The following is a 125,317-nucleotide window of genomic DNA, read 5'->3' on the forward strand; positions in this document are numbered from 1 at the left end:
CAGGTGGTTCAACCGCCCCTGACAAGAGGTGGCACCGCCCAGAGGCTCAGTCTTCGAGCTCTGCCAGGCGGTGCAACCGCTCCAGTCAGGAGGTGCAACCGCCTGATCCCGGAATTTTGGGAATTGACAGTTTTAAGCTCCAAATTTGAACTGGGTTGGGGCCTATAAATACCCCACCCATTCAGCACTGATAGGCAGCAATTTGACACCGAAATCTTGATCCTTTCTGTGATTTTTTAGAGCTCAAAATTGTTGTAAAGGCCAAAAGTTCTCCTCTTTTTGTTCTTCAAAGTTTGAGTTGTTAAGAGAGGAGAGAAAATTTCTGTAAGGGTTGTCTCCTAAGCCCGTCAAAAGGAGTGAATCTGTAGAAGGGTGGTTGGCCTTCACCTATTGAAGGAAGGCCTCTAGTTGACGTCGGTGACCTCGTCGGTGGAGGAAGCTAAAAGTGGAGTAGGTCAAGATTGACCGAACCACTCTAAATCTCGGTTTGCATTTACTTTGAGCATTTTATCTTTACTGCAAACCTTCTCAATAGCTTAATGTCTTCTGCAATTTTACGAACGAGTTTCTAAGTTCAGAACTTTCCGAATCTACGTTTAGACGTAAATTGACTTTTTTCGTACGATCATCACATTTCAGTTTACATTTACGTTTTGATTTCAATCATAACTGTTTACTGCCTTCTGCGATCTTACGAACAAGTTTCTAAGTTCAGAACTTTCCAAATCTGCGTTTAGACGTAAATCGGCTTTTATCGTACGAACGTCGCATTTCAGTTTCCGCTTGTATTCTGCTTTCCATCATAAACTGCAAACTGCCTTCTTAAATTTACTTCAAGGTCATCTCGCTCAATCCTAAGTCAAAATAGTCTTAGAATCGGCTTTTGCATCGAAATCATTTTTATCAACAAACGAAGTTTTAATAGTTGAAAGATTTCCGCTGCACTAATTCACCCCCCCCCCCCCCCCCCTCTTAGTGCTCTCGATCCTAACAATTGGTATCAGAGCGGGGTTAACTCTCAAATGGATTAAAACCCAAGAGAGATGGCTTACGCTGGAAACCAAGAGGGTCATTCTATTACACGTCCACCCATGTTCAATGGGACGGACTACACCTATTGGAAGACCCGAATGAGGATCTTTCTTATTTCTATGGATTTTGAACTTTGGAATCTTGTCGAAAATGGTTTCTCGAAGTCTTCTCTTCCAATGATCGATTGGAATGATTTGGAGAAGAAAGCTTTCGCTCTTAATGCAAAGGCTATGAATGCCTTATTTTGTGCACTTGATAAAAATGAGTTTAATCGTGTTTCGATTTGTGAAACCGCATTTGATATTTGGCACACACTCGAAGTGACTCATGAAGGCACAAGTAGAGTGAAAGAGTCAAAAATCAATCTTCTGTTACGCTCTTTCGAACTTTTCCGAATGAAACCGAGTGAGACTATTGGTGATATGTTTATCCGTTTCACGGATGTCGTCAATGGTCTAAAAGGACTCGGAAAAAGTTTTTCGGATTTTGAGCTCGTAAATAAGATTCTAAGATCCCTTCCTAAGAGTTGAGATCCTAAAGTAACTACTATTCAAGAGGCGAAAGATCTAAACAACTTCCCTCTTGAAGAACTAATTGGGTCATTAATGACCTACACTTGCAAAGCTCATGAAGAGCAAGAAGACATCCTTCCAAAGAACAGGAAGGATATGACACTTAGAACTTCAGAAGACCACTTGAGAGAAAACTCAAGTGATGAGGACTGTGATGATGACTTAGCAATTCTAACAAGAAAATTTAAAAAATTCATTAAAAGAAACAAGTTTAAGAATGACACAAAAAATAAACTTGAACCTAAAAAGTGTTAGGATCGAGAGCACTAAGAGGGGGGGGGGTGAATTAGTGCAGCGGAAATCTTACAATGATTAAAAACCAAAAGCTGCGTTCGTTCAAAAACTGTTATGATGCAAAAGCAAATTCTCAGTTTGTATCTAAGTGCAGTTTGCGTCTAAGCGCAGATTGCGTCTAAGCGTAGTTTTGCGTCTAAGCGCAGTTTACGTCTAAACTCAGATTTACGTCTAAACGCAGATTTACGTCCAAACGCAGATTTACGTCTAAACTCAGATTTACGTCTAAACGCTGTTTTACGTCTAAACGCAGATTTACGTCTAAACGCAGATTTACGTCTAAACGCAGATTTACGTCTAAACGCAAATTTACGTCTAAACGCAGATTTACGTCTAAACGCAGATTTACGTCTAAACTCAAAAACTTGTTTGTATACTTGCAGAAGGCAGTATGCAGTTGGAATCAAGATGTAAATGTGAACTGAGATCTGATGATTGAGCGAGGAAAGCCGATTTACGTCTGAATGCAGTTTTACGTCTAAATGCTGAAAATCGTTCGTAAAATCGTAGAGGACAGATTGCAGTTATCAATAGGATTAAAGTGTAAGTGTAAACTGCAAAGAAGCTCGTTCGTAAAAGCACAAAAAACAGTTCTGCAGAATCAAACGTAAACGTAAACTGTAATGTATGAAAATATGAATTTACGTCTGAATGCAGATTCGGAAGAACAACACTTGGAACTTGTTCGTGAAAGCGCAGAGAGCAGTAGTAATGAGGGAGGTTTGCAGTAATGATAAAGTGCTCGAAAATAAACGCAAACCAGAGATTTAGAGTGGTTCGGTCAGCCTTGACCTACTCCACTTTTGGCTTCCTCCACCGATGAGGTTGCCGACGTCAACTAGGTGCCTTCCTTCAATGGGCGAAGGCCAAACTTCCCTTTTACAATTTCTCTCCTTTTGACAGGCTCAGGAGACAACCTTTACAGACCTTTCTCTCCTCACTTTACAACTGAAAACTTGAAGAACAGAAGGAGGAGACTTAAAGGCTTTACAACACTTTTGAGCTTCTTAGAATCACAGAAAAGATCAAGATTTCGATGTAGGTCTGTATCTTTTCAGTGCTGAATGGGTGGGGTATTTATAGGCCCCAACCCAATTCAAAATTCGAGCTCAAAACGATCAAATCGATCAAATCCCAGAATTCTGGGATCAGGCGGTTGCACCTCTTGACTGGAGAGGTGGCACCGCCTGGCAGAGCTCGAAGACTGAGCTCAGGCGATTGCTTCTCTCTGCCAGAGCTCGAAGACTGAGCTCGATGGTTGCATCACCTGGCAGAGCTCGAAGACTGAGCTTGGTGATTGCATCACCTGGCAGAGCTCGAAACTGAGCTCGGTGGTTGCATCACCTGGCAGAGCTCCAAGCTGAGCTCAGGCTGATGCACCTCTCTGCCAGAGCTCGAAGACTGAGCTCGGTGAATGCATCACCTGGCAGAGCTCGAGACTGAGCTCAGGCTGATGCACCTCTCTGCCAGAGCTCGAAGACTGAGCTCGGTGGTTGCATCGCCTGGCAGAGCTCGAAACTTGAGCTCTGGCGGTGCTACCTCTTGGCAGAGGAGGTTGCACCGCCCAGTCTAGCTCGAAGACTGAGCTCTGGGCGGTTGCACCTCTCGGCTGGGGCGGTTGCACCTCCCAGCCTCGCAGCCCTGGCGGTTGCACCTCCTGGCTGGGGCGGTTGCACCTCCCAACCCCACAGCCCAGGCGGTTGCACCTCCTGGCTGGGGCGGTTGCACCTCCTGGTGCAATCAGGGTCCGAATGGTTCACTCCATTCGGCCCACTTTGAATCTTTTCAGGGGCCCAATTGCCCCAAGATTAAGCTAATGGGATCACCTCCCATTTTCATGCTTAATCATCATGCTAACTACGATTAACTCTAAGACAACTTCTGCAGCTTTGCTCCGATGCGTCAATCGCTTCTTCCGGCGAGTTTCCGGCCAACTTCCGTCGATCAACCGATAACCCTCGGTGATCCTTCTGCGGACATCCGGCATACTCCTGGACTTGCGACGATCCACTTGGCGAGTTCCGACGAGCTTCGCTTGGCAAGCTTCTGGACTTCTCGGATCTGTTCACGCTGAACCTCCGACGACCGTCCGAACTTCCGTCGAACTCTCGAACTCCCAACGTGATCCTGATCTTGACTCCGGCGCAACACCTGCTGCTTGTCTTACTCTTTATCGTAGTTAATCCTGCACACTTATCTCAACACATAGATTAGATAACAAATGACAATTGACTTCATCATCAAAACCCGAGATTCAACAATCTCCCCCTTTTTGATGATGACAATCAATTGATAAAGGAGTTGTCCTTAACTCCCCCTATCTAAATGCCATAGTTGAGATAAGTCAACCTTGAATTCAAGACCGAAGAATTCAAGTGACGTATTGATAAGTTAGATCAGTTAAACTTATCAATGCTTCCATCATGATGCCCATCATGATGTATCTCTTCAAATCATGTCAAGGCATGACATACATCATCAAGTTTGTATGATAGTGTTTGTAACTGTTCATCATGTAAACATATAAAGCTACGAAGGACTTTTTACATGATGCACACATTTGAGATTTTCTAGCAAGTTTGCATTTTCTTCACAATATAGAATATCAAATCAAGATATGATGCAAACTATAGCACATGTTCACATATCTCTTGGTGATGCAAGGATGGCATAACATTGTTTATAGCATCACTCAAGTATTTGCAACTATGACATGATTATGATGCAAACTATAGCACATGTTCACATATCTCTTGGTGATGCAAGGATGGCATAACATTGTTTATAGCATCACTCAAGTATTTGCAACTATGACATAGACATGATTATGGCAGTTCAGCTATGACATAGTGTTTATCAATTCATATGTTTCTCCCCCTTTGTCATCAACAAAAAGCATGATAGCATTATCAAGTATATAAAGGAAGTCATGACACATATATCTCTTTATTGTGTTTGCTTGACGGAGGAAAGTCATTTTACAAAGAGTTTTTTGTAAGAGTGTACAGGAACATCCCATTTTTAGCATACAAACCGAAAAATGAACTTCTTACATGCATTTGGTTAAAAATATTTGTCACATAATTTGCAACATGTTATTTGATCAAGCGTTGTCAAGGCATGTAATAGTAATAACATCTGAAAGATAATTTTAAGTATTCGGACACATCAACATTCCTAATTCTCTTCTTATGTAATCAAATTGTTCTTCACATAGGGGTTTTGTGAAGATATCAGCCAGTTGATGTTTGGTATCAATAAACTCTATGGTTACATCATGATTAGTGACATGATCACGTATAAAGTGATGTCTAATATCAATGTGTTTTGTTCTTGAGTGTTGTATAGGATTTTTAGTTAAGCATATTGCACTCGTGTTATCACATTTAATGGGAATATCTTTAAGATTCACTTTGTAATCTTCTAAAGTGTTTTTCATCCATACAACTTGTGCACAGCATGCACTTGCTGCAATGTATTCAGCTTCGGTTGTTGATAGGGCAACCGAGTTTTGTTTCTTAGATGACCAGGATACAAGGGCATGTCCTAAAAATTGACATGATCCTGATGTGCTTTTTCTGTCTAGTTTGCAGCCAGCGAAGTCCGCATCAGCATAAGCTGTTAATTCAAAATTTTCTGATTTTGGGTACCATAGTCCTAGATTGGTAGTTCCATTAAGATATCTGAGTATTCTTTTGATTGCTTTGAGATGAGATATCTTAGGGTCTGATTGAAATCTAGCACAAAGTCCTACACTGAACATGATGTCTGGTCTGGTGGCAGTGAGGTAAAGTAAACTTCCTATCATACCCCTATAGGTTTTTTGATCGAAGCTTTCTCCATTCTCATCAATTTCTAACTTAGTGGAGGTGCTCATAGGAGTGTCAATGGCTTTTGAATTATTCATTTTGAACTTCTTTAGCAAACTCACAGCATATTTGGTTTGACTAATAAAGATGCCATTGCTTAGTTGTTTGATTTGTAGGCCTAAGAAGAATGTTAACTCTCCCATTAGACTCATTTCGAATTCATGACTCATAGTTTTCGCAAAGGATTCACAAAGAGATTCATTTGTAGAACCAAAGATAATATCATCAACATAAATCTGAACAATGAGAAAATCATTTTCAAAATTCTTGATAAATAATGTAGTATCAACCTTGCCTTTTATGAAATTATTTTCAATGAGAAAAGAGCTAAGTCTCTCATACCAAGCCCTTGGGGCTTGTTTTAAACCATAGAGAGCTTTAGTTAATCTAAACACATGATTAGGGTAGCCATTGTTTTCAAATCCAGGAGGTTGTTCAACATAAACTTCTTCGGAAATGAAACCATTTAGAAAAGCGCTTTTAACATCCATTTGAAATAACTTAAAATTATTGCAACTAGCGTAGGCAAGGAGCATCCTTATGGCTTCCAATCGAGCCACAGGTGCGAAGGTTTCTTCGTAATCGATACCTTCTTCTTGGTTGAAACCTTTGGCCACTAATCTAGCCTTGTTTCTAACCACGATACCATTTTCATCTTGCTTGTTTCTAAAGACCCATTTAGTACCAATTACTAAATGGTCATTTGGCCTAGGAACAAGCGTCCACACCTCATTTCTCTCAAATTGATTTAATTCATCTTGCATTGCGATAATCCATGAATCATCTTTCATGGCTTCATCAACACATTTGGGTTCAATTTGGGAGAGAAAAGCGGCGTTGGCACAAAAGTTTTTAAAAGAAGATCGTGTTTGAACCCCCTTTGATGTGTCTCCTAGGATTAGCTCATTAGGATGAGCATCTATATACTTCCAATCCTTGGATAAGGATGTTTTGGAAGTGGATGCAACCAAGTTGCTAGTTGGAGATGGGGTTTCGTTTAAATTCAAAGAATCAAAATTAACATCATCATCAAGATCATTTTTCTTAATTTCTGAAATCTCATTGAAAACAACATGGATGGATTCTTCAATAATTAAGGTTCTTTTATTGAAGATGCGAAAAGCTTTAGAAACCGAAGAATAACCAAGAAAGATTCCTTCATCAGATTTAGCATCGAATTTTCCTAAGTTATCCTTTTCATTCAAGATAAAACACTTACACCCAAAGACTTTAAAATATGAGACATTGGGTTTTTTGTTATTCCATAACTCATAAGGAGTTTTGGAGAGTAAGGGTCTTACTAGGACTCTATTTAAAATATAACATGCAGTGTTTACAGCTTCGGCCCAAAAATATTTGGGTAGGCTATGTTCATTCAACATGGTTCTTGCCATTTCTTGCAAATTTCGATTTTTTCTTTCTACTACCCCATTTTGTTGAGGATTTCTTGGAGTAGAGAAGTTATGGTTGTATCCATTGAGTTCACAGAATTCTTGGAAGTCATGGTTTTGAAATTCTCCACCGTGATCACTTCTAATTGACGAAATCATAGATTCCTTCTCATTTTGAACAAGTTTACAAAACTTGGTAAAATGTCTAAAGCATTCATTTTTTTGTTTTAAGAAGTAGGTTCATGTATATCTGCTGTAGTCATCAATAATGACAAAGGCGTATTTGCTACCTCCTAGACTTGATGTAGAGATTGGTCCGAACAAGTCCATATGGATCAATTGTAAGGGCCTAGAGGTGCTTATTTGATTCTTAGCTTTGAAGCTACCCCTAATTTGCTTACCTAATTGGCAAGCATCACATACATTATCTTTGATGAACTTGATATGAGGAATTCCTCTTACAAGTTCTCTAGATGATACTTGATTGATTAGTTTCATGCTAGCATGACCTAATCTTCTATGCCATAGCCAAGCATCCTCATTCATAACGGCAAGGCACATTTCATCACATAAGTCATTGATGTCAATAGTGTAAACGTTGTTTTGTTTTAATGCAATCATAGATATATTTTTGTGTGGTTTTTCAATGATGCAGGCATTAGATTCAAATCTTATAATATATCCTTTATCACATAATTGACTAATGCTCAAGAGGTTATGTTTTAGACCATCAACTAGTAAAACATCTTCAATAGAGAGGTTGGATTTGTTACCTATGGTTCCTTTGCCAATGATTTTACCCTTGTTGTTGTCTCCGAAGGTGACATATCCTTCGTCTATGCTAGAGAGCTTAGAGAATTGAGATGGATCTCCGGTCATATGCCTTGAGCATCCACTATCAAGGTACCATTTCTTGCTCCTAGCTTGCGATTGTTTAGTTTTCTACAAGAAAGAATGATGTTTAGGTACCCATTTGCTTTTGGGTGCCTCATAAATAGATCTACATTTTCTATCATGTTGCATAGAGTTTATCATGGTTCCTTTAGGAACCCAAATTAATTTGTTTGGACTTATTTTCTTGAATGGACAACAATGTGTCTTGTGTCCAGATTTGCAACAAAAGTTGCACTTGGTTTGGTGTTGAACATGTAAGATGGGGCCTTTTACAAAGGTAGTTGGATTTCGGTGAGGACTCCTCACAAATCCAATCCCACTTCTTTTGGGAGCATGACCCTTGTTTGTAAGGATCATGTTTAATGACTTGCTACCAACCTCGAATTTCTTCAAGGTGTCCTTAAGTAGCAAGTTTTCTTTTTGTATAGTTTCTAAATCATGACATTTGATACATGAATTTAAACTATCATGATGTTCGACTTTTAACTTATCAAACTCACAAGTAAGATTATCATGTACCTTTTTTAGCAACTTGTATTTTCTATTTATAACTTTGCATTCATCAAATAAATCATGGAAGGCATTTAATAATTCATCGAAAGATAAATCAGCATCTAATAAATCCGTTACCTCCTCTTCGATAGCCATAAAGGCGTAATGAGCAACTTGCTCGGTGTTGGATTCCTCTTCCTCAGATGCGCTCGAATCATCCCATGTTGCTTGGAGCGCCTTCTTCTTTGTTGTTCTTTTCTTGACTTGGGGACAATCACTTTTGTAATGTCCCGGCTTTTTACATTCGTAGCAGATCACTTGGTCCTTCTTAGGTTCAAGTTTATTTTTCACATTGTTTTTAAACTTGTTTCTTTTGAAGAATTTCTTAAACTTTCTTGTCAAAAGTGCCAAGTCATCATCACAGTCCTCATCACTTGAGTTTTCTCTCAAGTGGCATTCAGAAGTTTTAAGTGCCATATCCTTCCTGTTCTTTGGAAGGATGTCTTCTTGCTCTTCATGAGCTTTGCAAGTCATTTCGTAGGTCATTAATGACCCGATTAGTTCTTCAAGAGGGAAATTTCGCAGATCTTTTGCCTCTTGAATGGCGGTGACTTTAGGATCCCAACTCTTAGGAAGGGATCTTAGTATCTTATTAACAAGCTCAAAATCCGAAAAGCTCTTTCCGAGTCCTTTTAGACCGTTGACGACATCCGTGAAACGGGTAAACATGTCGCCAATGGTTTCACTCGGTTTCATTCGGAAAAGTTCAAAAGAATGCAGCAACAGATTGATTTTTGACTCTTTCACTCTACTTGTGCCCTCGTGGGTCACTTCAAGTGTGTGCCAAATATCAAAAGCAGTTTCGCAAGTTGAAACACGATTAAACTCGTTTTTATCAAGTGCGCAAAATAAGGCATTCATAGCCTTTGCATTAAGAGCGAAAGCCTTCTTCTCCAAATCGTTCCAATCGAGCATTGGAAGAGAAGATTTTGAAAATCCATTTTCAACAAGGTTCCACAGTTCAAAATCCATAGAAATAAGAAAGATCCTCATTCGGGTCTTCCAGTAAGTGTAGTCCGTTCCACTGAACATGGGTGGACGTGTAATCGAATGCCCCTCTTGGTTTCCGGCGTATGCCATCTCTCTTGGGTTTTAATCCTTTAGAGAGTTAACCTTGCTCTGATACCAATTGTTAGGATCGAGAGCACTAAGAGGGGGGGGGGTGAATTAGTGCAGCGGAAATCTTACAATGATTAAAAACCAAAAGCTGCGTTCGTTCCAAAACTGTTATGATGCAAAAGCAAATTCTCAGTTTGTATCTAAGTGCAGTTTGCGTCTAAGCGCAGATTGCGTCTAAGCGTAGTTTTGCGTCTAAGCGCAGTTTACGTCTAAACTCATATTTACGTCTAAACGCAGATTTACGTCCAAACGCAGATTTACGTCTAAACTCAGATTTACGTCTAAACGCTATTTTACGTCTAAACGCAGATTTACGTCTAAACGCAGATTTACGTCTAAACGCAGATTTACGTCTAAACGTAAATTTACGTCTAAACGCAGTTTTACGTCTAAACGCAGATTTACGTCTAAACTCAAAAACTTGTTTGTATACTTGCAGAAGGCAGTATGCAGTTGGAATCAAGATGTAAATGTGAACTGAGATCTGATGATTGAGCGAGGAAAGCCGATTTACGTCTGAATGCAGTTTTACGTCTAAATGCTGAAAATCGTTCGTAAAATCGTAGAGGACAGATTGCAGTTATCAATAGGATTAAAGTGTAAGTGTAAACTGCAAAGAAGCTCGTTCGTAAAAGCACGAAAAACAGTTCTGCAGAATCAAACGTAAACGTAAACTGTAATGTAAGAAAATACGAATTTACGTCTGAATGCAGATTCGGAAGAACAACACTTGGAACTTGTTCGTGAAAGCGCAGAGAGCAGTAGTAATGAGGGAGGTTTGCAGTAATGATAAAGTGTTCGAAAATAAACGCAAACCAGAGATTTAGAGTGGTTCGGTCAGCCTTGACCTACTCCACTTTTGGCTTCCTCCACCGATGAGGTTGCCGACGTCAACTAGGTGCCTTCCTTCAATGGGCGAAGGCCAAACTTCCCTTTTACAATTTCTCTCCTTTTGACAGGCTCAGGAGACAACCTTTACAGACCTTTCTCTCCTCACTTTACAACTGAAAACTTGAAGAACAGAAGGAGGAGACTTAAAGGCTTTACAACACTTTTGAGCTTCTTAGAATCACAGAAAAGATCAAGATTTCGATGTAGGTCTGTATCTTTTCAGTGCTGAATGGGTGGGGTATTTATAGGCCCCAACCCAATTCAAAATTCGAGCTCAAAACGATCAAATCGATCAAATCCCAGAATTCTGGGATCAGGCGGTTGCACCTCTTGACTGGAGAGGTGGCACCGCCTGGCAGAGCTCGAAGACTGAGCTCAGGCGATTGCTTCTCTCTGCCAGAGCTCGAAGACTGAGCTCGATGGTTGCATCACCTGGCAGAGCTCGAAGACTGAGCTTGGTGATTGCATCACCTGGCAGAGCTCGAAACTGAGCTCGGTGGTTGCATCACCTGGCAGAGCTCCAAGCTGAGCTCAGGCTGATGCACCTCTCTGCCAGAGCTCGAAGACTGAGCTCGGTGAATGCATCACCTGGCAGAGCTCGAGACTGAGCTCAGGCTGATGCACCTCTCTGCCAGAGCTCGAAGACTGAGCTCGGTGGTTGCATCGCCTGGCAGAGCTCGAAACTTGAGCTCTGGCGGTGCTACCTCTTGGCAGAGGAGGTTGCACCGCCCAGTCTAGCTCGAAGACTGAGCTCTGGGCGGTTGCACCTCTCGGCTGGGGCGGTTGCACCTCCCAGCCTCGCAGCCCTGGCGGTTGCACCTCCTGGCTGGGGCGGTTGCACCTCCCAACCCCACAGCCCAGGCGGTTGCACCTCCTGGCTGGGGCGGTTGCACCTCCTGGTGCAATCAGGGTCCGAATGGTTCACTCCATTCGGCCCACTTTGAATCTTTTCAGGGGCCCAATTGCCCCAAGATTAAGCTAATGGGATCACCTCCCATTTTCATGCTTAATCATCATGCTAACTACGATTAACTCTAAGACAACTTCTGCAGCTTTGCTCCGATGCGTCAATCGCTTCTTCCGGCGAGTTTCCGGCCAACTTCCGTCGATCAACCGATAACCCTCGGTGATCCTTCTGCGGACATCCGGCATACTCCTGGACTTGCGACGATCCACTTGGCGAGTTCCGACGAGCTTCGCTTGGCAAGCTTCTGGACTTCTCGGATCTGTTCACGCTGAACCTCCGACGACCGTCCGAACTTCCGTCGAACTCTCGAACTCCCAACGTGATCCTGATCTTGACTCCGGCGCAACACCTGCTGCTTGTCTTACTCTTTATCGTAGTTAATCCTGCACACTTATCTCAACACATAGATTAGATAACAAATGACAATTGACTTCATCATCAAAACCCGAGATTCAACAAAAAGGACCAAGTCATTTGCTATGAGTGCAAAAAGCCGGGACACTACAAGAGTGATTGTCCCCAAGTCAAAAAGAGAATAACAAAGAAGAAGGCGCTCAAAGCAACATGGGATGATTCGAGCGCATCCGAAGAAGAGGAGTCCAACACCGAGCAAGTTGCTCACCACGCCTTAATGGCCATCGGAGAGGAGGTAACAAATTTAATAGATGCAGATTTATCTTTCGATGAATTATCAAATGCCTTCCATGACTTATTTGATGAATGCAAAATTATTGGTAGAAAATACAAATTGCTAAAAAACGAGCATGATAGTCTTATGTGTAATTTCGAAAGTTAAAAGCTGAATATCATGATAGTTTAGGCTCATGCATAAAATGCCATGATATAGAAACTCTCCAAAAGGAAAACTTGCTACTTAAGGACACCTTGAAGAAATTCGAGGTTGGTAGCAAGTCATTGAACATGATCCTTGCAAACAAGGGTCACGTTCCAAAAAGGAGTGGAATTGGATTTGTGAGAAGTCATCACCTAAATCCAACCACCTTCATAAAAGGCCCCATTTTACATGTTCAACACCAAACCAAATGCAACTTTTGTTGCAAACTTGGACACAATACGCATTATTGTCCATTCAAGAAAATTAGTCCAAACAAATTGATTTGGGTTCCTAAAGGAACCATGATAAACTCTATGCAACATGATAGACAATGTAGATCTATCTTTGAGGCACCCAAAAGCAAATGGGTACCTAAAAATTATTCCTTCCTGTAAAAACATTAAAAATATAAAAATTTTAGGCCGTAGCAAGAAATAAAATTCTGCTCCTTGATTCTCGATATTCATAACCCAAGATCCAAAAAGGAACTCGTAATGCTCTCTAGCCTAAATTACAGACGGAGATTATAAATTTAAAATCACAAATGCGACTTAAATACAACCTTATTTGACTTTTCAGAATTAGAAACGTATGATTCCCAAATTCACATATCCCCTGGATTTTCGAACCCATCAATTTCATCCGTTCATAACCTTCGAATCTAAATCTGTATCATGAAGTGACTAAGTCTGTCATGAACTTGCAAGACTTACCAACTTGAAAAAACTATCACAAACATGCGTATGACATTGAGAGTATACACGTTAAAAATCTATCTTGATTGTGCAAAAGTCCTTGTCTTAAAATGAAAATTCTTACGTAATTACGTAAGTAAAGTTGATTGCTTTGAATGAAAATTCTCCTCAAGACAAAAAAACTCTCAAATCAGATCACACTAATCAGAACAAGTGCTCACCGCCTGCAGGCGGTGGCACCGCCCCAGCTGGAGGTAGCACCTCCAGCTGTCACGTGTTGCAAGCGGTTGCACCGCTCCAGCTAGAGGTGCAACCGCCCATAACTCTACCCCTTTTTAACCCATGCTAGGGCCGATAGTGAAACCGACCCCAACTCACTTCCTTCCCTCCTCTGCTCTTCCAAGCCTCCTCCATCCCCACTTCTCCCATCTTAGCATCCCAAATAGCCCTCATTTCGAAGCAAAGCAGCAACAATCCTTCCCTCTCTTGAAGATCTCACTAAGGTACTATCTAAGAAGCCCTTAAACTCTGTTTTTTGATTCATTTACTCTTGCTCATCACCATTGTTCTAAACAGCAGTAGTTATGGGATCTAGAAGATCCTCAATGGACAAAGGAAAGAGGAGATTAGTAGAAGATTTTGATCTCACCCTTTTCGATTCAAAATACCATGCTGAAAATTTTTCCTCTTTCGAACTTAGGAGTGTCAATAAGGGAAAATACGTAGACTTAAATGAACTAAGAGACTTAGAGACAATCCAATGGTTTGCAAACTTAGATCTACTTCCAATTTTGTAAATTAACGAACCCATCTATCCAAGACTTGTTAGATTGTTTTACAATAACATACAAGTAGATGAAGAAGAAAGAATGTCCACCTATCTTTTAGGACAACACATATCAATTACGGATAGATTCATTTGCGACATGATAGGCATTCCCATGAAAAGTAGAGGACTTTACTTTAGAGGATCATGGGATGATGAAACTGTTGGAACAACATACGTTGAAGCCCTAGGAACAATTTTTGCCAATCCCAACTTAGCATTTGTTCCTAAAAGTTGTGAACATCTACTGCCTCTAAACACTAAGGTACTTCATCATATCCTAACTAGCATCATTCTCCCTAAACAATACCATCATGATGAAGTAAGCCAATTGGAATTAGGAACTATGTATTTGATCATGAAAGGACATGACATCTGTCTTGGTTATCTTATCCAACAAAACATGTTAGAACTATCTAAGAAAGACATGATGCTCCCATATGGTGGTATAATAACTATAATAATGAAAGCCTACGATATTCTAATACCATCGGAAGAAGAAGTAATAAAAGTAGATAGATTTAGCATAATTAATAAAAATATACTTCACCGATTAAGATGTTTTTATAGAAACGGTAACTGGGTTAGAATGCCAAGAAGAACTTATCCCCCCAACTTGAACCAAAACCGAAAACACCAGTATTTAGGGGTACCCAATCTCCTCTGATCTGTCCCTTTGAGGAAACACATCCATTTGAGCAAACTCATACATCATTTGTCGAAGATGTTGGGATTCGGATGGACCGATTCGAACAAAGACAAGAACGGCTTGAACAATGACAAGATCAAATCCTATCTAAGCTGCAGCAAATTCATCATCAATTTGACTCCTTATTTAGGCACTTTAATTTTCCACCTCATGAATGAGCTTGTATGAACACAATCATATGTTGTTATTGTAAACTCCTTATGTTACTCACCATGATGTGCTTTGACTTGATCCTTGATATGGTTACCTGATATATTTTGAGCATATGTAGAGTTGTAAACATCTATCATGGTAAATATATGCCCTGTGCCTTGTGGTAAATATAAACTAAATAGTTATCTCGGATTTTATATTGAAACTAAAAGTTTTGAAAACCTTGTGCTTTGATTTCCATGATAAATATAGTTTGAAAAAGTGATATACCAATGCAGTTGATAAGTCATTAATACTAAACATCAACTAGCTAATATTTTTACAAAACCTCTAAGTGAAGAACAATTTGATTTCATAAGAAGAGAATTAGGAATGTTGATGTGTCCGAATACTTAAACTAGTTAAAATTACTTTTCGGACTTTATTGAATGATCAAATCACTTGATTACCATTATATGCCTTGGTATCACTTGATCAAATAACATGTTGAAAATTATGTGTCGAATACAAAAATGCTTTGTCTTCATTTGAAAATCTTTAGCTTAGTCGTGTCCGAATGTATGAAAGAGTTCATTTCATTTTCGGATTTGCTTAACAATTGGAATGCTAAAAATTGAATTTTTTTGTAACACTCTTATGAAAAATATTTTTTTGAAATGGATGATAAAATGACTTTCCTCCTTCATGCACAAAGAATTATAACATACAAGGAGAAGAAGTATTCAAAGCATTATACGTGTCATGCCTTCCTTTATATGCTTGATAACTTGCTTATATTGTTCTCCTGGTATCACATCTACCATGCTTTTTGTTGATGACAAAGGGGGAGAAATATATGAATTGATTTGAATGCTATAAACACTGATGCTATGATTATGCCATGCTTGCATCACCAAGAAATAAATGATTGCTATCACTGATGCTATGATTACGCCATGCTTGCATCACCAAGAAATATATGATTGCTATCATTGTTATAATTTGCATTATGCCTTGTGTCAAGATATCAAACAAAAATTTGTATCGTACGAGCTGATATCTTACCATGTGATGCAATGTAACACTTGCTAAAATATTTGAAATGTGTACATCATGTAATGATATCAAAATCTTGCTTCATAGCTTTATATGTCGATATCTTACAATATGATGAATTGCTACAATTACCATCATTCAAACTTGTTATATTTGAAAATGAATGTCAAGCCTTGACACCATCTTCAAAGAGTTACATCATGATAGAAATCATGATGGGAGTATTGATAAGTTCAAATGATTTTAACTTATCAATATGTCTCTTGAATTCTTATGGTTTTGAATTTAAGAATGACTTATCTCAAGTATGGCATATAGACAGGGGGAGTTAAGGTTAACTCCATTATCAATTGATTGCCATCATCAAAAAGGGGGAGATTGTTGAATCTCGGATTTTGATGATGAAGTCAATTGTCATTTGTTTGTCTAATCTATGTGTTGAGATAAGTGTACGGGATTAACTACGATGAAAGTAAGACATGCAGCAGGAGTTGCGCCAGAGTCATGACAATGATCCGTTGGGAATTCGAGAGCTTGACGGAAGTTCGGACAGTCGTCAGAGGTTCTACGAGAACAAATCCGAGAAGTCCATAAGCTTGCCAGAGAAGCTCGTCAGAACTCGCCAAGTGGATCGTCGCAAGTCCAGGAGTTTGCCGGAAGTCCGCAGGAGCATCACCGAGGGTTCGTCAGATGATCGACGGAAGTTCACCGGAAACTCGCTGGAAGAAGCGATTGACGCACCGGAGCAAGCTACAGAATTTGTCTTAGGAAATAATCATAGTTAGCATAATGATTAAGTTAGAAATGAGAGGTGATCCCATAAGCTTAATCTTGGGGCAATTGGGCCCCTGAAAAACTCAAATTGGGCCGAATGGATCTACCCATTCGAACCTTGGTTGCTGTGGGAGGTGCAACCGCCCAAGCAAGGAGGTAGCACCGTCCAGGCTAAGTCTCCCAAGGAGACTAGGCGGTGCAACCGCCCCAGCCAGGAGGTGCAATCGCTTGGGCTCAGTCTCCGAGCGAGACTGGGCGGTGCAACCTCTCCTGACAAGAGGTGGCACTGCCTGAGTTCAAGTTTCGAGCTCTGCCAAGCGGTGCAACCGCCCCAGTCAGGAGGTGCAACTGCCTGAGCTCGGTCTTCGAGCTCTGGCAGGCGGTGCAACCGCCCCTGACAAGAGGTGGCACCGCCCAGAGGCTCAGTCTTCGAGCTCTGCCAGGCGGTGCAACCGCTCCAGTCAGGAGGTGCAACCGCTTGATCCCGGAATTCCGGGAATTGATAGTTTTGAGCTCCAAATTTGAACTGGGTTGGGGCCTATAAATACCCCACCCATTCAGCACTGATAGGTAGCAATTTGACACCGAAATCTTGATCCTTTTTGTGATTTTTTAGAGCTCAAAATTGTTGTAAAGGCCAAAAGTTCTCCTCTTTCTGTTCTTCAAAGTTTGAGTTGTTAAGAGAGGAGAGAAAATTTCTATAAGGGTTGTCTCCTAAGCCCGTCAAAAGGAGTGAATCTGTAAAAGGGTGGTTGGCCTTCGCCTATTGAAGGAAGGCCTCTAGTTGACGTCGGTGACCTCATTGGTGGAGGAAGCCAAAAGTGGAGTAGGTCAAGATTGACCGAACCACTCTAAATCTCGGTTTGTATTTACTTTGAGCATTTTATCTTTACTGTAAACCTTCTCAATAGCTTACTGCCTTCTGCGATTTTACGAACAAGTTTCTAAGTTCAGAACTTTCCGAATCTGCGATTAGACGTAAATCAGCTTTTTTCGTACGATCATCACATTTCAGTTTACGTTTACGTTTTGATTTCAATCATAACGGTTTACTGCCTTCTGCGATCTTACGAACAAGTTTCTAAGTTCAGAACTTTCCAAATCTGCATTTAGACATAAATCGACTTTTATCGTACGAACGTCGCATTTCAGTTTGCGCTTGTATTCTGCTTTTCATCATAAACTGCAAACTGCCTTCTTAAATTTACTTCAACGTCATCTCGCTCAATCCTAAGTCAAAGTAGTCTTAGAATCGGCTTTTGAATCGAAATTGTTTTTATCAACAAACGAAGTTTTAATAGTTGAAAGATTTCCGCTGCACTAATTCATCCCCCCCCCCCCCACCCCCCCCCTCTTAGTGCTATCGATCCTTGTTAGGATCGAGAGCACTAAGAGGGGGGGGGGGGGGGGGGGGTGAATTAGTGCAGCGAAAATCTTACAGCAATTTAAAACCGAAAGGTGCGTTCGTTCAATAAAATTTATTATGATGCAAAAGCCGATTCACAGTTTGTATTTAAGCGCAGTTTGCGTCTAAGCGCAGATTGCGTCTAAGAGCAGTTTACGTCTAAACGCAGTTTGCGTCTAAACGCAGTTTTACGTCTAAACTCAGTTTTACGTCTAAACGCAGTTTTACGTCTGAACGCAGTTTTACGTCTGAACGCAGTTTTACGTCTGAACGCAGTTTTACGTCTGAACGCAGTTTTACGTCTGAACGCAGTTTTGCGTCTGAACGCAGTTTTGCGTCTGAACGCAATTTTACGTCTAAACGCAGTTTTGCCTCTGAACGCAGTTTTGCGTCTGAACGCAGTTTTGCGTCTAAACGTGGTTTTACGTCTAAACGCAGTTTTGCGTCTAAATGCAGTTTTGCGTCTAAACGCAGTTTTACGTCTAAACGCAGAAACTGAACTTTGAAAATCTTTTTGTGAATGTGCATAAAGTAGTTCGCAGTTATGAATGGAATCAAAGCGTAAGCGTAAACTGCGATGTAAAGATCGTACGAAAACACCGATTTACGTCTCAATGCAGATTCGGAAAGATATGAACTCAGAGAATCGTTCGTAAAAGCGCAGAGGGCAGTAGCTATGTAGGAGGTTTGCAGTAATGATAAAGTGCTAAAAAATAAACGCAAACCAGAGATTTAGAGTGGTTCGGTCAGTCTTGACCTACTCCACTTTTGGCTTCCTCCACCGATGAGGTTGCCGACGTCAACTAAAGGCCTTCCTTCAATAGGCGAAGGCCAACTGCCCTTTTACAGTTTCTCTCCTTTTGACAGGCTCAGGAGACAACCTTTACAGATCCTTTCTCTCCTCTCTTTACAACTCAAGACTTTGAAGAACAGAAAGAGGAGAACTTTTGGACTTTACACAATTTTGAGCTCTTAGAATCATAGAAAAGATCAGGAATTCGGAATGAATCTGTATGCTTTCTATGCTGAACGGGTGGGGTATTTATAGGCCCCAACCCAGTTCAAATTTGGAGCTCAAAACGATCAAATCCCGGAATTCCGGGACAAGGCGGTTGCACCTCTTGATTGGAGAGGTTGCACCGCCTAGCAGAGCTCGAAGACTGAGCTCAGGCGGATGCACCTCTCTGTCAGGGGTGGTTGCACCTTTCTGCCAGAGCTTGAAGACCGAGCTCAGATGGTGCATCTCCTGACCAGAGAGGTTGCACCTCTCTGCCAGAGGTGGTTGCACCTCTCTTCGAGAGCTCGAAGACCGAGCTCAGGCGGTGCATCTCCTGTCCAGAGAGGTTGCTCCTCTCTGCCAGAGCTCGAAGACCGAGCTCGGTGGTTGCACCTCTTGGCAGAGCTCGAAACTTGAGCTCTGGCGGTGCTACCTCTTGACAGAGGAGGTTGCACCGCCCAGTCTCGCTTGGAGACTGAGCCCTGGGCGGTTGCACCTCTTGGCTGGGGCGGTTGCACCGCCTAGTCTCGCTGGGAGACATATCCTGGGCGGTTGCACCTCTTGGCTGGGGCGGTTGCACCGCCCAGTCTCGCTGGGAGACATAGCCTGGGCGGTGCTACCTCCAACCCTGGCAGTGGCACCTCTTTCACTATTCCAGCTCACTTGGTTTGGCTCCAAACTTGGTCCAAACTAGTCCGAACTTGGGCCTAATTGGCCCCTACTTGGGTTATAGGATTAACACCTAGTCCTAACCCTAATTAACATGCTAACTATGAATTTAAAGACATTTTCTAAGCTATTACAAAGTCCACAAGTCAAGACTTCTTCTGGCGAGCTTCCGGCAAACTTCCGGCGGTCTTCCGATGAACTCTCGGAAACCATTCTGCGGACTCCCGGCAAGCTCCTAGACTTCACGATTTGATCTTAGCGAGTTTCAACGAGCTTCGTCGGCAAGCTCCGATCTTTCTCGGCGAACTCCGCGAACTTCCAACGAACCTTCCGGCGAGCTTCCGAAAATCCCTTCGGCAAGCTCCCAACTCATTCTCGGCTAGTTCCGGTAGCATTCTCGACGAACCTTCGGACTTCCGTCGAACTCTCGAACTCGCAACAAATCCTTCGCGCTTGACTCCGACACTTTGTTTCGCTTTATGTCTTCATTGTTATCATAGTTAATCCTGCACAACAAAACAAAACTTCGATCGAGACAATTAATCCTAAGCAATTAACCAAGTTGTCCGATATGTCATTGGTCCCTCGACGCTTCGTCCGATTCTTCGGCGCATCGTCCTCTTCTGCAGCCTATTGCCCAATCAGCCAGTTGACTCCGCAACTCCGATATCCTTGGCACAATACCCGCTCTTCTTGGCCCGATGCCCGAGTCCACGGCCCAAAGCCTTCTGTCGATACGTCGACCGATCCACCGGCCCGACGTCCAATCTTCTGACATGTTCCTTCGGCACAACATGATTTTCCTGCTTTAATTGTCTCATCCTGATCGAAGCATCCTGCGTCACTCAAAACGCAGATTAAATCATAAACATATATCAAGTAGTTTCATCATCAAAATACGAGATTCAACAATCTCCCCCTTTTTGATGATGACAACCACTTGATGACGGAGTTAAACTTAACTCCCAGAGTTTAAATAAACTCCCCCTATCAATATGCCATATTGATAGAACCTTGAATTCAAACTGAATTCAAGTCATTGCAATATTCATCATGAATACTTGCAACACGTCAACATGAACATATGCATAAACTTATGCATCACATGTCATGTCATCAACATACTTCTCCCCCTTTGTCATCAACAAAAAGGAGAAGTATCACAATTAATCATTTGTGTGTGATATTGGTTCAACTCATTGCATGAAAATCATAATATCAAGTTTTATCATCATGCAATCTTGTAGCTAGAAGATTTAGCAAGTGTTACATCATGCTTAGAACATTCATGCTATCAAGTTTTAGATATGCAAGTTTTATAGCATATAAGATAGCACTTTTGGTAATGTTCAAGATAGCAAGTTCTACATCATGCAAGCTATCAATTTAGAGATGTTCAAGAAGGCAACTCTTGCTTCTTGAAAATTTTGCTCACTTTGCTAGATGCGCAAGTTAGCATTTTTGCCTCTTGAGATAGGCAAGATAGCACATTTGCTTCTTTTGAGATAGCAACTTTTTGCTTCTCTTTAGACCAACAAGCTAGCAATTTTTACGATATACAAGTTTCACAACATATAAGCTAGCAAAAATTTCGAAAGCAAATGCAAGATAGCTTTCTTGTGTAAGCTCATGATTCTTGCTTCCTATTGCAATGTGCAAATTGCAAGTTTTGCTTCTTGAGATATTCAAGATAGTGATGTTCAAGAAGACAATTTTTCTTCTTGAAATAAGCAAGTTAGCAATCTTTGCTACTTAAAATAGGCAAGCTAGCAATCAAGTTTTTGCATCTTCTTGACTTGTACAAGCTAGCTATCTCCCCCTTTGTCATTGTAAAAAAGAAAGAGAGAATAATCAAGTTTTGTAGTTCTCTTTTCCTTTTACAACGATTTCAAAATCATGACAAATGATGAATAATCAAGTTATGAATGTCAAGATAATTTTTCATCATGAATATTTTATCATTGCATGCATCATTATCATAAATTGAAGTATTACATGCATGATATCATATCACCATTCATAATTACATTAATATTTCAATATAACAATTTCTTCTCAAAATGTGTAACTTGGCACTTATAGCATTTTAAATCATGATTTACATCATATGCAATACATCACATCATAATTAGAAAGCACAAGTATTGCATGCATAATTGTACATCATAAATGTTTCATATCATGATGGTATCAATTTTGTCAAATTATATCCTACCATGCATGATCAAAACTTCTCCCTATTTTATCATTGAAAACAAGAAGAAAGTAGGGGGGAGAGCATAAAAGTGTTAAATATTTCAATCATTTCAAGGCATTTACATCATAGATCAAGTCATGATTTGTGATTCATCATAAAGCAAGTTAGTTTTCAATCATCACATAAGGCATTTAAGGAATTTTTGAAACATAGGAGAATGATTAATTTAAGCATACAATGTTTCAATCCAATTCAAGTCATGAATATCAATGCTTTCATATTGTGAGTATCAATTCATGAATACCACAAGATATTATTTGTGACTTCAATTTTGCAAGATCAAGATTATGATTTAGATAAAACTTATTCAAATCAAATCATTAACTTGAAATTCATAATCAAGTCATTAAAATTAATTTCGAGATTCACAAAATATCATGAAATCATTAATCTCGATCAGATGGGAAAAGCATTTTTTAAGAGATTCTTTTTCATCTAAGCATGCCTTAGTCTTTATATGCCAAATTAAGATAAGCATGAAAGTTCAAGACATAAGGCAAATAAATCTTGTATTATGAAATATATGATATCAAGGCTCATGATTCATTCGAAAAGATATAGTACAAAGAGCAACTTGAAACATTCTTATCAAGATCACATTTTAAAATATTCCAAGTTTTAGGATATCAATATGACACTTCATTGAATTGCATTTCATTTGAAGAACTCCTTTTTGATAAATGTAGGGAGCATAATGAGCGATCTTGATTTATAAAGAGCTTCATGTTATAATTATCAAGATCATGATTATGATTATTCTCTTTAGCAAAGAATCACAAAAGCACTTTATTTTTGCATAAGAAATCTCATTGTATTATGATTTATAAATTCTTTTTCTGCACATGAATCATAGGAGATATGAATGTGAAACAAATCTTCGCAAGCAAAAACACTATCATTCATATTTCAAGATGGAATTTATAAGCAGGAATCATTTCATCAAATCAATTTTAGAAAAATATTTTTCATAAGTGTATGAGAAAATCTGATTGTTAGGATACCAATTGTTAAGTGAATCCGAAAATGAAATTAACACTTTCATATATTCAGACATGATTTTTGCTATAGATCTTGAAATTAAATCAAGAAGATCAAACAAGCTCATGATCATGGATAACTTAAAATCTCATGCATAAAATTGTTAATAACCATTTAATATTACATCTTTATGCATTACTTTAAATCAAACGTGATTTCATTCAATAATGTTAATCAAACATGATACACATTATTACTTCTTAACCATGATCAAAATCATTTTGTTTGTTTATCATGCAATATTATCATTTTCGAAATTATCAGCATGATCATAATTTTTGTATTTTTATTTTTAAACATGTAATTTTTAAGAAAATTAATTATAAACTAAAAAAGAAAATATATCATGAAAGCATCAAGTAATTTTAAAATAAACCAAAGGCATTTTAATTACCTCAACGTTGTAGGCTATTAAGGCGTAGTTTGCCGCCTCGCTTTTGTTGACTTTCTCGTCTTCGGAGGAGCTTGATTCATCCCAATTTTTGTTCTTCTTCTTGCGTTTAAAGCAAGTAGTTCCATTCTTTTTGCTTTTTAATTTTCGTTTCATTTGTAGTTTAAGTTCACCATCACTTGAGCTTATGCTTGAGTGGACTTCAAATGTTCTATGTCCCAAATCCTTCCTGTTCTTTGGAAGGTTGGTTTGTTCATCATTGTCCTCATCACTTGAGTCATCACTCAAGTGGCATTCATTTGTCCAGAGTTCCAAATCCTTCCTATTCTTTGGAAGGTCATTGAGTTCAATATGTTCATCATGTGCATTGTGCACCATTTCATATGTCATCAATGAACCAATTAGTTCTTCAAGTGGTAAGTTGTTTAGGTTTTTTGATTCTTGAATAGCAGTTACTTTTGAATCCCAAGTTTTAGAAAGTGAGCGCAAAACTTTGTTAACGAGTTCAAAATCCGAAAAACTTTTACCAAGTGATTTTAAACCATTGACGACATCCGTAAAACGGGTGTACATGTCAACAATGGTTTCTCTTGGTTTCATATGAAAAAGCTCGAAATCATGCAGTAAAATATTAACTTTCGAGTCTTTGACTCTACTAGTTCCCTCGTGCATGATTTCAAGAGTGCGCCAAATATCGAAAGCCATTTCGCACAAAGAAACCCGATTGAACTCATTTTTGTCCAAAGCGCAAAATAAGGCATTCATAGCCTTTGCGTTTAACGAAAAATACTTCTTCTCTAAAACCGACCATTCGTTCATCGGTTTAGAGGGAAGTTGAAAATCGTTTTCAACGATATTCCATAAATCCATATTTAGAGAAATTAAGAAAACTCTCATTCGAGTTTTCCAATAAGTGTAATTCAATCCGTTAAAGAACGGTGGATGAAAGACCGAAAAGCCCTCTTGAAGAGTCATTTCTCTCGGGTGTAAATCCGAAATGAGAAATACCCCGCTCTGATACAAATTGTTAGGATCGAGAGCACTAAGAGGGGGGGGGGTGAATTAGTGCAGCGGAAATCTTACAGCAATTTAAAACTGAAAGGTGCGTTCATTCAATAAAATTTATTATGATGCAAAAGCCGATTCACAGTTTGCATTTAAGCGCAGTTTGCGTCTAAGCGCAGATTGCATCTAAGAGCAGTTTACGTCTAAACGCAGTTTGCGTCTAAACGCAGTTTTACGTCTAAACTCAGTTTTACGTCTAAACGCAGTTTTACGTCTAAACGTAGTTTTACGTCTTAACGCAGTTTTGCGTCTGAACGCAGTTTTACATCTGAACGCAGTTTTGCGTCTGAACGCAGTTTTGCGTCTGAACGCAGTTTTGCGTCTGAACGTGGTTTTACGTCTAAACGCAGTTTTGCGTCTAAACGCAGTTTTACATCTAAACGCAGAAACTGAACTTTGAAAATCTTTTTGTGAATGTGCAGAAAGTAGTTCGCAGTTATGAATGGAATCAAAGCGTAAGCGTAAACTGCGATGTAAAGATCGTACGAAAACACCGATTTACGTCTCAATGAAGATTCGAAAAGATCTGAACTCAGAGAATCGTTTGTAAAAACGCAGAGGGCAGTAGCTATGTAGGAGGTTTGCAGTAATGATAAAGTGCTAAAAAATAAACGCAAACCAGAGATTTAGATTGGTTCGGTCAGTCTTGACCTACTCCACTTTTGGCTTCCTCCACCGATGAGGTTGCCGACGTCAACTAGAGGCCTTCCTTCAATAGGCGAAGGCCAACTGCCCTTTTACAGTTTCTCTCCTTTTGACAGGCTCAGGAGACAACCTTTACAGATCTTTCTCTCCTCTCTTTACAACTCAAGACTTTGAAGAACATAAAGAGGAGAACTTTTGGACTTTACACAATTTTGAGCTCTTAGAATCACAGAAAAGATCAGGAATTCGGAGTGAATCTGTATACTTTCTGTGCTGAATGGGTGGGGTATTTATAGGCCCCAACCCAGTTCAAATTTGGAGCTCAAAACGATCAAATCCCGAAATTCCGGGATCAGGCGGTTGCACCTCTTGACTGGAGAGGTTGCACCGCCTGGCAGAGCTCGAAGACTGAGCTCAGGCGGATGCACCTCTCTGTCAGGGGTGGTTGCACCTTTCTGCCAGAGCTCGAAGACCGAGCTCAGGTGGTGCATCTCCTGACCAGAGAGGTTGCACCTCTCTGCCAGAGGTGGTTGCAGCTCTCTGCCAGAGCTCGAAGACCGAGCTCAGGCGGTGCATCTCCTGTCCAGAGAGGTTACTCCTCTCTGCTAGAGCTCGAAGACCGAGCTCGGTGGTTGCACCTCTTGGCAGAGCTCGAAACTTGAGCTATGGCGATGCTACCTCTTGACAGAGGAGGTTGCACCGCCCAGTCTCGCTTGGAGACTGAGCCATGGGCGGTTGCACCTCTTGGCTGGGGCAGTTGCACCGCCCAGTCTCGCTGGGAGACATAGCCTGGGCGGTGCTACCTCCAACCCTAGCGGTGGCACCTCTTTCACTATTCCAGCTCACTTGGTTTGGCTCCAAACTTGGTCCAAACCAGTCCGAACTTGGGCCTAATTGGCCCCTACTTGGGTTATAGGATTAACACCTAATCCTAACCCTAATTAACATGCTAACTATGAATTTAAAGATATTTTCTAAGCTATTACAAAGTCCGCAAGTCAAGACTTCTTCTAGCGAACTTCCGGCAAACTTCCGGCGGTCTTCCGATGAACTCTCGGAAACCATTCTGCGGACTCCCGGCAAGCTCCTAGACTTCACGATTTGATCTTAGCGAGTTTCAATGAGCTTCGTCGGCAAGCTCCGATCTTTCTCGGCGAGCTCCGCGAACTTCCAACGAACCTTCCGGCGAGCTTCCGAAAAACCCTTCGGCAAGCTCCCAACTCATTCTCGGCTAGTTCCGGTAGCATTCTCGACGAACCTTCGGACTTCCGTCGAACTCTCGAACTCGCAACAAATCCTTCGCGGTTGACTCCGACACTTTGTTTCTCTTTATGTCTTCATTATTATCATAGTTAATCCTGCACAACAAAACAAAACTTCGATCGAGACAATTAATCCTAAGCAATTAACCAAGTTGTCCGACATGTCATTGGTCCCTCGACGCTTCGTCCGATTCTTCGGCGCATCGTCCTCTTCTGCAGCCTATTGCCCAATCGGCCAGTTGACTCCGCAACTCCGATATCCTTGGCACAATACCCGCTCTTCTTGGCCCGATGCCCGAGTCCACGGCCCGAAGCCTTCTGTCGATACGTCGACCGATCCACCGGCCCGACGTCTAATCTTCTGACGTGTTCCTTCGGCACAACATGATTTTCCTGCTTTAATTGTCTCATCCTGATCGAAGCATCCTGCGTCACTCAAAACGCAGATTAAATCATAAACATATATCAAGTAGTTTCATCATCAAAATACGAGATTCAACAATCCTAACAATCGGGTCTTTGATGATCTACGAAATGACTTGTATGACACATGATGAACTTGAGAACAATCTTCCAAAAAATAGGAAGGATTTTATACTTAACAAAATAAGACCACTCAAGCGAAAGCTCGGTGAATTTGACCTCCTAACATTAAAGTTTAAAAAATTCATAAAAAAAGAATCAAAAATAAAAATAAACTTAAAAAGAAGATATTGTCAAAGAAGAAGAAGGCACTCAAGACGACTTGAGACAAACTGAGTACCTTTAAAGACGAGGAGCAAACCAACAAAGACAAAGTGGTGAACTATGCCTTGGTGGCTCTCGACGATGAAGTAAATTATTCACCCAAAACCTCTTTACCTTACAATGAAATTACTTGAGTTGTTTGATGATGTTAAATTAGTTAGTAAGAAATAAAAAAATATTAAAAAATTTATGCTTCTTTTTCTAGTGATTTTGAAAAAAATTAAAATTTTGGGCATGACAATTGCATGTTAACTCCTAGCACTAAACATGAAGAGTTAAATTTACTTAAAAATAAAAATGCATTACTATAATAAACAAAATAATTTTTATTGAAAATGATTTATATTTAATGAAATCATGCTTAATGATTTAATGATGCATAATAGTGTAACGATGTAATGAAAATGTCAAAAGTTTTAGTATATGATTTTATACTAAGAATTTAAAGTAATGATAATTTGAAATATTATGTTTTGGAATTATGTGTTACACTTTTGATCTTGATGATTTTTGTAATAAATCTTATTTTTTGGTTTTAAACATGATGCATGTTTTGATTTGGCATAAAAAACTTGGGCATATGAAATCAAATCACATAAATTGAAACACATAAAAAAAGAATGCATTTTAAATTTTTTTTCATCTTATCGATTTTTCAATAAGAGATTGATAAATTTATTTATGCCATTCTGAATCTCTTGAAAGTGATTTTGATGATTTGATGATTTAAATTTGAATGAGTTTTATCCTAATCATGATCTTGATTTCTCAATATTTGATACTTGAAGTTTTTTTTATGAATCAAGATCTCTTATGCTCTATTCTCGTATGATTCTTGTATTTTATTTAAGAGTAGATTTTCTATATAAATCATGAAATTTCTTATGTATGAATCAAGATATTCTACCATTCTATTCTCCTATGTTTTTTTTCGCTATTTGATATAATTATCCAAATGAATCATTCCATATTTGATTCACAACTTGAAAGTTATTTTAGTACTCCCTTGCATTCATGAAGTGTATAACTCATCATCAAATTAATTTTTATTGATATTCTTCATGTGATGATTTGATATTTGATGTAAAGGGAAGTGAACTACAATATTATATTCTTTCCTTATTTTTGACAATAATAAAGAGAGAGAAAATATTGCTAGCTTACTCATTTCAATAAGAAATAACTTGCTAGCTTGTGCATTGCAAAGAAATCAAAAATTGCTAGTTCAAACATTGCAAAGGAAGCAAAACAATTGCTAGCTTGTACTTCTCAAACGAGAAGAAAAAACTCACTAGCTTGCATGTTCTAAAGTAGTGAAAATTTTGTTAAATTGCTAAGCTTACATATCTCTAAAACATTGATAGTTGCATTTCTCCTTTTTGTTGATGATAAAGGGGGAGAATGTATGATGATGATCATGCATGGAATGATGTATTGAAATTTTGATTATGCATGATTTTATGATGATATGTTGCTTGAATCCATAATTTATTTCTGAATTTACGTTTCTATCAATATGACATATTAATAGGAGTTTGGTTTAAACTATGTCATCAATTGGTTGTCATCATCGAAAAGGGAGAGATTGTTAAATCTCAAATTTTGATGATAAAACCAATTGATAGCATTTATGATTTAATCTGAATTTTGAGTAACATAAGACTAGCTTTGATCATAAAGAGATAATTAAAGCAGTAGAATCAAAAGTTGGGTCGGAATGGAACATGTCAGAAGATTAGATGTCGGACTAGAGGAAGGTTGACGTGTCGGCAGAAGACTTCGTGCCATAAATTCGAGCATCGGGCCAAAAGGATTGGACATTGCGCCAAGAAGATCGGGTGTTGCAAGGGTCAACATGCCGATTGAGCAATACGTTGTAAGAGAGGACGATGCACCGAAGGTTCGGGCGAAGCATCGGATGAACCGATGATATGTCAGACAACTTAGTATTCTTGCCTGTAATAATGTCTAGATCGAAGTAGTTTAGAGGGCTAATTGAGTTGGTTTTGGGTGTAACCATGCCAACTCAATTAGGAGCCAACTAGGCCTGAATTTGGACTATTTTAGGCCAAGAGAAAGGCTCATTCAGTGACCCAAAAGTTGGGTTAGGTGGTGGCACCGTTAGAAGCTTAGTCTCTAAGACACAGTCTTTGAGATTATGTCAAGCGGTAGTATCGCCAAACTAAACAGTAGTACCGCTCAGACACAATCTTCCAAACTGTGTCAAGCAGTGGTACCGTTAGTCTGAGTGGTGGTACCGCCCAATGTTAGTGCTATAGGCGGTAGTATCGCCCAACACAAGCGATGATGCCGCCAAGACCCAGGAAACCCAGAATTAGACCTTTTTTTACTTCATTTTTGAAGTCATTTAAGGTCTATAAATACTCTAGCTATTCCTGTATAGAGAAGCAAGAATTGAGCAGAAAGGGGAAAGAATTCTAAGTTAAAAAGTGTTATAATCTCTCTAAATTTAGTGAGTCTCTTCCTCTTAGAGTTAGAAGGTTTATAAGGGAGGAGTGAGGTCTAAAAGAAAGAGAGGTGTAAAGGTTCACTCTTGAGCCTGTGAAAAGGAGAAAAAGAGTGTAAAAAGGTAGTTGATCTTCTCCCGTTGAAGGAAGATCGGTAGTGGAAGCAGGTGGCCTCGAGTGAAGAGAAATCGGGAGTGGATGTAGGTCATGTTGATCGAACCACTATAATTCTGGTTTGCATTTCTATTTTACTTTTCATTCTCATATTGCAAATTGATTTACTAGCTTATTACTTTCACTATGCTTACGAACATGCTTTCAAGTCAAGCATCTTTCCGATATGAGCTTTTATCGAACAACATTTTTGAATCGATGTAACTTTTATGAAAACTCTAATTCACCCCCTCTCTTAGTGCTGACTCGGTCCTAACAAATACTCATTTATCATTTTAGTAGTTATTTTTCCTCAAATCACTAAATAAATTAATTATGATAAATAATAAAATAACATTGATGATCTTCCCCATGATATTAGTCACTGCCAATGATATTGTAGAACAATCACAACCGATAGTTTTAAGAAAATCTCAAAGAGAAAAAAGATCTATCATTTCTGATGATTATATGATATATTTACAAGAATCATATTATAACATATGAATCAAAAGAGACTCATTATTATTTTCAAAAATCATAAAAAGTAGGGATACATCGATATTTAGAGATGAAGCTCTTAGGGCAACTATGTATATCTTGAATAGGTTCCTAGTAAATTGTTTCCATCAACTCTCTTTGAGTTATGAATTAATGAGAAACATAGTTTGAGATATTTACAAATTTGTGGTTGTCTCACAAAAATAAGAGTCTTCGGTCAACATAAAAAGAAATTAGTTCTAAGAATCACTTTAGGTATTTTATTAGGCATCTAGAAAATTTTAAGAGATATAAATTTTATTATCCTAATCATATGAGAATGGTAGAATTTGGTAATATAAAATTTCTAGAAAATGATGAAGTCAGTAAGAGTAAAAAATCTTGAAAGATTAATTTTGATATAAAATAGATGTAGGTTGATGCTTTTTTATTATTTCCTATTCGAGAGGTTGTTCCACAAATCATTAAACAAATTGATGAGGGTGAATAATAAAATAATATTGATGAAATCTCACGTGATATTGATGCCACTATTAATGGTTTTATAGAATAATTATAACTAATAGTTTTGAAAAGATCTTAAAGGGAAAGAATATCTATCATTTTTTATGATTATATAGTATATCTATTATAATCAAATTATAATATAAGAATCAAAAGGGACCTAATATCATTTTAATAAGTTATGAAAAGTAATGATTTTGAAAAGTGTTATGATATAATAAAGAAAAAATTAAAATCGATTGATTAGAATAATATATAAGAACTTATTGAATTACTCAATAATTATAAAAGAGTCGAATATAAACAAATTCTTAAGACAAAATGTGACTTAAAGGGTAATATCGAATGATATAAAATTATACTTGTGATCAAAATTTTTTTTAGAAAGAAGACATCGATTATAATGAGATATTTTTTCTAGTTTCTAAAATAGACTTGTGGAAAATCATTAGGAAATTAGTAACCCATTATGATCCTGAGTTACATCAAATGGATGTGAAAATAGTATTTTTGAATGAGGATCTAAATAGAATAATATGAAAGATTCATAGAGAAGGAAAATGAAAGTTTGGCTTATAAAATTAAGAAATATATTTAAGACTTTAAATAAGCTACTAAATAATGGTATATAAAGTTTTATAATAATATTACTTCCTTTAAATTTAAGAAAAATATTATATTGATCAGTATATATATTTAAAAGTTATTGGGAGTAAGTTTATTATATTGATCTTATACATGGATGGTATTTTATTTGTCAACAATGATCTTAGTTTATTGCATGAAACCAAGATATTTCTCACCAAAAATTTGAAGATTATTGGTATGAATAAGGTAGCTTATATAATTGGAATTAAGATATTCATAGATAAATCTCAAAAATTGCTAGGACTCTCTAAGAAAGAGTATATTAATCAAATCTTAAAGTGATTTAGTGTAGCCTTTTTTAGCTCATAATACACATATTATTAAAGATGAAAAATTCAGTCAAAGCCAATGTCCTAGGAATGATTTAGAAAGGAATTAAATGAAGGATATTCCTTATGCATACGTAATTAAAAGTATATTATTTACTTAGACTTATACGAGATCGTATATCAGTTTTACAGTTAGAATACTGGTTAAATACTAACTCAACGTAGGAATAAAATATTAAAAAGCTATAAAAAAATGATGAAATATCTGTAGGAGATGAAAGACTACATACTCGTATATAGAAAACCAAATCAACTTGAAGTGATAAAATATTCATATGTTAATTTTATAACTTAACTCGATAGTAGGAAGTCTACTTTAGGATTTATATTCATGTTAGTTGAAGAGATAATTTATTAAAAATGTACAAAGCAATCACTTATTGCATTATCAATAATAGAAGCTAAATTTGTAGCACACTTCAATGCTATGAATTAAGCTTTATGGTTATAGAATTTCATTTCAGGATTTGATGTGATAGACTCAATGACTAAACTATTGAAGATATTTTGTTATTATATTACAATAATTTTATTCTCTAATGACAAATACACTAGTGATTTTAAGTATATCAAGATAAAGTACTTGATAATTAGAGAAAAAGTCTAGAAATAACAAGTATTAATTGAGAACTTAGCACAACTTTGATGATTACTGATTCATTTGCTAAAGTTTTATAGCTTAAAGTATTTAGACAATATGTTCTTAGAACGAGGCTTATGAGTAACTCATAAAAAATATGATCATATATATTTAAATGGATATTATTTTTTATTTACTTAATTAAAGTTATTTATTATTACCATTATGTTTATATTTATGTATATACATATTATAATTAAATATAATAATAGAATTATCTTAACAAGATAATTTATAAGGTTATTATGAACTACATTATAAAAGAGTAACAATATTGTGGTATATAGAAGTAACTATAACATTGATGATATATAACTATTATGCTCGTATTGGTACTCAGAATTAACGAAGTATTATTACACTTATTAAATTTATTTATTTATTTAAAATTTATGATAATATATAAAATACTTTTTAAAATTTTAAAATATAATTAGTTAAATTATTTTTAAATAAATTTTATTTTAATTTTAAATTATTTTTATATCTTACTAATTAATAGGTCAAGTAAGAGAATATTAGATTATATAGCTTTGTTTAATTGGATAAGATATATTATAGATCTAAATAGATTCTAATTATGATTATCAACCAATAAAAAAATTCACTTAAGATACGATTCCTCAAGAGATTAGTAACTCTCTTATTTATTTATTCTATATCATATTCTCTCGTCTATAAATAAATAAGACTTCTTAGAGACTGATAATACAATGTGAAATAAGATTATAGATCTATTCTCGTCTTCCTTAGTCTATATTCATATCTAATCTGAAATATAAGTCTATATTCATAGTGGTCATCTGAAATATAAGAAAAGATGAGAAAAAAAAGTCTAGTTCATCTTTTAGATATGTATTGTTGTTACTTGTAGATGAGATTATGGAGTACATTTTCGATAAAGTAAAGGTTTTTTGAATGACATATGCATATCTAATCTCCAATCTATAGTTATTAGATTTTAATTCTTGATATTAAAAACTTTTTTTTAATATTATTATAGTTTTTATGCTTACACCTTCAACATTGTCGTCTCATCCTCTTCATAGTTACCTTCGTAGTCATCATCTCATCCTCTATGTGGCTACCTTTATCATTGTCGCATCATCTTCTTTTTGTTATGATCGAGTCAACACTAAGAGGGGGGGGGTGAATTAGTGCTATCATAAAACTTAAGTCGATTTGAGAATCTTCGTACGATTAAAACTGATATCCGAAAATAGTTTAACTTGAAAGCATTCGTAAGGATAGTGAATAAGTAATGAGGAAGTAAAGCAGTTGCAGAGTAAGTAAATACCAACGAAGAAAGAAGGCACACCAATTTATAATGATTCGGTCATCGTGACTTATATCCACTCTAGATTCCTCTTCACTCGAGGCCACCAGCTTCCACTACTTGTTAGGATCGGAGCAGCACTAAGAGGGGGGGGGGGGGGGGTGAATCAGTGCAGCGGAATAAAACATTGATTTTGATAAATCTTTCATACGATAAAAATCGAACTCGAAAGTGCTTAACTTGAAAGCGTATTCGCAAAGTTGTGCAGCAAAGGTAATGAGGAAATAAAGCAACTAAGAAGGTTTGCAGTAATGTAAATAGCAGTAATGAAATGCAAACCAGAGATTTTGTCGATTTTAAAGTGGTTCGGTCAAATGACCTACATCCACTTGCGAGGCCCCTCTTCGATGAGCCTCCCACCTTCCACTAGCAAATCTCTTGAAGGGGAAGGGTAAATACCCCTCTTACAACTTTTTACAAGCGGTTCACTCTCTTACAGATTTTCAGTAAGAAAGAAGGAGGTGAACACTAGCAAATTGAAAATAAGACTAGCTAAGACTTTTCTAAAACCTTTCTCTCAATCAATTGCTTCTCAAAAAGTTGTAATCTCAGTTGAGATTTGAGGGGTATTTATAGGCCTCAAGAGGATTCAAATTTGGGCTCCAAAATTTGAATTCTTTTTTGTTCCCGATGTTGGCGGTGCCACCGCCTATCAATGGCGGTGCCACCGCCTGTCAGTGTCTGACACTGACAATGCTGGGCGGTGCCACCGCCAGACCCTTCGGTTCATTGGTTGGGCTTCAAATTTAGCCCAAACCAAGTCTACTTTTAGGCCCAGTTGGCCCCTAACCAGAATATAGGATCATCTCTTAATCCTAATACTAATTACAAGTGAACTACATAACTAAAAACATCCTAAGCAAGTTTTCAACCGCGAACGTCGAGTCTTATTCCGGTGAGCTTTCCGACGAACTTCTTCCGACGGACTCCCAACAAGCTCCCGATCTTGTGATAACTTTAACGAGTAGCCGAGCCTTCTCGGTGATCTCCGTGAACCTCCGACGATCTCTTCGACGAACTTTCGAAAATTCCGACAGGTTCCCGATTTCTTCTCGATTGGTTCCGGCAGCATCTCCGACGATTCTCCGGACTCTTAAACGTCCATCGAACTTGACTCCGATATTCTTGCTTTATATTTTCTGGTTATTGTAGTTAATCCTACACACTTAACTCAATAATATGGATTAGATCAATTAACCCATCAATTGATTTTATCATCAAAATTCGAGATTCAACAATCTCCCCCTTTTTGATAATGACAATCAATTGATGACGGAGTTAAACATAACTCCCCCTATCTATATGCCATATTATGAGAAGATAAAAATACTTGAATTCCATTCCATTGAATTCAAGCATAAACCGATAAGTTCTAACTGTAGAACTTATCATTATTCTCATTAAGCATAAGTAAATGTGAAACTTCGATGAAAATCATTTTCAAGTCGAATGATAAGAGACAATTTTTACTACGACAGAAGATAAAGATTTTCAATATGAATTTCATGATATAAATGTAAGGCATGTTTTCAATATGATCAATCAATCTTGCGATATTCCTAAGGATTTTGCAAGGCATATAAGACATTCATATCACACAAGCTTTTGTAATTCATATAAGTCATGCTATCAAAATAATTCATATAAGTCATGCTATCAAAATGGTACAAGTCATCACTTTTCCCCTTTGTCATCAACAAAAAGGGAATGAGACTTGAAGCATATAGTTTGTGATTATAACATCAGGAATTCAGCATTGATCATACAAAAATTCATCATCCAAAATTAAGTATGCTAAAATATTTACGCAGAGTTCATCATAAAGGAAAATTCAGCATTCATCCATTTTATCAAATCTCTTCTTTCTATAAATAACAAAAATTATAGGTGTACAAGGAAGAGATTGTGATTAAAAAAAAATTTCAAGTAGAAACTCCAATAAGTCAAGATCATAATTCGAATACAAACTCATTCAAATTCAAATTGTCAACCTGAAACTCATAATCAAGCCATCAAAATCAATTTCGAGATTCACAAAATATCATAAAATCATTAATCTTGATCAGATGGGAGCAGTGTTTGACTCAAGATAGGATAAGATAATTTAACATGTCATTTAGAATCGAAAGAGAAGGATTAGATTCACCGAGGAATGGAGAGAGGATGAAAAACTTTACGGAAAATCCATTCAAACAAGTTTATCCTTAGGGACAATTTAACATACCTAATTCCCTTCTAATGAATTCAAATTGGTCTTCATTCAAAGCTTTTATAAATATATCTACTAATTGATGCTTTGTGTCAATGAATTCTAGAACAACATCATTATTAAGGACATGATCACGTATAAAATGATGCCTAACGTCGATGTGCTTAGTTCTAGAGTGCTGAATTGAATTTTTAGTAAGAAATATGGCACTAGTATTATCACATTTTATGGAAATATTTTTAAAGTGAATTCCATAGTCTTTTAATGTATTTTTCATCCAAACAACTTGTGCAAAGCATGCACTTGCAGCAATGTACTCAACTTCGGCCGTAGATAGTGCAACTGAATTTTGTTTCTTAGAAGTTCAAGAAACAAGTGCATTCCCTAAAAAATGGCATGTTTCGGATGTACTTTTTCTATCTATCCTGCATTCGCCAAAATCGACATCTGCATAAGCTATTAAATCGAATTTTTCAGATTTTGGATACCACAATCCTAGATTTGGAGTTCCTTTAAGATACCTAAATATTCTTTTAACACTTTTAAGATGAGATAATTTAGGATTTGATTAAAACATAGCGCAAAGTCCTACACTAAACATAATATCCGGTCTAGTCGCGGTGAGGTAGAGTAGACTACCTATCATTCCCCTATATGTTTTTTTATCGAAATTTTCACTATTTTCATCCATATCTAACTTAGTCGCAGTACTCATAGGGGTGTTGATTGCTTTTGAATTATCCATGTTAAATCGTTTTAACAATTCTAATGTATATTTAGATTGGTTAAGAAATATACCATCACTAAGTTGTTTGATTTGTAATCCTAAAAATAAAGTTAATTCACCCATTAAACTCATTTCAAATTCATGACTCATACATTTGGCAAATGATTCACATAGTGATTCATCCGAAGAGCCAAAAATAATATCGTCAACATAAATTTGCACAATAAGAAAATTATTTTCAAAATATTTAATAAATAATGTAGTTTCAACCTTGACTTTGGTAAAATTATTTAAAATAAGAAAGGAACTAAGCCTTTCATACCAAGCTTTGGGAGCTTGTTTCAATCCATAGAGAGCCTTAGTCAATTTGAATACATGATTAGGAAGAAGAGAATTTTCAAATCCGGGAAGTTGTTCAACATATACTTCTTCGGAAATAAAACCATTCAAGAAAGTACTTTTGACATCCATTTGAAACAGTTTAAAATTATTACTACTAGCATAGGCAAGGAGCATTCTTATGGCTTCTAATCGAGCCACGAGAGCGATGGTTTCTTCATAATTGATACATTCTTCTTGGTTGAAACCTTTGACCACTAATCTAGTCTTGTTTCTAACCACGATACCATTTTCATCTTGCTTGTTTCTAAAGACCCACTTAGTACCAATGACTAAATGGTCACTAGGTCTAGGAACAAGCTTCCATACCTTATTCCTCTCAAATTGATTTAATTTCTCTTGCATTGCAATAACCCAAAAATCATCTTTTATGGCCTCGTCAATGCATTTAGGTTCGATTTGAGAAAGGAAGGCGGCGTTAGCACAAAAATTCTTGAAAGAGGAACGAGTTTGAACCCCTTTTGATGTATCTCCTATAATTAGCTCCTTTGGATGAGCATCTATATACTTCTATTCCTTGGGTAAGGAAATTTCGGAAGAAGGTGCATCCAAGTTGCTATTTTGAGGAGGGGGTTCATTTAAATTCAAATTATCAAAACCAAGATCATCATCAAAATCATTTTTCTTTAAATTAGAAATTTCATTAAAAACTACATGAATAGACTCTTCTATTACTAAGGTTCTTTTGTTAAAAACCCGAAAAACCTTAGAAACGGAAGAGTAACCAAGAAAGATACCTTCATTAGATTTAGCATCAAATTTTCCTAAGGCATCCCTTTCATTCAAAATAAAGCATTTACAACCGAAAACTTTAAAATAGGAAATATTTGGTTTTTTGTTATTCTATAATTCATAGGGAGTTTTTGATAGGGATGGTCTTATTAGGACTCTATTCATGATGTAGCAAGCCATATTAACGGCTTCGGCCAAAAAATACTTAGGTAAACTATGTTCATTTAACATAGTTCTTGCCATTTCTTGTAGGTTTCTATTTTTTCTTTCAACTACTCCATTTTGTTGGGGATTCCTCAGAGTGGAGAAGTTGTGATTGTATCCATTAACTTCACAAAAATTTTGAAAGTCACGGTTTTGAAATTCGCCACCGTGATCACTCCGAATTGATGAAATCATGAAACCTTTTACGTTTTGAGTGAGTTTACAAAATTTAGAGAAACACTTTTGTGAGCTAAGAAATAGGTCCAAGTGTATCTAGTATAGTCATCCACAATACAAACGCATATTTGCTTCCCCCTAGACTTGTCGTGTCAATTGGTCCAAATAAGTCCAAATGAATCAATTGTAATGGTCTAGTGGTGCTAATTTGAGTTTTTGGTTTGAAACTAGTTTTTATTTGTTTACCTAGTTGACATGCATCGTATACTTTGTCCTTAATAAACTTTATATTTGGAATTCCTCGCACTAATTCTCTAGATAAGATCTTAGATATTAGTTTCATGCTTGCATGGCCTAGTCTCCTATGCCAAAGCCAAGCATCATCATTTAAAGCGGAGAAGCACATTTCATTACTTAGTTCATCAAAGTTGATGGTGTAGACATTATTTTGTTTTAATGCAATCATAGTTATGTTATGGTTTGGTTTTTCAATAATACACATATTTGATTCAAATCTAACGATATAACCTTTATCGCATAATTGACTAACACTCAAGAGATTATGTTTCAATCCATCAACTAGTAAAACATCATCAATAGAAAATTTTAATTTGTTACCTATGGTTCCCTTGCCAATGATTTTGCCTTGGTTGTTGTCTCCGAAGGTGACATACCCTTCTTCTTTGCTAGTGAGCATAGAGAAATGAGATGGATCTCCAGTCATATGTCTTGAGCATCCACTATCTAGATACAATCTCTTGCTCCTAGCTTGTGATGGTGTATGTTTCTCTTCTCCGATGGCCATTAGGGCATAATGAGTAACTTGCTCGGTGTTGGACTCCTCTTCTTCGGACGCGCTTGAATCATCCCACGTTGCCTTGAGCGCCTTCTTCTTTGATGTTCTCTTTTTGGCTTGAGGATAATCGTTATTGTAGTGTCCCAGTTTTTTGCACTCATAGCAAATCACTTGGTCCTTCTTGTGTTCAAACTTATTTTTTGTATTATTTTTAAATTTGTTCTTTCTTAAATATTTTTTAAATTTTTGAGTCAAAAGTGCAATGTCATTGTCACTGTCCTCATCACTTGATGTTCCTTTCAAGTGGTCTTCTTGTGATGTGAGTGTCATATCCTTCCTGTTCTTTGGAAGGGGGTTCTCGAGCTTGTCATGAGCTTGATATGTCATTTCATAGGTCATTAGAGACTCAATAAGTTCTTCAAGAGGGAATGTTTTAAGGTCTTTGGCCTCTTGAATTACCGTAACTTTTGGATCCCAACTTTTAGGGAGGGATCTTAAGATTTTAGTTACTAGTTCAAAGTTAGTAAAACCTTTACCAAGAGCTTTGAGTCCATTGATGACATCCGTGAACCGGGTGTACATGTCTCCGATGGACTCACTTGGTTTCATTCGGAAAAGTTCGTAAGAGTGCACAAGGATGTTGATTTTGGACTCTTTCACTCGGCTAGTGCCTTCATGAGTGACCTCAAAAGTTCTCCAAATATCAAAAGTCGAATCACAAATTGAAAAACGATTAAATTCATTTTTGTCTAGTGCACAAAACAAGGCATTCATAGCCTTTGCGTTTAAAGCAAAAACCTTCTTCTCCGATTCATTCCATTCGCTCATCGGAAGAGAAGATTTTTGAAATCCATTTTCAACAATAGTCCAAAGCTCGAAATCCATGGAAATGAGGAAGATCCTCATACAAGTCTTCCAATAAGTATAATCCGACCCATTAAACAAGGGTAGACATATGATAGAATGACCCTCATGCATGTCGGAGTAAGCCATCTCTCTTGGGTATTAAACCAAATATGAGAGTGAGCCTAGCTCTAATACCAATTGTTAGGATTGGAGCGGCACTAAGAGGGGGGGGGGGTGAATTAGTGTAGCGGATTAAAACGTTGGTTTTGATAAATCTTTCGTACGATAAAAATCGAACTCGGAAGTGCTTAACTTAAAAGCGTATTCGTAAAGTTGTGCAGCAAAGGTAATGAGGAAATAAAGCAAGTAAGAAGATTTGCAGTAATGTAAATAGCAGTAATGAAATACAAACCAGAGATTACGTCGATTTTAAAGTGGTTAAGTCAAATGACCTACATCCACTTGCGAGGCCCCTCTTCGATGAGCCTCCCACCTTCCACTAGCAAATCTCTTGAAGGGGAAGGGTAAATACCCCTCTTATAACTTTTTACAAGTGGTTCACTCTCTTACAGATTTTCAGCAAGAAAGAAGGAGGTGAACACTAGCAAATTGAAAATAAGACTAGCTAAGACTTTTCTAAGACCTTTCTCTCAATCAATTGCTTCTCAAAAAGTTGTAATCTCAGTTGAGATTTGAGAGGTATTTATAGGCCTCAAGAAGATTCAAATTTGGGCTCCAAAATTTGAATTCTCTTTGGTTCCCGATGCTAGCGGTGCCACCGCTTATCAGTGGCGGTGCCACCGCCTGTCAGTGTCTGACACTGACAGTGCTAGGCGGTGCCACCGCCAGACCCTTCGGTTCACTGGTTATGCATCAAATTTAGCCCAAACCAAGTCTACTTTTGGGCCCAGTTGGCCCCTAACCAGAATATAGGATCATCTCTTAATCCTAATCCTAATTACAAGTGAACTACATAACTAAAAACATCCTAAGCAAGTTTTCAACCGCGAACGTCGAGTCTTATTCCAGCGAGCTTTCCAACGAACTTCTTCCGACGGACTTCCAGCAAGCTCCCGATCTTGTGATGACTTTAACGAGTAACCGAGCCTTCTCGGTGATCTCCGTGAACCTCCGACGATCTCTTCGGTGAACTTTCGAAAATTCCGACAGGTTCCCGATTTCTTCTCGGTTGGTTCCGGCAGCATCTCCGACGATTCTTCGAACTCTTAAACGTCCATCGAACTTGACTCTGATATTCTTGCTTTATGTTTTCTGGTTATCGTAGTTAATCCTACACACTTAACTCAATAATATGGATTAGATCAATTAACCCATCAATTGATTTTATCATCAAAATCCGAGATTCAACACTACTTATCTTCTTTCAATGAATGAAAATCAACTACCCTTTTATACTCTTTTTCCTTTTCACAAGTTCAGGAGAGAACCTTTACATTTCTCTCTTTTACACTTAGACCTCACTTCTCCCTTTAGACGAACTTCTAAATACTAGGAAGAAGTGATCATACACTTTAAGAGAGATTACAACTTTTTCACAAGAATTCTTTCACCCTTTTTCAACTTAATTCATGCTTATCTATGCAGGAATAACTGGGGTGTTTATAGATCCCATATGACTTCAAAATTGGAGCCAAATAATGTCTCATCTCAGGTTTCCTGGGTCCTAGCGGTACCACCATTTATGCTAGGCGGTACCACCACCTGCAACACTGATATTGGGTGATACCACCGCCCAGACTAGCGGTACCACCACCTGACACTAGGTGGTACCACTGCATAGACTGTCTTGGAGAATGAGCCTCTGGTGGTGCCACCGCTTGACCTAACTTTTGGGTCACTGAATGAGTCTTTCTCTTGGCCCAAAATAACCCTACTTTGGGACCAGTTGACCCCTAATTGAGTCGGCTTAATTATATTCTAAGCCAACCCAATTATAACTAAAACTACTTCGATCTAGATAATTATTACAAAGTATTAATCATATATTGTCTGACATATCATTGGTTCATTAGTGCTTCGTCCAATCCTTCGGTGTATCATCCTCTTTTATGGCCTTTTGCTCAATTGGCATATTGACCTCAGCAACTCCGATCTCCTTGGTGCAATGTCCGCTCTTCTAGGCCCAAAGCCTGAACTTATGGCACGAAGCATTCTATTGACACATCGACCGATCCTCTGACTCAACTTCCAATCTTCTGACATGTTCTGTTATGATCGAGTCGGCACTAAGGGGGGGGGGGGGGGGGGGGGGGGGGAGGAGGGGGATGAATTAGTGTAGTGGATAAAAACGATAAATTTTAATGATTTAAAAAAACTTCGTTCGGTAAAATTCTAAGTTCAATGGAAACCGTTTGTTTGACTCGAATAAGTTTGCAAGTGAGTAGAGAAGAGGGGATTGGATAGTTTGCAATAAAATTAAGTTGAATCCAGTAAAGAGAATAAGCAGTAAGGAAAGAACACATCGGAAGTTATAGTGGTTCGGTCGTTGTAACCGACATCTACTTCCGATTCCTCCTCCATCAGGCCACCGGCATCCACTAGCGGTCTTCCTTCAATAGGTGAAGACCAACCACCTTCTTACAACTATATTCTCCTTTTGACAAGCTCAAGAGAGAACCTTTATACCCCTACAACCTCCTCTCTTAAACTTAACTAACACTTTAGAGTTTGAGCGGAGTTCTCATAATATTATAAACTTAACTATCGGTACCACCACCTAACACCTTTTCACTAGGCGGTACCACTACCCAATCTAGCGGTACAACCACCTAACACAATCTGGGAGACTGTGTCTGGGTGGTATCACCACCTAGACTGGCGGTACCACCGCCTAACATAGTCTCGAAGACTATGCCACCGATAGTTCCACCTGTTGGGTCATTGTTTGGACCTTTCACTTGGCCCAACACAGCCCAAACTTGGGCCCAATTGGCCCCTAATTGAGTTGGCTCAATTCCAACCCAATTACACCTAAAACCTATTCCAATCTAGATAACTATTATAAAGCTTGAATCAAATGTTGTCCGGCATGTCATTGGTTCATCGATGCTTCGTCCGATTCTTCAGCGCATCGTCATCTCTTGCAGCCTATTATCCAATCTGCTAGTTAACCTCCGCAACTCCGATTTTCTTAACGTAATTTTCACTCTTCTTAGCCCGATGCCCGAACCTATGGCCCGAAGCCTTCTGCCGATACATCGACCGATCATTCGGCTCAACGTCCAATCTTTTGACATGTTCTACTCCGGCCCAACATGATTCTTTCTGCTTTAATTGTCTCTCCCTGATCAAAGCTTCCTGCGTCACTCAAAACATAGATCAGATTATAAACATTATCAATTGGTTTCATCATCAAAATTCGAGATTCAACATGTTTTACTCTGGCCCAACATTGATTCTTCCTACTTTAATTGTCTCTTCATGATCGAAGCTAGTCCTACATTAGTCAAAATGTAGATTAAATCATAAACGCTATCAATTAGTTTCATTATCAAAATTTGAGATTTAATAATCTCCCCATTTTTTATGATGACAACCAATTGATGACGAAGTTTAAACAAAACTCCCCCTATCAATATACCACATTGATAAAACCTTGAATTCAAGTTAAAGTAATTATAATCATATACAACACATTATATGCATATCATTGCATTGCATTCATCATTATCATAAGTATTGCATGCATCATAAAATAATATATAATCAAAATATCTAAATACATCATCCCATGCATGATTATCATCATACCTTCCCCCCTTTGTCATCAACAAAAAGGAGAAGTACAACTAGCAAATTTTTGAGATATAATTTCAAATCATTATATTATAAACATAATCTCAAGTTTTTGAAACATCATCATGCAAGCTAGTAATTTTCTTTTGAGATGTCTACACTAGCAATTCTTTCTCCCTCTTTATTATAGGCAAAAAGAAAAAGTGCAACTAGCAAGTTTTTAGATATGCAAGCTAGTAAGATAGCAAGTTTTTCACATATGAAAGTTAGCAAAATTTTACATCTTTTGAGATGTGCAAGATAGCCCATTTTTGCATCTACTTGAAATGTGCAAGTTAGCAAACATTGCTTCTTTTGAGATTTACAAGATAGCACTTCTTGTTTCTCTTTTGAGATGAGCAAGCTAGTAAGATTTGCCTCTCTTTGTAATGTGCAAGTTTATAATTTTTTGCTTCTCTTTTGAGTTGAGGAAGCTAGCAAGTTTTGCTCCCCCTTTGTAATTGCCAAAAAGAAGGGATAGTTACAATAGTGTAAAACTTTTCCCATTACATCATTTTTCAAATTATCACATGAAATATATAAAAAATATTAACTTGGTGATGAGAGATACAATTCATGAAAAAAAAGGGTATACAACCATAGATACAAACGAGTTGTTCGTAAAAAAATTATAAGCATCAAAAAGTCAAGTAACATATCATGGTGTATTTAGATAAGTCAAATAGTGAAAAGAAAGAATCATAGTAAAATATCTTGATTCATAAAAAAAAATTCTCAAGTTATAATTCTGACAAATCAAGAGAAACCATGATTCATTTAGATAATTCTCCTCTTTAGTAAATGATAAAAAGAAACATAGGAGAATAAAATGGTAGAATATTTTGATTCATACATAAGAAATCTCATGATTTATATAGAAAATCTTTTCTTAAATAAAAAGAGAACATGTAATACGAGATCTTGATTCATAAAAGATTTCAAGTTATAATTATCAAAGAATCAAGATCATGATTTCAATAAAAGAAAAATCTCAAGTTATAATTCAAAAAATCATGATTCATAAAGAAAATCTCATCTTAAATAAAATGCAAGAATCATATGAGAATAAAGAGTAAGAGCTCTTGATTTATAAAAAAAATCTCAAGTATGAAATATCAAGAAATCAAGATAAACTCATTCAAATTCAAATCATCAAAATCACTTTCAAGAGATTCAAAATGATATAAATAGATTTATCAATTTCTTATTAAAAATTTGATAAGATAGAGATTGAAAAATTTTCAAGAAAAATGATTTCCTCTTTTTAGTTGTTTCAATTTAAGTGATTTGATTTCTTACAAGCATGCCCAAGTTTTTTTTACACCAAGTCAAAACATGCATCATAATTTAAAATGGAAAGAGCAAATCTCATCATAGAAATCATCAAAATCAATAAACCATAAATCACCTAAAAACCATCATTACTTCAAATCATCATGCATAATTAAATATAAAATCATCAAGCATAATACCAAAACTTTTTAATATTTTCATTACATCATTACATCATTATGTATCATTAAATCATCAAGCATGATTTCATTAAACATAAAGTATTTTCAATCAAAATCTTTTTTTTTTTTGTAGTAATATATTTTTATTTTAAATGAATCTAATTTTTCATGCTTAATGCTACGAGTTAACATGCAATTGTTATGCTTAAATTTTTAATTTTTTTTTAAATCACTCGAAAGAGAAGCATGATATTTTTTATATTTTTATTTTTTACTAACTAATTTAAAAATAACTCATAAAAAGCTTCAAGTAATTTCATAGTAAAAAGAAGATTCATTTGAGTTGTTTACATCATTGTCAAGAGTCATCAAAGCGAAGTTCTCCACTTTATCTTCATCAGTTTGCTCGTCGTCTTCGAATGCACTTATTTCATCCCAAGTCACCTTGAGTGCTTTCTTATTCTTTAGTAGCTTTTTCTTTTTAAGTTCATTTTTATTCTTAGTTTCATGTTTTATAAATTTTATAAATTTACTTGTGATGAGTTATATGTCATCATCACTTGAGCTTTCGCTTGAGTGGTCTTCTTTTGTTCTAAGTGTAAATTTTTTTCTATTATTTGGAAAGTTATTCTCAAGTTCGTCATATGCCACATAAGTCATTTCGTAGGTCATCAAAGACCCGATAAGTTCTTCAAGTGGAAATTTGTTTAAATCCTTTTGTCTCTTATATTGTCGTTACTTTCGGATCCCAACTTTTTGGAAAAGATTTCAGTATTTTGTTAACACATTCAAAATTAAAAAAATATTTACCAAGTGCTTTCAAACTATTGATGACATCCGTAAAATGGGTGTGCATGTTAATGATAGTTTCGCTTGGCTTCATTCGAAACAATTTAAAAGCATGCATCAAAAGATTAATTTTTAAATCTTTAACTCTACTAGTACCTTCATGTGTGATTTCAAGAGTGTGCCAAATATCATACGCAGTTTCGTAAATAGAAATCCGATTAAATTTATTTTTATCTAAAGTGTAAAATAAAGCATTCATAACTTTAGCGTTCAAAGAAAAAGTTTTCTTCTCCATATCATTTCACTCGTTCATTGGATTAGAAGACTTTTCAAAACCACATTCGATAATATTCCATAAATTCAAATCCATAGAAACCAAAAAAATTCTCATTCAAGTTTTTCAATAAGTATAGTCCGTCCCATTGAATATAATAGGATGAAAGATAGAGTAACTCTCTTGAAAGCCGAAAAGAGCCATTTCTCTTGGGTGTTAAACTAAACAAGAAAAATATAACTCTGAGACCAACTATTATAATCAAGTCGGCACTAAGAGAGGGGGGCGCGAAATTAGTGCTATCATAAAACTTACGTCGATTTGAAAACATTCATATAATTAAAATCGATATCTGAAAATAGTTTAACTTAAAAGCATTCATAAGCATAGTGAATAAGTAATGAGGAAGTAAAACAATTGCAAAGTAAGTAAATGGCAGCGAAGAGAGAAGACACACCAATTTATAGTAGTTTGGTCGTCGTGACCTACATCCACTCTCGATTCCTCTTCACTCGAGGCCACCGGCTTCCACTATCGATCTTCTTTCAATGGGCAAAGATCAACTATCCTTTCATACTCTTTCTCCTTTTCACAGGTTCAGGAGAGAACCTTTCACTTCTCTCTTTTACATTTAAACCTCACTTCTCCCTTTAGACGAACTTCTATACTAGGAAGAAGTGATCCTATACTTTAAGAGAGATTATAACTTTTTTCACAAGGATTCTTTCCCCCTTTGTCAACTCAATTCATGCTCATCCATGCAAGTATAGCTAGGGTATTTATAGACCCAAAATGGCTTCAAAATTGGAGCAAAAAAAGATCTCATTCTGGGTTTCCCAGGTCTTGGCGGTACCACCACCTGTGTTAGGCGGTACCACTGCCTGCAGCATTGACACTGGGTGGTACTACCCAAGAGAGATGGCTTTTTTCAGCTTTCAAGAGGGTCACTTTATCATTCGTCCTCCTATGTTCAATTGGACAGACTAAACATATTAAAAAACTCGAATGAGAGTTTTCTTGCTTTCTATAAATTTCAAGTTATGGAATATCGTTGAAAACGGGTTTCAAAAGTCTTCTCTTCTAATGAATGAATGGAATGATTTGGAGAAGAAGATTTTCTCTTTGAATGACAAAGCTATGAATGCTTTATTTTGTGCTTTGGATAAAAATGAATTCAATCGAATTTCTATTTGCGAAACGGCTTATGATATTTGACACATACTTGAAATCACACACGAAGGCACTAGTAGAGTTAAAAATTATAAAATTAACCTTTTGATGCATGATTTTGAATTGTTTCGTATGAAGCCAAGAAAACTATTATTGACATGTATACCCATTTACGGATGTCGTTAATAGTTTAAAAAGTCTTGGTAAATATTTTTCTAATTTTGAACTTGTTAATAAAATACTAAGATCTTTTCCAAAAAGTTGGGATCCAAATATAACTACAATACAAGAGGCAAAAGACTTAAATAAGTTTCCACTTGAAAAACTTATTGGGTCTTTGATGACCTACAAAATGACTTATCAGACACATTACGAACTTGAGAACAACCTTCCAAAGAATATGAAGGATTTGGCACTTCGAAAATAGAAGACCACTTGAGTGTTAACTCAAGTGATGATAATAATGATATAGAACTCCTCATTATAAAATTTAAAAAGTTCATGAAACAAGAATCAAAGAATAAAAACAAACTTAAAAAAAACATAACTACATGCTATGAATGCAAGAAGCCGGGGCACTCCAAAGATGAGTATATAAAACTGAAGAAGAAGTTACCAAAGAAGAAGGAAGCACTCAAAGATGAATCGAGCACATCCGAAGACAATGAGCAAACCAACAAAAGCGAGGTGGCCTTTCACAATGAGGTATGTAACTCACCCGAAATGTATTTATCTTATCATGAAATTACTTAGAGCTTTCATGCTTTGATGAATTAGTTATATAAATATATATACATATATATATATATACATATATATATATATACATATATATATATATACATATATATACATATATACATATATATACACATATATATATATATATACATATACATATATATATATATATGTATACATATATATATATATATATATATATATATATATATATATATATATATGTATACATATATATATATATATATATACATATATATATATATGTATATGTATACATATATATGTATATATGTATATATATATATATGTATATATATATATATGTATATATATATATATAGAATAAAAACGTTAAAATTAAATGTGATGCTTGTACACCAAATAAGATTAATTCTATGTATGTTTTAAGAAGAAATAATGTGTGTCTTGATAATTTCTGTATTGCTTTTTGGTTTTAAATATGATACATGGTTTTATAATAAAAACTTGGGCATGCTTATATGAAATCAATTGCATGAATTAAAACAACTAAAAAGCAAAAAAAAAATTGAAAACTTCTAAATCTCTATCTTATTAAGTTTTCGTCATAGATATCCTTAATGATGAATCTATTTTTGTTATTTATGAATTTCTTGAAAGTGATTTTGATGATTTATCGATTTAAATTTGAATGAATTTAATCCAAATCTTTCATTGATACTTGAGATTTTTTATAAATCAAGATCTTTGTTCTCCTATGATTCTATTTGCTATGTATCAAAGAGAAGCTTTATTAAAGTCATGATCTTGATTTTTCATAATTGTAACTGGAAATTTAAAAGAAAAATCAAGATCTTTGATCTCCTAGGAATTCTTTTCGTTATTTACTAGAAAGCAGATTTGTCAAAGTGAATCATGTCTTTTGGTATTCACGAATTGATCTTTCTTGATCCTTTATATTAATATCTTTCACGACTCCATTGCATCTATGTGTATATCTCTCGTTAAGATAAAAGAAAAATTTTGTACCATTGTATTCTTCCCGTCTTTTTGATAATGACAAAGGGGGAGAAAGTATTGCTAGCTTGTACATTTTAAGGAGAAAAACTTGCTATGAAGTAAATTTGCTAGCTTGCACTTCTCAAAAGAGAAGAAATAACTTGCTATCTTGAACATCACCAAGAATTATTAGCTTGCAATCTCAAGAGAAGCAAAAGTGTTATCTTGCCTATCTCAAGAAACAAAACTTGCAAACTTGCATATTTAAAAAAAGAAGCTAAATTTGCATACTTGCACAACTTAAAATTATTACTAGCTTGTATGTTGTAAAACTTGCATATCTTAAAAACTTGCTAAATGCACTTCTCTTTTTTATTGATGACAAAAGGGAAGAAGTAATGATGATTTGAATTTTGTGTGGTATAATGTATTTTTATATTTTGAAACATTGCATGATTTTCTAAATTTAAAGATTCTATCAATATGATATATTGATAGGGAGAGTTAAGGTTAACACTATCAGTTGTCATCATAAAAAAGGGAGAGATTGTTGAATCTCAGATTTTAATGATAAAACCAATTTATAATGTTATGATCTAATCTGCATTTTGAGTGATGTAGGACTAGCTTCGATCAGGAAAGGAAAATTGATTAAAGCAGGAAGAATAAGAAGTTGGGTTGGAATTGAATATGTCAGAAGATTGGACATCAAACCGGAGGAATAGTCGACATATCGGCAGAAGGCTTTATGCCGTGAGCATCATGTCGAAGGATTGGACATTGCACCAAGGAGATCAGAAGTTATGGGTATCAACATGTCGATTGAGCAATACACCAAAGGAGAGGACAATGCTGTTAGGATCGGAGCGGCACTAAGAGGGGGGGGTGAATTAGTGCAGCGGATTAAAACTTCGGTTTTAAAAAAATCTTTCGTACGATAAGAACGGAACTTGAAAAGCTTAACTTGAAAGAGTATTCTTAAAGTTGCGCAGCAAAGGTAATAAGGAACTAAAGCATGTAAGAAGGTATGCAATAATGTAAATAGCAATAATGAAATGCAAACCAGAGATTATGCCGATTTTAGAGTGGTTCGGTCAAATGACCTACATCCACTTGCGAGGCCCCTCTTCGATGAGGCTCCCACCTTCCACTAGCAAATCTCTTGAAATGGAAGGGTAAATACCCCTCTTACAACCTTTTACAAGCAGTTCAACCTCTTACAAATTTTCAGTAAGAAAGAAGGAGGAGAACTCTCTAGCAAATTGAAAACAAGACTTGCTAAGACTTTCTAAGACTTTTCTCTCAATCAAATGCTTCTTAAAAGTTGTAATCTCATCTGAGATTTGAGGGGTATTTATAGGCCTCAAGAGGATTCAAATTTGGGCTCCAAAATTTGGGCTCCAAAATTTGAATTCTCTTTGGGTTCCCGATGCTGGCGGTGCCACTGCCCAGCGCTCGGGTGCTGGACGGTGCAACCGCCCAGCCCAGGAGGTGTCACCGCCTGGCTCTCTGGTTCACTGGTTTGGCTTAATTTTAGCCCAAACCAAATCTGACTTTGGGCCCGGTTGGTCCCTAACCAGGATATAGGATTATCTCTTAATCCTAATCCTAATTACAAGTGAACTACATAACAAAACACATCCTAAGCAAGTTTTCAACCGCAAACGTCGAGTCTTGTTCCGGCGAGCTTTCCGACGAACTTTCTTCCGACGGACTCCCATCAAGCTCCCGAACTTGTGATGACTTTAACGAGTAGCCGAGCCTTCTCGGTGATCTCCGTGAACCTCCGACAATCTCTTCGGCGAACTTCCGAAAATTCCGACAAGTTCCCGATTTCTTCTCGGTTGGTTCCGGCAGCATCTCCGACGATTCTTCGGACTCTTAAACGTCCATCGTACTTGACTCTGGTATCCTTGCTTTATGTTTTCTGGTTATCGTAGTTAATCCTGCACACTTAACTCAATAATATGGATTAGATTAATTAACCCACCAATTGATTATATCATCAAAATCCGAGATTCAACAATCTCCCCTTTTTTTATGATGACATTCAATTGATGACGGAGTTAAACATAACTCCCCCTATCTATATGCCATATTATGAGAAGATAAAACCACTTGAATTCCATCCCATTGGATTCAAGCATAACCCGATAAGTTCTAACCGTAGAGCTTATCGTAATCCTCATTAAACAATAGTAAGTACGAAACTTCGATGAAAATCATAAGTTAAATGATAAGGGACGAATTTTACTACGATAGAAGATAAAGATTTTCAATATAAATTTCATGATATAGATGTAAGGCATGCTTTCAATATGATCAATCAATCTTGTGATATTTTCAAGGATTTTGCAAGGCATATAAGACATTCATATCACACAAGTTTTTGTAATTCATATAAGTCATGCTATCATTATGGTATAAGTCATCACTTAGTCATCACTTCTCCCCCTTTGTCATCAACAAAAAGGGACAAGCCAGCTAATTGATGATCATAGAATTATTAAAAAGGTTTAGCATTTAATAGTAAACAAAATTCATCATTCAAATTTGCCAGAAATAGTTTATCCAAAAGAAATCATCATTTATGCAGATCAAAACAGTAGTTATCTAAAAGGAAGGATCAGTTATCGTTCAATCGATGACAAACTTTGAACTTGTTGTTAAAAGTAAACAGAACAGAATAAAAAGATACATCAATTTAATCCTTAGGAGGTAATCCACAGTGCTGATACATGATATCTATTTTTTCATTCATTTGTCGTAGTGTCTTCAAAATTTCAACTTGTTGATTTTGAATTTGTTCTTACTGTGATTTGAGTTGATCTTGCTGGAATTTGATCTGAGACAGTTCCGCCATAATGAGATCTTCAGAGAAGGAAACAGGAGCTGAAGGTGCTGCGCCAAAGGGACTAGGAGGAGGAGATTCATTTCCCATAAGAATTGGTGTTTCGGGGTGTTCTATTGGTGGAGGAATTAGATCCGTCCTTCTAGGCTGCCTAACCTATATGCCATTGCTAAAAGTGCACCTAAGTCTTTTCAGTAGGTTTTTATTTATTATGTTATATCGATCATTTTGAATAGATTCTTCATCGGGTGGGATGCAAATGTCATAGGCATGAAGAAATCTAGTGATTAACCTCCCATATGGCAACATAGTATCTTTAGCCATAATATCCTGCATGTATTACCGAATTGAGTACCCAAAACAATTATTCTGACCGGTCATAATCCAATACATGGTACTTATCTCTATTTGACTTATTTCGTCAAGATGAAATTGTTTGGGGAATATGATGCTTGTGATAATGTGATAAAGAATTTTAGAGTTGAAAGGCAGTAAGTGTTCACAACTCTTGGGTAGGAAGTCAAGGTTTGGATTTGCAAAAATTGTTTCTACGGCTTCGGTATAGGTTGCTCCTATTGTGTTGACGTCCCATTTACCTTTAAAATAGCATCCCCTATCTTTTTCAGTTATGCCAATTAGCTCACAAATAGTGATGTCAAATATTCTAATGGGTGTTCCTAGAAGGTAAGTGCTTAGGCTATCATTGTCCTCATATAGGTTGGCATAGAACAATCTAACTAACTACGGATAGATTGGTTCATCTATTTGTAGTAGAGGTAGAGCTTCTAGGTGTGCAAACCACCTAATGGGTTCTAAGTCCTCTAGTTCATCCAGATCAACGTATTTTCCCTTATGGATACATCGTGTTTCAAATTTTGGAAAGCTAAGGGCTACCTCTTTTGATCTAAAAAGATCATGGTCATATGAATCTCCTTCAATCCTCTTTCCTTTTGATCTCTTGGGAGCCATTATCTAGATAAGATGATGATGAAATTGTGAACAATAAGCAAGGGAAAGAAAAAAGAAAAGAGGGATTTCAAGTGTTACCTTATGGAGATTATGTTGAGAGATGGAAAGCTTGGACCACCAAGAATCCTTCTCCAATGCTTCTAAGAGTTAGAATGAGGGTTGGAGGGAATGGGAGAGGGTTTTGAGAGCTTTTTCTTCGGGTTGGGGGCGGTGTTACCGCCGGCCCTAACCTCTCGGGTTAATAAGGGTCACTCGATCGGTGCCACCGCCAAACCGAGCGGTGTCACCGCCTGGCGCCCGAGCGCTCAGGCAGTGCTACCGCCGAATCTGGCGGTGCCACCGCTGGCATCCCGCGGAGGAAAGAAAAAAAAAAATTTCCCTTTTGTTTAGCTTCTTCCCTCAAGATAATAAGTAATACTTTAATGGATCATTTTGAATTGAAGAAGAAGGAAGAAATAAAATTCACAAAAGAAAGGAAAAAGACGAGTCGTGAAGCTCATTTAGGGACAATTTAACATGCCTAATTCCCTTCTAATGAATTCAAATTGATCTTCGTTCAAAGCTTTTGTAAATATATCTGCTAATTGATGCTTTGTGTCAATGAATTCTAGAACAACATCATTGTTAAGGACATGATCGCGTATGAAATGAAGCCTAACGTCGATGTGCTTAGTTCTAGAGTGCAGAATTGGATTTTTAGTAAGACATATGGCACTAGTATTATCACATTTTATGGGAATGTTTTTAAAGTGAATTCCATAGTCTTCTAATATATTTTTCATCCAAATAACTTGTGCACAACATGCACTTGCAGCAATGTATTCGGCTTCCGCCGTAGATAGTGCAACTGAATTTTGTTTCTTAGAAGTCCAAGAAACAAGTGCATGTCCTAAAAACTGGCATGTTCTGGATGTACTTTTTCTATCTATCCTGCATCCGCCAAAATCGGCATATGCATAAGCTATTAGATCGATTTTTTCAGATTTTGGATACCACAATCCTAAATTTGGAGTTCCTTTAAGATACCTAAATATTCTTTTAACACTCTTAAGATGAGATAATTTAGGATTAGATTGAAACCTAGCGCAAAGTCCTACACTAAACATAATATCTGGTCTAGTCGCGGTGAGGTAGAGTAGACTACCTATCATTCCCCTATATATTTTTTTATCAAAATTTTTATTATTTTCATCAATATCTAACTTAGTCGCAGTGCTCATAGGGGTGTTTATTGCTTTTGAATTATCCATGTTAAATCATTTTAATAATTCTAATGTATATTTGGATTGGTTAAGAAATATTCCATCACTAAGTTGTTTCATTTGTAATCCTAAAAAGAAAGTTAATTCACCCATTAAACTCATTTCAAATTCATGACTCATACATTTGGCAAATGATTCACATAGTGATTCATCCGAAGAGCCAAAAATAATATCGTCAACATAAATTTGCACAATAAGAAAATTATTTTCAAAATATTTAATAAACAATGTAGTATCAACCTTGCCTTTGGTAAAATTATTTAAAATAAGAAAGGAACTAAGCCTTTCATACCAAGCTCTAGGAGCTTGTTTCAAGCCATAGAGAGCTTTAGTCAATTTGAATACACGATTAGGAAGAAGAGAATTTTCAAATCTGGGAGGTTGTTCGACATATACTTCTTCGGAAATAAAATCATTCAAGAAAGCACTTTTGACATCCATTTGAAATAGTTTAAAATTATTACTACTAGCATAGGCAAGGAGCATCCTTATGGCTTCAATCGAGCCACGGGAGCGAAGGTTTCTTCATAATCGATACCTTCTTCTTGGTTGAAACCTTTGGCCACTAATCTAGCCTTGTTTCTAACCACGATACCATTTTCGTCTTGCTTGTTTCTAAAGACCCACTTAGTACCTATAACTAAGTAGTCACTTGGTCTAGGAACAAGCTTCCATACCTCATTCCTCTCAAATTGGTTCAATTCTTCTTGCATTACAATGACCCAAAAATCATCTTTTAAGGCTTCGTCAATGCATTTAGGTTCAATTTGAGAAAGGAAAGCGGCATTAGCACAAAAATTCTTGAAAGAAGAACGAGTTTGAACCCCTTTTGTTGTATCTCCTATAATTAGCTCCTTTGGATGAGCATCTACATACTTCCATTCTTTGGGTAAAGAAATTTCGGAAGAAGATGCATTCAAATGGCTATTTTGAGGAGGGGGTTCATTTAAATTCAAATTATCAAAACCAAGATCATCATCAAAATCATTTTTCTTTAAATCAGAATTTTCATTAAAAACTACATGAATAGACTCTTCTATTACTAAGGTCCTTTTGTTAAAAACACGAAAGGCTTTAGAAACGGAGGAGTAACCAAGAAAAATGCCTTCATCAGATTTAGCATCAAATTTACCTAGGGCATCCTTTTTATTTAAAATGAAGCATTTACAACCAAAAACTTTAAAATAAGAAATATTTGGTTTTTTGTTATTCCATAATTCATAGGGAGTTTTTGATAGAGATTGTCTTATTAGGACCTTATTCATGATGTAACAAGCCGTATTTACGGCTTCGGCCCAAAAATATTTGGGTAAACTATGTTCAATTAACATAGTTCTTGCCATTTCTTGTAGGTTTCTATTTTTCCTTTCAACTACTCCATTTTGTTGAGGATTTCTTGGAGTTGAGAAGTTGTGATTGTACCCATTAACTTCGCAAAAATTTTGAAAGTCATGGTTTTGAAATTCACTACCATGATCACTCCGAATTGATGAAATCATGAAGCCTTTTTCGTTTTGAGTGAGTTTATAAAATTTAGAGAAACACTTGAAGCAATCACTTTTGTGAGCTAAGAAATAGGTCCAAGTGTATCTAGAGTAGTTATCCACAATCACAAAAGCATATTTGCTTCCACCTAGACTTGTTGTATCAATTGGTCCAAATAAGTCCAAATGGATCAATTGTAACGGTCTAGTGGTGCTAATTTGATTTTTTGGTTTGAAGCTTATTTTTATTTGTTTGCCTAGTTGACATGCATCGCATACCTTATCCTTAATAAACTTCATATTCGGAATCCCTTGTACTAATTCTTGAGATGAGATTTTAGATATTGTTTTCATGCTTGCATGGCCTAATCTCCTATGCCAAAGCCAAGCATCATCATTTACGGCGGAGAAACACATTTCATTACTTAGTTCATCAAGATTGATGGTATAGACATTATTTTGTTTTAAAGCAATCATAGTCGTGTTATGATTTGGTTTTTCAATAATGCACATATTTGATTCAAATCAAATGATATAACCTTTATCACATAGTTGACTAATACTCAAGAGATTATGTTTCAATGGAAAAACTAAATTTGTTACCAATAGTTCCCTTGCCAATGATTTTGCCTTTGTTGTTGTCTTCAAAGGTGACGTACCCTTCTTCTTTGCTAGTGAGCATAGAGAAATGAGATGGATCTCCAGTCATATATCTTGAGCATCCACTATCGAGATACCATCTCTTGCTCCTAGCTTGTGGGTATGTCTACAAAAGATGATGACTTTTAGGTACCCATTTGATTTTGGGTGCCTCAAAAATTGACCCACTAACTTTGTTATTTATTATTGAATCCTTTATAGTTCCTTTAGGAACCCATATTAATTTTTGTGAACTAATTTTCCTAAATGGACATTTGTAGGCAATATGTCCGGATTTGCAATAGAAGTTGCATTTCATATAAGAGGAAACATGTAACATAGGTCCTTTTATGAAAGTGGTAGGATTTTGATGTAATCCTTTTACAAATCCAATTCCATTTCTATTTGCGATGTGACCCTTGTGTGCAAGGATCATATCTAATCCTTTGCTACCAACCTTAAACTTGTTTAAGGTTTCTTTAAGAAGCAAATTTTCATTTTTTATTGCTTCTAAATGCTCACACTTAGAGCATGGAGGAGTTTGAAGACTATCAAACTTATCTTGTAGCAAAGCATGCTCTTTCTTTAAGATACTTAACTTCTTGCTAACAGTTCTACATTCATCAAATAATTCATGAAATGCAATAAAGAGTTTTTCAAAAGATAAATCTTCATTAAATAAATCACATACCTCTTCTCCTAAAGCCATTAGCGCGTAATGAGCAACTTGCTCGGTGTTGGACTCCTCTTCTTCGGGCGCGCTTGAATCATCCCACGTTGCCTTGAGCGCCTTCTTCTTTGATGTTCTCTTTTTGGCTTGAGGACAATCGTTCTTGTAGTGTCCCGGTTTTTTGCATTCATAGCAAATCACTTAGTCCTTTTTTTGTTCAAATTTATTTTTTATATTATTTTTAAATTTATTCTTTCTTAAATATTTTTTAAATTTTTGAGTCAAAAGTGCAATGTCATTGTCACTGTCCTCATCACTTGATGTTCCTTTCAAGTGGTCTTCTTGTGATTTGAGTGCCATATCCTTCCTGTTCTTTGGAAGGGGGTTCTCGAGCTCGTCATGAGCTTGACATGTCATTTCGTAGGTCATTAAACACTCAATGAGTTCTTCAAGAGGGAATGTTTTAAGGTCTTTGGCCTCTTGAATGGCTGTAACTTTTGGATCCCAACTTTTTGGGAGTGATCTTAAGATTTTAGTTACTAGTTCAAAGTTAGTAAAACCTTTACCAAGAGCTTTGAGTCCATTGATGACATCCGTGAACTGGGTGTACATGTCTCCGATGGACTCACTTGGTTTCATTCGAAAAAGTTCGTAAGAGTGCACAAGGATGTTGATTTTGGACTCTTTCACTCGGCTAGTGCCTTCATGAGTGACTTCAAGAGTTCTCCGAATATCAAAAGCCGAATCACAAATTGAAACGCGAGTAATTCATTTTTATCTAGTGCACAAAACAAGGCATTCATAGCCTTTGCATTTAAAGTAAAAACCTTTTTTTCCGATTCATTCCATTCGCTCATCGGAAGAGAAGATTTTTGAAATCAATTCTCGACAATAGACCAAAGCTCAAAGTCCATAGAAATGAGGAAGATCCTCATGCGAGTCTTCCAATATGTGTAATCCGACCCATTAAACAAAGGTGGTCGTGCAATAGAATGACCCTCTTGCATGCCGGAGTAAGCCATCTCTCTTGGGTATTAAACCAAATACGAGAGATAACCTTGCTCTGATACCAATTGTTAGGATCGGAGCGGCACTAAGAGGGGGGGGGGGGTGAATTAGTGCAGCGGATTAAAACTTCGGTTTAAAAAAAATCTTTCGTACGATAAGAACGGAACTTGAAAAGCTTAACTTGAAAGAGTATTCTTAAAGTTGCGCAGCAAAGGTAATAAGGAACTAAAGCATGTAAGAAGGTTTGCAGTAATGTAAATAGCAATAATGAAATGCAAACCAGAGATTATGCCGATTTTAGAGTGGTTCGGTCAAATGACCTACATCCACTTGCGAGGCCCCTCTTCGATGAGGCTCCCACCTTCCACTAGCAAATCTCTTGAAATGGAAGGGTAAATACCCCTCTTACAACCTTTTACAAGCAGTTCAACCTCTTACAAATTATTAGTAAGAAAGAAGGAGGAGAACTCTCTAGCAAATTGAAAACAAGACTTGCTAAGACTTTCTAAGACTTTTCTCTCAATCAAATGCTTCTCAAAAGTTGTAATTTCAGCTAAGATTTGAGGGGTATTTATAGGCCTCAAGAGGATTCAAATTTGGGCTCCAAAATTTGAATTCTCTTTGGGTTCCTGATGCTGGCGGTGCCACCGCCCAGCCAAGCGGTGCCATCGCCCAACGCTCGGGTGCTGGACGGTGCAACTGCCCAGCCCAGGAGGTGTCACCGCCCAGCTCTCGAGTGCTGGGCGGTGCCACCGCACCGCCTGGCTCTCTGGTTCACAGGTTTGGCTTAATTTTAGCCCAAACCAAATCTCCGACTTTGGGCCCAGTTGGCCCCTAACCAGGATATAGGATTATCTCTTAATCATAATCCTAATTACAAGTGAACTACATAACAAAACATATCCTAAGCAAGTTTTCAACCGCGAACGTCGAGTCTTGTTCCGGCGAGCTATCTAACGAACTTTCTTCCGACGGACTCCCATCAAGCTCCCGAACTTGTGATAACTTTAACGAGTAGCCGAGCCTTCTCGGTGATCTCCGTGAACCTCCGACAATCTCTTCGGCGAACTTCCGAAAATTCCGACAAGTTCCCGATTTCTTCTCGGTTGGTTCCGGCAGCATCTCCGACGATTCTTCGGACTCTTAAACGTCCATCGTACTTGACTCTAGTATCCTTGCTTTATGTTTTATGGTTATCGTAGTTAATCCTGCACACTTAACTCAATAATATGGATTAGATCAATTAACCCACCAATTGATTATATCATCAAAATCCGAGATTCAACAAATGCGCCGAAGGATCGGACGAAACGTTGGAAGAACCGATGACATGTCGGACAACAGATGATTCGTGCTTTATAATAATTTATCTAGATTGAGTTAGTATAGGTTGTAATTGAGTTGATTTTAGGTGTAACCATTCCAACTCAATTAGGGGCCCATTAGGCCTGAGTTGGAACTGTTTTGGGCCAAGTGGAATGCCCATTCGGTCACCCAAGATTAGGTGAAACTACCCATGAGCTGAAAAAGTCAAGAGCACACTTTTCTATGCTATCAGGTGATGGTACTACTAGATTAGGCGGTGGTACCACCTAATATTAGTATGTTAGGAGGTGGTACCGCCAGACTAGGCAGTGGTACCACCCAGTGTCAGAATGGCAGGTGGTGGTACCACCCAATGCAGGCAGTGGTACCGCCCGTACCCCAAAAACTCAGGGATTTGAATTTTAGTTCCAAGGTTTAAAGCCATTTGGGATCTATAAATACCTCACAAATTTCTGTTTGGAATACACATGAAAGAGAGTAAAAACTTTGTGATTCTAAGGTTGTAAAACTCTTTTAAGTATAGAGTCCCTCCTCCAAGAGTTTACTGATATTCTTAAGGGAGGTGTGTGAGGGAACACTTGTAAAAGATGGGTGTAAAGGTTCTCTCCTGAACCTATGAAAAGAGAAAAAGTGTAAAAGTAGTTGATCTTTGCCTATTAGCAAGAAGATTGATCGTGGAAGCTGATGGCCTCAACGGAGGAGGAATCGGGAGTGGGCATAGGTCACGACAAACGAACCACTATAAATTGGTTTCCATTTCTATTTTGTTATTTACCTTTATTGTAAACCACTTTACTTCCTCATTACTTTAATTGTACACTCTTACAAACATTTTTAAAGTTAAACACTCCTTGATACGATTTTATCGTATGAAGATTTTTGAATCGATATAATTTTTATGTACTATCACGGACTTAGCTGGTTTTGCCTAAGTTGTGCGGTACCCTTGCATGTTTGTCTATAATGGTCTACCTCCCCGAAACCTCCTATGGTCCCTTAGGACCTACGAAAGAGAAAACAGGTTAGAGAAAGCACCTCACTCGGGATCCACAAGTAATCATTTCAAGAAACACTTTATAGCCAATGCAAATTACAAACAGACTTTTACAAGCTCTAAACTATCACACAACAAATGGTCCAAATGGCCCACTACAGACTGAAATCTCTCACAAGTGTCAATATGACACAATATTTATTTACAAGCGTAAAATGGCCACCAAACCCAACTAAATTAGGGTTGTTAAGCCTTCGACCATCCTTCTACATGTTGTGCAAAGCATAAACAAACTAAAAGACACGGATATACATGAGCATTACATTAAATACCATGTTTATAGTTTTGTCTATAGCATTCTCCCTCACTTATTACTTCGACGTCTTCTTCGAAGCCTTAACTGACACTACAACTCTTCGCCTTTGTTGAGTCTTCAATCTTCTACTCCAGCTGCAATGCGCCTTTTGGCTCCCAATTGCTCTCCGCTACTATTGTTGAGTAGTTGAACTTTTGATCTGCCATGCTGCTTCAACTCGCCACTGACTCTGACTCTAGTGTGGGGTTGGCTGAGTTATATTGATCACAATTGGTTCTTGCGGATCCTTAAGATGAAGGAAAAGGCCATCCTTACTATGCACCAGTCTCTTAAATGCCTCGTGCTACTTGAACTAGGTGGATGCTTGTTGGATCTTTAACGAGCATTGTTTCGTAAACTTTTAAAGTTTTTGGGTCCTTCCTCCATAAAATTTACCCATCAACTCTTCTTTCACTTAATTGTCACTTTCAAGTAGGTTTACATCACCTCCGCTTTCGATTGACATTCTGTTGGGAAATTAAGCGAATAATCTACTCTTAGTAGCACTTATTACTATTGGTGAGGATTTGACCACTATTGTCTTTTATTTGATTTCTTCGAAGGGTCTTTGAACATATGCAGAGCTCCTTTGCTGGATAGATAAGAGAATTGGGGTACTCGGTTTCACCCATTCTTTTAAGAGTTGAGAAGGCAAAAGTTTCTTTACTTCGCTTGCCTCCTCGAGGGTTGTACTCCATGTATCGAGCTGGTTACTAGCCTTCGCCCACTCTTTGCTCACACTTTTGGAGCACTCAAAGTGTTTGCACTCCATGTGTTGAGTTAGATATTATGATTCACCTTCTCAATGTCATCGAACTTCTGAAATGCAGAAAGTTTTCACCCCAACTTGGAGTAAGTCTCTAATAGTTTTAGTCGCCTCTAGGATTATACCATCTTCTCCATCAATCCTGTCGTCTACTCCACTTAGTAGCAAAGGTACAACACTACGTACTACCTGCTTCGTTCCTTGGTCGTGCACTCTTGTACAACCCGAAGTCTTTCACTTTCAACTATCTTGATGAGAAGCTCATTGACACTGGTCTTACGAAGTTCCTTAGCCTTTGCCCTTCAACCTTATCTCGGTACTTGGAGTTTGCCTCTACATACTCCACCTCCTCGGCCCCATTCATGACCAAGTGCTCTCCCTCCATAAGAGCAAGAGATCAATGACTTCACAGAAGTCCCGTATCTGCGGTACCATGGCAGTGCCATACCCATGACCCTATTATCTGTCGTCTCATATCTGCATCCCTTTCTTCACGATCGGTAGATATGTCTTTGTGGCACTCCTCTGAATCCACATCTATTTTAACTTATGCTTAGTTTTGTGTAGCTAAGTCCCTCTGGACTCGACATCGCTTCCTCACCCCTTTCGACCCCCTACTTCAACACCTCTGTATTCTCCAAGTAGTTCCCCTTAGTCAATGGAAAGACATACTGCAACTCCCATGTATGGCCTTTGCCATCATGCTATAGGGTTCGCACCGATTCTATTCTCCTTAGCTTTCTTGGTAGCAACATTTGCTTACTCGGCTTTGTCCTCTGACTTGCCGAGCTCCCTTAAGCAAATATGAGCTTTAGAACAATCCAACTCTCTAGCTGCTCTAATCATACCTCTGCATGATCAAGTCCCTCCAATGGGACTTATTGGTACTTGCATTCAAAATTTTCCCTCAGTGATACACAACCCCCATATGCTAATGACCAAGGCTTTCATCCGATACAAAATTCGATGCACGCATATAAGACCCACCTCTATGGTACCATGGCTTTCACTCCTTGAATCCATAGCCCTTCTTGTCATCATGTTGTTCACCAAAGTGGAACTCCTAGTAGCTCCCGATCACACCTCTATATAATATAGTCCCTCACGGGATTAGATTCATGTGTATCACATTGTCGCGAACTGTTCCACCATGATCCGCTACACCATGTCACCTCCTGGTGACATCTCCATTGCATTCTAATCCTTGTGGTATGAACTCGGATTATGATCCCTTTATGTGTGGCCTCTGCCAACACATCGTAGAGCCTTTTCCACCTTCGATTGTGTTTGCTCATTTTGTAATCAGCATTCATCCACCTGCTCTCGGGTCATACCTAGACGAAATACCGCTCTAGGATAGTCCATCGCCTAGTGGCTCCTGAAGTCCACCTACTTTACCGAAATTAGTGCACCATTATCTGGATCCTATGCCTCTATCCCTACTAGCACAATATCCACTATGCACTACTCCCTTCATGGCAACTTGAATGACAATACTATGGCATATTCTTCAAGAGTACCCATCTCCGTGTCCTCTTGCCCCGTGTTAAGGCCTTTTGAACAACTTCGCCTCCACAAGTTAAGTCGCCTTAGTTCCTCCGTCAAATACTTCTTTGAGGTAAGGTGCATGTGCCTTGAAGCAGCTCCCTTCGTCTTTGGCACCATGCAAGATGAGCCTGCTCTATCAGAATAAGGGACCCATGGAACGACATGATCTCACTCTTGCCTCTACAAGAGTTAATGTCCTTGACCTCTGTCTAAGGAAAGCTCTATGCCTCTGCTCCATATTTCATCTTCTTTGTTGGCTCTCTTCATACGGCTTAGGTACTTCGCCAAGTTTCACCCAAGTTGCTCTGCTCCTCGATTTGTATTGAGTTGATGATGGTCCTCACACCCACCATTCCACGGGTTAGCCCTCCATTGAGTCCGATCTTCATATCGACTCCAAGTGTGCCATCATTTGTATTGCCTTGGATCGCTCCACCACTTGATCTCGCAATACATCCCCCCAATGCATTATCTCAAGCGAGATCATACGACGACTCATCGTCACTCGCTTAGTCTGTTGAGCTTTGTGAAGTTATTTTTTGAGGTACTCCTCCTCAATATGTGTAGTTCGTTGCATATGGTTCTCCCTTTGGAGAGTCGGGAGTTATCCCACTTGGATATCTATCCTGTTGAAGCAACTTCTCTTTTCGCTTCCTTCTCTTTGAAAGTTTTGAAGACCACCATCCCCTTAGACTACTCTGCCTTGCTGAACAAACTATGCATTATCCTGCCTCCCGAAAACACACTTGCTAGATTGTAACTCCACGTTAATACAACCCTCACTACACCCCTCAAGGCCTAACAACATGCTGAACTTACTGCACACTTCAACCTCCTACGGATGTATCCTTCTCACACTAAATAGAAAGTTTCAATGCTCTATAGCGCCGAGTTTCGGTCACCTTGGGATGGCCACGAACACTCCATCATTCACATACAAGCCTTTGCATGAGTACCGAATTCTTCGAGTTAGCAATTCCTCTCACCTTTGTGAGCTTTGCACAACTCTTTCAGTCGTTGAACAACTCATTCCACCTTATATGGTCTCATCCTTTACCAAGCGCCTCACTTGCCTTGAGCACCATCAAGTATTGTTGCCAACGTTGAGCCATAGCTCAAACTTAGCTATCCTAACCTTTGTGCGCTACACATTCTTCTCAGCTTACTTGTCCTCATAGTGCCATTCTTCTGAATGTCAATCTCAGATGCTCGCTCCTTTGAGCAACTCCTTTTCCCTACATCTTCATGCATGTTTTCCCTCCAAACGGTCGCATGTGCTGGCTGCCCTCAACGAAGCCCCGCTGGGTCCTCCACGTTTGCATGCTAAGTGTTTCTATGAGTGCTTATCCCACTCTGATACCATCTATTATGGACTTAGCTGGTTTTGCCTAAGTCGTGCGGCACCCTTGCGTGTCCGTCTGCAAAGGTTAACCTCCCCAAAACCTCCTATGGTCCCTTAGGACCTACAAAAGAGAAAATAGATTAGAGAAAACACCTCACTCGAGATCCACAAGCAATCATTTCAAGAAACACTTCATAGCCAATCCAAATTACAAACAACCTTTTACAAGCTTTGAACGATCGCACAACAAAGGGTCCAAATGGTCCACTACAGATCGAAACGGTTGTAAAACAATCAAACAACCGAACAAGTTGTAAAACAACCGAACATGTCTAGGATAAATGGGTTTACTTATTTGAAGAATTGGAAAGACATCTAAGTTAGCGAACCATTGAATTGGTTCCAAATCACTCAATTCTTCTAGATCTATATATTTTCCCTTATGTATACTTCTAGACTCAAAGGTTGGGAATTTAAGGGCATGTTGAGGGGAATCAAAGAGTATGGAATCAAAGTTTCATCTAATTTCCTCTTTCCTTTGTCCCTTGGGGATCTTCGAAGTCATGGAACTATATTAACAATGAGAGAGCTATATATAAGTAGCAAGATCAATCAATGAATTGAGAGAAAAGTTTTAGGGATTACTCTTGTAATAATCTCCAAGAGGGTTGAGATTGATCCTTAGATTTGTAGAAGATAAGGGTTTTCTTGGGTTTCTAGAGGAAGAGCAAGGAGAATGAGAAGTGGAGAAAGGTTTAGTGATGTGGAGGAGAGGTCGAGGAAGGTTTAGGGGTGGTTCTACCACCGGCCCTAACTTTGATTTTTATAGGGCAGGGTTGTGGGTAGTGGTATCACTGCTTGAGCGGTGCTACCGCCTATAAGCAATGCATATTGGCCGTGCTATCGCCAGTCCAGCTATACCACCGTCGGTGCATTGTTTTGCTCAAGATATCGTTGTTGGTTGTCTTTGTCTAGCATTTTTGCTTTTCTTTTGAGATGCAGCAAACAACTACTCTTACCTCCTTTTCTTTTGAGACAAGTAAGATCACAATCAGGTGCAAACACCCATTTGCATAAATATCATATCAAGTCATTTCATGAAACAAAGTTCACTTTTGTAAATAGAAAGAGGAAGGATTCATATGGAAAAGATCAAATATACCAATGATCTATGAATTAGATCTCTTCTTCTATGAATTGCAAATAGAAGGAATGGTAGCAAATGATCTTAAAAAAGAAAACTCTATTTTCAAAAGTCGAGAAATTCAAAAAATATAAAAGATGAACTCATACATCAGAAAGATTTAACATACCTAATTCTCTTCTAATAAAATTAAATTATTTCTCATTTAATGGTTTTATAAAAGTATCAGCTAATTGATGTTTAGTATCAATAAATTCTAAAGATATATCATGATTATTAATATGATTTCTAATAAAATGATGTCTAATGTCAATATGTTTAGTTCTAGAGTGTTGAATAGGATTTTTTGTTAAACATATTGCAATAGTGTAATCACATTTTATAGGTACGTTTTTCAAGTGAATTCCATAATCTTCTAATGTGTTTTTCATCCATATAACTTGTGCACAACATGCACTTGCTACTATATACTCAGCTTCAATTGTAAATAATGTAATTGAGTTTTATTTCTTGAAAGATCAAGAGACAAGTGCATGACATAAGAGTTAACATGTTTCATATGTGCTTTTTCTATCTATTTGACCTAAGAGTTGACATGCATCGACATAAGCAAGTAACTCAAAGTTTTTAAATTTTGGATACCATAATCCTAGATTAGGAGTTCCTTTTAGGTATCTAAAAATTCTTTTAACAGCTTTTAAATGAGACTGCTTTAGATTAGATTAAAATCTAGCACATAGTCCAACATTGAATATAATATCAGGTCTAGTTGTTGTGAGGTATAATAAACTACTTATCATACCTCTATAAGTCTTTTAATCAAAGCATTCTCCATTAATGTCTATATCTACTTTTGTAGAAGTGCTCATTGGTGTATTAATAGTTTTAGCACTATTCATATTATATTGTTTCAATAAATCTAAAGCATACTTAGTTTGACTAATAAAAATTCTATTACTTAATTATTTAATTTACAATCTTAAGAAAAAAGTTAATTCGAACATTAAGCTTTTTTCAAACTCTTGACTTATACTTTTGGCAAACGATTCACACAAAGATTCATTTGAAGAACCGAAAATGATATCATCAACATATATTTGGATAATGAGAAAATTATTTTCAAAATATTTAATAAACAATTTAGTATCGATCTTGCATTTCATAAAATTATTTTGAATAAGGAAAAAACTAATTTTAATCCATAGAGAGCCTTAGACAATTTAAACACATAACTCAGAAAAATTATATTCTCAGGTGATTATTCAACATAAACTTCTTTGAAAATAAAGTCATTATGAAAAGCACTTTTAACACCCATTTGAAATAACTTAAAATTATTACAACTAACATAGGTAAGGAGAATCCTTATGGTTTCAAGTTTAGCCATAAAAGCAAAGGCTTCTTTATAATTGATACATTTTTCTTGGTTAAAACCTTTGGCCACTAGTCTAGCCTTATTTCTAACCACGATATCAAATTCATCTTACTTATTTCTAAATATTCATTTAGTACCAATTTACCAAATGATCACTAGGTCTAGGAACAAGCTTCCATACCTCATTTATTTTAAATTGATTTAATTCTTCATGCATTGCAAAGACACATGAATCATCTTTTAGAGCTTCATCAATCCATTTAGGTTCAATTTAAGATAAAAAGACTACATTCGCATAAAATTTTTTAAAAGACGAACTAGTTTGAACACCTTTTGATATGTCTCCAAAGATTAGCTCCTTAATATGAGTATATATATACTTCCAATCCTTAGGTAAGGATTCGAAGATGCATCCAAGTTACTTGAGGGAAGAGAATGTTCATTCAAAATTAAAGCATTAAAATCAAAATCATCATCAAAATTGTTTTTCTTAAATTTGGAAAGCTCATTAAAAATAACATGAATGGATTCCTCTATAACTTAAGTTCTTTTATTAAAGACACGGAAGGCTTTAGAAATTAAGGAATAACCAAGAAAAATATATTCATTGGATTTAGCATCGAATTTTCCTAAGGCATCTTTTTCATTTGAAACAAAACATTTACAATCGAAAACTTTAAAATATGATTTATTGGGTTTTTTGTTATTCCATAATTCATAGGGAGTTTTGGAAAGTAATAGTCTTACGAGAACCTTGTTCATGATATAGCATATCGTGTTAACAGCTTCAGTTCAAAAATATTTGAATAGGCTATGATCGATTAACATAGTTCTTACCATTTCTTGTAAGCTCCTATTTTTTTTCTTTTAACTACTTTATTTTATTATAGATTTCTTGGAGTAAAGAAATTGTGGTTATACCTATTTGACTCAAAAAAAAAATTAAAAATCATTGTTTTGAAATTTATCATCGTGATCACTATGAATAGATAAAATCATAAAACCATTTTCATTTTGAACAAATTTACAAAATTTCGAGAAATATTTAAAACAATTACTTTTGTGAGCTAAGAAGTATGTCCAAGTGTATTTACTAAAATCATAAATAATTACAAATGTATATTTAGTACCTTCTAGGCTTATTATATCAATTGGACCAAATAAATCTATATGGATCAATTGTAGAGATGCTTATTTAATTCTTTAATTTGAAACTACTTTTTATTTGTTTTCCTAATTGATATGCATCATAAACTTTGTCTTACTACTTTTTATTTGTTTTCCTAATTGATATGCATCATAAACTTTGTCTTTGACAAACTTCACGCTAGGCATTCCTCTTACAAGTTCTCTAGTTAAAATTTGAGAGATTAGTTTCATTCTAGCATGACCTAATCTCCTATGTCATAGCCATGCATCATTGTCTAAAGCCAAAAAACATGTTTCATCGTAAAAATCGTCAATATCAATAATATACACATTATTGTTTTTTAAGACAATCATAGATCTATTTTTGTGTAGTATTTCAATGATACAAGCATTAGATTCAAATTTGATAATATATCATTTATCACATAATCGACTAATGCTTAGTATATTATATTTTAAACCATCTACTAATAATATCTTCAATTAAAATGTTTGATTTGTTACCTATATTTCCTTTCCCAATAATTTTCCTTTGTTATTGTCTCCAAAGGTGACAAATCATTTGTCTTGGCTAGTGAGCTTAGAAAAGTGTGTTGGATCTCTGGTTATGTACCTTGAGCATCTACTATCAAAGTACTATCTCTTACTCCTAGATTGTGATTGTAGACATATCTATAAGAAATGAGATTTTCTTTTAGGTACCTATTTAACCTTGAGTTCTTCATAAATATATCTACCTATCATTGAGTGATTTATGGTTCCTTTAGGAACCCAAACTAATTTGTGTGGACTATATTTTTAAAATGGACATTTGTAGGCAAAATGACCATATTTTTCACAAAAATTATATTTTTATCTAGGTGAGACATGTAATGTAGGTCCTTTAACGAAAATAGTTGACTTTTGTTGAATGTTACTCACAAAGCCAATTCCTTCCTTTCTATAAACATAACTCTTATTAGCAAGGATCATGTTTAGATATTTATTTTCTATTTTATTTTTTTCTAGCATTTCTTGTAGTAAAGAGTTTTCTTTCTTAAGTGAATCTATCTCATCACACTTAGTGCAAGAAACTAGCATACTATCATCATGCTCATTTTTTAATTTATTAAATTCACTAACAAGAGAAGTATACTCCTTCTTTAACAAATTATATTTTTTACCAACTAACTTACATTCATCATATAGATCATTGAAAGAGATAAGTAAATTATCATAAACTAAATGAGATTCGAGTGAGTCACTTACCTCGTCATTGAGCATCATTAGAGTGTAGTTAGCAACTTCTTCTTTGTTAGTTGGCTCCTCGTTTTCGGATACAATCGAATCATCTCAAGTTTCTTTGAGCGTCTTTTTTTTCTTTGGTTGCTTCTTCTTTATTTAGGGACATTCACCCCGGCATCTTGCATTCATAGCAAATTACTTGGTCATTTTTTAATTCACTTTTTTTCTTAGTGTCTTGTTTTGTTTTGTTCCTTTTTAAGAATTTTTTAAACTTTCTTATAAGAAGTGGCAAGTCATCATCATTATCTTCGTCATCACTTGAGTTTTCACCCAAGTGGTCTTCTTTGGTTCTAAGTGTCATGTCCTTCCTATTCTTTGGAAGGTTGTTCCTAAGTTTATCTTGTGTTATATACGTCATTTCATATGTTATCAAGGACCTGATAAGTTCTTCAAGCAAAAAGTTATTAAGATCTTTTGCTTCTTGTATTACCATTACTTTAGGATCCTAACTTTTTGAAAATGATCTTAATATCTTGTTAACAAGTTCAAAATTAGAAAAACTTTTACCAAATGCTTTTAGACCATTGATGACATCCGTAAAACATATATACATGTCTCCAATAGTCTAACTTGGTTTCATACGAAACAACTCGTAGCTGTGAATCAAAAGATTAATTTTCTGACTCTTTAACCCTACTTGTGCCTTCGTGTGTGACTTCAAGTGTGTGCCAAATCTCATGTGTAGTTTCGTATATAGAAACCCGATTAAATTCATTCTTATCAAGAGCGCAAAATAAAGCATTCATTGCTTTATCATTCAAAGAGAAAGTCCTCTTTTTCAAATCATTTCATTCATTCATTAGTTTGGAAGACTTCTCAAAACTACTTTCAACAATGTTCCATAAATTGAAATCCATAAAAAGTAAGAAGATTTTCATTCTAGTTTTCCAATGCGTGTAGTCCGTTCCATTGAACATAGGAGGACGAGTGATAGAAAAACCCACTTGGTTGCTAGCAAAAGTCATCTCTCTTGGGTATTAAACCAAAAAGAGATAAACCTCACTCTGATACCAATTGTTATGATCGAGTCGGCACTAAGAGTGAGGGCGGGTAAATTAGTTCTTACTATAAAATTTTCTTCGATTAAAAAAAATTCAATGATTTTGAAAAGTTTGATTTGATGAAACCCATATCGGAATTGATATCGAAAGTATGTTTCACTTGAAGTAAATGTAATAAGCAATTAAAAATAGAGAACAATAGTAATGAAGAGCAAAAGAGAGTGCACACCAAATTTATAGTAGTTCAGTCATTGTGACCTACATCCACTCCCGATTCCTCCTCCGTTGAGGCCACCAACGTCCATTAACGGTCTTCCTTCAATGGATGAAGATCAACCACACTCTTATAATACTTTTTTCTTTTCACGAGTTTAGGAGACAACCTTTACAAGCCTTACACCTCTTCTTGAATGATTATAAAAGTAGAAGGGGAGGACATTTAGAAATTTTACAACCCAAAATCTCAAGATTTTTATTCACACTTTCATTCCCTTTTATGCTGAAAAGAGTGGGATATTGATAGGCCCCAATGGCTTCAATGAAGCCAAAAAGTGCCTCATCCTGTGTTTCTAGGGTATTGACGGTACCATCGTCATTATTAGGCGATATCATCGCTTACAGACTGACACTGGGCGATACCACCACCTAGTTTAGGCGGTACGACCACTCGACAAAGCCTCGGAGACTAGGCTTTGGCAATACCACTACCTAGCAGCATTAACTGCCGATGGTACCACCGCCCATTTTGAACGGTACCATTGCCCAGACCACTTGAGAGGCTAAGCCTCAAGCGATACCACCGCCTAGTCTAAACAGTGCCATCGCCTAACATGGCTCTAAGTGGCTGAATGGGTCATCCAACCGGCCCAATTCAGCCTTGTTAATGGTCTAATTGGTCCCTAATTAAGTTAATATGATTTTTCTCAAAACTAACTCAAACTAAAATCCTAACTATGATAATAAGGCTAAAACAATTATGATACAAGTAATCTAAGTTATCCGGCACGTCAATTGTTCAATCGAACTCTCGGTAAATTTCTAGCGAACTCTCGACGATCTTCCGATGAGCTTTCGGCGAACTCCCGATGAACTTCCAATGAGCTATCATTGCATCGTCCCCAATCCTTCGGTGTATCTCCCGATTCATCCGGCCCAATACCTGATCATTGACTCTGGCCCGACTTCGACTCTTCTTTAATTATTTTATCTTTCTCACGATCATAGTTAATCCTGCATCACTTATCTCATTAGATCATTAATTTCATCATCAAAAATCGAGATTTAACAAAAATTACACTTAATCTTTTAGAAAATAAAAATCCTAAAGGTATAAAGAAAAAAAAAAGGCGTTTTGTGCCATTTGGGTTTTAGTCTTAAATATTACAACACGGTATCGACGTGGCATGTCACGTTACATATATAAAAAATATTTTTTATTCAGAAGCTACAATAACCGATAGTAGCTGTAAAATAAACATTATATAAAATAGCCATCTTAAATATTGTGATGCATCTGCCTCGACATTGCTTAATAACACGTCAAGTTATCTCTCTATCTCTCTCACATAAGAACTGCTAGCATAAAAACTTTGACTACGCGTTTCGCGATCACTCGCGCATGCATCGATCTGGCATCGCAATGTTTATGTGCCACGAGTTGCTCGCCTCCTTTTCTCATTGACAACTACTTGCGAGGAGGCTAAAGAAGGTGATCGGAAATGGAGTTTTTCTTGGGTTCTTCTCTCTTCTTCCTCCTCCCCCTCCTCCTCTTCTCTTTCCTTTGCCCCGCCCTTCTCTTCTTCAGTAAACGCCCCTTTTCCTCTCCGGCCAATGGCTGCAGCAGCCTCAAGAGCTACTTCCTCATGGGACACCTCCCCCACCTCATCAAGAACAGGCGTCGGCTACTGGAGTGGTCTGCGGAGCTCATCCTCGCATCCCCCACCGGCACCGTCACCGTCGCCCCCGTCGTCTTCACCGGCAACCCCTCCAACGTCGAGCACATGGCCAAGGCCAACTTCGGCAACTACCCCAAGCACGGAGCCTTCATCTCGCCCGTCCGCGACTTCCTCGGCTGCGGCATCCTCAACGTCAATGGCGAGGAGTGGCGCCTCCAGCGCAAGGCCGCCAGCTACGCGTTCAACACTACCTCACTCCGCGCCTTCGTCTTCGACAAGGTCGACCGCGAGATCGTCGGCCGGTTATTCCCTTTGATGAGGGAAGCTAGTCAAAGCGATGAGGTGTTGGATCTCCAAGATGTGCTCGAGCGCTTCGCCTTTGATACCATCTGTAGCCTGGTATTGGGGGAGGATCCCGGGTGCCTCGGCGGCGGCCACGGGAGCGAAGAGAAAGAGGGGGAGAGGTTCTTCCGCGCGTTCGGCGACGCCGTACACCTCAGCATCGAGCGGGCGCTGCAGCCACTCCCGCTGGTCTGGAAGGCCAAGAAGTGGCTCGATATCGGGTCAGAGCGGCGGCTACGGGAGTCGATGGCGATCGTCCACGGATTCGTCGACAGATGCATGCGGTCGAGAAGGATGCGGACGAGCGGGGACGGCGGCACCGATTTCCTTTCTCGGTTCGACCAGAGGGAACTCAATTCTAACGAGCTCATTCGCGACATCCTCATCAACTTCGTGCTTGCAGGGCGCGACACGACGCCCGCGGCACTGACCTGGTTCTTCTGGGTCCTCGCCTCGCAGCCCCAAGTAACGAACAAGATAAGGGAAGAGATCGAACTCATCCGATCCCGACGAGCTGAGGAAGACGGCAGAAGAGCCTCGTTCACGATGGAGGAGCTGCGGGAGATGAACTACCTCGAGGCGGCGACATCAGAGTCGTTGCGGCTGTACCCGCCGGTGCCGCTGGTGCCAAGGAGCTGTTCAGAGGAGGAGGAGCTGCCGGACGGGGCGCGGATGCGGAAGGGGTGGGTGCTGATGTACAACGCGTATGCCATGGGGAGGAGGGATGAGATATGGGGGGAGGACTGCAGGGAGTTCAAGCCGGAGCGGTGGCTGGAGGAGGAGGAGGGGGTGTTCCGGGCCAAGAGCCCGTTCGTGTACCCGGTGTTCCATGGAGGGCCGAGGATGTGAATGGGGAAGGACGTGGCGTACGTGCAGATGAAGGCGATCGCGGCGAGCATCCTGGAGAGGTTCGAGATGGAGGTGGTGGAGGCGAGCGGGAGGCATCAGTTGCTGATGACCATGAGAATGGAAGGAGGGTTGCTGGTGAAGGTAAAGGAGAGGAGCAGTGGGAAGTGTGCTTGGAACGCACCATCTATATGAAAAAATATATATTATTGACAAATGAAATGCATTTTATCCTTGATCAATATATAAGGACATGAGCACATATAAAATTAAATTTACTATCATCAATTTAAATTGAAGCATCTGAAACTACGTAGGTTTCGATTTTCCAAGTTTATAGGTCACTAATTTCACGTCAAGCTTCCAAGTCTATGGGTCATTATTTTCACATCAAGCATTCAAGTAAAAGAGATCGTCACAGTTTATTCAATCTCATATCTCAAATGAGAGGTTGATTGTTGTAATGATATACAGGGATGGATGCATTTAGTACCATTAAATATATTTTGACCACGACATTCCAAGTTATATGTGAAGGCATCAACAACATATTAGCTAAACAAGACAACAAATGCTTCAAAAATTTTCTATGACATAAAATCAAACACTTGTAGAAGCAAAATGTTCCAATTACTTAGTTGGTTATTAATTGTTCTAAATTACTTGACTCGCTGCTTTCTTTGTAACTCCAACAGTATGAATTGCTGGTGTGAGGATGCTAAAAATTTTAAGGCATATAAATATGTGAGAAACTTGTATGTGTATCTTTCTGTGGTTTACAAATGTGCCTACTGAGCTTATTCAAACAAAGAACGTCTAAAGAACCATCAGATACTATAAGATATGAGCAAAGTGCTGTAGTATATGCTTAAGTTCAGAATCTATAAAATATATTTGTCCTAGAATAACATTAAAGACTCTCAAGTTTATCACAGTATTCCAATAGAAGAAATATAAAACTGTGGCGTATCATCAATTATTACTTCAGTATCACAGTATCTGTCTTGTACTTGGATGCATTAGATATGTGGGGCAGAAGATGAACCTGACCAAATTTATTTTCTCCTAGAGGCTTCATAGCAGTAACTAAGGATCACAACAGCGGCAGCAACAGCAACTCCAAAAGCACTTTGTGCTAAAACAGCACTAGTTGCAATTGTTTTGGTGGTAGAACCAGTTTGTCGTGAAGTAAATCCCAGTTCTGATAATTTCTTGTGTGATTCTGCATAATCTTTGAAAAAAAGCTCCTCATCCTAGCAAAAGTTAGCTTAGATTGGCTTATGAGATGAACAAAATATAAAAATGTAGAAAAGAAAAAAAAATCATCTAGATATTCCTAGTGCCGTATTATAATGTATCTGAATGTAAATGGTATTTTCTATTAACCAACAAGTTAAATAACATGCCAATCATCGTAAAATAACATACAAATCAAGTGTACCTTAGCATACAGCTCAACATAGCGTCTAAACTCAGGGTCATGTAACAGAGCATTATCAGTTGGAAGCTTCAAAAGTCCCTCTGTTTCTCCCTTGAGCAATTCACTGTCAAGTGACAAATTTTAGTGGGTTTCTCTAGCATATTCATAGTGCTCTTAAGTAAGCAATAATAAAAATGATCCATGAAATTTTTTTGTTTTGCCTTCAAACAATTCATTGTTCATCTTACATGAAATACGAGTTGTCAAATTTGAGGGGTTCAACTGTCCAGGCACCTTCAAATCCTGACCTTTCAGGATGAGCCCTTCCCTTTAAGAGAAAAATTATTTGTTAGTCGACAAACTTATCGTTCATGCAATGTCAGCAATTAAAATGATAAGGTGACTACCAGTGTGTGTCCACCAGAAAGTGCCACGATATCCTTATCTGATAAACCCATCCTGTAAAAGATGTCTCTCAGATGGGGCGCACCTGCAACCAAATGACATATATATGCACATATGACTGCTTGTAGACAAACGGTATACCCTTATAGATCAACATTAAAAGAAGAATTTAAAAGAATGTACTCCATATCAATGATATGAAACATTTTAGAGAACAAAACCTAGTACATTTACAATAACGATCAACTTGTCTCCCCAGCAATGGGTATGTATGCTCATTGGATCTGGAAGAGTCTTTGGATATTCAAGTAAATGTGACAAGAACACTTGGCATCACAAATAAAACATAAACAACACACTTTTACCAATTTGGTATTTGCAAAACAAATCCATTGCATGAATATATGAACTCCACAGGATTGGAAATGTTGAAATATCACAGCAAATAACTCAAAAGGAGAAACTTAAAAACTTCAATTAAAAGATAGAATTTGAAAAATATAATAATCCTAACCATTAAACGTTCTACCAGAAGATTATACAAAATGTAGTTTAACTGACGTCATAAATACCAGGGAGATACTTTTTATTGTTTCCAGAAAAGCAAGTGTAAAAATGTCAAGACAATTATTCAGTATTCACATCATGCAAAGTGCTACAGTCCTTTTGGACACTGAAATAAATAAATAAGTTTCATAGTGAACCTTGCTTAGCATCAGGAAGCCGTCCTTCTCTTGGGCAAACTGATGAATCCTGGTACAACAAAAGAAAGCATAACCAGTATGTATTTGTCAGATAACCAGTCGGTTACAAAAAAATGCCTTATCATGTACCCGTCTTCCTGGAACAAAGTCAATGGTCGGTCCTCCAGTCACTTCAACAGCCACAACTCCAGCCAGCTGGACATTATGATATTTTAGTTAATTTTGGTTTATGGCTCATTCGATGACAAATAAGAGTTGACATATAAAACAATCAATATCCAGAAAAATAAGGAGGCCTAGGGCACAAGGATCTTGCCAATAGAATGTTTAATAATGTTAAGTGTAGCATTGTCATGGTGATAGGGGCTGCCCTCTATTAAATAAGCATAGCTATTCTTAAATAGGTAATATGAAATTAATTTCTTATTCTTAACTTAAAGGCTACAGAATCTACATCCTCTGGTAGCAAACAAAAAGAAAATATCAAAACAAAAAGAGTAAATATTCAATTAGATGCAATCCAAATAAAAGATAAAATGAGAGATAATCGTCTTAGATGACATGAACACGTAGAAGACATCCGGACGTAATAGTTAGACAAGGTGAGTCGATTATGATAAATGATATGAGACAAGGATGTGGTAAAGGGAAACCTAAAGAACCTTATTACAAATAATTAAAAGAAATCTGAATGCTCATAATTTACTTAAGAGATATTGTTTTATTCAATGAGGATGGAACATGCAGAAGACATCTGGACGTAATAGTTAGACAAGGGGAGTCAATTATGATAAATGATATGAGACAAGGATGTGGTAAAGGGAGACCTAAAGAACCTTATTGCAAATAATTGAAAAATCTGAATGCTCCTAATTTACTAAGAGATATTGTTTTATTCAATGAGGATGAACCTTGGTGAACTAGTAAAATTGCTTCTTTGCGATTTGGCTGATCAAGAATTGAGATGGAAACATTCTTTCTGGTTGGAGGAACAAGGTAATATATTTTGACCCCCCCTTAAACCCCGCAATGGCACGAGTCTAATGGGATCTCTGGTTTTGAGCTCAATAGTGTGAGAAGCTTCATGTAGCTGATGCCAAATATTGGGGATATTAAGCCTTATTGTTCTTGTTGTTGTGAAAGGGTAATTATTCAACTATGCGACAACATATATCGGTTCCCAAAATTCGAGTTATATCACTTGCTTGCTCATGTCCTTCACAGTTCATATCTCAGCTAATGTTACTGCCATATCTTAAAAGATGAACATAGGACTATAAATGTCAGGATGACAATTCTAAACCAAGTGAGATGTCACCTTAAATTTTCTAGTCTTAACTTCTGCAGTCAGTGACCTCATAAATCAATCACTCTAGCTTAGTTGAGCTTTTTTAGTCATGCTTCATGATGGTTTTGTAGTCAAAATTGCTGACTTTTGCTGTCATCGTATTAGTGGCCCACATAAATCTCTGCTATAGCTTAGATGGGCTTTTCTAGTCATGTTTCAGTATTCCTCGATAAAACCCAACTAGTTCCCTTGAACTTAAACAAGCAACAAAAATTAAAACACAAGAACCATGTTAACAGGTCTTACATCTTTTCCAATCCACATAACTTTAATTTATTTACTACTAGAATCAGAAAGTTAAGCGTATGGTCACCTGGTAAAGATCAGCATATGTAATCCTGGGATGCTTCCTCTTCACAGGCTCTGATGACAACATAAACAAAAATAAAGGAAAAGAATACTGAGGTGACAGCAACATTGGTTTGAATGAAGACAAATTGAAATAAAAAATATAAATTCATGAGATGAAATGGTTTGTCATTGGTAAAGCTACAACGTATATGTGAAGAAGAAAAAATGTGGCAACTTCCAGAGATGTATAACATTAAATAAGGTACTAAGAACTGGAATTATACGATAAGTACTCTGATCTTTTGAAAAATCCAATAGCAGTTGAAGTCATCATGTCACTTATAAGAATAAAATTTGCAGTTCTGAACTAAGAAAAATTTGTGAAAGCTTCAAAACCTATTATCTCAACTTGTGTTACATTAAGAACCAGAGAACTATTAAAGTCTTTGTATTCAGTTTGCACTTCCGAAAAATGCACCATGACCTTTAGGAAGCACCCTTGCAGCAAAAGATTAACTGCATGATGCAAACTGCAAGACATGATTTTTCTAATATCTTTCAGAATTTCATCTTTTACTAATCCTGATGAGAAAGGGCAAAGTGAAGATCTAGAAAGTGAAAGTGAGATATCAATTCTGATTGTCAGAATGTGAAACAACGATAATAATTAGTTACTACTTCGAGTATATGCGATTCAAAATATAAATCGAGCAAACAACCACATAAGAAGTTTCCTTAATGAAGCCCACTTAATGTCAGTTATGTTCCATATTGTTTCCACTTCAATAAGAAAATGATAGGATAAAGATAACAATGATGAAAATGATGGAAAGAATTTCTATGTCCCTGTAGAGTTGCAGTAGATTTATCTAGAAGCAAGGTTTACCGTACCGGACTGTACCGCCCGGTACAGGCGGTACGTACCGGTCCGACAGACCAGCGGTACGCGGACCGTCCCGTACCGTACCGAGTACTGTACTAATGTACAGTAACACTGTAGTAGTGTACAGTTGCAATGTAGCAGTGTACAGTGCTCGGTACACGTGAGTGTACCGCTCGGTACACCTGGGTGTACCGCTCGGTACACCTGGGTGTACCGAGCGGTATACCGTACCGTACCGGTACCGAGCCCGGGTCGAAACGCCGGTACGGTACGGTACGGCGAACCTTGTCTAGAAGTATGATTGCTTATATCCTTGCATTCCTATAATTTTATTGGGATCTGAAGCCTACAGAGTACAAACAAAGATGCAAACGTGAAACAGCAAGCAATAAGTTAAGGACAGTTTTTGTATAGATACCAAGTTTTTATGCATTCATGTACAAAAAATTAAAAAACATACCACAGAGATCTATAGCTATTTTTAAGCCAGAATTTGAACCATGAGTGAACTCTTCCTCATGCCTAATTGAGCCATTTGGGCCACCAGTTTTGGTATTTACATCAAAAGTTCCAGCATCATGCCATCTGAAAGAAAATCAGAAAGACAACTTTGGAATTTTTCTAATAAACAGCAAGCACCAGAAGAACTATGCTATAAACAATTCTACTTTCAAAAAATTCTTAGGATTTGAAATATGATGGGGTAACCTTGCAAAACAGAAAAACCTTTGCAAATGAAACCATGAAGGAACTTGTAACATATGACCTGCAAAGAACTCTTTGGATAAAAAGCTTCTAAATGGATAAAAACACTCCAAGTGCCTTCAAATAAAGTGTCAATTTAAACTGTACATACTTTTTATATGGTACTGGGTGTGCCCTTTATTTATACTTTTATATGGGATACCATGAAACAAATCATGTAAACAAAAATGGTAGACAAAGTTGCGTAGGATGACTAACATATCAAGTCAAAAATGCTCCAATACTGAAAAAGTAGGATTTAAGGCCTAGAGCCCCATAGAAATACAAAAATAGCTAAAGGAAACTGCCAAAATGTGCTAACTCAACCAAAGCCCTTCTGCATAACGTTTTATGCAGTTAACATTCGAAACACAACCATGTTTACTAAATTAAAAAAATCGAATTATGCATGTATGCGAGGTAATCATGCAACACACATTCTTTCAATGCTAACTATCTCATAATAATCCACCTTATATAAGCTTCATGTGCTCTTTTCCCAGGAACATAATACTAGACAATATCATATATATATATATATATATATATATATATATATATATATATATATATATATATAATATTGTACTGAAATGTTACAGAACATTAACCAATAAGCTACCAGAACAAGCAACCATAAGATAACACTATATATTTTTCTTCCATATTTAGCCAATACAGAGATTCAATACCTCTTTTTTTAACTTCAAATACTACAGAGACCATCCGAAATAGGGGTTGCATGCCAGACTAAAACACAAAAGGAAAGAAATTTATTATATGGCAAGTCAAGCCCATCACAATCAGCCACTAGCATGCTGTATGTACTTTATTGTTCCATGATGTACATGATGTGCAGGTATGTACCTCATTTATAAAATCCAAAGAAAGATTATAACATTGTTTTATTCTTATAAAGAAAGTCACTAAGCAAATAAAAGAACAATAAATAACTCCAAGATTATTGACAGAGAAAGCAGCACAGACTGTTGAATGCCAGGGTTAGACTTGTGCTGGATCAACCTTTATGTATAACAAGAGTTACAAGAAACCAAAAAATTCAAACTTTTCTCTGTAGGACAATGTCCAAGCTTCCAAAGTAAGAACTTTGTAATTTGTATCTATCTTATAATCAAAATGAAATTCTGAAACCATGATACAGCAGTCCAGATCCAAGCTACTTAAGCCAATAGATCTCATAATATTTTAAGTCTACAAAGTGTATAAATGTGACTACTATAAATCTTTTAGGCTTCATTGATTGGGTAGTTTATACACTAGCATAGCATATGTTGTCTATGTCAATAATCAAGGTGTTACTCAAGAGAAGGAAATAAATGTTATGGAAATTATCACATATAACAGCAAGGAAGTTAAGGTTGTTGCCAATGAATTGCACAAATTTAGATCCTCCACACGAGAACACTGGAAGAGAGTAAACTTGTAAGAGGACATGAAGCAAAATGGCACAGTGATTATTTAAGTAATATTATTTTACCAACTCATTTATCCCACAAACAATTCCTATTATCACCAAATAAATACATATAATAAAATATAACATATAAAACCATTAAAAGAAATCATATCTTGTCACATAACCATATCATTTTCTTATGAAAAACCTCCACCAATGAAATTTTAACTTATAGGTCCCATTTGATTATGTTCAGTTTCACCCTTCATTTCATAATGTTCTTTTACCTATAGCCACAAAAATGTCCATAATGTTGGAAAATTTCTCAATAATGTAGGGTCTATAACGAAGGATATAGGTGTATGTAAGAGCCTGTGTGGTATTAAAAAGGAAAACCCACAATAGCATAGAACAAAACTATGAGTGCCCAGAGAGATGAAATCACGATGATTTAACCTATGCGTAACATATATCTCATCCAGCCAAGGTATGAAAGTTGAGTTTCCATATGATAGAAGCAAATTTTTTTTGTCAATTGGACACAATTTTATAGCCAAAAGACACATACCTTTATAAAAGGTGTTGAAAGGGAAAAGTTTACAAAAAGTGTTTTCTGAGCTAAAAGAAGTTCCGTTCAACCCAGCCATAGCTGAGTCGATATGCATCCAGGAGAGCTTCAAAATCCCCACAGCGCCTTGTTGTGTGGTTAATTCATAATTGATGTAGAAGAAGAGAAAAAAAAAGGGTTCTGAGGCCAACATCTTGCCTTCAGCCAACACCATCCGGTAAAAATCCCTACAGCTGTTAACGCGATGCAATTAAGGGATTCAACATCAAAATTCACCATGTGATGTATCCGCTATCTTTGACAAAAGAATTCATCGAGAAATAAATTAATTAATCTAGACAGTACTTCTGCGCGAAAGGATGTTTTCGAGATAAATCGATTTGAGGGATTCCGACATCATCACATGGCATCACCACATAGATCACTAAAATAGCAACAAAGGTGAAAATACTTGGATCGAAAGAAAACACGCGATTTCGGGTAGCGTAAAGGAGTTTGCATGACGCATCATCATCGAGAGGACGGGTCTCGATTCGGGAAGGTCGTACTCACGCGAGGCGAAGCATGATGGGGGCGCAGTTCTTGCTGGCGATGAGGGCTCGAAAGTCTCGGCGAGCCTTCTCGATCTCCTTGAGGTACTCCGCGTCCACCACCGGGGCCGCCATTCCCAGAGAGAAATCGCGAAGAGGCAAATGGAGATCTCGGGGTTCTCGGTTTCAATAGGCGAACGAGTAGACGCCAAGGAGGAGAGAGAAAGATATGGTTTTATTGGCCACTCGCTTCCCGAAGCGCTTCACCAACCACACGCAGTGAGATGATAACAGTACTCGTTTGACACTGCCTTGAGCTTGATCAGGCTTCGAATCGAACCCAACATCAGATCGAGTTCCAACCGTCTGATGCTTCTGGAGGACGTAGATAGATCAACCCTTCGAATGTTCGAGTAGATGGTTGCATGCGTGGAATGAATGACATGTCAAACATGTGGTAACCAAGAAGTCATACATTACTTCTGATTACTCCTCTCTCTCACACACACAAACATACATTATTTCATACATTGTCTACAAGGAGACTTATTTATGTTCGAACAAATTTACTCAGACGAGCATTTTGATGCAAGAGCTGATTCGATTTACCAAAAAACGGCCCCATGGAAGTGACTGCAACTGCAAACAAGTCCACCCATCAGTTCTTGGAGAAGGCTCGGAGAGTTTCATCCAGTGCTCTCTGGTCATAGTCACCGGTGAAGACACAGCTACCCAATGGACCCTTCAAAAGGATCAACCTCAGCAATCCATCAGCCACCTTCTTATCCACCTGTGATCAAAGAATTGTAGTTAACATCAGGAAGCTACCTAAAATGAAAAAGGATAGTTTATCTGACACTTACTGCCATGACAGATTTAAATTTCTCCACAGTCATCATCTCGGGGGGTTGAGTTGGAAGCTTGGCCTTCTGCAGGATGCTAAAAACACGCTTCACAATAGTATCATCAATCCAACCTAGGCGATGTGACATATCCACTGCCATAACCTATTACACGATGAAGTATACTTGTCAAAACAAGATAAAAGGGAATGAGAACAAGAAGTCTATGTAATGCCTCACCGTTCCAGCTGCAACTGCTTCGCCGTGGAGCCACTGCCCATAGCCGAAGGCCGTTTCTATAGCCTAAGAACAACAATAAATCAGTAACAACCAGTCAAGATTATTATGGATGACAAGCATAAGGTTAATGAATCTACAAGGCGAATGAAAAAGCAAAAATAATATGGATAATGAAGGTTCGCTAAATGGTATTAAGTTAGGTCCAAGTCATGGTTACTTCTCTAAGTTCTCTTTAAATAGTTTTCATGTTTTAATAATTCAATTCCTAGAGGGCAAATTACACAATTGCTCTTTTTGGCATTAGTTTCTTTCCAAAGGGCTTTGAGGCACACAAAATGGATGATACCATAACCAAGTCCAAAAGAGAAAAGTGAGGCAACCATCAATGTGCAGAAAGATATTATCATTATTGTGACAACTGTTACCATGCATACATACAGTAGTTCCATATATTAGAACCAAGCATCAGAACTTTTACCACGTATATAATTGTTCCATATATTAGAACCAAGCATTAGGATTTCTTAGTTGAATTGTCACTTCCAATTGTTAGTTTTTAGTTAAAAACAGAATTTGAAGACCACTGACGGTAAAATTGAAAAAAAAAAAAAAATCCACTAAACTCTTTCAGCAGGAAAATTATGGACTCCTCTTCGAAAGGGCACTACTGGCTGCTCTGCTCAAAAGATGAGAAGAAACATGATAAAAACTTATGGTCTAGTCCATTTCAACTTGTTTTTCAAGCTCAGTTGAATAGATTCATGGGCCAAATCCTAGTCATTGAGCATCGATGTCATGTAAAACTCCTTTCCACTTATCTTGGGTCAGTAATTTGTTAAAAGGATGACCAGGGATAGATCAGACATGTCCTTGACAGGAAAACTGCACATTATGATCATCTGAAAAGTAATTTACCTAAGAGGCATTTTCCAAATTTTAGATTCTTGCAACAAATACTGCTGCTTCTGGGGATCAATACTGTTTTTTGATTTACTTCGAAAGGGCACTACTGGCTTTCAGCAGGAAAGTTATGGCTGCTCTGCTAAAAAAAAAAAAGAAATCCACCAAACTCTTTCAGCAGGAAAATTATGGACTCGTCTTCGAAAGGGCACTACTGCTGCTCTGCCCAAAAGATGAGAAGAAACATGATACAAACTTATGGTCTAGTCCATTTCAACTTGTATTTCAAGTTCTGGTGAATGGATTCATGGACCATATCCTACTCATTGAGCATCGGTGTCATGTAAAATTCCTTTCCACTTATCTTGGGTCCGAAATTTGTTAAAGGGATGTCCAGGGATAGATCAGACATGTCCTTGACAGGAAAACTACGCATTTTCCAAATTTTAGATTCTTGCAACAAATACTGCTGCTTCTGGGGAGCAATACTGCTTTTTAATTTACTTCTGTGTAGTCATTGATGGAAATCCCATGATCATAAGCTTTCAGATAGTTGTCAATTACAGTACAATTACAATTGGATGTAGCTCTTTCCACCTTGTAATGCAAAATACAACAAATTATATGTTGAATAAATACAAAATTGATGGCTCAGTTTGGAAGCCATTTTGATAGAAATGTATATTTTGGCCAGTATGACGTTTGTCTGTTACTAGCATATCAAGTAACAAGTTGGACAAGAAAGCTGTAAATCAAATTTCATATGCTTTACACCATTCAGTAGAAGTGACAACCTTAGCACTTCAGATAGTAAAAGAAGAAAAAAATATCTGGAAGCATAACTATCAAGTAAAAATGTGTTAAAAACAGAAGATAGTAGAAAATTTAGCTTGTAAATTCAAGACTCACATGACCAAATGTGTGTCCCAAATTCAGGGTTGCCCGCATGCCACTTTCCTTCTCATCCAAGGAAACAACTTCAGCTTTGTTTTCACAAGACCGCTTGATAGCATATACTAAGGCACTTGGGTCTCTGCAACAACATTGAACATCTGTAAGGAGATTCAGACTACCTAAGTTACACATGCAAGGATTGTCTTAATGTTTGTCAACTGATAATATCATTGATTACTTGGCAAAAGCCCAAGATGAAAGTTACACCATAGCTTAAACATAACACAAGAGAGCTATGTAGTTATTTAAGAAGTTGCAATTCTTGCATTGAAACAAGTATGCCCACACTCATTGTCCTTGGTTTGGAGGCATACTAAACATCATTTTACATTTTCACTTGTTCTGAAAAAATATTGAAAGTTTCCTTTGTCGGATGTGCTAGCTATGGTAGATGTCAGAAATAAATAGATGATAAACATTGCAAATAATAGTAGATAATCATTGGTAAAAAAAGTCAAGCTATTTTGGATCAGCCACATGCATCCTTTGTAGTCATTTTTGTTAAGTAACAACGCTTTATGGAATGCTCCAATGTATATTTCCATGATATTCCATGTTCATGCAATCTTTTTAAGTTGGAACTTAGTACCTAAATCAGTCCTCCCACTTTCTCCAAGCTTAAGATCAATTATGTAAAGGATTAAAACGTGTATGCAGATTGGCATAACAAGTTGTGAATAAGCAGTAAACCATCTTAGCAAGACAGAAGCTGGAACTTAGTACCATCTTAGCAATGTATATTTCCATGATATTCCATGTTCATGCAATCTTTTTAAGTTGGAACTTAGTACCTAAATCAGTCCTCCCACTTTCTCCAAGCTTAAGATCAATTATGTAAAGGATTAAAACGTGTATGCAGATTGGCATAACAAGTTGTGAATAAGCAGTAAACCATCTTAGCAAGACAGAAGCTGGAACTTAGTACCATCTTAGCAATGTATATTTCCATGATATTCCATGTTCATGCAATCTTTTTAAGTTGGAACTTAGTACCTAAATCAGTCCTCCCACTTTCTCCAAGCTTAAGATCAATTATGTAAAGGATTAAAACGTGTATGCAGATTGGCATAACAAGTTGTGAATAAGCAGTAAACCATCTTAGCAAGACAGAAGCTGTCATACTGAAAGATCAATCAATCCAAATGCTCCTAGTTGCCATAGTGGGACATGTTAGTATCCTTTCCATCGCCAAAATGAAAATCAAATGAAACTTAAGTGGGCAAGTTTAGCTAATTATTTAAAATACTCACTAGGATTTAGATGAGGGGGCAAGTTTACCTACTTGCTAAGCCACCATACTGAAAGATAAATCAATCCAAATGCTCCTAGTTTCCATAGTGGGACACGTTAGTATCCTTTCCATTGCCAAAATGAAAAGCAAATGAAACTTAAGTGGGCAAGTTTAGCCAATTATTTAAAGCTTCATAAATATTTACAAAACTGATATATTTTTGTTTACCTCAAAGATGTTTCAAATTAAGGTTAGAACAGGAATTTAGACAGAGCCTACCTCATCAAGCAAAAACTATCACATGTATGAGCTGATCTTTTTGCCCAGTTCACAAGATTTGCATGTAGGAACTTCCTTCTTATATTTTATAGGATATATAAACTAGGGTTTTTAATTTCGAATGATACCGCTCGTACCGAGCGGTACATACCGGTCCCACCAACAGACCGGTACATGAACCACCCTCTACTAGGCATTACCGTCGATTGGGGCTGTTTTCGCCCCGTTACCACCCGAAATCGGTCAGTGAGGGTCAATTTCGATCGTCGTCGCCCGCTACCGGGCGGTATTAGCCGAGGTAGAAGAAAAGGGAGAACCTAGAGATCCAGCGCCGCTCTCCCTCAACGATCCGGATCCGTCGTCACCCTCCCTCGCCGAACGTCGCAGATGAGAGAGATATCGCCTCCTCCTTGTCTAAGGCGGCGAGGCCTCGATGTCGTCGTCGACTTCTCCTAATCCGCGCTGGGAGAAGAAGCATCGGCGTGGGGAGAAGAAACCTTGGTGACGTCACCAAGGCTTCGCGGGGAGACCTCGGCATCATCAGTGACTTCTCCTAATCCGCGCAAGGAGAAGAAGCCTCGGCGTGGGGAGAAGAAACCTCAACAACGTCGCCGAGGCTTCGCAGGGAGAAGAAACTTCCCGCGAAGAAACCTCGGCGACGTCATCGAGGCTTCGAGGTTTACTTCTCCCCACGCGGGAGAAGAAACGACACGATGTCGCCTAGATGACATCATCCCTTTTTTATTTTTTAACTTTTTTATTATATATATATACACACACACACTGAGCGATACGCCAGAACGTACCACTCGATATACTCATACTATATCGTGCCGAGGTGAACTCGATACCCTTGTACGGTATGAAATTAAGAACCTTGATATGAACAACTAAATTTTCACTTACCTTAAGCCAACAACAATTGATTTATCTTAGAATTAGCATGCATACTGTTGAATCTCGGATTTTGATTATGAAATCAATTGATAAGTTTGTGTTCTAATATGCGTTTTGAGTGACGCAGGACTAGCTTCGATTATGGAGAGACAATTTGATTAAAATAGGAAGAATCAATGTTGGGCCGAAGTAGAACATGTAAGAAGATTGGACGTCGAGCCGAAGGATCGATCGATGTGTCGGCAGAAGGCTTCGTGCCATGAGTTCGGGCATCAAACCAAGAAGATCGAAAATTACGCCAAGGAGATCGGATGCTGTGGGAAGACAACATGCCGATTAGGCAATATGCCGAAGGAGAGGACGATGCGCCGAAGGGTCGGACGAAGCGTCGGATGAATCAATGACATGTCGGACAACATGTGATTAATGCTTTGTAATAATTGTCTAGATCGAAGTAGTTTTAGGTCTAATTGAGTCGGTATTGGAGTGAAACAAAGTCAACTCAATTAAGGGCCAATTGAGCCTGAATCAGGGTTGAATTGGGCCTGTTGTTTGGCCCATTCAATGTCCTATCGCAAGGTCTGGCGATGGTACCGCCAGACTAGACAATGGTACCGCCCAAGCATAGTCTTCCAGACTATGTTAGGCGATGGTACCGCCCAATGTCAATGTGTCAGGCGATAGTACCACTAGACTCGGCGGTGGTACCGCCCAATGTCACAAAGTACTGTCGATGGTATCGCCAGTACCCCAAAATCCCAATGATTCAAATTTTTGGCTCTAAATTTGAATCCATTTGGGGCCTATAAAAACCCCACTCATTCCTGCTCAGTTTACACAAGAATTGAGAGCAAAAAAGAAATAAAACTCTATTGTAATATTGTGAGTATTCCTCTCAAGCTCTAAGTGTTGGGTGAAGTTTAAGAGAGGGATGAGTGGTTGTAAAGGTTATCTCTTAAACCTATGAAAATGAGAAAAAGAAGTGTAAAATGGTAGTTTATCTTCCCCCGTTGGAAAGATCGGTAGTGAAAGCCGGTGGCCTCAAGTGAAGAGGAATCGGGAGTGGATGTAGGTCACAACGATTGAACCACTATAAAATTGGTGTGCCTCCCTTTCTCTACTTGTTTACTTATTCTGCAACTACTTTACTTGCTCATTACTACTATTGCAACAAATGTTTTAAGTTTAAACGTCTTTTTAATACGATTTCATCAAACGAAATTTTCAAACCAACGTGATTTTACGAAAGCACTAATTGGTGTGCCTCCCTTTCTCTACTCGTTTACTTATTCTACAACTGCTTTACCTGCTCATTACTACTCTTGCAAATGTTTTAAGTTTAAACATCTTTTTGATACGATTTCATCGAACGAAATTTTTAAACCGACATGATTTTACGAAAGCACTAATTTAGAATTAGTGCTTAGTGCCCATTCACGATCCTAACTCATACTTCTTAGAATAATTTTTTTTTAACAATTAAAATTATCAGCAACATGTATTTTTGGCATATCAAAATTAAATTTTCCATGTGAAAGTAAGAGATGTGATGGAATTTAATCTATTTATTTTTTTCCCAATTGTTTTTTCTTTCTTAATGTATCCACAGTTGTAGTATGCTATTTTAGCTTTTCATTGCACTTCTCTGTTGAGAAACCCCCAAACTGAATAAAAAAAAGCCCATTGTCCCAAAAAGAAAATGAAAACAAGTGAAGTTTCCAAATCTAGAAGCAGATGAATTTGTATAAAACCAAATATAAATATCCACTAACTAGTTTCTTTTGTTCTACCACCATAATTCAGTTGTCATATTACAAGATGTACAAATTCCTTCAATTAAGGGTAACAAGATTTATATGATTTGCAAAGCACAAATGCCAAAGTAATCTTAAAACAAACAAACAACAAGACAAAATCACTCAATTAAGTAAAGGAAACATGAAATTTCCAATAGTAACTTGTAATAAGGAGAAACTCTCAATTACCTTGCTAATAGAGATTGCATATTCTTTTCCTGCCACTCAAAGAACTCTGCATCCCTAATAAGTCCGTACTTCACAACCTCAGCTATGCCAGATGCTAATTCCCTATCCGGCAATGTGTTCAGAGTATCGGTATCTATTAGCACGCATTGTGGCTGGTAAAAGGCACCAATCAAATTCTTCCCAAGGGGATGGTTTACTCCAGTTTTCCCCCCAACTGACGAATCGACCTGAATTCACGTAACATCATATAAAATTTGCTATTACTGATTAACATCATAAATTTATATGCCGAGCAATTACCTGAGCCATTAGAGTAGTAGGAATCTGAATGAAGTTAACACCACGAAGAAAGGAAGCAGCAGCAAAGCCACACATGTCGCCGATGACACCACCACCAAGTGCCACGAATGTACAACGACGATCCATCCTAGACTCTATGGCCTTGTCAAAGACCTTCATCAGTGTTTCCTACACAAATTCCCCAGACAGTTCAATTCCACACAAACCAGACTAGAATAGAAAGAAGAAAACGAGGAGTATACTTCCTAGACACCAACCATATTCTTGTACTTCTCCCCATCCGGAAGAATCACACTCTCCACTGTAACCTTCGGATTTCCATGAGTCAACGCTTTGACGACTTTGTCAAGATACAGCGGTGCGATTGTAGTGTTAGTTACCACCAGGACGCTCTTTCCGTGTACATGCCTAAAACAACCATTCGATATCCTCAAACAAAAGAAAACAAATTGAACACCCAGGAAATCAGGAAAGAAGAATAACATAAATCCTGTAGCGGGTACCTCTGGAGCAGATCGGGTTCGTCAAGCAGGCCAGAGCCGATGTAGATCGGGTAGCTCCGGCTCCCGAGATCGACATCGACGACGGTCGATACCCTAGAATCGGCCCTCTTCGTGGCCTCCTCCATGACCGCGGAGGCGCACGCCGAGATCCTGGATCGGCTTCGAGCTGAGATCGGGGCGGGCGCTTTGAAACGACCAGAGGGGACCGAGGACATGGAACGGAGGTCAAGCCGGCGGAGAGGTAAGGAAGCGGCAGCGGGAAACAGGGAGCGGCGAGGGGCGACGGAGATATTGCCAGACGAGCAAACGGCGGAGTTGATCGAAGGAGCAGAGGAGGTCGCCATGGAGTACAGGTCGGGGCTTGGAGTAGGGAGGCAAAAGAGGAGGGTCTCGCTCTCGATTCAGCCCACCACCGTTCCTTCCCCGCTCGGCCTCTCGTTGGAGTTGTACCGCTCGCTAGCGGGTGCAGGGCGGGGTAGGTGGACCAACACCGCCGCCCGCGAATGACTCGTCGCACGTGCGAAATATTTGAGGATCTGCGCGCTTGTCTATGCGGACGAAGGATCCGACCGTTCATTTCGGAGCGGAAGGCATCGTGAGCGCTTGCTTGGAATTAACATTCGCATAGGAAATTATTATGCGGTCACTAAGTTTTGGAAAGCGACGGTCGGGAGGTGGCAGCCGAATGCTGCCTGCGACTTGGCTACTTAGTTGAGTTCAACCTGGTCAAAACGAACCCGATCCGAACCGACCCGTAGATTGGGTTGGATGATTTGGGTTCGGACAGAATACCTCCAAATTGCTCTCTACCGGAACTCAAATCATGGCTAATTAACAAAGTTCTTAAACCCGTTCGACGATCAACTTTGGCATTTGTTATTCGATTGATATCCATCTCGATCTCGATTCTCGAGTTCCTAAATCGGATTCAAGAAGAACGATCCCAAATCCAATTGATAGTTGTTCTAATTCGATTTAAGATCGTCAAACAAAGTATATTATCATCCTTATATTAAGTAATGAGTAACAAGTGGAGTACGTATCACTTCACCTTGTCACAAATGGAAGCTAATTAAATATCTAAGTACTTGAATTCACATTAAATCTAACTTAGATATATTTAGATGTAATTTTATATATATACATAGTAATATATATGTATTTATTTTAAACTCATTTTATTAGTACCATAATTAGGTTTTGATGGGTCAGATTGATCTATCAGTTTTTCAATATTTGTGTACTCGAGTGGGATTTAATCGGTCAATTCTATCGTAGTAGTACGATCATAAATAATAATATATATGTGATATGAACTTGTGCACTAAATTTTTCTGAGAGTTTTCAAAGGACTTTTATTGAATTCTTTTGATTAGTCATATGAGAGGGTGAATATGAGCCTAAGTAGTCGATTAATATAAAAACACATTGTAGAAAATTATGTGTCATTCAGTAATCTTAATCCAACAATTAGACTCTATTTGATATACCAATAATATTATTATCAAAAAAAATTTGTAAGATTCTGCATTTAAATTATTTTCATTGCTTATTTTTTATTAACAACAACAACAACAACAATTTATTTCTATCGTTATCGTTATGTTTAGATCATTTTAACATATGTTAAGTCAAATTCTAATTGTTCAACCTAAGTTGAGACTATACGAAAATTAGTCAGTATGCATGAGATGATCAATTTGACTATATATTCACTTATGCAGCTTAAAATCAGCATTCCGAAGATCAAAGATTCATCATAAGACAATATATCCTAATATTATTAATAATTTTTTGATTCAAGAAGTCATCTCGATATAAAAAAATATATATATATCAACTAAGAGGGTCACCACACGGGAGAGACATGAGGACCTAAAAAAGGGGATTCTGATCAATTTGATACTTAAATTAGTTTCTTGTTTAAAGAATTGTATCGAGTGATGAACTTATATGAGTGCACTTGAGGGTTTTATATAGTGTTGCATGAGATTGTTCAAGATAATTACATGCTTTCATTGATCATAAATATAAACAATATAGCGTCAAACCCAAAATGTATGGGATAACTTTCCATTTTTAATGATGTAGTTGGCTTTGTAACGTCGAATCCATCTTCTAGTTTGCACCATGTTGGTTGACACATTGACTAAATAGAGTTGACGTATTAGTCAGGTGGTGGTGATGTGTCGAGTCAACGATGACGATGTTTTGATTATGTGAAGATGATGTATTAGTTACTAAATAATGATATATATCCATAATTCCTGTCTCATTTATTTATAACTACAACATAATGATATACAAAATAATGGTTTATGATATCAATTAACAATTAATTATGGTTTATGATTAGATAACGGACAATTTTAGATATAAGTAAAACAAAATAATGGTAAATTTGTTGAGATCACTGAATTTATAATATGATAAAGTAGCTTAGTGTTAGGGATATGGTACCGTAGTATTTGTTCGAAAATTATCTGAAAAAGATAGTGAACAACAAGAAATCTAAGAAAAGTGACAATAGAGAAGAATAGATAAACTTCAAGACTAAAAACTTAACCTTTATTAAAGATGAAAGTTGATGATGGGTGGGTTGAGTCAATTTCATCAATCATAAGCAGTAGTTGCATCCTCACCAAGTAACTTTTTACCCTTCTTCATAAGGGGCATTACATTCAATAGGTAACTTCTCCTCTTTATTCGATGAGAATTATAAAAGGTTAAGTCCTCAAATGAAAAAAATCTAATCTAATATTTGATTTTTTATCTATTATTCTAAAAATTTATTATGATTACGTGGAAGTATTTAAGTTATTATTAAGTAAAAACTCTTTTATAAAAATTCTTACGTTATTATTAAGTAAAATATTTTTTCTTCTTCTTATTTTAATATTATTTTCGAGATATTAATTGTTCAGGAAAATGATGGTGAATCCTCAGAGACTGATGATGAAATATGAAACTTTAGAGGGGCTTAAAAGTTAAAAAGACTAAAATGATTGTTCTAAGTGACCTATGAAACTGATGATGAAATATAAAACTTTAAAGGGGCTTAAACGTTAAAAGGACTAAACAGGATTGTTCCAAAGTTAGTGTAATATGAAACTGATGATGAAATATAAAATTTGAAAGGGGCTTAAAAGTTAAAAGGACTCGAAAGGATTGTTCCAAAGTTAGTGAAATATGAAACTTTAGAGGGACTTAAAAGTTAAAAGGATTGTCGAGGAGAAAGTAGTTGGCCTCAGGGCGATGGCCGCAGGGCGACCGCTTCAAGTTCACGATTTCCCGGGCCTCCTCTCTCTCGGCGCCGCCTCTCGCCTTCAATCTCGAGCGCGAAAGCAAAAGAGATCCCTTTTGTAGATTCATCTCTTTTCCCTTCTTGGACTGTCTCGCATTAGGGTTAGGCATCCGCTGCTCCTTTCTGCATTGCCGCCTTCTCGTCAATGGCCGACGTCTTTGATTTGGCTGCGGGGGATGGGTTGCGGAGGTGTAGCTGAAGCAGCAGCGGGAGGTGACTTAGCCGGACGCCGAGGAGAAGAGAGGGAGAGGGAGGCCTCCGTTTTCCTTTTTCTTTTCTTTACTGTGCCTGGTGCTTTGGTTGGAGAATAGGGAAGGAGGAGATGAGCGCATCGAGGTTTATAAAGTGCGTCACGGTGGGGGACGGCGCTGTTGGCAAGACCTGCATGCTTATAGCCTACACCAGCAACACTTTTTCCCACGGTTAGTGCTGAAAAATCCGATATTTTCCGATTTTGTTCCTTTGATGATTCTGATACTTTTTCGGTCTAAAAATGGGGAAGGGGGAGAAACTTGGTGGTGTAGGGAAACTGCACTCTTTACTGAGGTTGTCTAAAGGAACGCATATGTAAAAATCATCCCTTTCTCTTGTTCTCACTTGGTAGGAGTCTTTGCGAGAAAAATAATCTCAAATTTCTAGGACACTATAATTTATAGATCGACGATCTGAAAATTGCTGGTCTTTTTAAATTTGTTATTGCTGATCAGAAAAGTGCATTTGACGAAGAGGGGAAGCATTAATTAAGTCGGACGTTCTTTAGGAACTAATTATATTGGATTTTTATCCTGATCACTCATAGCGTGAAGAAATTTCAATATCTTCCATATTTTCACCGAGGAACGACAATGGAGCAAATCAGAAAAAGGATCTGGAGGTAACCTAGAACAGTCCCTCACTGCATTTAAAAAACTTGATATTTTTCTGGATTGCGAGGGTAGCCGGCTATGTCACTGGGTGCTTTATTTCCTCTCTCAAATCCAAAAAGCATGTGGTTGTTTCTGTTGAATGTTGCATCGTTTGCCATGATGGAAAAATGTGGCAATACCATTCTCTTAATTATGGCATTTAAACTGTGCATGCTGAAATTTCATTTCTTTTAGCTTTTTGGAAGTGAAAATGTGATGTATTTCATAAGTTATTTTTTTGGTTAATCTCTATTCCTGAATTTGGCACATCACGTTAGTTTTAAGACTTCTTCAGATACAATTTTCATTCAAGATGATCATTCCTTGACAAACTTGTTATTGTATATGACATCTCTAAATGTGTGGAAGTTACAATTTAGATATTTATGTACTTCATCTTATAAGCAGGATTATGTTCCAACAGTTTTTGACAACTTCAGTGCAAATGTAGTGGTGGATGGTAACACAGTTAACTTAGGTTTGTGGGATACTGCAGGTACCTTAAAAAAAATTCTCTCTTCTGCCTACTGATGTTTACAGTGTGATTATCCCAGTGTCCCTTTTGTCTTCGAATTGGCCACCCGGTTATAATATCATGCTTTGATTAAACAGGCCAGGAGGATTACAATAGATTGAGACCTTTGAGCTACCGTGGTGCAGATGTTTTTTTGCTTGCTTTTTCTCTCATCAGTAAATCCAGCTATGAAAATGTTGCCAAGAAGGTAATAGACTGATTGCCAGCTTGTTACATCTTTATTAAAAGCTTTTTTCTTTCTTTTTACTGAAAAATGTAAAATTTGTGAGTGTCTGATTCTTTGGTTTTTTTTTTTTTGGCAGTGGATTCCTGAGTTGAGGCATTATGCACCTGGTGTTCCATAATTCTTGTCGGGACAAAGCTTGGTAAACTTTCGTTTGCTGCCCTTTTTTTTCTTGAGGTCAATTTCACTAGATTGGTATGTGTCGCAGCCGATATTTTGCATACTGTTTCTGTAGCTTTATGTCTCGTTTGTGTTGCGATTTGACTTGATGGCTTGAAAGCCTACCTCTTGCGGGCATCCATCTACAATTCAAGCTCAGTTGCTTTTAAGTTCCTGTTTTTGAGGTGGTAGTTAATATGAGTCGAGGAAAAGCTTGATGACTGTATCCTCTATTGTATGGTTAGAAGATAAATGAATCATGAAGAACTGAACATGAATTGGTGCAGTCATGACTAGAGGACAAAAAGTTTAATGGTTTGACCTCTAATAAGATTGACTACCCACCTGATGGCAATAACAGAAACCTTTAATAGGTGGCTGAGAGTTGGACCATGATGATACCACTATACTGACTGGTGTTCTATCATGTTTTGGTATCAATATAAATCATTTTACTGAAGAAACATTAAGGAAAGAAGAAACTTACTGGTTAAAATTCTATGTTGTCCTCTTTGTCGAGCATTAAGGTAGAATATTCTTCTTCATTTTTTCGCTTCTATTCTACATCTTTCTCCTCTATTTTCTTCCTTTCTTATTTTGTTATTGTCTTATCTTCTTTGCCACTGCTAGGTTTAACAGGAAGCAAAGGTGTGCAAAGTTTTGAACCCTATATGGAAGCCTTTTTTGGCATGGTCCTCATCTTGAAAAGTCAAGCCATGCTGGTCCAACATCATAAACTAAGCCTATAGAGGAGATGAAGGATGTTATGACCTAGTGAGAATGCTGTCGGGCTAGATTTTCTTAAACCATGCAGCAAAGCTAAATTTTGTATCAAAACCATTTCATATGTTTTGTATGTATAAAACCTAGGTAGTAAGCCAGTTCCACCTGCTGCCTAGTGATCAGACCAGCAAACTGTCAGTTGGACTACACTGGTTCTGTACTCTCTCTGATCATCCTTAACATGCTTAATTGCTCATCTAATGTGCAAGATGAGTGCTTGTTGATGGGTTTGTAGAAATCAGTATTTGATTCTTTTATTTTGGGATAAGAGCTCTAATTATTAAGGATACTCAAGGCAAACAATTAAGGGTAAAAAGGTAAAATTCTTCTGCATTGTAATTCTTTGAACTTTGGATCCATGCTTTAATTTTCTATACCATCAACACATCTGCACTTATCTCTTTTTCTCCCATAACTGCTTTCTGAAAAAAATGTTATGAAATTAGATTGCAATGATATGATAACCATCCTTAAATGAGCCTCCACCTGATTATCTCTCTTTCTGCATGATCATGATTTACGTTGACTATTATGAATCCTAGGAACGGAAGGAGCATGCACATATTTGTTTCATTAGAAATGTCAATTTAGCTTTAACTTAAAAGTCGTCAACTGGCTTAGTTTGAGAGAATAGTAGCTGCTTCTTTTAGCACCAAAAATTCCTAGCTTGCACTTGCTATCAATAAATATCAGTATCAGCTGCTAAAAGAGTATTTTATTAATTAGTTATGAAATAATTTTCATTGATCAACCGGCCTTTTCACCCTTTCTTCTTACTCCTCTCTCCATTGATCTTTGATGTTCCCCCGAATTGACTATTTCTGTCTTCTTTCTTTTGACACATCAGTACATTATTCTTTGCTAGATTATGGAGTTATATTGATCTTCCTGCTGTGTTTCCTACTAGCATATTTTCTAATGATTATTCTGGATGGCCATAGTTTATTTATGTCTTCACTGTACAACATAGGGATCTTTTTCTGGTTTCGTATTCAGATACTTAAGTCTGCTTGATTTATAGTTTTATACAAATATAAAGGAATTCAACTGGCAATTTAGGAAGAGATGGGTAATAAAAGTCACATTTCCCAAGCAAAAGCAGTTGGACCATTATCTACCTATTGCAATATGAGGTTTTAATTTTTGTTGCTGCACCTTGAGCTTTTCTATTTTTTCGCTTTATATTTATGTTAAGTCAATCTTTGTCTTATTTTGTGGAGTTAATTGTTGCTCACTTCTTTTATGTTTAAAAATGCTACTTGATACTTGTTATATGGTTTTATAGTCTTTTCATATCGTGATGGGTTTTGTTTGCAGATCTTCGTGATGATAAGCAGTTCTTTATAGATCATCCAGGTGCAGCTCCCATAAGTACTGCTCAGGTAAAATATATTAGTCTGCTGTGTAATGGAACCTTGATTTATACATTTTCTCTGTAAAAGTGCCGATGATAATTAGAGTGGCTCTCATAATGTTCCAGGGGGAGGAGCTGTAGAAGCAAATAGGTGCTGATGCGTACATAGAGTGCAGTTCAAAGACTCAGCAAGTATGCACTCCCCTTGTGTTTACCCATCTTTTGAATTCATTCTCATCATTCTGATGCAACCCTGCTTGGTGTAAAAATGCTGTGATCTAGAATGTCAAGGCGGTATTTGATGCGGCCATCAAGGTCGTGCTTCAACCACCCAAGCAAAAGAAGAAAAAGAAGAAACAGAAAAGTTGTTCCATATTGTAATAATCAAGCTTGTGAAAAAGGCCATGGTGGCCAGCCATCCTTTGGGGGGACCTTCAAATTGGTTAGCAGCATTCCCAGAGTATCATGTTATTTGCTTTTCCTTTTGACTTGTGGTGATATGTAACTGACCTTCCAAAGCTTGTACCTCCTGATGATGACTTATTCATATTAATGTTTAGGTAAATGTTTAATCCATTTTCCTTATGCAAAGGTGGTATACTGAGTTTATTGTACTGTAAGTTGATTACTCCAATGACTTTTCTACTTTGCTAGTTTGATGAATGTGTGTCTAGTAGTTCCGTGAAAGTATCAGAGCCTAATGGTGTCAAAGCTAGGTTGTTTGTCGTGATTTACTGTTGCTTTGAGGATAAATTTTATCAGCTGGTATCTTTCTTTTTAGCTGCTTGCTTGATGATCATCATGAAGTTGTATGTAAATCTGGGAGTTATTGTTCTTTCTAGCTGCCATAAAATTTGTGTTGTCATCTCTCTTTTCCTTTCTGCCTTCCTTTCTTAGTGTCTCGGCTGTAGCTTCATGCATGCCGATGCCAAAAACAGGGTGGGGCTGTTCCTAACATGGGTTAAAACATACTATTCTGCAGCTTTATTCATCCTTATCTCACTGTTTGATATATACATGTAAAGATCAGCAGGAATATTTATAGAGCAGGTGATATAAGATCATCATATCACTTCCCAAACCTTTAGGTAATCCTCCATTGACGAGTTTCCACGGATTTGCATTCAGATCTAATGGTTGGGAATCCAAAAAGACACCAATCGTGGTCTCTCTCTTCATGCACTCTATTGGCTTGTCATGAATCTACTACTTTTCTTAAGATGCACAGCTTTTATTAAAGTTGGCATCAGTAGCAGTGTTCTCAGTGATGACAGCCACTGCTTTCATATACTACTATCATCTATAAAGCCTGAGGAATCAAGGAGAGAGAGAGAATCGACTTTGGACCGGTTAAGATAAAAAGGTGAGTGAGATTGCATCTTTTTAGCTCCTTTTTCTCCATCTTTTCTAGGAAGCTTTATGAGACCATTGGTTGCAGAGAACAGCAAAGAAGCATCTCTCAAAGGTGGCGCCACTCGTCCACTTGTTGCTAAGATTGTGTTCTGAGTTGATTTGGCCATCCAGATTGACAGGATTTGCCTGTTCTTAATCATGGTGATTCCTTCCCTCCTGCTTTCCATGGTCGACGAACGCAAGCATCTAATGCCCAGAGCTCATTCATCGCCCCCGACCTTCCTATATATCACCCATGCCTTCCTTCTACCTCGCCACAAGGTGAAGTTGAATCAAACATCTCTCTCTCATCCATCGATCCACTCGAGGTGAGCGAATGGCTTTCAGGAGAATAATCAAGGAGCTCAAGGATCTGCAGAAAGACCCACCAACTTCCTGCAGTGCTGGTACTCTCTCATATCAATCTCAGCTCATGAATGATCGATCGAGTTCTTTAGGTTTGGATGAGGTCTAGGTCTGCTGACGCAGCCAGCTGAATCCTTCTTCTTCTCAGGTCCTGTGGCAGATGACATGTACCATTGGCAAGCCACAATTATGGGGCCTAATGACAGCCCCTATGCAGGTGGACTCTTCATTGTCACCATCCACTTCCCACCAGACTATCCATTCAAGCCTCCCAAGGTATCAAAGCTTTTATTTCTATTGCAGTCTTCAAACAACTGACCTTTACATAATCCATGCAGGTGGCATTCAAGACGAGAGTCTTCCATCCAAACATCAACAGCAATGGCAACATCTGCTTGGACATACTGAAGGATCAGTGGAGTCCAGCACTGACCATCTCGAAGGTAAATCTTCTCGTCTTTAGATAGGCAGTGGAGATTACATACGTCAGTACCACATCAAAATCCTCATGTGTGACATGGATTGACTGCAGGTGTTGCTATCCATTTGTTCCTTGCTCACTGACCCAAACCCTGATGATCCACTGGTTCCTGAGATTGCTCATATGTGCAAGAATGACCCTTCAAGATACGAATCTACTGCTCGCAATTGGACCCAGAAATATGCCATGCTTTGAGCCACAAGAAACATCCTTCTTGTCATGTAATAAGTTTAAGGACATTTTTTAGTAGGTCATGTTGAATTAAGACTCTCTCTCTCTCTCTCTCTCTCTCTCTCTCTCTCTCTCTCTCTATATATATATATATATATATATAAAAAGATTGGAGTAGAATAAAACAAAGTTGTGTTCATTGCTAAATTACATATAAAAGGAATAAAAAGAATTGTTACAGATATCAGTCAGATCAAATCAATCGAATGATTGTTCTCTTTCATGACTGATTCGATTATTGGTTCTCATGCAGTTTTTTCCATTGCAAGAATAATCTGATGTCAGATCTCATTATAAATGATATATTGCTTTTTCTAATGTTCTAAAAGCTACGGTGCAGCATCGAGAGGTGGCAAAATTTCCATTGTGCGCGTCAGACTGGGATCGGGTCCTCCTCCGACAGACCCGAGTGCACAAGCAACCACGAGATCCGACATCCAAATATAATAAATACTTAGCATCGGATCTACGAGCTGAGGATCCGTACCCGATCCGGTAAAATGTCACTTTGTTGGACTCGTATTGGATCGGTTGAATGGGTTATGGGGGTCACATGATGGCGTAATTAAGGTCAATCTAAACGAATTGGTTTGGGTTATGCGTTGGATGCATTGTGTGAATGAGTAGAGATATCTTCCAATATTTAAAAAATTAAAAATATATTTTTATTATTTACTACCAACACTTGTAATATCAAAGACAATCAGATTAGATAATTCCTCGGGAAGGAATTATCTTTAAAACTTACACTCCAAAATGTCCTTTAAAACGTAACTCTAGAATTAGATTCTCAAATCTTAATAAAATGCTTTATGAATAAGGAATCTCAATCTCATGCAATGCAGTCAAATAAGTCATTCGAGGAAGAACTAGGAAGATGTTATGTTTAGAAAGGAGCAGTTTTATTCGGATCTTAATAGGTGTTTTTTAGACCATTGAAAGGCTAATAGTTTTCGTTTTCTGAAAAAAAATATTTAAATCAATTAAATTTACAAAAACATAGAATATCTATGTATTACTTATAGCTTTAGTATCATAATTAGTTTTTGAAGGATATTAATATAAAATAGAGCATACCAAATAACTACGTTACAATAGCTTTAGATTGACTACAATGTCTTGTAAGCAAGTATATAAATTCTTATATATATATATATATATATATATATATATATATATATATATATATATATATATATATATATATATATATATATATTACATTCAAAATTAAAAGAATAAATAGAATAATCACTATTTTTTTTGTGGGTATATAATATATAGGCAATTTGACCCGTCAACATATTATAACGATCCTTAGTTCATTTTGTACACTATAATTCTTATTAGTATTATGCATTATGGTGGAATTAACTCATTAAATTAAACTTAGAAGATTTAATGTGCCGACGAAATCGCTAGCTCAGGTCATGAATAATTTGGTTTAAGTAAGCTAATCTCAACCATTTGCGTCCATTATCGATAGATATTTCATTCTCGATGCTATACTGAAGCTTCTCGCTTTTGAACTGGGTGATTATAATATATCAGCTTGTAGGAGGAAAATTAGACAGAGGTGTTATATATATATATATATATATATATATAGGCATTTATTGAGATATAGGATATAGGATTGACTTGCTTGATGACCATTCCAAGTCAATCCATTGACTGAGGAATTCTGCGGACAGGAGATTAAGCGGCTTTATTATATATAATTAATGGTGTTACATCAAATTGTTTGCTCTCTCTCTCTCTCTCTCTCTCATGTTACTGCTATCCACTTCATAATTATCCTCCACGGATCTCTGTTTGTCATTCAGATGTTCTCTCTTTCTCATCCTCCCTAAGATTGAACTGTTTTCCTGCAACTGGTATTCCGATCCGATTCTTGGTTGTTCTTAAATCCTGGTTTCTCATCATCTTATTTGTTCTGAAAAGCTTGCTTCCGTTCTTTACGTAAGAACCATGTTTAAATCTTGTTCTCTGCACAGCTGCAGCAATTATCTGAATCCATGGGGGAAGGGGATATCGACTGGTCGAAGTTTGATGCCTTAATTGACTGTGACGGCTGCCAATATCTCGTCTCCTACGGAGACAGCCAAGAACAAACATACTTGTAACCCTCCGGGGCTAAACCTCCCTCAACACCCACACTTGCTCTTTAATATATCTTAAAGGCCTTCGTATTCATCTATTTTAATTCGACACTGCTAAAAGTAAATTTAATATACTTGCTTTTGTTCCTACTTAATCTAAAATCAATTAAATTAATATCATCATCAATAAATTACATATACCATCTAAATTTATGATGAGTATACTGTTTATTTGGCGCGTTGATACTTTTCTCCATCTGTGTTTCTTGTGGATTTTCCAGGTCGAGAACTATCTGAAGAACAGCAGCTTGCCACAACTGACGTGCAAAAACATGAGTGATATGCTGAGCAGAAATATTATGAGGAAAGCACAGTGTTTGTTCACTTCATGAAACAAAGCAATCCATGGAAGAAGAGAGCTAAGAAAGGGGGAATTAGTGCTTGCTTATTGATGTGTATTGTATCTGTGCTCTCATGTTGTGTTTTATTGTAAGATTATAAGCTATGGTTTGACGTGTTACTTGGCTCATCTCCCTTTTGACTTTGACTCATACCTAAACCAAAAATGCTAGTGAGAGAAGGAGAGAGATTTGAGTGAAACATACCTAATTATAGGTGATAAGGTATATTTTGGGTCCACACCGCGTCACGAGCGATGCCACGTAGCACTACAGCCAAGTAAGCAAGAGGAGCACCCCCACGCGTCAAGCCAGAGACCGTATCAAGGCGTGGCTCGATACATCCTGTCCCGAAAAGCTCGGGACGGCACCACATGGCACCGTTTCGCGTGTCCCGGAGCGACGACCGCACAAAGGTACCGCCTCACCTCCCGAGGATTGGTCGCTACGCCCGCGTACGACCGACCCTCATACAATAGCATAAAAGCACCTGATCGAGATCCGGCCAGGGGGAAAAGAAAGAGAAAAAAACTCCAACCCGGCACTGACTTGATCGTTGGAGGGACCAAAGTCGGAAAACACCCGACGACGATCTTTTATGTAAGAAAGTTGTCATCGCAGGATAGAAGGCGCTGATCAAACCCCCGCTGCCAACGCTCAAAGTGGTGTTTGATCAATCTCGAAACCAGCTCAACCGACTAGAGACTCCCGACATCGCCTTGTGAACTAGGCCGTGCTGACTCTATCAGCCATGACGCATCAATCCATCAACATTTTTAGCGCTAGAAGGAGGGCCATGTCGTAGGAGCATCTCACAAGAGCCCTCCCCGAAGGAGAACCATCGATCGGTCACCCCTCTACTAGACCTGGAGATCGGTCCCTCCCCACTCTCGGGGACGGGGGAATCCCAGCTTCAATGCCAGATCGATACTGGCGCTCAGGGTTGTCGCCCCCCGGACTCACCACAAGACTCACGGCCGTGTCGCCTGAGGTGTTCCTCAACCTGACCAAATAAGTACAAGCAATGGCGGGGATAATGTAGACTCTCGTCCCACTCATCCCCCAAATCTTACAGCTGGTGACTACCCCGACCAACCCTACCCGGCAATGGCCGGCCAGGGAGCAAGTCAGTATAGGAGAAGCCCGAGATAGAATGACATATTCGAGAGGCTCGCCCGAGCAGAGTGCACCTGCGCCCTGCCAAGTCACATCGCCCTGCCTTGAGCCTGATGCCATATCGTCCGACTCGATGGATGACTCATTCAGGATGCAACTATCCCGGGTCAACCATCACCTGGACGAGTTCCAACGAGAGCTTCAGAAATCGTGGAGCAAGCCGAACGAGGGCAGCTCGGGCGGATCCCCCTTTGTTCAAGAAATACAAGAAAAGCCTGTACCCCTCAACTTCAGGCTGCCAGCTTTGGAAACGTATGATGGCGGCTCCGACCCTGCGGAGCATGTCGCCATGTTTCAGGCTCAGATGGCCCTCTACGGCACTTCTGATGCATTAATGTGTTGGGCATTCCCGACCACCTTTAGGGGACCAGCACGCGTGTGGTTCAGTCGGCTACGCTAGTCCTCCATCTCATCCTTAGATCAGCTTGCCAGGGAGTTCGAGCAAAATTTCCTCGCTAGCATGCGGCCCAGGCCTTCTATGGTCGCCCTGCTCGCGCTATCCTAGCGCGAGGATGAGACGCTCTCCCAGTTTGTGGCACGTTTCGCCACTGAAGTACAGGGATTTTCATATGCTCACCCCTCTCTGATCATGCAGGCGTTCCTGATGGGGTTGAAGCCCTCAAGGTTCTTCTGGTCACTTATCAAGAAGCCGCCAACAACTATTCCCGAGATGCTCCAGCGTGCCAACTAGTACGTCGCCGCTAAAGCACTGGTAGCGGGAAGGCGCGTGGATGGAAAGAGGCCAAGGACCGAACAGTCCCGAAATGCTACCTCAATAGCCCCAGCGCAACGCCGCCGAAGGCCTGACCTGTTAGGATCGAGAGCACTAAGAGGGGGGGGGGGTGAATTAGTGCAGTGGAAAACTTTCTGCGATTAAAACCGAAAGCTGCGTTCGAACGATAAAAACAATTTCTGTGTGAAAGTCGATTCTAAGCAAGATTAAAGTCAATCTATGCAGGCAGTTTGCAGCTATGATAAAAACCAGAATATATGCGCAAACTGAAATCCGACGTTCCTACTAAGAAACTGATTTACATCCAAATGCTGATTCGTAAATCACTTGATTAGGCAAGACGCAATTTAAGCAAGAGTATAAAGGCAGTTTGCAGTTATAGTAAAGCTCAAAACGTAAATGCAATCTGCAATATGATGATCGTACGAAAAAGTAGATTTACGTCTAAACGCTGATTCGGAAAGTAAAAGGCTTGAAACCCGATCGTAAAAGCGCAGAAGGCAGTAAGATTCAGAGGAGGTTTGCAGTAAAGATAATATGCTTAAAGTAAATGCAAACCGGGATTTAGAGTGGTTCGGTCAATCTTGACCTACTCCACTTTTGGCTTCCTCCACCGACGAGGTTACCAACGTCAACTAGAGGCCTTCCTTCAATAGGCGAAGGCCAACCACCACTTTTCACTCCTTTTGACGGGCTTATGAGACAACCCTTACATAAATTTTCTCTCCTCTCTTTACAACTCAAAACTTGGAAGAAAAGAGGGAGAACTTTTGGCCTTTACAACAATTTTGAGCTCTAAGAATCACAGAAAAAGATCAAGATTTCGGTGTATGTCTGTGTGCTTTCTGTGCTGAATGGGTGGGGTATTTATAGGCCCCAACCCAATTCAAATTTGGAGCTCAAAACTATCAATTCCCGGAATTCCGGGATCAGGCGGTTGCACCTCCTGACTGGAGCGGTTGCACCGCTTGGCAGAGCTCGAAGACTGAGCCTCTAGGCGGTACCACCTCTTGTCAGGGGCGGTTGCACCGCCTACCAGAGCTCGAAGACTGAGCTCAGGCGGTGCTACCTCCTGACTGAGGCGGTTGCACCGCTCAGCCAGAGCTCGGAGACCGAGCCCAAGCGGTGCAACCTCTGTCAAGGGCGGTTGCACCGCCCAGTCTCGCTCGGAGACTGAGCCCAGGCGGTGCTACCTCCTGGCTGGGGCGGTTGCACCGCCCAGTCTCCCTGGGAGACTTAGCCCAGGCGGTGCTACCTCATGGCTTGGGTGGTTGCACCTCTCACAGCCATCAGGGTCCGAATGGGTAGATCTATTCGGCCCAATTTGGGTTTTTCAAGGGCCCAACTGCCCCAAGATTAAGCTAATGGGATCACCTCCCATATCCAACTTAATCATTGTGCTAACTACGATTATTCCTTTAGACATTTACTGCAGCTTGCTCCGGTACGTCAATCGCTTCTTCCGGCGAGCTTCCGGCGAACTTCTGTCGATCATCCGATGAACCCTCGGTGATGTTACTGCGGACTTCCGGCAAACTCCTGGACTTGCGACGATCCACTTGGCGAGTTCCGACGAGCTTCTTTGGCAAGCTTATGTACTTCTCGGATTTGTTCCCGTAGAACCTCCGACGACAGTCTGAACTTCCGTCGAGCTCTCGAACTCCCAACGTGATCATTGTCATGACTCCGGTGCAACTCCTGCTGCATGTCTTTCTTCCATCGTAGTTAATCCTGCACACTTAAAACAAAACTTCGATCAAGACAATTAATCCTAAGCAATTAACCAAGTTGTCCGGCATGTCATTGGTCCCTCGACGCTTTGTCCGATTCTTCGACGCATCGTCCTCTCCTATAGCCTATTGTCCAATCGGCCAGTTGACTCCGCAACTCCGATATCCTTGGCACAATACCCGCTCTTCTTGGCCCGATGCCCGAGTCCACGGCCCAAAGCCTTTTGTCGATACGTCGACCGATCCATCGGCCCGACGTCCAATCTTCTAACATGTTCCTTCGGCACAACATGATTTTCCTGCTTTAATTGTCTCATCCAGATCGAAGCATCCTGTGTCACTCAAAACACAGATCAAATCATAAACATATATCAAGTAGTTTCATCATCAAAATACGAGATTCAACAATCTTCCCCTTTTTGATGATGACAACCACTTTATGACGGAGTTAAACTTAACTCCCGGAGTTTAAACAAACTCCCCATATCAATATATCATATTGATAGAAACTCTTAGATTAAAAAATCTAAGGAACATGTCATCATAAACGGAGTTAACCTTAACTCCCAGAGTTTAAACAAACTCCCCCTATCAATATATCATATTGATAGAAACTCTTGGATTCAAAAATTCAAGCAACATGTTATGTCATCAACATACTTCTCCCCCTTTGTTATCAACAAAAAGGAGAAGTACCACAATCAAGTATTTGTGATATAAGTTTAACTCATTGCATGAAAAACATAATATCTATTGTTATCATTATGCAAGTTTACTATCATCAAATGGTAAGATATCAACATGTAAAATTGTGATTCAAGTTCTTGATATCTTAACATCATATGACATTCATAGCACCTATTCATATGAATGCTACTTTTGATATCTCATTATAATATGGCATTCATGACATCTATTCATATTCTTCAAATATGGCACTCATAGTATCAATTTATATATTTCTCCCCCTTTGTCATCAACAACAAGGAGAACGATATAAGCAAATTTTAAATATAAGTGCACTGTCATAAGTTGATTTATGTCATTTTCCAACAGTGAGTGATAGGATACCAATTATACAAACATCTCGAGGAAAACATGACATGGAGATAGCTTTTATTGCTTCTTCCTTTTTATTTGTTATCTTTTTACATGAAGGAGGAAAGCCATATATGAAGTTCAAATTGATAAGATATTAAAGCACACTTCATTTTTGCAAGGATTAAGATATGTAAGTGAGTCAAATCCTTGTATGTAAAAATATCTTCCTTTTATAAGAGGGAATCATCAAATATGTTTCTCGAAAAATATTTTTCGCATGATAAGTGCATTTGCTAGATGATTCCATATGTCAAAAATCAATGATGTGAATTAAACTTGATATGACATATGCTTGTTAAGTTCGGAAGAGGATAATATATCAAGAAAATCCAATTGTTAGGATCAAGAAAATCCGAAAATGAAATTTGACACTTTCATACATTCGGACAAGGTTTTACTAGAGATATTCAATTACAATCATGAAGGTAAAACATGCTTATTATCATGGAAATTTTTGTATTCAAGCACATAATTTCCAACATGTAATCATGGCAAGTAATTGTGTAAAATCATTATGGCAATCAAGTGATTTGATCAATCAAAAAAGTCTAAAAAATAATTTTAACACATTTAATCATTCGGACATATTTTTGCCATAGTTTTTCAAATATAATCATGAAGATAAGGCATGCTCATCATCATGGTAGTATGATAGCAAGTTTACCATATACAAGCTAGCAAAATTTTTCAACATTTTAAGGCCCACAAGCTAGCAATTTTGAGATGTTCAAGAAAGCAACTCTTGCTTCTTGAAATATAAGTTTTGCTAGATGTGCAAGTTGACTTTCTGCTTCTTGAGATAGGCAAGATAGCATTCCTTGGTGATGTTCAATATAGCTAAGTTCTACATCATACAAGCTAGTGAATCTTATAACATTTTAGAACATGCATAATCACCAAAGCATCATAAATTTTAATAATGTGCAAAATTACAAATTTTGCATGATTGCATTTGTGTGTCTTGAGACTTGCAAGATAGCACTTTTTGGTGATGTTCAAGATAGCAATTTCTTCTCTTTTGAGAAGTGCAATTTTTGCTTTCTTCTTGAATTATGCAAGCTAGCTATCTCCCCTTTTGTCATTGTCAAAAAGAAGGGAAAAACCCTTTACATCAATTTTTAAATTATGACAAAGGTTAGTATCAATCTCATTTGTGCATCATTATATTTTCAAATTAAAACATGCACATTTTCAAAACATATAAACTCATTATTATATGCATGATTCCAAATCATCATTCATATTATTTCAATCATTGTTTCACTCATCACTATAGCTTATCATGCATAATATGTAAAACCATCTAACATGATATAAACATTTATTTATTTTTATTTTTAAGCATTCATGATACACATCATACAAAAGCATATGCATCATTCCAAATCATAAATATTTCAAATCATCATGGTATTAATTTGTCACATTGCATCCTACCATGCATGATCGAAGCTTCTCATTTGCATACATCAAAATAAATTCATGAATATCTCATGCATTCATATCATCACTTGAGGAATATTGAAAAAGAAATAATTGGGTGATGAGATAAATATTTCATGAATACAAAGAATTGCATAAAAATCATATCATGAATACAAGGAATACAAGTCACAATCATTCAAGAGAAAAATCAAGATCATGATTTTGATAAAACTCATTTCAAATTTAAATCATCAAAATCATTTTTATGGCTCACAAAATTTATAACATAAATAGATTCATGATTTGATTGATAATATATTTTCTCCCTTTTTATGTGTTTCATTTTAAGTGATCGATTTCATGTTAGCATGCCTTTTCATTTATGAAAACATGCATCAATTTTTTTTTTAAAGCCACTGTTATTATCATGAAAATCGATAATCCATAAATATCAAGAATCATCATAATTTCAAAAATATATACTCATTAATCATAACTTTAAATTAAACATGATTTCATATGGTATTTTTAATCAAAATCATTTTGTTTATCATAAGCATGCAATTTTCATGATTATTTTCAAAATTACTAGAATGATAAGCATGATTCCTAATTTTTTGTATTTTCATTATAAAATTATTAAACATGTAATTTTCAAGAAAATTAAATAAAAGAAAAATATATTATGAAAAGCATTATATAATTTCAAAGTAAATTAAAGGCATTTTGATTACCTCAGCGTCAAAAGGTGTAAAGGCGTAAAGGCGTAGTTTGCCACCTCGCCTTTGTTGATTTTCTCATCGTCTTCGGAGGAGCTCGATTCAACCTAATTTTTGTTCTTCTTCTTGTGTTCAAAGCAAGTAGTTCCGTTCTTTTTACTTTTTAATTTTTGTTTCATTTGTAGTTTAAGTTCACCATCACTTGAGCTTATGCTCGAGTGGTCTTCAAATGTTCTATGTCCCAAATCCTTCCTGTTTTTTGGAAGGTGGTTCTCAAGTTCTTCACGTGCATTGCACGTCATTTCATATGTGATCAATAAACCAATTAGTTCTTCAAGTGGAAAAATATTTAAATCTTTTGTTTCTTGTAAAGCCGTTACTTTTGAATTCCACTTCTTAGAAAGAGAACGCAAAATCTTGTTTACGAGTTCAAAATCCGAAAAACATTTTCCAAGAGCTCTTAAACTATTGACGACATCCATGAAACGGGTGTACATGTCGCCTATAGTCTCGCTTGGTTGCATTCAAAAAAGCTCAAAATCATGCAATAAAATGTTAACTTTCGAGTCTTTGACTCTACTAGTTCCCTCGTGCGTGATTTCAAGTGTTCGCCAAATGTCAAAAGCCGTTTCGCATGAAGAAATCCGATTGAACTCATTTTTGTTCAAAGCGCAAAATAAGGCATTCATAGCCTTTGCGTTTAAAGAAAAATACTTCTTCTCCAAATCCGACCATTCGTTCATCAGTTTAGAGAAAAGTAGAAAATTGTTTTCAATGATATTCCATAAATCCAAATTCATAGAAATCAAGAAAACTCTCATTCGAGTTTTCCAATAAGTGCAGTCCAATCCGTTAAACAATGGTGGACGAACAATCGATAAGCCCTCTTGAAGAGCCATTTCTCTCGGGTGTAAATCCGAAACGAGAAATACTAGGCTCTGATACCAATTGTTAGGATCGAGAGCACTAAGAGGGGGGGGTGAATTAGTGCAGCGGAAAACTTTCTACGATTAAAACCGAAAGCTGCGTTCGAACGATAAAAACAATTTCTGTGTGAAAGTCGATTCTAAGCAAGATTAAAGTCAATCTATGCAGGCAGTTTGCAGCTATGATGAAAACCAGAATATATGCGCAAACTGAAATCCGACGTTCCTACTAAGAAACTGATTTATGTCTAAATGCTGATTCGTAAATCACTTGATTAGGCAAGACACAGTTTAAGCAAGAGTATAAAGGCAGTTTGCAATTATGGTAAAGCTCAAAATGTAAACGCAATCTGCAATATGATGATCGTACGAAAAAGCAGATTTACGTCTAAACGTTGATTCGGAAAGTAAAAGGCTTGAAACCCGATCGTAAAAGTGCAGAAGGCAGTAAGCTTTAGAGGAGGTTTGCAGCAAAGATAATATGCTTAAAGTAAATGCAAACCAGGATTTAGAGTGGTTCGGTCAATCTTAACCTACTCCACTTTTGGCTTCCTCCATCGACGAGGTTACCGACGTCAACTAGAGGCCTTCCTTCAATAGGCGAAGGCCAACCACCCTTTTACAGTTTCACTCCTTTTGACGGGCTTATGAGACAACTCTTACAGAAATTTTCTCTCATCTCTTTACAACTCAAAACTTGGAAGAAAAGAGGGAGAAGAATTTTTGGCCTTTACAACAATTTTGAGCTCTAAGAATCACAGAAAAAGATCAAGATTTCGGTGTATGTCTGTGTGCTTTCTGTGCTGAATGGGTGGGGTATTTATAGGCCCCAACCCAGTTCAAATTTGGAGCTCAAAACTGTCAATTCCCGGAATTCCGGGATCAGGCGATTGCACCTCCTGACTGGAGCGGTTGCACCGCCTGGTAGAGCTCGAAGACTGAGCCTCTAGGCGGTGCCACCTCTTGTCAGGGGCGGTTGCACCGCCTGGCAGAGCTTGAAGACTGAGCCTCTAGGCGATGCCACCTCTTGTCAGGGGCGGTTGCACCGCCTGCCAGAGCTCGAAGACTGAGCTCAGGCGGTGGTACCTCCTGACTGAGGCGGTTGCACCGCTCAGCCAGAGCTCGAAGACCGAGCCTAGGCGGTGCAACCTCTATCAGGGGCGGTTGCACCACCCAGTCTCGCTCGGAGATTAAGCCCAGGCGGTGCTACCTCCTGGCTGAGGCGGTTGCACCGCCCAGTCTCCCTGGGAGACTTAGCCCAGGCGGTGCTACCTCCTGGCTTGGGCGGTTGTACCTCTCACAGCCATCAGGGTCCGAATGGGTAGATCCATTCGGCCCAATTTGGGTTTTTCAGGGGCCCAACTGCCCCAAGATTAAGCTAATGGGATCACCTCCCATATCCAACTTAATCATTGTGCTAACTACGATTATTCCTTTAGACATTTACTGCAGCTTGCTCCGGTACGTCAATCGCTTCTTCCGACGAGCTTCCGACGAACTTCCGTCGATCATCCGATGAACCCTCGGTGATGCTACTGCGGACTTCCGGCAAACTCCTGGACTTGCGACGATCCACTTGGCAAGTTCCGACGAGCTTCTTTGGCAAGCTTATGGACTTCTCGGATTTGTTCCCGCAGAACCTCCGACAATAGTCCGAACTTCCGTCGAGCTCTCGAACTCCCAACGTGATCATTGTCATGACTCCGGCACAACTCCTGCTGCATGTCTTTCTTCCATCGTAGTTAATCCTGCACACTTAAAACAAAACTTCGATCGAGTCAATTAATCCTAAGTAATTAACCAAGTTGTCCGACATGTCATTGGTCCCTCGACGCTTCGTCCGATTCTTCGGCACATCGTCCTCTCCTGCAGCCTATTGCCCAATCGGCCAGTTGACTCTGCAACTCCGATATCCTTGGCACAATACCCACTCTTCTTGGCCCGATGCCCGAGTCCACGGCCCGAAGCCTTTTGTCGATACGTCGACCGATCCACCGGCCCGACGTCCAATCTTCTGACATGTTCCTCCGGCACAACATGATTTTCCTGCTTTAATTGTCTCATCCAGATCGAAGCATCCTGCGTCACTCAAAACGCAGATCAAATCATAAACATATATCAAGTAGTTTCATCATCAAAATATGAGATTCAACATGACCGACCCGAGCTGCTGCTCCCGAGGCCACTGCCTCTCCTGCTGAACACATCTCGTACCGAGATCTTCTTCCAAATTAGGGAGAAGGGTCTTTTGCAACAACCCAACCCCATGAAAGCTACTAACAAAGATAGATCAAAATATTGCAGGTTCCATTGGGACCACGACCACGACACGGAAGACTACCGCGACCTCTAGAACCAAATCGAGGACTTGATCCAAAGAGGTCACCTTAGTCGCTATCTCAAGGAACCCCGGGAAGCAAGTCCATGTCCTAGAGGGCCCATCGAACGATAGATCGATGTCATCTCTGGAGGACCAGCAGCCGGCGGCAATAGCTCAATGGCAAGAAAGGCCTATGCTCGAAGCGCGATTGAGAAACGCCCCGATCCGAGCTCGAGCCCAAAATCACTTTTGGAGCCGAAGAGGTTGAGCGCTCCCATCACGACGATGCGTTGGTGATCTTCATTCGGATCGCCAACGCTCGGGTCAAAAGAGTAATGGTGGACACCGAGAGCTCGGCCGACGTGCTATACCTCGATGCCTTCAAAAAGCTTGGCCTGACTGCAGAGGATCTCACTCCCATGAACTCGACACTCACCGGATTCACCGGGGACTCTATCTCCCCGCTCGGCACCACCACACTCCCCGTCACCATCGGGGAGGAACCAAGGACCAAGACGATCATGACTGCCTTCATGGTAGTCGACCTACCTTCAGCCTACAACATCATTCTCGACCACCCGACGCTCAATAAACAGAAAGCGGTAGTCTCTACCTACCATCGGGCCATCAAATTTCCAACTTCGGCAGCGATCAGGGAATCACGAAGCAATCCAGGAGAATCGAGGCGATGCTACCTTACAACAGTCGCTCTCCCGGGGAGGTCATGTTGGGAAATCATAGGGGGCGACATCATATGCGCAGCGGAAGAACAAGAAAACAAAAATCCCCGATTCCCAAAAAGATGTTCATCGTCGTGCGAAGATTGGTGCGCAAAATCCGCAAAAACACAAAACTGCGTATAGAGATTGTGTTACCTAGGGAGATCGTATATCCCTGTTTCCTTGCAGATCCTTAGGAGAGGGTGAAGGAGGTCAAGCGTCCTCCTCTCTAGCGGTGATCCACACAGCAGGATTGCGACGACGCTCCTCAAAACTCCAGGCCCACTCTGAGGTGGAGAGGGAGAGGATAATAGGAAGGGCAAGCAAAGACTCTAGCCTATGAGGCTGTGAATCCCTCCTATTTATAGAGATCCCGTGTCAAAACCCTAATGGGTCCTTTCCCTAGTGGGTATTGGATCTGCATCCAATAAGACAAGGGCTCCGTCGGATATCTCATATCCGAACCTCTACTCATCGCAATGCCTACCATATGTGTGTGACCCTCTAGGCCCAATATCGAGCTGGCCGTGAGTCATACCTGTCAGAACTCCTTCTAACTTAGTGAATTATTATCTCTGTAATAATTCACTCGACTCATCGACTACGGAAGTACTAGGCCACTACGCCGTAGTCCCCAGACGATACAGGGGAATCCAATCCATTGGACCTGTCTGTCCTCAGTTACCATGTACCTATAGTCCCTCATCCATCTAATATCCCAGAGACTGTATATCGAGCATGGTGCTGTCAGACCCATACGGTTTCTACTCGAGTCTCGCTCTAATCGGATTCTCCCGGAGAACTCTTTCTCTCTCAACCCGAATGACCCTGGCCAGGGATTTGTCTGAGCAAGAACACATGGGATATTCCTCTCATGATACCGAGAGTGGATGATCCTCTATCGACACTCAATAGCCCTCGTAAGGTCGACTACCACTCCCAATGACCAGCTGTACTAGATCTGGGAACAGCCAAACCTATAAGTCTGGTATCAAAGAGTGGAGCACTCATACAGGACATCCTTGGTGTCTCAAGTCTAAGAACCAGATACACCACTAGGACTACGGAATCGTTGTCTGACAATAAGGCATCATCAACCATCCAGCATTCCGTAAGCGGATCAATCAGTGAACTCATTCTCCAATGAGCACCTGTACTGTATCCCTAGTGTCCCTACACGAGCAGCTATGAGACCAGCTGCATCCATCATATGGACGGGTATACAGCACACCAGTCTATCCGGTTATCACGATGTCCCTCTCGAGTAACCTATGACCGGGATTATTTAGGATATGTGTTTAAAGGTGAATCGATCTCATTATCGTGATCTCATCACGATCCGATTCCCATTGCACAAATCCAAGGACATCACAATATATATGCATTTATGCAATAGTTATAAAGTGATATACGCCAAAATATAATAAGCAAAAGGATTCTGTATCAAGTCACACGTGCCATCACTCACGTGATTGGCTTGCTGGGCACTTATGACTAGCAATCTCCCACTTGACCTAAAGCCAATCACCTATGTGTCTGATCCCCATCAGACCCCTGTGACGCTCAAAGACAAAATGAGACAACGGCTTTGTCAGTGGATCTGCAATGTTATCTTCGGATGGAACTCTTTCCACTGCTACATCTCCTCGGGTTACAATCTCTCTTATAAGCTGGAACCTCCTCAGAACACTTCTGATGAGACCCGGGTTCCCTTATTTGAGTAATCACCCCATAGTTGTCGCAATATAAGGAAGTCGACTTGTCGCTATCTGTATCGACTCCCAAATCTGTGATGAACTTCTTCAACCAGACTCCCTCCTTTGCTGCATCTGATGCAGCAATGTACTCCGCCTCTGTGGTCGAGTCAGCAGTGGTATCTTGCTTGGAACTCTTCCAGCACACTGCTCCTCCATTCAAGGTGTACACATACCCTGAATTCGACTTGCTATCATCGACATCAGACTGAAAACTTGAGTCAGTGTAGCCTTCAACCTTAAGGCTATTACCTCCATTTACTAGTAAAAGATCATTAGTCCTTCTCAAGTACTTAAGGATACACTTTACTGCTTTCCAGTGCTCCAAGCCTGGATCCGCCTGATACCTGCTCGTGACACTCAGAGCATGCGCTATATCAGGCCTAGTACATAGCATGGCATACATGATAGACCCTATTGCTGAGGCATAAGGTATCATATTCATGTTTGCCCTTTGGAATTTTCCATGCCAAACCTTTTGACAATGGTTTCTATGTACCTGGACTGGGACAAGCCAAGCATCCTCTTAGATCTATCTCTATAGATTCTAATCCCCAAGATATAGGATGCTTCCCCTAAGTCCTTTATGGAGAAGTGTCTAGATAACCAAGTCTTTACTGTGGATAGCATTCCTACGTCATTCCCAATGATGAGGATGTCATCCACATATAACACCAAAAAGGTGATAGCGCTCCCACTCACCTTCCTGTATACACAAGGCTCATCTTCGTTCTTAACGAAGTCATAAGATCTGATTGCCTCATCAAATCTTATGTTCCAACTTCGGGAAGCTTGCTTTAGTCCATAAATGGATTTAAGCAACCTACACACTTTATCTGGGCAGTTCTTGGACACGAATCCCTCAGGTTGCATCATATACACCTCCTCCTCGAGGTTCCCATTGAGGAATGCGGTTTTCACATCCATCTGCCAGATCTCATAATCATAGTGTGCTGCAATAGCCAATAGAATTCTGATGGATTTTAGCATTGCTACGGGTGAGAAAATTTCGTCGTAGTCAACACCTTGCCTTTGACGATACCCCTTAGCCACTAGCCTTGCTTTATAGGTCTCTACCTTTCCATCTACTCCGATCTTTTTCTTAAAGATCCACTTGCAACCGATGGGTACAATACCTTCGGGTGCATCAACTAGGTTCCAAACCTTATTGGAGTACATAGAATCCATCTCAGAATTCATGGCTTCTTTCCACTTCCCGGAGTCTATACTCATAATAGCCTCCTCGTAAGTCTGAGGATCAATATCCTCTACATCCTCTGCTCTAATATGTCCCACATATCTCTCAGGAGGATGGGATACTCTATCAGACCTGCGTAAAGTTGAAACTTGTGTATTAGATACCTGAACAGACTCGGGCTGTAGAGTGGTGCTTGAGCTTGGTTCTCCAACCTCGCTCAATTCTATCATTCTCCCACTGTCTCCGTCAAGAATGTGTTCCTTCTCAAGGAACACTGCTCTCTTAGCTACAAAGACCTTTTGGTCCTCGAGATGATAGAAGTAATACCCACAAGTTTCCTTGGGGTATCCCACAAATTTACATCGCCCTGTCCTTGATTCTAACTTATCGGGGTTGTGTCTTTTAACATGGGCAGAGCAGCCCCAAATCTTAACAACCTTAAGATCAGGCTTCTTCCCTTTCCATATCTCATATGGTGTAGACACCACCGACTTAGTTGGAACTCTGTTCAGAAGGTAAGCTGCGGTTTCTAGGGCATATCCCCAGAATGAGATGGGTAGGTCAGCGAAACTCATCATGGACCGTACCATATCTAATAATGTACGATTTCTCCTTTCAGATACACCATTGAGCTGAGGTGTATAAGGAGGTGTCCATTGGGATAATATCCCATGGTCCTTGAGGAAGTGAGTAAACTCTGTACTTAAGTACTCACCTCCTCGATCTGATCGAAGAGTTTTGATACTCTTTCCAGTCTGGTTCTCCACCTCATTCTTATACTCTCTGAATTTCTCAAAGGCCTCGGATTTGTACTTCATTAAGTACACATATCCATACCTTGAGAAATCATCAGTAAATGTAATGAAGTAGGAGTAACCTCCAATGGCATGAGTTGACATGGGTCCACATACATCACTATGTATGAGTTCCAACAACTCAGTGGCTCTCTCTCCAGTTCCACTAAATGGAGAGTTGGTCAGTTTTCCACGAATGCAAGGCTCACAAGTTGCATATGACACATAGTCGAATGGATCTAGATATCCATCATTTAGCAACTTTTGAATCCTTCTTTCATGGATGTGACCTAGCCTACAATGCCACAGGTATGCACTGTTCAACTCATCTCGTTTCCTTTTGGACACATTTATATTCATGATATGTGGAGTGGTGTCTAACATAAATAAACCATTATGCAATGTTCCTTTCGTGATGATCTTATCATCTAATAATATCGAACAACCATTGTTCTCAAAAACAAATTTATATCCACTAACTGTTAAACATGAAATGGAGATAATGTTTTTGATAATAGAAGGAACAAAATAACATGCATCTAATGCAATAAAAGCTCCACTAGGCAGATGTAGGGCGACCTCGCCAACAGCTAATACAGCAACTTTTGCCCCATTACCCATCTTGAGGTCCATCTCGCCTCTCTCTAGTCTCCTAGGCCTTGCCAGAACCTGTAACGAATTGCATATATGATAAGCACTACCGGTATCTAATACCCATGTGTTATCATAAGAGTCTGACAAATGGAGACTGATCATGAATGTACCTGAAGCTTCATCAAGCTTTTGTTTCGCCCTTTCTGCAAGGTACTCTTTGCAGTTTCTCTTCCAGTGCCCATCTTTACCACAGTGGAAGCACTGGCCTTTGTCCTTTGTTGGGTCTTTCTTAGCAACCTTTGCTTTACCTTGTTTGCCCTTGCCCTTTCCCTTCTTAAGGGACCTTTCTGCTTTCCTTTTCTTTCTGGTCTCACCAGTGTAGAGAACTGGCTTCTCTTTCTTAATAGTACTCTCTGCCTCCCTCAACATATTGAGGAGCTCTGGGAGAGTCACCTCAAGCTTGTTCATATTAAAATTCATTATGAACTGTGAAAAGGAATCTGGTAGGGACTGAAGCACAATGTCCACACACAAGTTATCCTCTAGGACCATTCCTAGACCTGTGAGTTTCTCTATCCACTCAATCATCTTTAGGACATGGTTCTGAACCGGTGTCCCCTCAGTCATCCTAGCGCGGAAAAGGCTCTTGGATATCTCATATCGTTGAGTCCTTCCCTGTTCCTCAAACAATTTACGGACATGTAGGAGAATGGATCTGGCATCCATCTTTTCATGTTGTCTCTGTAACTCTGGAGTCATAGAGCCCAACATATAGCACTGAGCAAGAGTGGAGTCATCAATGTACTTCACGTAGCGAGCGATCTCATCCTCGCTTGCCCCTTCTTCGGGCGTAGGCATCACTGTATCAAGGACGTACACGATTTTCTCCGCTGTGAGAACAATTCTCAAGTTACGGAGCCAATCCGTATAATTTGGACCAGTGAGGCGGTTGACATCAAGTATGCCACGTAAGGGATTTGAAAGCGACATTTTCTGAAAATAAAGATGTAGCAAAAATGAATAACATGCAGATTTTGCAAGAAATAAACTATCAAGATATGGACTTCTATCTTAATATGCTCCCACTATTTTACTAACGAGTCACGCGACACCCTCAGCACGTGAAACGGAAGTCTCCGGCAGACTTCTAGTGGGGATCAGGATCCAATCAGCGTCTTAGTGTAACCTCGAGGGACTCGACCAATCACACTAAGCCTAAAAGGTAGACAACTCTTGCCGATCACAACTCCTTGTGATTCCCGTCCTGTTCGGCCTCCGAATCACCATGGCCTCGAGGGACTCGACCAACCATGATGCTCGGTTAAGTCAACACCTTCGTTACAAGATGAGTCTGATTTGATGATATACCCTCGAGGGACTCGACCAAGCATATCATGCCCTCAGGTCACCGGTGACATCTCTATGTCGTAAGCAAGATAGCGAATCGCGATATAGGTGAGTCTCGAGGGACTCGACCAACTCAACCTACACCGGGATTCGGTTCCTACTCATAACGATGGAAGGCCACGTGGGTCAATCTAATTGCCTCACGTTTACCGACTTAATATTATCGAGAGATGTTTCTATGATTTGGTCTCCTAATATGACATGTCACACATATGCATATTTAATATATATCTACATCGCATGCAAATATATATACATATCTAGTATGTGTATAAGCAATCACACCAGATGATCATGGACCACAACCTAATATGATTAGGCCCGAGCCAGTAGGCCTAATCACTCACATCAAGATCTATGTGTGCAACGGTGCATCTCCATGCCTTGTGATCGTCCATCTCGTCCTCGTCGGTTCCGTCGACATCTTGATGCATCTCCATGCAACACGATCGTCCGTCTCGTGGGTCCCGCTGTCGCATCCACGCTCCCGCTGCGCCTCCTCATGTGATTACAACTTAATCATAGGCACGCAGGCCCGACAATAAACGAGAAATATAATGGAGGTTCGCAGACCTCAATAATAATAATCACAAGTACACACATCACACGGTCCATGATCATCCGTCCACACATCATACATCACATGTATAAATAATCATCATCATGTAGGACTACTAGATAATAATAAAAATAATAATCAACTAAACCTTTTAATTAATTAATATTTTTCTGAAATCAGGGATATATAGGGAATTTTTCAGTTCCTAAGGGTATTTTCGTAATTTGGACAAAAGACAAAAACTGGAATTTCTCAAATTCACAGGGGTAAAACTGTCTTTTGCCCAGAAAACCCTAATTTCCTACTGCCCTTTGCTGCTGCCGTTGCCGCCGCCACCCTGCTGGCGGCGGCCTGTGCGGCGAGGGGCGGGGCGCTGCCCTCGCCTGCGGGTGGCACGCCCGCTGGCAGCGCTGCCGCTGCAGGTGGGCGCCCCCGCGGGCGTCGCCGCCTCCGGGGCAGTTCTGCCGGCGAGGCAGCGCCCGCAGGCGGTGCTGCCTCGCTGGCGGCCGCCCCTGCGGGGTTTTTGCCCGTGGGAGCAGCGGCCACAGGCGCCGCTGCCCTGCGGTGCCTCAGCCCGCGCTGCTGCCCCGCGGCGCCTCTACCCGCGGGCTCAGCGGCCGCAGGCGCCTCTACCCGCGGGCTGCCAGCCCCGCCGGCAGCAAGCCTGCTGCAAGCAGGCCGCCGGCCGGCTGCTGCAGACACAGCGCTTGCGCATGCGCCGGCGCTGTGCTGCCTGGCTGCGACTGCGGCTGCCGCTGCAGGTGGCTGCAGGCATGCAGATCGAGGGCAGCAACTGTTGCTGCCCTTCCTCGCTTTTGCGTCAACGATTTTGACGTCAAAATTCTTCCTAAACACAACACACGCAGTTCAAAACCAATCATTCGCACGAACAACCTGGCTCTGATACCACTGTTGGGAAATCATAGGGGGCGACATCATATGCGCAGCGGAAGAACAAGAAAACAAAAATCCCCGATTCCCAAAAAGATGTTCATCGTCGTGCGAAGATTGGTGCGCAAAATCCGCAAAAACACAAAACTGCGTATAGAGATTGTGTTACCTAGGGAGATCGTATATCCCTGTTTCCTTGCAGATCCTTAGGAGAGGGTGAAGGAGGTCAAGCGTCCTCCTCTCTAGCGGTGATCCACACAACAGGGTTGCGACGACGCTCCTCAAAACTCCAGGCCCACTCTGAGGTGGAGAGGGAGAGGAGAATAGGAAGGGCAAGCAAAGACTCTAGCCTATGAGGCTGTGAATCCCTCCTATTTATAGAGATCCCGTGTCAAAACCCTAATGGGTCCTTTCCCTAGTGGGTATTGGATCTGCATCCAATAAGACAAGGGCTCCGTCGGATATCTCATATCCGAACCTCTACTCATCGCAATGCCTACCATATGTGTGTGACCCTCTAGGCCCAATATCGAGCTGGCCGTGAGTCATACCTGTCAGAACTCCTTCTAACTTAGTGAATTATTATCTCTGTAATAATTCACTCGACTCATCGACTACGGAAGTACTAGGCCACTACGCCGTAGTCCCCAGACGATACAGGGGAATCCAATCCATTGGACCTGTCTGTCCTCAGTTACCATGTACCTATAGTCCCTCATCCATCTAATATCCCAGAGACCGTATATCGAGCATGGTGCTGTCAGACCCATACGGTTTCTACTCGAGTCTCGCTCTAATCGGATTCTCCCGGAGAACTCTTTCTCTCTCAACCCGAATGACCCTGGCCAGGGATTTGTCTGAGCAAGAACACATGGGATATTCCTCTCATGATACCGAGAGTGGATGATCCTCTATCGACACTCAATAGCCCTCGTAAGGTCGACTACCACTCCCAATGACCAGCTGTACTAGATCTGGGAACAGCCAAACCTATAAGTCTGGTATCAAAGAGTGGAGCACTCATACAGGACATCCTTGGTGTCTCAAGTCTAAGAACCAGATACACCACTAGGACTACGGAATCGTTGTCTGACAATAAGGCATCATCAACCATCCAGCATTCCGTAAGCGGATCAATCAGTGAACTCATTCTCCAATGAGCACCTGTACTGTATCCCTAGTGTCCCTACACGAGCAGCTATGAGACCAGCTGCATCCATCATATGGACGGGTATACAGCACACCAGTCTATCCGGTTATCACGATGTCCCTCTCGAGTAACCTATGACCGGGATTATTTAGGATATGTGTTTAAAGGTGAATCGATCTCATTATCGTGATCTCATCACGATCCGATTCCCATTGCACAAATCCAAGGACATCACAATATATATGCATTTATGCAATAGTTATAAAGTGATATACGCCAAAATATAATAAGCAAAAGGATTCTGTATCAAGTCACACGTGCCATCACTCACGTGATTGGCTTGCTGGGCACTTATGACTAGCAGGTCATGCCCCCAAGACCAAGATCCCCAAGAAGGAGCCATGACGCTAGAATGCCTTGAACCCCCGGAGCAACTCAACGAGGTGCCTTTGAAAAGGAACTGACCCGATCTGACCGTAAAAATCGGGACGGCTCAACCTGAAGAAAATCCGCTCCAGCTAATCGATTTCCTAAGAAGAAATGCAGACATATTCACATGGTCCTCCAAGGAAATGCTAGGGATTGACCAGGAAGTGGCCCAACACCAGCTCAACATCGACCCTGGGGCTAGGCCAATAAAGCAAAGGCCAAGGAAGTTTGCTCCTGACCGACAGAAGGCGATTTCTGATGAGGTCGACTGCCTCAAAGAGGCAGGGTTTATTACCGAGGTGAAGTACCCTCGATGGCTGTCAAATATAGTCCTTGTTAAAAAACCTAATGGGAGCTGGCGGATGTGCGTTAACTATACCGATCTTAACCGAGCATGCCCCAAAGACTACTATCCACTTTCAAAGATAGACCAGCTAGTCGGCGCCATAGTAGGATATGAACTCCTTACATTTATGGACGTGTTTTCGGGTTACAACCAAATCTGAATGGCATCAAAAGATCAAGAGAACACCACATTCATCACCGACAAAGGAGTATACTGCTACAAAGTAATGCCCTTCGGCCTAAAAAATGCTGGGGCAACTTACCAAAGAATGGTCGATAACCTATTTAAACACCAGCTTGGGAGGAACATGGAAGTATATGTGGATGACATGATTGTAAAAAGCAGAACCGCAAGCGCACACCTGGCTGACCTGGCGGAAACTTTCAAAACACTTAGATGATTCAACATGCGCTTAAATCCCACAAAGTGCATCTTTGGGGTTAACTCGGGAAAATTTCTTGGTTTCATCATCCACCAGAGAGGGATAGACGCCAACCCAGATAAGGTTCGGGCCATAACCGAGATGCATTTGCCCCGCTCAATCAAGGAGGTACAACACCTTGCCGGAAAGCTGGCAGCACTCAACAGATTCGTGTCATGATCAAGTGACAAGTGCCTCCCCTTCTTCCGAGCCCTGTGGCAGGCCGACAGCTTCACGTGGACCCTAGAATGTGAAGAAGCCTTCAAAAGATTGAAGGCATGCCTCATCCGCTTGCCCCGACTCATCTCCCCAGAGCCAGGAGAAACCCTTAGTCTTTACTTGGCAGCCTCAGCATAAGCGGTCAGCTCGGTATTAGTTCGGGAAACATCACCTACACAATAGTCCATCTATTATGTCAGCCACGTCCTCAATAGGCCCGAAGTGCGGTATTCTCTGATCGAAAAGCTGACCCTCGCACTAATAAAGACGGCCCGAAAGCAGCGACCCTACTTCCAAGCTCACACAATCAAAGTCATCACTGACTAGCTGTTGCGACAAATCTTGCCTAATTTCGATGCATCGGGTCGAATGCTACGGTGGTCGATTGAGCTCGGTGAGTTCGACATTCAGTACTCTCCTAGAATTGCCATCAAAGCTCAAGTACTGGCCGATTTCATCTCTGAGCTAACCCCTCAAGATCATACAGTTGAATAGGAAAACAACAGTCGCACATGGACCCTGCATGTGGATGGCTCGGCCACCGCCGAGGCCATTGGGATCGGGCTTATCCTCAAGGGCCCAACCAAAAAAACCTACGAAAGATCACTCCGGCTACAATTCCAAGCAACCAACAACGAGGCCAAATACAAAGCGCTACTCCATGACTTACGCCTCGCCTTAGAGATGCAGGTGGTCGACCTCAAGGTGTTCAGTGATTCTCAGCTGGTAACAGGACATGTCAATGGGAACTATGAAGCCCGAGGCTCGACCATGGCGTTATACTTGGGAGAAGCACGATGGCTCACCCGTCTCTTCAACCGTCTCTCAGTCACTTGAATACCTTGAGCTCAGAACACACAGGCCGTTGCTCTGGCTAAGTCGACCTCCACCCGCAGCCTGGAAGTAACCCCGACAACCGAGTCCATAATGGCGCCAACAATACCATCCCACGACGTTGCTGAAACTTAAGTCTCATTGAACTAGATGGAAGAAATCTTTCGCTTCGTGAAAGACGGGGCGAAGCCCGACGACCCAGTAGCCGCGAGATGACTAAGGCGAACCCAAGCTTGGTATTGCATAGTTGGTGGAAAACTATACTGCAGAGGGTTTTCTCAACCTCTCCTACGCTGCCTCGCGTTGCCAGAAGCCGAAATAGTCCTCGCCGAACTCCACCAAGGGATTTGTGGGGAGCACATCGGTGGATGAGCCTTAGCCTTCAAGACTCTCAGATAGGGTTACTACTGGCCGACCATGCGTCAGGATGCCGCATCATACGTACAACAATGCCAACAGTGTCAGAGACATGCCCAACTACAACACCAGCCAACAATCCCTCTCACCCCAATGGAGGTGGCTTGGCCCTTCGCCCAGTGGGGACTTGACCTCCTCGGACCTTTTCGTCAAGCTTCGGGACAACGATGCTTCATTATAGTAAGGGTCGACTACTTCACAAAATGGGTCGAAGCCGAACCTTTGGCCTCCATCACCAAGAAACAAGTTCGAAGCTTCATGTGGAAAAATATTATCACTTAGTTCAGGATCCCGAGAGCTATCATCACCGACAATGGAGCTCAGTTCAACAACACCAAGTTCAGGGCCTATTGCCAATCATATGGGATACAGTTGAAGTTCAGCTCGATAGCACACCCCCAAACTAACGGCCAAACCGAAGTAATAAATCGGGTGATCCTGGAGGGCCTCAAGAAGAGGATCATGGGCGCACACAGAACCTGGGCGGACGAGCTCCCTAGCGTCCTATGGGCGATGCGAACAACTCCAAAAGCTGCCTCAGGAGAGTCTCTGTTTAGCCTCGCGTTCGGAACCGAAGCAGTCCTTCCTCCCGAGATGGTGTTCCCAACCTTGCGCACCTTCGACTACAAACAAGCATATTCCGAGGAAGGCCTACGAGCAAACTTAGATCTCCTCGAAGAAAGAAGAGCCGAGGCGCACCTACGTACCTTGGCATACAAGAAGGCTATAGCTCGGAGATACAACTGCAAGGTTCGCCCGTGACCAATCAAGGTCAAGGACCTCGTCCTTCGAAAGGCAGAAGTAAGTGACCTAACCCGAGCAAGGGGGAAACTCATGCCCAACTGGGAAGGCCCCTATCGGGTCTACAATGTGGTCCAAGAAGGGACCTTCGACTCAAAACTATGGAAGGGAGTCCTCTGCCAAGGACATGGAATGCAGCAAATTTAAAACAGTTCTACCCGTAGAAGAAGTAGGTCGAGACGCTTAGAAGATGTGTTATTAAAAAGCATGCACGTCCACTGCCAGAAAAGACAGTTAGAATTCTAAAACCAGAATTTCACTATTAAATAAGGAAACACATATGGTGGTCAGGCGACACAATTCCAAAAGTCGACTCGATCGAAACCAAGAAAAGGAAAATACAAGTCTTCAGCTTGGAGGAGGAGTTTCAGGCTAGTCGTCAAAGGGGACACTCGCCAGCATATCAACAGACCGATCTATCGGACTCGTAGGTCACCCGTCCGGACCTCACCAGGCCACGCTCGAACCCGGCAGACGCCTTGTACTCAGCAATCACCCTCTCTATCTTCTCAAGCAGCGCCAATTGCTCCTCCTTCAGAGCCTCCTCAGCGGCCCAAGCCGAAGACCTGGCAGACTCAACATCGTGCGAGAGGGTCTGCAATTCATCGTCCAGCGTCCGAGCATGAGACTGACTTTCCTCTAGCTCGGCTTTCAGACGGCTCACTTCTCCATCCAAAGCCGAGGCACGCTGCTCAATCGCGGCCACGACCTTTGGACCGAACGAGCTCCTCAGCTCCTAGTTCTCCAGACGAAGGGCGGCGTAAGTGTTCGAT

The 125,317-nt window shown here is 38.9% G+C and overlaps 4 protein-coding genes, 1 long non-coding RNA gene and 1 pseudogene across 5 annotated transcripts; 4 read left to right on the top strand and 2 right to left on the bottom strand.

The window, feature by feature from the left end:
- Positions 1–71,716: 71,716 nt before the first annotated feature.
- Positions 71,717–73,456, top strand: LOC103992107 (cytochrome P450 CYP94D108-like; annotated as a pseudogene).
- A 595-nt stretch (positions 73,457–74,051) lies between these two features.
- On the bottom strand, positions 74,052–81,767 carry LOC135679094 (probable L-ascorbate peroxidase 4, peroxisomal). Its single transcript, XM_065192507.1, has 9 exons — positions 81,540–81,767; positions 78,719–78,843; positions 77,398–77,447; positions 75,866–75,931; positions 75,737–75,785; positions 75,035–75,117; positions 74,876–74,955; positions 74,649–74,751; positions 74,052–74,460 (listed from the first exon to the last, which is right to left on the bottom strand). Exons 1-9 carry the CDS (start codon positions 81,650–81,652, stop codon positions 74,263–74,265), a joined length of 867 nt encoding a protein of 288 aa, XP_065048579.1. The 5' UTR covers positions 81,653–81,767; the 3' UTR covers positions 74,052–74,262.
- Positions 81,768–81,970: 203 nt separating this feature from the next.
- Positions 81,971–90,141, bottom strand: LOC135679093 (3-dehydroquinate synthase, chloroplastic-like). Its single transcript, XM_065192506.1, has 8 exons — positions 89,649–90,141; positions 89,403–89,553; positions 89,146–89,313; positions 88,846–89,072; positions 84,409–84,532; positions 82,600–82,662; positions 82,381–82,524; positions 81,971–82,307 (listed from the first exon to the last, which is right to left on the bottom strand). Exons 1-8 carry the CDS (start codon positions 89,990–89,992, stop codon positions 82,176–82,178), a joined length of 1,353 nt encoding a protein of 450 aa, XP_065048578.1. The 5' UTR covers positions 89,993–90,141; the 3' UTR covers positions 81,971–82,175.
- Positions 90,142–92,881: 2,740 nt separating this feature from the next.
- LOC103992110 (rac-like GTP-binding protein 5) lies at positions 92,882–97,574 on the top strand. Its single transcript, XM_065192508.1, is given in 9 exon segments — positions 92,882–93,364; positions 93,366–93,374; positions 94,266–94,353; positions 94,470–94,579; positions 94,695–94,731; positions 94,734–94,757; positions 96,875–96,939; positions 97,038–97,103; positions 97,194–97,574. Coding segments are annotated over 8 exon segments (438 nt in total). The 5' UTR covers positions 92,882–93,274; the 3' UTR covers positions 97,053–97,103; positions 97,194–97,574.
- An 819-nt stretch (positions 97,575–98,393) lies between these two features.
- Positions 98,394–99,565, top strand: LOC103992111 (ubiquitin-conjugating enzyme E2 5B). The gene is made up of 4 exons (XM_009411703.3): positions 98,394–98,710; positions 98,818–98,945; positions 99,008–99,112; positions 99,202–99,565. The coding sequence occupies exons 1-4, from the start codon at positions 98,641–98,643 to the stop codon at positions 99,343–99,345; spliced, it is 447 nt and encodes a 148-aa protein (XP_009409978.1). The 5' UTR covers positions 98,394–98,640; the 3' UTR covers positions 99,346–99,565.
- Positions 99,566–101,157: 1,592 nt separating this feature from the next.
- Positions 101,158–102,003, top strand: LOC135679985 (uncharacterized). Its single transcript, XR_010515390.1, has 3 exons — positions 101,158–101,258; positions 101,379–101,503; positions 101,765–102,003. It is a non-coding gene; the product is annotated as an uncharacterized LOC135679985 (long non-coding RNA).
- Positions 102,004–125,317: the final 23,314 nt, after the last annotated feature.

The sequence above is a fragment of the Musa acuminata genome, chromosome BXJ1-7, assembly GCF_036884655.1.
Source record: "Musa acuminata AAA Group cultivar baxijiao chromosome BXJ1-7, Cavendish_Baxijiao_AAA, whole genome shotgun sequence".
Taxonomy (NCBI): Eukaryota; Viridiplantae; Streptophyta; class Magnoliopsida; order Zingiberales; family Musaceae; genus Musa; species Musa acuminata.

Excerpts from the sequence above, each read along its gene's own strand:
- LOC135679094 (XM_065192507.1), bottom strand. The coding sequence starts at position 81,652 with ATGGCGGCCCCGGTGGTGGACGCGGAGTACCTCAAGGAGATCGAGAAG. Across the intron at positions 74,956-75,034 it reads TTTCTGGTGGACACACACTG|GGAAGGGCTCATCCTGAAAG; the intron begins GTAGTCACCTTA and ends TTTCTCTTAAAG. Across the intron at positions 74,752-74,875 it reads TTTGACAACTCGTATTTCAT|TGAATTGCTCAAGGGAGAAA; the intron begins GTAAGATGAACA and ends GTCACTTGACAG.
- LOC135679093 (XM_065192506.1), bottom strand. The coding sequence starts at position 89,992 with ATGGCGACCTCCTCTGCTCCTTCGATCAACTCCGCCGTTTGCTCGTCT. Across the intron at positions 89,554-89,648 it reads GAACCCGATCTGCTCCAGAG|GCATGTACACGGAAAGAGCG; the intron begins GTACCCGCTACA and ends TGGTTGTTTTAG. Across the intron at positions 89,314-89,402 it reads GGGAGAAGTACAAGAATATG|GAAACACTGATGAAGGTCTT; the intron begins GTTGGTGTCTAG and ends GAATTTGTGTAG.
- LOC103992111 (XM_009411703.3), top strand. The coding sequence starts at position 98,641 with ATGGCTTTCAGGAGAATAATCAAGGAGCTCAAGGATCTGCAGAAAGAC. Across the intron at positions 98,946-99,007 it reads ATCCATTCAAGCCTCCCAAG|GTGGCATTCAAGACGAGAGT; the intron begins GTATCAAAGCTT and ends TAATCCATGCAG. Across the intron at positions 99,113-99,201 it reads CAGCACTGACCATCTCGAAG|GTGTTGCTATCCATTTGTTC; the intron begins GTAAATCTTCTC and ends GATTGACTGCAG.